Source organism: Phyllobates terribilis, unplaced genomic scaffold (assembly GCF_046119375.1).
Source record: "Phyllobates terribilis strain yellow unplaced genomic scaffold, ASM4611937v1 Scaffold_2__4_contigs__length_985480577, whole genome shotgun sequence".
NCBI classification, from domain to species: domain Eukaryota; kingdom Metazoa; phylum Chordata; class Amphibia; order Anura; family Dendrobatidae; genus Phyllobates; species Phyllobates terribilis.
Window position 1 is genome coordinate 760,126,836 of NW_027362762.1, and position 121,896 is coordinate 760,248,731.

The window sequence follows — 121,896 nt, forward strand, 5'->3', positions numbered from 1 at the left end:
GGGGCTGCATCCATGTACACGGGGGGCTGCATCCATGTACACAGGCACGGGGGACTGCATCCATATACACGGGGGGTTGCATCCATGTAAATGGGCACGGGGGGGCTGCATCCATGAACACGGGCACGGGGGCTGCATCCATGTACACGGGCACGGGGGACTACATCCATGTACACGGGGGGCTGCATCCATGTACACAGGCACGGGGGGCTGCATCCATGTACACAGGCACGGGGGCTGCATCCATGTACAAGGCCACGGGGGGCTGAATCCATGTACAAGGCCACGGGGGGCTGCATCCATGTACACGGGCACGGGGGACTGCATCCATGTACACGGGCACGGGGGGCTGCATCCATGTACACGGGCACGGGGGGCTGCATCCATGTACACGGGCACGGGGGGCTGCAGCCATGTACACGGGCACGGGGGGCTGCATCCATGTACACGGGCACGGGGGGCTGCATCCATGTACACGGGCACGGGGGGCTGCATCCATGTACAAAGGCACGGGGGACTGCATCCATATACACGGGGGGTTGCATCCATGTAAATGGGCACGGGGGGGCTGCATCCATGTACACGGGCACGGGGGCTGCATCCATGTACACGGGAACGGAGGACTACATCCATGTACACGGGGGGCTGCATCCATGTACACAGGCACGGGGGGCTGCATCCATATACACAGGCACGGGGGGTGCATCCATGTACACGGGCACGGGGGACTACATCCATGTACACGGGGGGCTGCATCCATGTACACGGGCACGGGGGACTACATCCATGTACACGGGAACGGGGGACTACATCCATGTACACGGGGGGCTGCATCCATGTACACGGGGGGCTGCATCCATGTACACAGGCACGGGGGACTGCATCCATATACACGGGGGGCTGCATCCATGTAAATGGGCACGGGGGGGCTGAAACCATGTACATGGGCACGGGGGACTACATCCATGTACACGGGGGGCTGCATCCATGTACACGGGGGGCTGCATCCATGTACACAGGCACGGGGGGCTGCATCCATGTACACAGGCACGGGGGACTGCATCCATGTACACGGGCACGGGGGACTGCATCCATATACACGGGGGGCTGCATCCATGTAAATGGGCACGGGGGGGCTGCATCCATGTACACAGGCACGGGGGCTGCATCCATGTACACGGGGGGCTGCATTCATGTACACAGGCACGGGGGGCTGCATCCATGTACACAGGCACGGGGGACTGCATCCATGTACACGGGCACGGGGACTGCATCCATATACACGGGGGGCTGCATCCATGTACACGGGCACGGGGGGGCTGCATCCATGTACACGGGCACGGGGGCTGCATCCATGTACACGGGCACGGGGGACTACATCCATGTACACAGGGGGCTGCATCCACGTACACGGGGGGCTGCATCCATGTACACAGGCACGGGGGACTGCATCCATGTACACGGGCACGGGGGACTGCATCCATATACACGGGGGGCTGCATCCATGTACATGGGCACAGGAGGGGCTGCATCCATGTACACGGGCACGGGGGGCTGCATCCATGTACACGGGCATGGAGGACTGCACCCATATACACGGGGAGCTGCATCCATGTACAAGGGGGGCTGCATCCATGTACACGGGCGACTACATCCATGTACACGGACGCGGGGGGCTGCATCCATGTACACAGGCACGGGGGACTGCATCCATATACACTGGGGGTTGCATCCATGTAAATGGGCACAGGGGGGGGCTGCATCCATGTACACAGGCACGGGGGCTGCATCCATGTACACGGGCACGGGGGACTACATCCATGTACACGGGGGGCTGCATCCATGTACACGGGGGGCTGCATCCATGTACACGGGCACGGGGGACTACATCCATGTACACGGGCACGGGGGACTACATCCATGTACACGGGCACGGGGGACTACATCCATGTACACGGGGGGCTGCATCCATGTACACAGGCACGGGGGACTGCATCCATATACACGGGCACGGGGGGCTGCATCCATGTACACAGGCACGGGGGACTGCATCCATGTACACGGGCACGGGGGACTGCATCCATATACATGGGGGGCTGCATCCATGTACATGGGCACAGGGGGGGCTGTATCCATGTACACGGCCACGGGGGCTGTATCCATGTGCACGGGGGACTACATCCATGTACACGGGGGGCTGCATCCATGTACACGGGCACGGGGGACTGCATCCATATACACGGGGGGCTGCATCCATGTACATGGGCACAGGAGGGGCTGCATCCATGTACACGGGCACGTGGGGCTGCATCCATGTACACAGGCATGGAGGACTGCACCCATATACACGGGGGCTGCATCCATGTACACGGGCACAGGGGGGGGCTGCATCCATGTACACGGGCACGGGGTACTGCATCCATGTACACAGGCACGGGGTACTGCATCCATGTACACGAGCACGGGGGGCTGCATCCATGTACAAGGCCACGGGGGGCTGCATCCATGTACACGGGCATGGAGGACTGCACCCATATACACGGGGGGCTGCATCCATGTACACGGGCACAGGGGGGGCTGCATCCATGTACACGGGCACGGGGGACTGCATCCATGTACACGGGCACGGGGGACTGCATCCATGTACAAGGCCACGGGGGGCTGAATCCATGTACAAGGCCACGGGGGGCTGCATCCATGTACACGGGCACGGGGGACTGCATCCATGTACACGGGCACGGGGGGCTGCATCCATGTACACGGGCACGGGGGGCTGCATCCATGTACACGGGCACGGGGGGCTGCATCCATGTACACGGGCACGGGGGGCTGCATCCATGTACACGGGCACGGGGGGCTGCATCCATGTACACGGGGGCCTGCATCCATGTACACAGGCACGGGGGACTGCATCCATATACACGGGGGGTTGCATCCATGTACACGGGCACGGGGGGGGGCTGCATCCATGTACACGGGCACGGGGGCTGCATCCATGTACACGGGCACGGGGGACTACATCCATGTACACGGGGGGCTGCATCCATGTACACAGGCACGGGGGGCTGCATCCATGTACACAGGCACGGGGGCTGCATCCATGTACAAGGCCACGGGGGGCTGAATCCATGTACAAGGCCACGGGGGGCTGCATCCATGTACACGGGCACGGGGGACTGCATCCATGTACACGGTCACGGGGGGCTGCATCCATGTACACGGGCACGGGGGGCTGCATCCATGTACACGGGCACGGGGGGCTGCATCCATGTACACGGGCACGGGGGGCTGCATCCATGTACACGGGGGGCTGCAGCCATGTACACAGGCACGGGGGACTGCATCCATATACACGGGGGGTTGCATCCATGTAAATGGGCACGGGGGGGCTGCATCCATGTACACGGGCACGGGGGCTGCATCCATGTACACGGGCACGGGGGGCTGCATCCATGTACACGGGGGGCTGCATCCATGTACACAGGCACGGGGGGCTGCATCCATGTACACAGGCACGGGGGCTGCATCCATGTACACGGGCACGGGGGACTACATCCATGTACACGGGGGGCTGCATCCATGTACACGGGCAGGGGGACTACATCCATGTACACGGGCACGGGGGACTACATCCATGTACACGGGGGGCTGCATCCATGTACACGGGGGGCTGCATCCATGTACACAGGCACGGGGGACTGCATCCATATACACGGGGGGCTGCATCCATGTAAATGGGCACGGGGGGGCTGAAACCATGTACACGGGCACGGGGGACTACATCCATGTACACGGGGGGCTGCATCCATGTACACGGGGGGCTGCATCCATGTACACAGGCACGGGGGGCTGCATCCATGTACACAGGCACGGGGGACTGCATCCATGTACACGGGCACGGGGGACTGCATCCATATACACGGGGGGCTGCATCCATGTACATGGGCACGGGGGGGCTGCATCCATGTACACGGGCACGGGGGCTGCATCCATGTACACGGGCACGGGGGGCTGCATCCATGTACACGGGCACGGGGGGCTGCATCCATGTACACGGGCACGGGGGGCTGCATCCATGTACACGGGGGCCTGCATCCATGTACACAGGCACGGGGGACTGCATCCATATACACGGGGGGTTGCATCCATGTACACGGGCACGGGGGGGGGCTGCATCCATGTACACGGGCACGGGGGCTGCATCCATGTACACGGGCACGGGGGACTACATCCATGTACACGGGGGGCTGCATCCATGTACACAGGCACGGGGGGCTGCATCCATGTACACAGGCACGGGGGCTGCATCCATGTACAAGGCCACGGGGGGCTGAATCCATGTACAAGGCCACGGGGGGCTGCATCCATGTACACGGGCACGGGGGACTGCATCCATGTACACGGTCACGGGGGGCTGCATCCATGTACACGGGCACGGGGGGCTGCATCCATGTACACGGGCACGGGGGGCTGCATCCATGTACACGGGCACGGGGGGCTGCATCCATGTACACGGGGGGCTGCATCCATGTACACAGGCACGGGGGACTGCATCCATATACACGGGGGGTTGCATCCATGTAAATGGGCACGGGGGGGCTGCATCCATGTACACGGGCACGGGGGCTGCATCCATGTACACGGGCACGGGGGGCTGCATCCATGTACACGGGGGGCTGCATCCATGTACACAGGCACGGGGGGCTGCATCCATGTACACAGGCACGGGGGCTGCATCCATGTACACGGGCACGGGGGACTACATCCATGTACACGGGGGGCTGCATCCATGTACACGGGCAGGGGGACTACATCCATGTACACGGGCACGGGGGACTACATCCATGTACACGGGGGGCTGCATCCATGTACACGGGGGGCTGCATCCATGTACACAGGCACGGGGGACTGCATCCATATACACGGGGCGCTGCATCCATGTAAATGGGCACGGGGGGGCTGAAACCATGTACACGGGCACGGGGGACTACATCCATGTACACGGGGGGCTGCATCCATGTACACGGGGGGCTGCATCCATGTACACAGGCACGGGGGGCTGCATCCGTGTACACAGGCACGGGGGACTGCATCCATGTACACGGGCACGGGGGACTGCATCCATATACACGGGGGGCTGCATCCATGTACATGGGCACGGGGGGGCTGCATCCATGTACACGGGCACGGGGGCTGCATCCATGTACACGGGCACGGGGGACTACATCCATGTACACGGGAGGCTGCATCCATGTACACGGGCACGGGGGACTGCATCCATATACACGGGAGGCTGCATCCATGTACATGGGCACAGGAGGGGCTGAATCCATGTACACGGGCACGGGGGGCTGCATCCATGTACACAGGCATGGAGGACTGCACCCATATACACGGGGGGCTGCATCCATGTACACGGGCACAGGGGGGGGCTGCATCCATGTACACGGGCACGGGGTACTGCATCCATGTACACGAGCACGGGGGGCTGCATCCATGTGCAAGGCCACGGGGGGCTGCATTCATGTACACGGGCATGGAGAACTGCACCCATATACACGGGGGGCTGCATCCATGTACACGGGCACAGGGGGGGCTGCATCCATGTACACGGGCACGGGGGACTGCATCCATGTACACGGGCACGGGGGGCTGAATCCATGTACAAGGCCACGGGGGGCTGCATCCATGTACAAGGCCACGGGGGGCTGCATCCATGTACACGGGCACGGGGGACTGCATCCATGTACACGGGCACGGGGGGCTGCATCCATGTACACGGGCACGGGGGGCTGCATCCATGTACACGGGCATGGAGGACTGCACCCATATACACGGGGGGCTGCATCCATGTACACGGGCACAGGGGGGGCTGCATCCATGTACACGGGCACGGGGGACTGCATCCATGTACACGGGCACGGGGGACTGCATCCATGTACAAGGCCACGGGGGGCTGAATCCATGTACAAGGCCACGGGGGGCTGCATCCATGTACACGGGCACGGGGGGCTGCATCCATGTACACGGGCACGGGGGGCTGCATCCATGTACACGGGCACGGGGGGCTGCATCCATGTACACGGGCACGGGGGGCTGCATCCATGTACACGGGCACGGGGGGCTGCATCCATGTACACGGGGGGCTGCATCCATGTACACAGGCACGGGGGACTGCATCCATATACACGGGGGGTTGCATCCATGTAAATGGGCACGGGGGGGCTGCATCCATGTACACGGGCACGGGGGCTGCATCCATGTACACGGGCACGGGGGACTACATCCATGTACACGGGGGGCTGCATCCATGTACACAGGCACGGGGGGCTGCATCCATGTACACAGGCACGGGGGGCTGCATCCATGTACACAGGCACGGGGGCTGCATCCATGTACAAGGCCACGGGGGGCTGAATCCATGTACAAGGCCACGGGGGGCTGCATCCATGTACACGGGCACGGGGGGCTGCATCCATGTACACGGGCACGGGGGGCTGCATCCATGTACACGGGGGGCTGCATCCATGTACACAGGCACGGGGGACTGCATCCATATACACGGGGGGTTGCATCCATGTAAATGGGCACGGGGGCTGCATCCATGTACACGGGCACGGGGGACTACATCCATGTACACGGGGGGCTGCATCCATGTACACAGGCACGGGGGGCTGCATCCATGTACACAGGCACGGGGGGCTGCATCCATGTACACAGGCACGGGGGCTGCATCCATGTACACGGGCACGGGGGACTACATCCATGTACACGGGGGGCTGCATCCATGTACACGTACACGGGCGACTGCATCCATGTACACGGGGGGCTGCATCCATGTACACAGGCACGGGGGACTGCATCCATATACACGGGGGGCTGCATCCATGTAAATGGGCACGGGGGGGCTGAAACCATGTACATGGGCACGGGGGACTACATCCATGTACACGGGGGGCTGCATCCATGTACACAGGCACGGGGGGCTGCATCCATGTACACAGGCACGGGGGCTGCATCCATGTACACGGGCACGGGGGACTACATCCATGTACACGGGGGGCTGCATCCATGTACACGTACACGGGCGACTGCATCCATGTACACGGGGGGCTGCATCCATGTACACAGGCACGGGGGACTGCATCCATATACACGGGGGGCTGCATCCATGTAAATGGGCACGGGGGGGCTGAAACCATGTACATGGGCACGGGGGACTACATCCATGTACACGGGGGGCTGCATCCATGTACACGGGGGGCTGCATCCATGTACACAGGCACGGGGGGCTGCATCCATGTACACAGGCACGGGGTACTGCATCCATGTACACGGGCACGGGGGACTGCATCCATATACACGGGGGGCTGCATCCATGTACATGGCCACGGGGGGGCTGCATCCATGTACACGGGCACGGGGGGGCTGCATCCATCTACACGGGCACGGGGGACTACATCCATGTACACGGGGGGCTGCATCCATGTACACGGGCACGGGGGACTGCATCCATATACACGGGAGGCTGCATCCATGTACATGGGCACAGGAGGGGCTGCATCCATGTACACGGGCACGGGGGGCTGCATCCATGTACACAGGCATGGAGGACTGCACCCATATACACGGGGGGCTGCATCCATGTACACGGGGGGCTGCATCCATGTAAATGGGCACGGGGGGGGCTGAAACCATGTACATGGGCACGGGGGACTACATCCATGTACACGGGGGGCTGCATCCATGTACACGGGGGGCTGCATCCATGTACACAGGCACGGGGGGCTGCATCCATGTACACAGGCACGGGGGACTGCATCCATGTACACGGGCACGGGGGACTGCATCCATATACACGGGGGGCTGCATCCATGTACATGGGCACGGGGGGGCTGCATCCATGTACACGGGCACGGGGGCTGCATCCATCTACACGGGCACGGGGGACTACATCCATGTACACGGGGGGCTGCATCCATGTACACGGGCACGGGGGACTGCATCCATATACACGGGAGGCTGCATCCATGTACATGGGCACAGGAGGGGCTGCATCCATGTACATGGGCACGGGGGGCTGCAACCATGTACACAGGCATGGAGGACTGCACCCATATACACGGGGGGCTGCATCCATGTACACGGGCACAGGGGGGGGCTGCATCCATGTACACGGGCACGGGGTACTGCATCCATGTACACGAGCACGGGGGGCTGCATCCATGTACAAGGCCACGGGGGGCTGCATTCATGTACACGGGCATGGAGGACTGCACCCATATACACGGGGGGCTGCATCCATGTACACGGGCACGGGGGGCTGCATCCATGTACACGGGCACGGGGGGCTGCATCCATGTACACGGGCACGGGGGGCTGCATCCATGTACACGGGGGGCTGCATCCATGTACACAGGCACGGGGGACTGCATCCATATACACGGGGGGTTGCATCCATGTAAATGGGCACGGGGTGGCTGCATCCATGTACACGGGCACGGGGGCTGCATCCATGTACACGGGCACGGGGGACTACATCCATGTACACGGGGGGCTGCATCCATGTACACAGGCACGGGGGGCTGCATCCATGTACACAGGCACGGGGGGCTGCATCCATGTACACAGGCACGGGGGCTGCATCCATGTACAAGGCCACGGGGGGCTGAATCCATGTACAAGGCCACGGGGGGCTGCATCCATGTACACGGGCACGGGGGACTGCATCCATATACACGGGCACGGGGGGCTGCATCCATGTACACGGGCACGGGGGGCTGCATCCATGTACACGGGCACGGGGGGCTGCATCCATGTACACGGGCACGGGGGGCTGCATCCATGTACACGGGGGGCTGCATCCATGTACACAGGCACGGGGGACTGCATCCATATACACGGGGGGTTGCATCCATGTAAATGGGCACGGGGGCTGCATCCATGTACACGGGCACGGGGGACTACATCCATGTACACGGGGGGCTGCATCCATGTACACAGGCACGGGGGGCTGCATCCATGTACACAGGCACGGGGGCTGCATCCATGTACACGGGCACGGGGGACTACATCCATGTACACGGGGGGCTGCATCCATGTACACGTGCGACTGCATCCATGTACACGGGGGGCTGCATCCATGTACACAGGCACGGGGGACTGCATCCATATACACGGGGGGCTGCATCCATGTAAATGGGCACGGGGGGGCTGAAACCATGTACATGGGCACGGGGGACTACATCCATGTACACGGGGGGCTGCATCCATGTACACGGGGGGCTGCATCCATGTACACAGGCACGGGGGGCTGCATCCATGTACACAGGCACGGGGTACTGCATCCATGTACACGGGCACGGGGGACTGCATCCATATACACGGGGGGCTGCATCCATGTACATGGGCACGGGGGGGCTGCATCCATGTACACGGGCACGGGGGGGCTGCATCCATCTACACGGGCACGGGGGACTACATCCATGTACACGGGGGGCTGCATCCATGTACACGGGCACGGGGGACTGCATCCATATACACGGGAGGCTGCATCCATGTACATGGGCACAGGAGGGGCTGCATCCATGTACACGGGCACGGGGGGCTGCATCCATGTACACAGGCATGGAGGACTGCACCCATATACACGGGGGGCTGCATCCATGTACACGGGGGGCTGCATCCATGTAAATGGGCACGGGGGGGGCTGAAACCATGTACATGGGCACGGGGGACTACATCCATGTACACGGGGGGCTGCATCCATGTACACGGGGGGCTGCATCCATGTACACAGGCACGGGGGGCTGCATCCATGTACACAGGCACGGGGGACTGCATCCATGTACACGGGCACGGGGGACTGCATCCATATACACGGGGGGCTGCATCCATGTACATGGGCACGGGGGGGCTGCATCCATGTACACGGGCACGGGGGCTGCATCCATCTACACGGGCACGGGGGACTACATCCATGTACACGGGGGGCTGCATCCATGTACACGGGCACGGGGGACTGCATCCATATACACGGGAGGCTGCATCCATGTACATGGGCACAGGAGGGGCTGCATCCATGTACATGGGCACGGGGGGCTGCAACCATGTACACAGGCATGGAGGACTGCACCCATATACACGGGGGGCTGCATCCATGTACACGGGCACAGGGGGGGGCTGCATCCATGTACACGGGCACGGGGTACTGCATCCATGTACACGAGCACGGGGGGCTGCATCCATGTACAAGGCCACGGGGGGCTGCATTCATGTACACGGGCATGGAGGACTGCACCCATATACACGGGGGGCTGCATCCATGTACACGGGCACAGGGGGGGCTGCATCCATGTACACGGGCACGGGGGACTGCATCCATGTACACGGGCACGGGGGACTGCATCCATGTACAAGGCCACGGGGGGCTGAATCCATGTACAAGGCCACGGGGGGCTGCATCTATGTACACGGGCACGGGGGACTGCATCCATGTACACGGGCACGGGGGGCTGCATCCATGTACACGGGCACGGGGGGCTGCATCCATGTACACGGGCACGGGGGGCTGCATCCATGTACACGGGGACGGGGGCTGCATCCATGTACACGGGCACGGGGGGCTGCATCCATATACACGGGGGGTTGCATCCATGTAAATGGGCACGGGGGGGCTGCATCCATGTACACGGGCACGGGGGCTGCATCCATGTACATGGGCACGGGGGACTACATCCATGTACACGGGGGGCTGCATCCATGTACACGGGGGGCTGCATCCATGTACACAGGCACGGGGGGCTGCATCCATCTACACAGGCACGGGGGCTGCATCCATGTACACGGGCACGGGGGACTACATCCATGTACACGGGGGGCTGCATCCATGTACACGGGCACGGGGGACTACATCCATGTACACGGGCACGGGGGACTACATCCATGTACACGGGGAGCTGCATCCATGTACACAGGCACGGGGGACTGCATCCATATACACGGGGGGCTGCATCCATGTAAAAGGGCACGGGGGGGCTGCATCCATGTACACGGGCACGGGGGGCTGCATCCATGTACACGGGGGGCTGCATCCATGTACACAGGCACGGGGGGCTGCATCCATGTACACAGGCACGGGGGACTGCATCCATATACACGGGGGGCTGCATCCATGTACATGGGCACGGGGGGGCTGCATCCATGTACACGGGCACGGGGGCTGCATCCATGTACACGGGCACGGGGGACTACATCCATGTACACAGGGGGCTGCATCCATGTACACGGGGGGCTGCATCTATGTACACAGGCACGGGGGACTGCATCCATGTACACGGGCACGGGGGACTGCATCCATATACACGGGGGGCTGCATCCATGTACATGGGCACAGGAGGGGCTGCATCCATGTACACGGGCACGGGGGGCTGCATCCATGTACACGGGCATGGAGGACTGCACCCATATAAACGGGGGGCTGCATCCATGTACACGGGGGGCTGCATCCATGTACACGGGCGACTACATCCATGTACACGGACGCGGGGGGCTGCATCCATGTACACAGGCACGGGGGACTGCATCCATATACACGGGGGGTTGCATCCATGTAAATGGGCACAGGGGGGGCTGCATCCATGTACACAGGCACGGGGGCTGCATCCATGTACACGGGCACGGGGGACTACATCCATGTACACGGGGGGCTGCATCCATGTACACGGGGGGCTGCATCCATGTACACGGGCACGGGGGACTACATCCATGTACACGGGCACGGGGGCTGCATCCATGTACACAGGCACGGGGGACTGCATCCATGTACACGGGCACGGGGGACTGCATCCATATACATAGGGGGCTGCATCCATGTACATGGGCACAGGGGGGCTGCATCCATGTACACGGGCACGGGGGACTGCATCCATATACACGGGGGGCTGCATCCATGTACACGGGCACGGGGGACTGCATCCATATACACGGGGGGCTGCATCCATGTACATGGGCACAGGAGGGGCTGCATCCATGTACACGGGCACGGGGGGCTGCATCCATGTACACAGGCATGGAGGACTGCACCCATATACACGGGGGGCTGCATCCATGTACACGGGCACAGGGGGGTGCTGCATCCATGTACACGGGCACGGGGGACTGCATCCATGTACACGGGCACGGGGTACTGCATCCATGTACACGAGCACGGGGGGCTGCATCCATGTACAAGGTCACGGTGGGCTGCATCCATGTACACGGGCATGGAGGACTGCACCCATATACACGGGGGGCTGCATCCATGTACACGGGCACAGGGGGGGCTGCATCCATGTACACGGGCACGGGGGACTGCATCCATGTACACGGGCACGGGGGACTGCATCCATGTACACGGGCACGGGGGGCTGAATCCATGTACAAGGCCACGGGGGGCTGCATCCATGTACACGGGCACGGGGGACTGCATCCATGTACACGGGCACCGGGGACTGCATCCATGTACACGGGCACGGGGGGCTGCATCCATGTACACGGGCACGGGGGGCTGCATCCTTGTACACGGGCACGGGGGGCTGCATCCATGTACACGGGCACGGGGGGCTGCATCCATGTACACGGGGGGCTGCATCCATGTACACAGGCACGGGGGACTGCATCCATATACACGGGGGGTTGCATCCATGTAAATGGGCATGGGGGGGCTGCATCCATGTACACGGGCACGGGGGACTACATCCATGTACACGGGGGGCTGCATCCATGTGCACGGGGGGCTGCATCCATGTACACAGGCACGGGGGCTGCATCCATGTACACGGGCACGGGGGACTACATCCATGTACACGGGGGGCTGCATCCATGTACACGGGCACGGGGGACTACATCCATGTACACGGGGGGCTGCATCCGTGTACACAGGCACGGGGGACTGCATCCATATACACGGGGGGCTGCATCCATGTAAATGGGCACGGGGGGGCTGCAACCATGTACACAGGCACGGGGGACTACATCCATGTACACGGGGGGCTGCATCCATGTACACGGGGGGCTGCATCCATGTACACAGGCACGGGGGGCTGCATCCATGTACACAGGCACGGGGGACTGCATCCATGTACACGGGCACGGGGGGCTGCATCCATGTACATGGGCACGGGGGGGCTGCATCCATGTACACGGGCACGGGGGCTGCATCCATGTACACGGGCACGGGGGACTACATCCATGTACACAGGGCGCTGCATCCATGTACACGGGGGGCTGCATCCATGTACACAGGCACGGGGGACTGCATCCATGTACACGGGCACGGGGGACTGCATCCATATACACGGGGGGCTGCATCCATGTACATGGGCACAGGAGGGGCTGCATCCATGTACACGGGCACGGGGGGCTGCATCCATGTACACGGGCATGGAGGACTGCACCCATATACACGGGGGGCTGCATCCATGTACACGGGCACAGGGGGGGCTGCATCCACGGGCACGGGGGACTGCATCCATGTACACGGGCACGGGGGACTGCATCCATGTACACGGGCACGGGGGGCTGCATCCATGTACAAGGCCACGGGGGGCTGCATCCATGTACACGGGCACGGGGGACTGCATCCATGTACACGGGAACGGGGGGGGGCTGCATCCATGTACACGGGCACGGAGGGGGCTGCATCCATGTACACGGGCACGGAGGGGGCTGCATCCATGTACACGGGCACGGAGGGGGCTGCATCCATGTACACGGGCACGGAGGGGGCTGCATCCATGTACACGGGCACGGAGGGGGCTCCATCCATGTACACGGGTACGGAGGGGGCTGCATCCATTTACACGGTGTAAGGCAGCGCTAGTCATCATGCTGGGGGACATTCGCTGCACCGGGTCAATTAAAGCACACCAGCCACGTTTTCCAGTATTTCACAATCCAGCAGTTTATTACACTTCACAGCTGCTTATCACACAGTCCTTCTCAGTGGCTCACCGACATGTTTACACACATAACATCCAGGAGCCTTTCAAGTGGCAGACATGCTCGCTTGGCTCCAGTTACAGCCTTCAGCAAAGTCACTTATATCAGTGTCCATATAACGCAGCGTTTTTACCTTTGCCGGGTCATAGCTACTTCAGTCAGCTTTGTTCTGCCACAGCGGTGGTTCTAAGGCTTACCAAACGTGGTCTCCAGCCCTTTTGCCCTCCAAGGCTACTGGCATCTCTCACACACAAGGATCCAGCCTCTGCCTTTCAGGACTCTTGTCTTCCAAGCCTCTGGCCCTCCAAGGCTACTGGCATCTCCTCAGGTCCACCTTCTCATGGTATAAGGGAGTGAGTGCAACTTGTTTGCCCTTTTCCTTCTCCAAGGAGGCCTCGTTCACTGAGTGATACTTTGAGCTCGAAAACTTCTTCCTCTAGCTCAGCTACTTGCCTCTCAGCAGCCCATCTCTGAAGCTCTTCCTGCTTCAACTGCTCCTTTAACAGTAGAGTTCTCTCAGACCTCTCTGTCTCCAATGCGCCCACTCGGCTCTCAACAGCCAGTCTCTCAAGCTTCTGTTGCTTCAAATGGGCTTGTAGCGACTCCTTGAGCTTCTTGATCTCGGTCCTACATCCACCGAATCATCCGAGCTCGCATTATTCGAGTAGGTATTTGTTTCATACCTCCCATCTCCAGTGGCCAACTCCTGGCCCTGGTTTGTAGCTTCTCTGATAGACTCCTCCATCTTTGTCCACTCAGCTTCCATCTCTTGGTCATGACTGGCCACCTCCTCTTTCAGGGCTGTCAGATCCCGATCCTTCTGTCTCAGTACTGTACCGGAGGTTGCTACTGGAAACGTCACCTCCTCTTCTGCCTCTAAAGGAGGATCCACACTTGGAACAAAGGCATACCGCATTATATTTTATTTATTTTCACTTTCAGCAAAGACTATAGGAACAACCTTTTTGTAGCCCTTGCGCCGTCGACGACGAGAGGGAGACTCTCTCCCTTCGTCTAGCCCCTCCTGACTTAACTCTCTTTCTACTTTCGTAGTGTCACCGTCAGTTGTGTGGTCTGTGTCACTCCCCATGGTGTCGTGGACCAACAAGTCACCTCCCACCTTGACGTCAACCCCTTCTACTGGAGCTACACCGTTATCAACGGTCAAATTGTCATTCTTAGGCCGTACCAACCCACAGCCAGTAAAAAAATTTGGTTCTCTATACTCCATGCTCTTTTGAAAATCAGCCCCCTTTTGAGACTCCGCCCCCTTTTGGACACCCACACCTGTAGGGGGATTTTTACAAAAAAAAAAAACAGCAATAGTCTTAGGACCCAATTCACAACATCTCTTACCACCTCCCCGGGCACTCTGAGACAATACTAGCGCCCCTGGAGTGTTCACAGAATGGCCCACTGCCGCCATTCTATACGGTGCCAACAGCTCCTGCCGCTCCTGCACCATGTCCTGTTGCTGTATTTTCTCAAATGCCTGCTGCTGTGCTTTTGTCAGGCACTTTAATCGCTCAATAGCTTCAGTCTCATTTGGTGCTCCTTTCACAGCCATCTTTATCAGCTCCTGCATTTCTTCAGGACACTCCATTATGCCGAAGAGCGATTGCACTCGGTCATCCAACCACTTCTCCATTCCGTCTGGAGATACTGCTCCATTCATAGTCATCGCGGTACACTGTTCACACTAGACACTTCACACCGCTCTCCCCGAAAAATTTTTCATGGCCCCACCAAGCCACAGCAAACCAGGTTTGAGTGCGACGACAATTTTCGTAACCCCGCCGAGTTACAGCAAGATGCTTTAATCTTCGTGACTCCGCCAAGCCACAGCAAGCCGAGTTTGAGTGCGAGGACAATTTTTCGTAACCCCGCCGAGTTACAGCAAGATGCTTTAATCTTCGTGACTCCGCCAAGCCACAGCAAGCCGGGTTTGAGTGCGAGGACAATTTTCATGACCCCGCCGAGTTACAGCAAGATGCTTGTATCCACACTCGTCGTCCTGTGCCGTTGCCCCTAGCAACCGGGCTGCAGTTGCCCCTAGCTACCGGGCTGCAGTTGCCCGCATTCTCGAACCACATGTAATGCAGCGCTAGTCATCATGCTGGGGGACACTCGCTGCATCGGGTCAATTAAAGCACACCAGCCACCTTTTTCAGTATTTCATAATCCAGCAGTTTATTACACTTCACAACTGCTTATCACACAGTCCATCTCAGTGGCTCACCGGCATGTTTACACACATAACATCCAGGAGCCTTTCAAGTGGCAGACAGGCCCCCTTGGCTCCAATTACAGCCTTCAGCAAAGTCACTTATATCAATGTCCATATAACGCAGCGTTTTTACCTTTGGCAGGTCGTAGCTGCTTCAGTCAGCTTTGTTCTGCCACAGCGGTGGCTCTAAGGCTTACCAAACGTGATCTCCAGCCCTTTTGCCCTCCAAGGCTACTGGCATCTCTCACACACAAGGATCCAGCCTCTGCCTTTCAGGACTCTTGTCTTCCAAGCCTCTGGCCCTCCAAGGCTACTGGCATCTCTTACACACAAGGATCCAGGCTTCACCAGGCCTCACTAAGCCTCTCCAGGCTAACGGTGTCCCACACACGGGAACAGGCCTCACGCCTTTCACACCCCCTGTCTCAAATCTACCAGGGTTTATATATCTTCCAGTGCACACACAGGACCTGTTCTGATGTCACAGTCATGTGATCAGACCTTCTGTGTGCACAGGACCTGTGCGATGTCACAGTTATGTGACCAGTCACCTGGGGGGGAGGTACATGGTCAGCCAAAACACACCCTGTACCATTACAGTAATGCCGCAAGCCACTGTATTACAACGGGCATGGAGGGGACTGCATCCATAGTACACGGGCACGGGGGGCTGCATCCATAGTACATGGGCACGGGGGGCTGCATCCATAAGCACTGCCTCCAGTTGGATAGGGCAATCATATGGCCTATGAGGTGGCAGTGTCTTGAAAACATTATAGAAATTTTATTATAGAAAAGACATACAGCACCACTTAATTAAAAAGTACAGTTTACAAAAAATATAAGACAAGAAAAAAACAAAAAAACGCATGGACAAAAATAACCCTCTAGAGAGTTCTAACATGTGAATCCAATATAATGTGCATACAGATATATACAGTCATGGCCAAAAGTATTGAGAATGAGACAAATAGTAATTTTTCCAAAGTTTACTGCTTCATTTTTTGTAATGGCAATTTGCATATACTCCTGAATGTCAAAGAGTGATCAACTTAACAGCAATTACTGTACTTGCAAAGTCAATATTTGCCCAGAAAATGAACTTTAACCCCCAAAACACATTTCAACATCATTGCAGTCCTGCCTTTAAAGGAGCAGCTAACATCGTTTTAGTGATTGATCCATTAACACAGGTGTGGGTGTTGATGAGGACAGGGCTGGCGATCAATCAGTCATGATTAAGTAAGAATGACATCACTGGACACTTTAAAAGGAGGCTGGTTCTTGGTATCATTGTTTCTCTTCAGTTAACCATGGTTATCTCTAAAGAAACACGTGCAGCCATCATTGCACTGCACAAAAATGGCCTAACAGGGAAGAGTATCGCAGCTACAAAGATTGCACCTCAGTCAACAATCTATCGCATCATCAAGAACTTCAAGGAGAGAGCTTCCATTGTTGTCAAAAAGGCTCCAGGGCGCCCAAGAAAGACCAGCAAGCGCCAGGACCGTATCTTAAAACTGTTTCAGCTGTGGGATTGGACTACCAGCAGTGCCGAGCTTGCTCAGGAATGGCAGCAGGCTGGTGTGAGTGCTTCTGCACGCACTGTGAGGCGGAGACTCTTTGAGCAAGGGCTGGTTTCAAGGAGGGCAGCAAAGAAGCCACTTCTCTCCAGAAAAAGCATCAGGGACCGACTGATATTCTGCAAAAGGTACAGGGAGTGGACTGCTGAGGACTGGGGCAAAGTCATTTTCTCTGATGAATCCCCTTTTCGATTGTTTGGGACATCTGGAAAACAGCTTATTCGGAGAAGAAGAGGTGAGCGCTACCACCAGTCTTGTCTCATGCCAACTGTAAAGCATCCTGAAACCATTCATGTGTGGGGTTGCTTCTCAGCCAAGGGAATCGGCTCACTCACAGTCTTGCCTAAAAACACAGCCATGAATAAAGAATGGTACCAGAATGTCCTCCAAGAGCAACTTCTCCCAACCGTCCAAGAGCAGTTTGGCGCCCAACAATGCCTTTTCCAGCATGATGGAGCACCTTGCCATAAAGCAAAGGTGATAACTAAATGGCTCATGGAACAAAACATAGAGATTTTGGGTCCATGGCCTGGAAACTCCCCAGATCTTAATCCCATTGAGAACTTGTGGTCAATCATCAAGATACGGATGGACAAACAAAATCCAATAAATTCTGGCAAAATGCAAGCATTGATTATGCAAGAATGGACTGCTATCAGTCAGGATTTGGTCCAAAAGTTGATTGAGATCATGCCAGGGAGAATTACAGAGGTCTTGAAGAAGAAGGGGCAACACTGCAAATATTGACTTGCTGCATTAACTCATTCTAACTGTCAATATAACCTATTGGTACTCCTAATATGATTGCCATTATATTTCTGTATGTGATATAAACATCAGACAAACACTAATAAAAACCAGAGGCCAGCAGATCATGTGAAAAAATAATTTTGGTGTCATTCTCAAAACTTTTGGCCATGACTGTACATCAGAGAATATATGGCACAAATATAATGTGAGATCCAATGATCCTGGTAGTACAAACAAACTGCTATAATAAGCCCTCTGGATGATCTGTATGACGTAGGTATAGTATAATATAAGATTCAATGCGAACAGATTACTATGATGAGCCCTCTAAATAATGGATAGAAATGTCACTATAATAATGAATTCTAACCTCAGGGAAGAATATACCCTCCCAAAAATAAGTGCATATCTATCAGAAAAAAATCTAACAGAGAGGCTACATGAATCAATCAAAAAGTATGATCCTAACCATGCGGGTTCACACTGGAATACAGGGGATGTCGCCGATGCGTAACCCTACGCGTTACGCCATTAGGTCCTGGCTACCCCTGAGGAAGTCAGGCTGGTTACGCTTCTGTTACAGACACATAAAAGAACTATTGGACTGAAGGAGGGCCATATACACTTATGACACGGGCCGTCCTCTGCCTGGCTGTGCTCATCATCGTACGCCTCTCTGCAAACACTACATTAGGCCAGTTTCACACCACGCTTTTGTGGTGCACTTGACGTATCCATTTGTACTGTAAAGAATTGCCTTTAAATGGATACGTTTATACATTTCCATCATATGATCTCCCAACACTCCTTCCTATGTGTTAAAAAAACGGATGAATGAAACCTAGATCTTAAAAATACATCCTCTAACCTTATTAGAAATTACTGACAAAATGTTAACTCATAATTCCTCTGAATATTCTAATGCTATAAGGAATAATCCTTTAAAAAATATCATTCTAAATGGGCATCTTGGAATGAATATTTCTCCCCTGACCCCTTTGGTAAAGCATCTTTCTTTTTAGCCAGACATAATTATTCGTTTTTATGTTTTAAATTATTGTTAGTATAAGTTTTACCCGAGGTTACATAATTAGGATGATCTTCTGAGCTTTCTTCCCCTTTCTCATGTCCTTTTTTCTTCTCCCTTCTTTCCTCTTTTCTTCCCTTTTCTTGCCCCATCTTCCTCTTTCCTCCCTCCCTTTCCTCATTCTCCATCCCCGTTTCTCCCCCTTTCTTACTTCCGAATTCTTTCTTTTTTCTGTTAATCTTTTCTTTTCTCATAATTATTTGTCTAAATATTAAAAATGTTATGGATATTATTGGATTGCTTTTTTTCCCCTGTTTCTTTCCCCTTTATTGTAAAAATCCTTTAATAAAAATAATGTTTAACAAAAAAAATACATCCCTTAGCAACAGTTTTACAACAGATTTTTTAGTTTAAAATGTTAAAACTTGTAGCTTTCAAAACGAACAAAATCGTGGTGTGAATCATTTGCATTCAAGATTAATTCTCATTATAAACCATAACCAAAGAGAACTACAAAGTGTTTGCAATGGCTGCGCCAAGTGTACCCTCTTCCTTTATGCCTCTTCCACTCCTGGTAAAAAACAGGCCTGACCCTGTCTGTATCCAATGTCTGCCATATACCTATGGTAGAAGTAAGGAGGATTTGTATTGAACGGGCCGAGGGTGTGAGCCTGCTCTATGCAAATCCTCTCAACTTCTGCTGTACATATCCCGCAGATGCTGGCTGTTTTAAACCGCAGACACATGCCAGTAACTGCTGTTATCTCTGATCACATCAATCAGTTTATCCCCTTAGTTATTGTTACTCGAGACCATGGCATTTAAATGATTAGACACGCACTCTGTCACCCCCATTTGCTCCCTGCAACACAATCGCAGGAACCCTGTTGGTTGTTTACTGGCAGCCTGGATCCCACCCTTGGACCCCAAATCTGACTTTTTGTTATTTGGCCCCCGGATTTCTAAGTACTGTTCTGAATAGTTGCAGTCTCTGAGTGTTTTTTTTTCCACTTGGAAGTCGCTTGCTATTAAAGAATGAATTTAAAAATAAAAAAGACTCCGCAAAAATGGCAGAAGAGATGCTAACGAAGATGCTTGAGGAAAAACACCGCCAGCGTTTTCCTGAAGTGTCTTCGCCGTGGAAAATTTAGTCTGTACACGGGCATAGAAAAGTCGTGCACATACCCTAATGTTTCTAATGAAGAATTCATGTGGAGCATGGTAATCCATGAGTCAGTGAGTTGGCGTGCCTGTATCGGTGCACCTCCATATAATATTAGGCGTTGGGTGCATAGCAGGCTGTGAGGAGCGCATTTCAATCTGTACGACATGGCTCTCATATACATTGTGTACCTAAAGCTTGAACTAATGGTGAATCTTCTTTCCGACCTTGTAAGTATATGCCATAGGCGTAAGCTCTCATCATGCATGGACCGTATATTTAAGATATACCATGGCTGAGGTATACAATTTCAACGGAAAAAAGTGAAACAGTTGGGTACTACATAAAGTTTTTTACTTGCCGGTGAAGCAGCCTGCTGCAAAAATTCTTCTAAACTGATGCAAAGTGATCTAGGTTTCATTTTTAGCCCATTTTGCAGACCTATCCACCTAGCAAAAACTCCAAGGGCCTGATTCATTATTAGATTTGGGCCCGTTTTTTGTCCAGTTATTATTGTCTTGCGCCTCTTTTTGTTTGCGCCATATTCATCTTTCAATTTGTGCCATTTTTATGTGTTCATCTATATATTTTTTTAGCCCGCCACCGTGGGTAGAGTTTACTGTTTGCATATATTTTTGTTTGATTCATCATTCTCATCTTTTTGAAAAGTTGAAAAAATTGACGCAAATGTACTCCAGTCTCTTCCAACTACCTAGGTTAATTTTATGTTCGTCTGAAACTTTTTTAATGACACTTTAGCAAAACATGCGACTTTTTGTGCTAAAAGGTCACAAAACAGGTTAAAGACAAAAATAAAGAGAAAAATTAAAATCCATAAAGACATCTCTGGAAAAAGGACATATGACCCTTATATTGAACATATGGGATTAATTACAACTGGGGAAGTGAAAAAGAGCTGACACTTCAACCTCCATTGAATATGACCTCCTGCCGTGAACATGTAATTATAGCAGATAACTGATCTGAGAACCAGCCAACAAGTCTAGGATTCATATATTCAAAGGCAGAGATGTACACTTCCACGGCAAGAGCTTCCTCTGTTCAAAACACTGGTCTCAGACACTCTGGAGCCAGTGGTCAGTGATGAATATTGGGGTTTGCATCAATCCGATATTTATGGGAGACATATTTTTGGTGTCATAGCGAAGGAACGAACATAACGCATTCACTCACATCACCGTAAGGCCAGCAGAACCTCTCCAACTTAATATTGGTGAATGATGCTATCCATGCCATGTTTCATCTCTATAGAAATGTAAAATCGTGATAGGAAACATGAAGACAATATCTCCCGCCTGGGACCCTCAGGGTCCCTAAAAGTTGAGGATCTCATAATTATTTTAAGGCCTAGCACATCCTGCGACCAGCTCCCCAAGAGGAGGTCAGAGTTTGGGTTTCTGTCATTGTTCATTTTCTGGAAGGCACAGTTTGCTGTGAGAGTGTTCCATTTTCCTAATCAAAGTGCTTCCCTCTTAAAGATAAGAGCCATTCCTGCAACACCAGGTTTCTTTTGTTATCCATTTTTATTGTATATAATTGTACATACCATATTGTTTTGTTCCTATTTTGTGTCATCTTTGTATATTTTTTATAAACACTGCCTAACTTTCTGGATTAAATACAGGTGCATCTCACTCAATTAGAATATTATCAACATTAACAGAAATAAACACTTGAAATAGATCACTTGGTGTGTAATGACTCTATATAATATGAGTTTCACTTTTTGTATTGAAGAACTGAAATAAATTAACTTTTTGATGATATTCTAAGTTAGTGAGATGTACCTGTATATAAAATTTAATAGCTCTGTCTCTCTTGCTCTGTAAACCGCACCCCTGAAGCCATACGCAACCTGTAATGGGTGTCCAATCGAATAAATGATTGTTGGTGATAGCTAGTAGTTCATTTTGGTATTGAGGAGTTGGCAGTGACTGTACCGGGGTGTGTATATCTATATCTATCTACTGTATCTATCTATATATATATATATGTATGTATACATATATACATTCCATGCGTTGAAATCCCTGTAAGTTCCCCAATAATCCGCCTAGTAGTGGAAACAGCCGTGGCCTCGTCCATCACTCGTCAGTCAATTGCATAAGTGCCCTGACGATTGGAGGCAGCGGAGTTGAGTTGCATAACAAATTGGTGGCATTGGTGCGATCTGCTCGATTTCCCCTGCTGTAATCCTTTACAAAGCGCATTGTTTATTTTAGCATAAAATTCATTAGCTATGTGACCCATTTTGATGAATTTGGCATAAAAAAATGTCAGGGAATATCATAAGGCCAAAAAAGACAAGTGACTTCAAAAAGTCACAAACTTGTGTTTAGTTGTCTTTGAGTTGACTCTTATCCTTCCAAATGGAAGTACAGAAAGCAGAGTAAGTGTTTACACTACAGAGATATTTTGTAGAGATGTTCTTTTTTTTCCACACGTAGTGCACATTTTTCACTACAGTGTATGGATACTGTGTGTAATACAACATCCATATAGAACCATGATAACCACCATACAGATCCATGGTGCCCACCATATTACAGATTGGTACTCACACTTGAATAGATATTTTCAGCTCAATCTTGTGCTGCGTTATTACCATACAATGGTACTACAATGCCATTTTACCTGTATTCATCAATCCTGCAGTTTTCATTATTAAACTTTGTCCACTTTTGGGGACTTAGATGCACAAATTTGGAGTAAAAAAAAAAACATTTTTACATTTGGGTTTCATTAAAGATTTTGCAATGTTTCTTAAGCCACTGTGTTGCACTGTCTATTGCTGGCTGCAGAATGAGTGAACTGAGAATCCATTAGTGAGGTCATTCTGACAGTCTTTTGGGAGAGTATGTAGATCTTTTATCTGTCTTTTTCTGAACTGCCCTCAGCTGATTTATAACCACAGACAACATCAAAGATGAATGTATGGGTAAATAAAGAGCCAATAAAAGTCAAACAATGCAACATTTTAGTGAAACACAATTGGAAATGATTTTTAGCCCCAAATGCATCCATTTACGCAAAAAAAAGTCCCCCAAAGGTGGACAACCTTTGGTGCAGTTGCCTGTTCAGTGGTGGTGCCAGTTGTTGAACCCCCACCATTGGTGGTCTATGTTAAGTCTTAACTAATAAATGGGTAGGTATACAATGATGGGTATGGTATGAGTTGTATAAGGAGATCAGTACATTGTGATGTGTCAGCCTTTCTCTTCACTGTGAAAGTATGAGTGGTTCCATGCAGGATTTGCTGATTGCATTCTCCCCCTTGGGTTTCCATCTCCTCTCCCACAACCATCCACCCCTGGCTCTTCTGATATGGAGGCTCCTGGGCATGGAGACCTGGAGACAGGAAGCCACATGAGGAGCACTGGCTGAAAGCATCTCCAATTATAACCAAGAATGAAAGATTTCTCCTGAATGTTGATGGCCAACGTAATGGTGACCGCCATCTTCTATGCCTCTAGCAGCCACTACAGAAACTCAGGGTGGTGGTGGCATGCTCAGGGTGACTTAAATAATGTGTGGTGCATCTTGCAATTTCAACCTATAATAAAACATTATTTGTTATAGCACAGCAATATTTTCTCTCTTTCTATATATATTTATTATTTGTTAAAACGATGATTTTTTATAGACTCTAAATTAATGTGCCTAGAATTTACAGGGATTGTCTCTAGTGATGATCGAGCACTAAAATGCTAGGTACTTGAATCAAGCAGGTCGGATGCTCGGACGGGCTCGACTTGAGTACCGAGTATAACGGAAGTCAATGGGAAACTCAACTTTTTTCCGGAAGACCCTACCTGGAGGGCTGAGGGGGGTCAGGAAAATCATCTGAAATGGATGGAAACAGCTCAAATGGAATGAGAACAGCATGTGGATGACGCCTGGACGCATAACTGACTCCCAGGTCGCTGCTGGGAACAATGTAGTCAGAGTATTACTCTACTTTTACGGACTGACAATAAGGGTACATCCCACGATCAGCGTTTGTTCAGGCATTCGTGCAGCTGAATTTCTGCATGAATCCTGAACCTGAGCTCACTTGTGTTTTTCCTTGTATGCGTTTTTGGCGCATGCGTTTTTGTCTCTCCTTGGTATGTGATTAGATATGCAAAGATACATAGATATGTGATAGATATCCGTGAGATATATAATCAGTGCTTTGCATGTGTAGTTTACTGTACCTGTATTAACCTAATAAATGACAAAAATGACGTGGGGTCCTACCTATTTTTTGATAACCAGCCAAGGTAAAGCAGACAGCTGCGGGCTTATATTATCAGGCTGGGAAGGTCCCTGGTTATTATGCCCTTCCCTGCCTAAAAATACAAGCCCCCATTCGCCCCAGAATTGGTGCATCACATGAAATGTGCCAATTCTGCCACTTTGACCAGCTCTTACTGATTGCCCTAGTGTGGTGGCAATCAGAGTAATGGTAGTTGGAGTTGATGTCAGCTGTGATTTGTCAAAAAAATACATGTGTACTTGTCAAACAGATGTCTGAATGAGGCTTTAGTCTGGTTACAAATAGTAAGTGAATAGACACCATACAGTATAATTGGAATTCCTTCTGAATGGTGGGGTAAGAGTCTGGCTCCTTTTTTTTATTTTAGTAAGCATACTAATTTTTCTGCCTAACCACAGTAACCACATTGAGAATAAAGGGATGTCACATTACCGATCTGTCTGTTGGTTTACATACTGTAGGAGAGATATTGTTCATTCCTGCAGGAGGAAATCCTGTGTAACTTTAGGATGCCACAGGGCTTCCTGTTCATATAGGGAAGCAGTAAAAGATCTGGAGATAAAAGTGGGAATAGTGCTCAGTAACACTGTTAGTGAATCATCTTGAAAAAAATTGCATTGTCTAGATTGGTTTAGGGTATGTTCCCACAGGATGCATATACTGTGAATTTTCAGAACAGAAAATCTGATACTTTATTCTTCATTTTGCACTAGATTTTAAGAATTCTCAGCACAACTTGCAGCAAATTCTGCATAAATTAACAGGTCTGCAGATTTGAAATCCATCGCGCTCCTATGCTGGGAATGTTACTGTGGATTTCACAGTTTGGAAAGCAAACGGTAAAATGTGCGGCTTAAACTCACCATTTTCACAATAATATCAGGAGGTCAGCAACAACAGTAACCATGAGAACACACCCTAAGGCTATGTGTACACAAAGAGTTTTTACTGCGTTTCCGCGGCGTTTTTTCCGCTGCAAAAACGCTTATTAATAGATCTGCCAGCTATAGCAATGGTAATTCTGATGTGCTGTGCACATGATGCGGAAATTTCCGCTCAGGATTACCATTGCGGTAAAAACCACAGCATGACCATTGTGCTGGTGTTTCCGCCGCGAATTCGCGCCCATTGACTTGCATTGAACCACAGCAAAACCGCAGGTATAATATTTATATCTGCGGATTTGCTGCGTTTCAATTAAAGCCAATAGGCGCGAATTTGCGGCGGAAACGCAGTGTGGCTGGTACCCGGGTCGGGAGATGAGGACTACTACGCCTCTCATCCGACTGCCGCTCCCGCTGATAACAGCGAGAGCGACTCGGCTGGGGGGAGCAGTAGTCTCCACAGCCGAGCCGGTGTGCCCGCAGTAAAAAAAAAAGTAAAAATAAAATACTCACCTGTCTGGCGCCCCCCAGTGTCATCCTGGTCCTCGGTCCTGGCAATGCTCTCCTCCCAGCGGTACACAGCAAAAATGCGCTGCTTCCAAAGCGCTGCTGAGTGCTGATCGGGGGGACGTAGCGGCTAACAAAACAGCTGTAAGCTGTTAATAATAGCCAGGCACCAAGTTTGCAAATGGCACCTTCCTAGGCTAAAAATAGCAGCTCACAGCTGCCACATAAATTACATGAATGATAATGAGATTTGGCGAATGGGATCAGCTGACACCTAGCCCTTTTGTTTGGTGATGACAAGGTGTCAATCAGACCCTTTCATGACTAAACCTAAACTTAAAGTAAAAAGTTAAATAAACACACAGAGTAAACACTTTATTTGAAATACAACAGACACATTCTTTAATCATTTAAATTAACCAATATACTCACCCCAGTTCTGAAGATAATCCAAGGGTTTAAGCAATGTCCACCAAATAACTTTATTTAGCTCCAAAAATCATTCATTGATGTACTAAAACGCTTCAAAAACTGCATCAAAAATGCATCAAAACCGCGCATTTTTTCTGCAGCGTTTTTCCTGCCAAAGAGATGAAGAAACGCTCAGGAAATTTCTGCTTCAAATCCTGATTGTGTAAAAACAGTTTCTAGATCATAGGTTTTTTTGTGTTCAGTACAATGTAAGACAAACTGAATATAAATGTGATATATTTACCTCAAAAATATTATACTGGGTGGTTTTATCAATTAGAGAGGACCTGTCACTTGCTCAAAAAATTGAGTTAACTACATTACAGTAATCCCTGAGCTTTTGTGATTCTGCCATTTTTTTCCATTTTACACTGCGTCACTCCATTGCCGATATATTCACTTTTGTTGCTTTAGGAGTGCAGTATGTGAAATCTCTACTTGTAGTGTTACTCAGCGTTTCTGTAGAGTTTTCTTTGAGGGCACGCGGTTTCACCCCTCCCTTCCATTGAATACTTTGATGCATGCAATTGAGCATTGTCCTGCTTAAAAATCAGGGTTTTCTTCAAAGATGTAGACTTTTCCTGTACCACTTGTAGCAATGCCAGGTAGGATAGGGTTAAATTGTAACTCTGCAGGCTTTAATTAGTGCAGCTGGCTAGCCCTGCATATAAACAGGCTAGGTGTTCATCTAAGGCAGTCAGCTCAGAGAAGCTGGCCAGACTGGATGTGTATTGGAGTTCAAAAGAGAAAGGCAGGATAGAATTCCTCTCTGAGAAGAATCTGCACAGGCTGTGTGCAGAGAATCTTAAGTATCAGTGGTTGCTATTACCAAGCTGGATCTAGCTCAATCGTGTATGAGTAGCCAGGGTCTGTTCTGTTTAGTTAGCGCCTGGACAAGGCTAGGGATTTATGTTTATGAGTTTGTTTTGGTGCTGTTCAACCTGTGGAAAGCAATAAAAACTGCATGTGTTTGGACCAAAAAGACATTGCCTGTATGAACACTACCTAATGCCTACTAAAACTGCTTTGCCTGTATGAACACTACCTAATGCCTACCAGAGAGAGTGAATTCCTACACACTGTTTGAAGAAAGTGTCTTCTAAAACCTTTCAGTAAGTTTGGGAGTTGATTTTGAGTCCATCTTGAACCCGAAATGGTCCAACTGGGTTCCTGGTTGCTTCACATTTGATTCTTCTCAATTCTTTAGGCAGTTTATGTACGCCTTTTTTTCAACACATATTTTGCGGCCCTAATGAATATTTGCGCCAAAACTTTTGATGGTTCTGTGATCACGCTTCAATATCATATAATTTTCTAGATTGCTGCATCCCATTGTAAGACTTTTCCCAATTTTTCGACTTGTCAGAGTCAGATAAAAAAAACATTTTTGGCCCATTATGCCTGAGCTAAACCAGCTGCTTAATAATTCTGCGCACCTTGATAAATGTGTTGTATCCTTAGGCCTCATCCCCCTCATTACACAAATCCGCATCACCTGATCTGTTTCATCCAATAAGCATTCAAGTTTATACAGTTTGTAAAATATGTATAAAAAAGATGATACGGCCAAAATACTGACTTGCCTAATAATTGTGCACACTGTTCCAAGTTTTATTATATCTCCCAATTTTTATGTCCGCATTCACACATCTTCGTGGCTAGTCGGTGCATCATGGTTCATACTCGGACCACTACACATGGATGTGTGTTTGGCCTTAGGGAAAATGGAACTGACAAACCACAGCAATATTGATTTCATATGGACTGATTTTCTGCTGTGATTTCGGGCTGAAGATGGAGACCGGAGCTCCCAGAAGAAACTCCTGGAGAATGCTCATGGAATTGTGAATTGCTGGCTTCTTGTAAGCTCAGATCTTGCTGCTTTAGTGGATCTACTGTAGATCCCAGGCAAGGAATTAAAATAACACACCCGGCTTTAGAAAGAATTTAATAGATTAGATGAAATTTGGATGTAAAAAGATGAATGTGTAAACCATAATTTCAATTACACAAAAATACATAATGTCATTTATTTTCTTTTTGTTCCCATGAACTTTACTGCCTGGATCAGGAGACAGGAGATATTTCCCAGCTGCTGAATTCCAGGCTGTTTTGTATATTCTCCTGAAATTCTTTTAGATTCCATGTGTAGCAACTTTAACCTTTTTCATAGTTAATTAATATCTGCCTCCGATAGTAATGAGGTGTTACCTGTGGGGTGAGTGGTCAGTCTCTGCACACAGATGACATTAGGGGCTCACATAAGGGATTTTTTTTAATCATTACACATACTACTTTTGTTCACAAAGTAAAAAGGTGATTTACAGTCTGCCCAAAAAAATATTCATATCCCCTAAAACAGGTTTGTAACTTGCCAATCTTCAGCTGCTATATCCCCCATTATGTCAGTGTTTTTACTCTTGCAAGATATTTCTTCAGAAAATGACTTAATGTTTAAATCGGGTCTTTATGTTACATGTCTTTAAAAAAAATGGCAATGTTTTTTTTTTCATTTCACAATATTGTTAACTAAATTTGTAATGTTGCAGTTTTCATACCGGCCTGTGGGGCTGTTTCAGACTCATACTTCTTGCCATTTATGGAAGAGTTTACAGCAGTTTCATTATCATCAGAGAGTGACTGATAAGAAATCTATACACGGACGATAACACAGGATTCACCAAACACAATAGATGTCACAGCTGACTCTGCTCCCCTCCGTCCACAGTGACCTGTGCACACGCTTATTAGATGCTTCAGTACAAAAGAGGGTCTGAGTCGGACTATTGTTGCTAATCTGCATGTGCATTTCATGAGATAACAGTAAGTTAGTGTCTAAAATAGCCCTAATGGCCAGTGTGAAAAGTACAAAATTTGTAATTTTTAGTTTTAATACAGATTGTGAAATTGAAAAACAAATTGCCCAACAAAACATTTAACAAACAAACATGGTTTCAACAACAGGTTATTTGTTATCTGATAGCAAATTCTCTTTAAAGGAGATGCTTAAATAAAAAAAAAGTGCTTTCATCCAGAAACAAGGCCACACATAATAATACATTTATTATCCATCCACAGGAAGGATAATTGATAAAAATATTAAGGCTGATGGACCACCACCTCTGCTCATGAGAATGGGGTCCCTGAGTAATCTGCATAGATGGAGTACTAGTGTGCATTCTCTGCCTATGGGACTGCTGGAGATATCAGACCACTGTACTCAGCAGTTGCACCCCCTGCGATCATACAGTACATCTCATACCTATCCAATGGAAAGGTGATGAATGTTGTTTTGGACAAAATCCATTTAACTTGCATAGAGCTGAAACTGCAATACTACAAACTGCTCTTGGACAAAAGAGGCACTGTTTTTAAGGGAAAAAAAACTAAAAAATGTTTCTAATCTTATGAAACCCTTTTAAAGGGGGCTTGCTGCTACTAGAAAACAGCAGCAGGCATCACCACACCCCCTCATCTCAGACTGCAAACAAGGAGACACTATCAGGGAGATGGCTGCTACTAGAAGCCAAGAGCAGGCCACACCTGCCATAACCCCTCATCTCAGACTATAGACAAGGAGATATTATCAGGGGACTGGCTGCTACTAGAAGTAGGGAGAAAGCCATGCCCTTCCATCTTTCCCAGAAGGGAGGGGGAGCAATGAGGAGCAGCTCCAGAATCACAGTGAATTGCAGGTACTGACAGGGTTACAAGTGGCACATGTTAATGTTATTTTTTATGAAGGCATGGCCACTAGAATAATTTTTTATTTCCCCACTGTACCCCTTTAAGTCTACCTTCAATCTCTAAAACTATGAAACAGCCTCATTGGCATATAAAGTATGGAGTTTTTAGTTTGGGTCAAGAGACCTGCTGTTGGTCCCGAATTTGTGAGTCATATGCAGACTATAAAATATGGACATCTGAAATTTGTCTTTAAGGAATCTTAACATGAGATTCATGTTGCCAGAAGCACAGGCAGCATGAATCAGACACTGGCTGCATTATTGCTATTTGTTTTATCTGTATGTTCAGTATTTGCAGAAAGCAGAAAAATCTGCTGTAAAAACTGGTGGGGTTGCAGGAAAAATGCATAAAATATGCAGGTTTGTGATGCATTTTTGCATGTGTTTTGATGCGTTTTTTTACGCGTTTGTTTTCCCATTTCTTAACATGGGTGAAAATCCAATAACACTGAAACAATTGAAACTGCTTAAAATCTTTATGGAAAAAATAAGCAATATGTGCATTAGTTTTCAAAAATCAAATTCACTTTGATGGGACAGTAAAATGCTGCGTTTTCCACAGCAAATACACAATGAAAAACAGCAGCAAAAACGTGACGTGTGAACATAGCCTTATTCTGACAAGCTGCAATGTTTCAGAAAAACAAACTTTAAAAAAGTGGCTTCTTCCTGCACCATTCCCATACATCAGGGGTGGGCAATTAATTTTGCCGCATGAGACACTGACGGTTGTACAGGGTCGAACTTAAGGAAGCACTCGTCCCATCAAAATTTTTATTCTCTTAATATATTGCAATCATCTTATTACATAGCACTCTGTACTTACAATTTCTCATTTTTCCTTTTTACCCAATTCATTCTTCTCTTTTCCATTATGTCTATGACATCACGTGATAAAAAGCTGACTAGCTGAATCCTTCTAAGCTCTATGTAGAAACAAATAGTCAATTTTCCCTGCCTGACTCATGAGTCACTGCAAAAGTCCCTGGCATGAGGAGGAGGGAGCAGCTGGGTCAGGAGTTGAAGAGGGGAGTGATAAATGCAAGGACAAGAGACTGACTGACTGTTTCTATATAAAGCAGAGAAAAGAGCATAATCTACTGGGTAGAAAGGCAAAATATGCAATTGTAAGTACACATGAGCAGATCAGAATATAACTGGCAGTGGACAGCAGGATTTCAGGATCTTAAATAGCTTGTAGTCCCACCCAAACCACACAGCAGTTAACTCAATGTCTCCAAATATGGATTGAACTACAAGTCCCGGCAAAACTAGAACTGTCACCCGGCATCACCTGACAGCAAAAGTGGTGGCAGTTAGGGCAGGCACTATTGCAGATGTCTCACCCCCATTCAGAATGATGTCCCTACACAGCTCCCTTGCACAATGTCATGTCCCCACACAGCCCTCTTACACAGTATTATGTCCCCACACAGCCACTCATTCAGAATGATGTCGTCACAGATCCCCTTTGCACAGTATTGTGTCCCCACACATCTTCCCATTCAGAATAATGTCCCCACATAGCTCCCTTACACAGTATTATGTCCCCACTCAGAATAATGTCCCAACACAGTCTGGTTACACAGTATTATGTCCCCACACAGCCTCCTTACACAGTATTATTCCCTCACACAGCCCCCATGCAAAATGATGACACCCACACAGCCCCCTTACACAGTATTATGCCCCTTTTCCCACAACCCCCATGCAGAATAAGTCCCCATGTCATTTAAAATCAGGATAAAATAAGTAAAAAACAATTCACACAGCCTTGTACCAATCTGTTTTGTGTTGATCAGTACATCAATACCCATGACGGTACAACCATAAGAAAGAAAAACAAAACGTTGCCATGCTAATTCATACCCAACCTTACTCCATAAGCTGCCATGCAGGATCCGTGACCACTGCTCCGACTTCAGCGTCGACCCTAAAGTTATTTATTTTCAGTGAGTTTTTTTCTTGATATTATGTCTGAAGTGTTTATTGTTATTTGTTGAATCTTCTTCATGTCACAAATACTGTAAAATAAAATGAAACTTTGGGAAAAAAATTAAAGGTAGATGTACAGTAACGATCACCACCATATGTATAGTATACACTAAACCGCCCTAGACCCCACCAGTTACCACTCCCATCAGCGTGTCACTGTTCCAAAAGTGAAAAATGCTGAAGTCAAGGTATGTGAACTATTCAGACCTGACATGAATGTTTATATTACTCCATCTTTATGTTTCCTCTGCTTAGAATTATACTTCACCTTGGCTCAGTTTCAGAAACCTAAACAAGATTATTTTCGTATACAGAAAAATGTGACACCAGATTAACTATTCACTAGTTTGACAGAAGTTTCACACCTCTACAGTACCAGTCAAAAGTTTGGACACACCTGTTCATGCAGTGTTTTTCCATGTTTGCACATTGTAAATTCAGACTCTAAGCAGCAAACAATGAAGGAACAGATATGGGAACAAGAAGTAAAGAAACTTGTGAAACAAACTAAAATATGTGTTAAACCTTAGATTCCTCAAAGTACCACCATTTCAGTCTGATGACCGCTTTACACTCCCTTGGCATTCTATCAAGCAGCTTCATCAGATAATCACCTGGAATGGTTAACCCCTTCGTTCAGTATGCTTCCCAAAAGTCGAAATAAAAAGTGAACAAAAAACTGTTGTGTGCCCAAAAATGGTACCAATAAATCATCAACTTGTTCTGCAAAAAACAAGCTCTCACATCACTCTGTCGACAGAAATATAGAAAAATTATAGCTCTCAAAATATGGCGATGCAAAAACTTTGTATTTAAAAAAAAAAGCATTTTTTAGTGTGTGATAGCAGCCAAACAGAAAAACCTGATATAAATGTGGTGCCGCTGTAAGCGCACCGACCCAAAGAATATAGCCCTCTAATCACTTATACTGCACGAGAAATGGCTTAAAAATAAATAAAAGCACTTCTTCACCTGTTGTTGATTTGCTCATTCTGCCTCCCAAAGATCGCAGTAAGGCTCAGCTCACATTTATCCTGCGCTCTACGCTGAGCGCTTACACCAGGGTTTCCATGAAAATCTCTGAAATACGTGATTCTGATGGAACCCCCTGTGGAAGATTGGAGGCAATCTGGCCTGTGATCCAGCGGTGTCCATCTTTTTAGGCGTGCATAAATGTACGGCCAGCCACAGTTTTGTGCACTTCTGAAAAGAAGGACACCACTGGACAGAGGGAAGACGGAGTACAGAGTAACTCTGCTGCCTCATTATAGTGAATGGATCCTTCGGGGGTTACATCAGAATCACGTCATTTGGAGATTTAGATGGAAACTTCAATGTAAATGCTCAGCGTAGAGTGAAGGATAGATGTGATCCAAAATGTTCCCAATAAAAGCTTCAACTCAATCAACAAAAAAAACAAGTCCCCACTCAGGTTTGTCATCTGTCAGTGGAAATATGGGGGGCTTGCACATAATACAAAGGCTCTGGAAAAGCGCTGTGTACCCTAACCCCTCAAAAGAAAACCAACGAATTTTCCGCTCCAAAATCTAAATGAGCCCCAGAGTGTGTCTGAACCACATTTAGTGTCCATATGTTTGGCATTTCTGTAGCGATGAGAGCCTGCTTAATTTATGGGGTGCATATCTCCAGAAGCAAGAGCTCGGCATAATGTGCTGGGCACTACAAATCATGGGCACTATAATGTAAGGGTACTTCAATGGCAGATTTGCAATTTTCACTCAGCAAAATCCACTGCTGTTTGTTTCTGGAAAACACCCCTTTTAGGTAAGTCCCAGAGGGGTGTAATTTCTAAAATGGGGTAACTTGAGGGGGAATTCTGCTCTTCTGGCACACAGGGGCTCTGTATATGGAGTCCACAAATTATTCTATGAAAATGTGTCCTCCAAAAGATCCTCCCAAGTATCGTTATGTGGCTAAGAAGTCCTGTACAGCCACACATCGGGTATTGCCACATTCAGCAGAAATTGTAAGACACATTTTGGTGCCAGTTTTACCTATTTCAAACATGTGAAAATGTAAAATCTGGGGTTAAAACAATTTTTTTGTGGCAAAAATGTAATTATTTTTTCTTCACTGCCCAATATTATAAAATTCTGTGACACACTCATGGAGTGAATAGGATCATGGCACCCTTAGGTGAATTCATTCATTGGTGTAATTTGCAACATAAGGTCACTTATGGGGGGGAGTTCTGCTATTCTGGCACCTCAGGTGTGACATGCAGAAGTAGTGCTGTTGCAGAGTGTGACATGCAGAAGTAGTGCTGTTGCTTAAAAAGCAGTCAGCAACTATTAGAAGTAAGACAAGCACATGAGACAGGAAGTGTTGTTCTCCAGAAGCATCCAGCAACTAGAGGGGTTAACACAGTCAAAGGAGAAGGGGAGTGTGTTAACAGAGCCCTGGGGGATTGTGGGGAAGTTGTTTACTGTCTGGCTGGAGCCGAAGAGAAAGGTGGTGTGTGTGTTCTGTATCTCACAGAAGCACACCTGCAAGTGAAACGGATTCAAGTCAGGAGTGAAGCTAAGCACAGGTCAGGTAGAGTTCCTGAGCTAACAGTGCAGAGTATTGTCAGGCAGAAAGATAAGGACTGGAAGAAATTGTGTCACAGGGATCATCTCCCTCAGCAAATTCCCCCCCTCCTCCATCTCACTGTGCTGTAAAGAATGCTGTGTTCATTAATGTGCCTTTTCATTAGAACTGTGCTGTCCTGTACTACTGGGAAGACTGTGAACTGCTGTGCTGCTAAGTAAACTGTACTGTTTGTCACTGGAGCCTGTTGCTCATAAGACTTGACTTGCACTGGCTGTGCAGCTTCTTATTAAATTCTGCTGTTCTACCGTTTATGAGGACTCTTGTCAAATGTGTCTGGTCAGCAAGTGAAATGTGTGCCTGAGGGTCAATACCCCTGTGTGCCTGAGAGAAGCTGCAGCACTTGGTCTATGGTCGCCCTGAGTAACGGTTCCCCCAGGATTCCAAAGAATTAATGTAACCTGTCTCGCCCCTATCTGAACCTAGCAGCGTGCGTGTAACACAGGCCTCTTCCAGTAGGTTATAGCACCCGCAAACTATAACAGCAAAATCTGCACTACAATATGGTGCTCCTTCCCTTCTGATCTTTTATTGGCGCACTCAGGAGAAATAGCACAACAAACTATGAGGTCCATTTCTTCATATTAGCCCTTATAAAAATTAAAAACTTGGGCCTAAAACAACATTTTAGTGGTAAAATGTAATTATTCTTTCTTCACTGCCCAGTGGTATAAAATTCTATGAGCCACCTGTGGTGTCAACATGCTCACTGCACCCCAGATGAATTCATTGAGGGGTGTAGTTTGTAAAATGGTGTCACTTATGGGAGTTTCTACAGGCACCTCAGGGGCTAATGTGACATGGCACCCTCAAACCTTTTGTCACGGGTGTGTCGCCACGAAGATCGTCACGAGTACACAGCCTGACTTCTCGCAGCTGACTTGTTTGTGCTTTGTGTTTTTCGGCAGTGAGGGAGTTAATTCTCTCTCTCTCTGTGCTAGACGAGGTCCAGCCTCGCCCAGCTGCAATCAATACTTCTGTAGTGAGACTCCTTCAAATGCCTGCTGGTCTGTTTGGGAAGTGTCGGTGAAAGCTTTTCATTCAGACTTACAGAGTGGATCGTGGTGTTTGGAGTTTCTGAGATAAGTGTACTTGGAGTGTATTTTCCCTTCCTCGCTTTATCATTTATCTCCTTTCCCGTTGGTGTTCCCTCTGTTGTAGTTGTGTAGTTGTTGTATGCAAGGTGGTTTTGGTTTTTCCCTTGTACTGTCTCGTTCGTCTAAGTACTGTGTGTGGGCATATTATTTCTTGTCCCCTTTTGTTGTGATCGGGGTCCTTCTCAGGACTAGATTATTTAGGTGCAGGGATCCTCAGGAGGTAGGGGTTACGCTGGCGGCCTGGACCTCTGTACCTTTAACAGTACCTCCAGGTTGAGGGATTAGTCAGGGCCCCAGCTTAGGGTCAGCTTAGGCCCCCTACCTCCAGTATACTGAGACAGCGTGACATTTTCACCGACCCACTTAGTTTTTCTCCAGCTACCATGGATCCAGTAGCCGGTCTAGCTCGGCAGTTGCAGAGTATGTCCATGGAGCTGGCGGACGTTAGGTCCAAGGTTTTGCATCCTCAGGAGCAAGCCGGACCAGAACCTAAAGTAGCTCTCCCTGACAGGTTCACTGGGGGGCGGGGCAAGTTTTTTGTTTTCCGAGAGGCATGCAAGTTGTACTTTCGGCTGCGGCCTCGGTCATCGGGGAGTGAAGAACAAAGGGTGGGAATTGTCATCTCGCTTCTACTAGGGGACCCACAATCTTGGGCGTTCTCTCTTCCCCCGGGCTCCCCGGCTCTCCAGTCAGTGGATAGGTTTTTCGCTGCTCTGGGACTCGTATATGATGACCCAGATCGGATCTCCCTTGCTGAGTCTAAGTTACGTAGGATCCAGCAGGGAGATCGTCCGGCGGAGGAATTCTGTTCGGAGTTCCGTAGGTGGGCCACGGACACCCAGTGGAATGACCCGGCTCTTAGGAGCCAGTTTTGTCATGGTTTATCCGACAAATTACAGGATGTGTTGGCACAGTATGACTCTCCCGCGTCACTGGAAGCCGCTATGGCCCTTGCTATTCGCGTTGACAGACGGCTTCGGGAGAGGTGCGGGATAACTCTACCCCCTGTGATGACTCCACCTCCTACAAGGTCCCCTCATATGGTGGTTCCCCTGGTCAGTCCAGAGGAGCCTATGCAATTAGGAGGGACATCATTTCGGGGGAGGGGACCGGTGGTGCGCCATAAGACAGGAAGGTGTTTCTTCTGCGGGAGAAAGGGACATTTTATTGGGGGGTGTCCATCCCGTCCCTTGCAGAGTGAAGAGTCGTCGGAAAACTGTTGATCCCAGGTTGTGTGGTGGACGGCAATCTGGGAGTAGGTATTTCGTCCCTAGGTTCGTCTCAGTTTCTCGTACCGGCGGAGGTGGTGGTGGGTACGAGAACTGAGAGGATATCTGTTCTTCTGGATAGTGGGGCCGGGGCTAATCTGGTTGATGCTCGGTTTGCCCGGGTTCAAGGTATGCGATTGAGTGAGTTGGCTAAACCCATCCCCATATTCTCGATCGATGCCAGGCCTCTCGGTCAGGGAAGTTTTTTGCAAGCTGTGCATGACGTAAAACTTCAAGTGGGGGCGATACATAAAGAACTGTTGTCTTGCTACGTGTTGGAGGGTCTTCCCACTCCTATAGTGTTGGGCCTTCCCTGGTTAGCTAAGCATAACCCGGTTATTAATTGGCAAACCAGAGAGATAAGCCAATGGAGTAAATTCTGTAATAAGAACTGCATGAACACGGTCATCGGTGCGGTTACTCCTTGGGTCTTACCTCCATTTCTGGCGGACTTTGAGGATGTATTCTCGGAGAAAGGGTGTCAGGAACTACCTCCTCATCGCGAGTATGACTGTTCTGTAAAACTGCTCCCTGAGGCCAAGTTACCTAAAGCTAGGTTGTATAACCTTTCTGGTCCTGAGAGGCAGGCCATGAAGGATTATATTTCAGAAAGTCTGGCTAAGGGGCATATTAGACCTTCATCTTCACCGGTGGCTGCGGGGTTCTTCTTTGTTAAGAAGAAAGATGGAGGCCTACGCCCTTGCCTGGATTTCCGTGAACTTAATCGGATTACGGTCCGAGATCCGTATCCGCTCCCACTTATTCCCGATCTCTTTAATCAGATCGTGGGCGCCAAATGGTTCTCTAAGTTGGATCTCAGGGGGGCGTACAATCTGATTAGGATGAAGGAGGGGGATGAGTGGAAGACGGCGTTTAACACTCCGGAGGGGCATTATGAGAACCTTGTCATGCCATTCGGTCTGACTAATGCCCCGGCGGTGTTCCAACACTTTGTTAATGACATTTTTCGCCGCCTGGTGGGACAGTTTGTTGTCATATATCTGGATGATATCTTAATTTACTCGCCGGATCTGGTGTCTCATCAGGAGCACGTTAGGCAGGTGTTACAGATCTTGCGGGATAATAAACTGTATGCCAAATGGGAAAAGTGTGTGTTCGCCGTACAGGAACTCCAGTTTTTAGGCTTCCTGGTTTCAGCGTCCGGTTTTCGTATGGACCCTGGGAAAGTGCGGGCAGTTCTTGAGTGGGATCGGCCAGAGAATCTTAAGGCACTACAACGTTTCCTGGGGTTTGCTAATTATTACCGGAAGTTCATTCGTAATTTCTCGTCCATGGTTAAGCCTCTCACAGACATGACTAAAAAGGGGACGGATTTTTCTAGGTGGTCTGACAAGGCTTGTCAAGCATTCTCCTCCTTGAAAAAATGTTTTGCCTCGGCACCCATACTCATTCAACCTGATGCGTCACAGCCATTCATTGTAGAGGTAGACGCTTCCGAGGTAGGGGTGGGAGCAGTATTGTCACAGGGTTCGTCCCCTGGTAAGTGGCATCCGTGCGCCTTTTTCTCTAAAAAATTGTCGTCCGCTGAGAGGAATTACGATGTCGGCAATAGGGAACTCTTGGCCATTAAGTTAGCTTTTGAGGAGTGGCGCCATTTTTTGGAGGGGGCAGTCCATCCGGTCACCGTCATCACCGATCACAAGAACCTGCTATATCTGGAGTCCGCGAAACGTCTGAATCCCAGACAAGCTAGGTGGTCATTGTTTTTTACCAGGTTTAATTTTGTCGTTACATATCGTCCTGGGTCAAAAAATGTAAAGGCGGATGCCTTATCTCGTAGTTTCCCTGGGGCCGGGAATACGGACGACCCGATTCCTATCCTTCAGGAGGGGGTGGTGGTTTCGGCAGTATGCTCTGAGCTGGAGGAGGAGGTATTGGAGGCTCAGGGGGACGCCCCTGTTGGACCTCCGGGGAGACTGTTTGTTCCAGATCAGTTGCGACAAAAGGTGATCGAGGCACACCATAACTCAGTTTTTGCAGGACACCCGGGGAGTAAAGCAACTGTGGATCTCCTCTCGCGTCGGTTTTGGTGGCCTAACTTACATAAGGAGGTGGTAACTTTTGTCGCGTCCTGTGGGGTTTGTGCGCGCTCTAAGACCTCACATACCCGTCCGTCTGGGGCCCTCTTACCTTTGAAGATCCCGGAGCGTCCTTGGACTCATCTGTCTATGGACTTTATTACGGACCTCCCTCCGTCTTCGGGTAAAACGGTCATACTCGTTGTAGTGGACAGGTTCAGCAAGATGGCACATTTTATCGCTCTTCCGGCTCTCCCTAATGCTAAAACTCTTGCGCAGGTGTTCATTGGGGAGATTGTGAGGCTTCACGGGGTACCCTCCGAGGTGGTGTCTGATCGGGGGTCTCAGTTTGTGTCCAAGTTCTGGAAGGCGTTTTGTGCACGGCGGGGGATGCATTTGTCATTCTCATCGGCTTTTCATCCTCAGACCAATGGTCAGACGGAACGTATGAACCAGAGCTTGGAGACATATCTCCGGTGTTTTGTGTCAGAGAACCAGGAGGACTGGGCTTCTTTCTTACCTCTGGCAGAGTTTGCTCTTAATAATAGGCGGAGCGAGTCCACTGATAAGTCCCCGTTTTTTGGGGCATATGGTTTTCACCCCCAGTTTTGTACTTTCAGTAGGGGGGGCTCTTCGGGGGTTCCTGAGGAGGAACGATTTTCCTCATCACTCGCTTCAGTATGGAGAGGGGTGCTGAAGAATCTGAATACTATGGGGAACCGATACAAACGTATGGCTGATAGGAGGAGAGTGTCTGGTCCGGACCTAAGTGTGAACGATCGGGTATGGTTGTCTACCAGGAATATTAAACTTAAGGTTCCCTCCTGGAAACTGGGTCCCAGGTTCATCGGGCCGTACAGAATCAGTTCTATTATTAATCCGGTGGCATTCCGTCTTGACCTCCCCCCTACGTTTAAAATTCACAACGTGTTCCACAGATCATTGCTTAAGAGGTATGTGGCGCCGGTGGTACCGTCACCTTTACCTCCCCCTCCAGTGGTGGTCAATGGTAACTTGGAGTTCCAGGTATCGAGGGTCATCGATTCACGCTTTAATCGCCGGTCCCTTCAGTACCTGGTTCATTGGAAAGGGTATGGTCCTGAGGAGAGGATGTGGGTTCCTGCGTCGGATATTAACGCAGACCGATTAGTTCGAGCCTTCCACACGACTCACCCGGATAAACCTGGCCCTGAGGGTCCGGAGGCCCCTCGTAGAAGGAAGGGTACTGTCACGGGTGTGTCGCCACGAAGATCGTCACGAGTACACAGCCTGACTTCTCGCAGCTGACTTGTTTGTGCTTTGTGTTTTTCGGCAGTGAGGGAGTTAATTCTCTCTCTCTCTGTGCTAGACGAGGTCCAGCCTCGCCCAGCTGCAATCAATACTTCTGTAGTGAGACTCCTTCAAATGCCTGCTGGTCTGTTTGGGAAGTGTCGGTGAAAGCTTTTCATTCAGACTTACAGAGTGGATCGTGGTGTTTGGAGTTTCTGAGATAAGTGTACTTGGAGTGTATTTTCCCTTCCTCGCTTTATCATTTATCTCCTTTCCCGTTGGTGTTCCCTCTGTTGTAGTTGTGTAGTTGTTGTATGCAAGGTGGTTTTGGTTTTTCCCTTGTACTGTCTCGTTCGTCTAAGTACTGTGTGTGGGCATATTATTTCTTGTCCCCTTTTGTTGTGATCGGGGTCCTTCTCAGGACTAGATTACTTAGGTGCAGGGATCCTCAGGAGGTAGGGGTTACGCTGGCGGCCTGGACCTCTGTACCTTTAACAGTACCTCCAGGTTGAGGGATTAGTCAGGGCCCCAGCTTAGGGTCAGCTTAGGCCCCCTACCTCCAGTATACTGAGACAGCGTGACACCTTTCCATCAAAATTTGAACTCCAATATGACGCTCCTTCCCTTCTCAGGTTTGCACTGTGCCTCAAAAGTAGTTTGACAACATGGGGTATCTGCATACTCAGGAGAAATGATGTGACAAATTGTACCATACATTTTCTCCTATTATCCCTTCTGAAAATTGAAAACTTGGGGCCAAAGCAACATTGTAGTGGAAAAAATCATAATTTTTCATTAACTTAATGCCCATGTTATACAATTCTGTAAATAGACTGAGGGTTAAAAATGCTCACTACACCCCTAAATGAATTCCTCAAGACCTGTAGTTTCCAAAATGTCACTTGCGGGGAGGTTTCTACTATTTTGACATGTCAGGGGCTCTTGAAATGTGACGTGGCATCCGCAATCTATTCCAGCTAATATTGCGCTCCAGTACTTAATTGGCGCTCCTTCCCTTCCGAGTACTGCCGTGTTCCCAAACAGTAATTTTCCACCACATATGGGGTTCCGGTATATACAGCAGAAATTGCACAACAAATTGTATGGTCAAAATTAAAAATTTGGGGCTAAAGGAACATTTATGTGGGAAAAATTAAAATTTTCATTTTTTTCCTTCCACACTGCTATATTTCAGGGTTAATAAACCTCTTGAATGTTGTTTTAAGCACTTTGAGGGGTACAGTTTGTAAAATTGTGTCACTTTTGGGTATTTTCTGTCTCAAAGACCCCCCAAAGTCACTTAAAACGTGTTGTGGTCCCTAAAAAAAGTTTTTGTAAATATTGATGGAAAAATGAGAAATGGCTGATAAACTTTTAACCCTTCTAACTTTCTAACAAAAAAGGGTATGTTTCAAAAATAATACCGATGTAAAGTAGACATGTGGTGTATGTTATTTATTAACTATTTTGTGTGATATAACTGTGTGATTTAAGGGCGTAAAAATTAAAAGTTTGAAAATTGCTAAATTTTTGCAGAAATTCCGATATTTTTACAAATAAACGCAAAAAATATTGACCTAAATTTACCACTAACATGAAGTACAATTTGTCACAAAATACAGTCTCAGAATCACTTGGATCTGTTGAAGTATTCCAAAGCTATTACCACAAAAAGTGACACTGATCAGAATTGTAAAAATTGGCCTGGTCAGGAAGGTGAAAACAGGCTACAGGGCGAAGGGGTTAAAGGAGTTCCCTGAGGTGCTGAACACTTGTTGGCTGCTTTGCCTTCACTCTGCGGTCCAATTAATCCCAAACGATCTCAATTGTGTTGAGATTGAATGATTATTGAGGTCATGCTATCTGACGCAGCACTCCATCACTCTCGTTCTTGGTCACATAGCCATTACGTAGCCTGGAGGTGTGTTTTGGGTCATTGTCCAGTTGCAGCACAAATAATTGTCTCACTAAGTGCAGAATGCTGTGGCAGCCATGCTGGGTACATATGTATTGAATTTGGAATAAATCATCAACAGTGTCACAATGAAAGCACCTCCACATCATCTCATCTCCCCCTCTATACTGCACTGTGGGCACAACCCATGTAGAAAACATCCGCTCATTTTTTTGGTGTCTCACAAATACATGACGGCTGGTCCCAAAAATGTCAAATTTTGACTCATCAGACCACAGTACAGATTTACACTGATCTAATGTCCAGTCCAGTGTTGCTGTAAGTCTCTTCTTCTTGTTTGTGATCCTCAGTAGTGGCTTTTTTTAAGCAATTTGACCATAAAGCCTGCTTCTAGTAGTCTCCTATGGACAGTTTATGTTGAGCTGTGCCTGCTAATTGATTTTTTTGTGCATTATTTATGAGGAATGTTATCTGAGGTGCTATCAGTTTGTGAGGCACATAACTATGATGATCTTGATCTTATTCTCCTGGATAGGTCCTCATGCTCGGTTCTGGCTGAATGTTTTTATTTCAGTTGAGGACAAGGTCGGAGTAAGGTTGTTGGAGACACCTAAGCAAAAAAACTTGTGGGGAGACCACATAAATGTATTTTTATTTTTCAGTAACCATATCTCCCCAAAAATGCCTGTGCATTCACCAGTTATCACATTCCCCTCTGCTCCATCCAGCAGATGGACACTTCCTCAGGAGACTGGGACACTTCCTCAGGAGACTGCCACACAATGAACCTACTTCCTACTTGTAGAGAAACACTGCAAGTCCTTCTAATCAAGCACTGCAGAGCTGGGATTTAACCCTATCCTTCTGTCCTTGATAGCTATGCTACAATATTTAAAGAGAATCAATCAGTAGGATTTACCCTCCTAAGCTGTCAATTGGGGCGTGTATTTACAAGGAAGTTAAATAAAATGATGCTTTGATATCTGCAATATGTTTTATTCCAGAGAACTAGACTAAATGAGAAATGAGAGCATTAGCTTCAAGTAGTAAGCAACTCAATTAAATACAATACCCCGTCACTATAGAAAAACCCATAATTGTAACTCCAAATGCTTTATGGTGCGCGGTATTGAACATATACAGTGTGGCATTAGAGGGGGTAACATAAAACGCCTCTTGGCACAAAAGGAATGCCGCTGGATTACACTTCTGGGGACTATGGTACCGCATGGCCTTAATGAGGCACTGGGCTTTGCATCATATCTATAATCTGTGTGTCTCTGCCTTGTCCCTATCAGTAGCCATGGGTTTTTAACATATTCATCTTGTGTTGTTTTAAAAAAAAAAGGAGGAAGCCAGACGGCGAAAGCGTACGTTTGGGGCTGGGGTCGGGCTGGGGACCTGGCACTGACTATTGCAGACATGGGTATGTTTGACTTCTTGACTCTTGTATTACCAATTTGATTTATATTTACTGTGGATGGGGTCCCCATTTGTACTTATACCCTGGTGATATATATCACCTTTGTGATTATTATGTGGGCTCTCCATCTGTAGTTGTTTTGTTACTTTTTGACATGAGCAGAGTACGTGCTGCATGAAGCACCTGAGTAATCACCAATTTCTAAGTGTATTGTGTGTGGTATTGCTATTTGAAATCCTTTTTACTATCATGCAGCTGATGTCAGCAACCTATGTTTGCGTACTGTGACTGGGTGATTCCAGCCCTGCACTGGGCCATCACCTCTACATCTTGATTCTTTGAATGATCTTAAATATTTATGCAATCTTTTTAATGAAATGAATTAATAAAATTATATGTTTTAGCTTTAACTCAGTGTTCTCCTCCTTTTTCGCATTGGTGTTTGGTATGAACCTGGATTCAAAAAAGGACAAGATAAGTAGCCAGCATGTTTTCTGTCAGGTCTTGTAATTCCTGGAGAACCTTGGGGTGGACCATTCTCTATACAGCGGGTGGCATATCTATTCATTAACGGTAAGTTGGTATCTTATGAGTCTGAGACTCCAGTTCCGGAGGAGAGATTCAGCTTCCTTTGGTGAGGTTACAGAATGTGTGAGGCCATTTCTGTTGATCAGGAGTTAGCCCCATTTGTACATGATGTTTTGTTCTCTTAGGATTTTTGTTAGAGGGGTAAACTTTTTTCATCTGTTCAGAGTTGTGGCAGCCAAATCAGTGAAGGTTGCTATGTTGAAGAATATTTCTGGCAGATCACTGACGGCTTCTCATGACACCGCTGCTTTAGAAACTTGTTCTTTTAAGTAGTAAAAATGCAGTTTTGCTATCACATCCCTGGGTACCACACCGACTTTTAGGCTTATGAATACAATGTGCTTTGACCCATCCCTTTGGTTGGCTTCAGGGATTAATGCCTCAAAATAATCAGTTAGAAGGTCCTTCAGCTTGCCTGCCCCTACGCTTTCAGGGATTCCTCTAAACCTCAGTTTATTTCTGAGGGAGCTGTCCTCCATATCTGCTGTTTTAATGATAAAGCTGTTATGTCATCATGAGGTTCATTGTGGGCATACGCTAGATTCTATGTGGGATCGATTCTCTTTCTCTTTGATATGATATTTCTCCTTGCAGTATATTAGTTGCAGATGTTATATCATCATGAATAGATTGAGTCACTGCAGGAGACATTGTATCCATTCCAACTCTGGCTGCAGAGTCTTCTAGTGTAATTTATTGGATGTAGCAATCCTAAAAGTCAATAATGACCCTTCAACGAGCCTTGCCCCATGACTTAGGATAAAAAGCCAAACCAGACTCTCCATTTGATGATATGTGTTTCGAGGTGTTTGCCCCTCATCAATGCAAAAGTAGTCGATCTGATTTAGCAAGAAGAGACACCTCTGGCACAGGACTTAAGGGGGGAACTTTTTTTTTTGTGTAGAGTGCCAGTCGGTGGCGCTAGAGTTCAAGACCTCTTCCTCTGTGAAGAGGTTATTTGCATATTTAAATTCCCAGAGGAGTATTGTAAGGCATATAAATCACCTTATGCTTGCCACTCTCCACAAAGAAAAATGTTCCCCCATAAACCATATACATAGTCATACATACAGTGGGGAAAATAAGTATTTGATACACTGACGATTTTGCAAGTTTTCCCACTTACAAAGAATTGAGAGGTCTGTAATTTTTATGGTAGGTACGCTTCACCTGTGAGAAACAGAATCTAAAGATAAAAACCAGAAAATCACATTGTGTGATTTTGACAGACTTAAATTGCATTTTATTGCATGAAATAAGCATTTGATCACCTACCAACGAGCAAGAATTCTGTCTCTCACAGACCTGTTAGTTTTTCTTTAAGAAGCCCTCCTATTCTGCAATCATTACCTGTATTAATTGTACCTGTTTGAACTCGTTACCTATATAAAAGACACCTGTCCATACACTCAATCAATCACACTCCAACGTCTCCTACATGGCCAAGACCAAAGAGCTGTCTAAGGACACCAGGGACAAAATTGTAGACCTGCACAAGTCTGGGATGGGCTACAGGACAGTAGGCAACAACAGTTGGCATAAATATTAGAAACACAAGATAACTGTCAATCTTTCTTGGTCTGGGACTCCATGCAAGACCTCGCCTCGTGGGGTAAGGATGATTCTGAGAAAGGTCACAAATCAGCCCAGAACTACATGGGAAGACCTGGTCAATGACCTGATGAGAGCTGGGACCACAGTCTCAAACATTACTGTTGGTAACACACTACGCCATCATGGATTAAAATCTTGCAGGGCACACAAGGTCCCTCTTCTCACGCCAGCACATGTCCAGGCCTGTTTGAAGTTCACCAATGACCATCTGGATGATCCAGAAGAGGCATGTGGTCAGATGAGACCAAAATAGAACTTTTTGGTATCAACTACACTCTCTGTGTTTGGAGGAAGAAGGATGAGTACAACCCCAAGAACACCATCCCAACCGTGAAGCATGGTGGGGGAAACATCATACTTTGGTGGTGCTTTTCTGCAAAGGGGAAAGGACAACTTCACCGTATTGAAGGGAAGATGGATGGGGTCATGTATCACAATATTTTGGCCAACAACCTCCTTCCCTCGGTAAGAGGATTGAAGATGGGTCATGGCTGGGTCTTACAGCATGCCAGGGCAACTAAGGATTGGCTCCGTAAGAAGCATTTCAAGGTCCTGGAGTGGCCTAGCCAGTCTCCAAACCTGAACCCAATAGAAAATCTTGGGAGGGAGCTGAAACTCAATGTTGCCCAATGACAGCCCCCAAAACTGAAAGATCTGGAGAAGATCTGTATGGCGTAGTGGGCCAAAATCCCTGCTGCAATGTGTGCAAACTTGGTCAAGAACTACACGAAATGTCTGACCTCTGTATAGTAGCAAACAAAGGTTTCGGTACCAAATATTAAGTTCTGTTTTTCTATTGTATCAAATACTTATTTCATGCAATAAAATGCAAATTGTGTATGTAAAAATCATACAATGTAATTATCTGGATTTTTTTTTTGGATTCTGTCTCTCACAGTTGAAGTGTACCTACGATAAAAATTACAGACCTCTCCATTCTTTGTAGGTGGGAAAACTTGCAAACTCGGCAGTGTATCAAATGCTTATTTTCCCCACTGTATACACAGTGATACACAAATAGTTATATATGCTTAATACATAATTGATTTGCCCCTTAGGAGTCTTGTGCAGTATCTAGAAGAAGTAGGGGAATAGAGTACAAGGAAAATATGTTGTGTGTGTGTATGGGGTTTCTCCTGGTTTTAAGGTAATTTTAGATTGCTTTCCCTCAGTTGCAAGGACTGGTGTGAGTTAAAGGGGTATTCCAACTTTAAACATTTAGGACATATCCAAATAAGTGTCTGACTGATAGGCTACGTGCCCACGATCCGTAATAGCAGTGTTTTGGATGCAACTCACCTGAGCTGTGTCCAAAACGCTGCATTCTACATTAGAAGCATAGTAGATGGAGTTATAGAAATCCCACTGTGCTTCCATTTGACGCCGCGTAAACTCACCGGTGGCGCAGATTTACCAGCCGAGGCATGTCAGAAATTTCCCCAATAGAATGTATTGGATGCGATAACTCCTCATGTGTTCAATGAACACATGCGGATTTACCTGCGTGATCGGATGCAGCACTTTGGACGCAGTGAAAATACGCTGCGTCCAAAGCGCTGCTATAGCCTGATCGTGGGCACATAGCCATATACTGTAGGTCACCCATAGAACTTGCAACTATCTACAGAACAGGGGTCTCAAGACTTCTAATCTACATGGTGAGGCACACACTCACTGCATTCAAGTTTAAAATGAGTGGGGAAGTGGATGCACATGAATTACAAGATTTACTTATTTTATGTTTATCTTATGTGTAATATGTAATGTAGAAAGAAACTAATGTACTCTACCTAATGTCATGTATTGAACTGAAGACAAGATTAAGAAAAAATACATGTATACACAGGACATACATACAAACGCCATATAGATGTTGGCTTGGTTAGTAAAGAAGACAAGTCCCCGGGTTTACAAAATACATACCACATCATTAATGCATTTATTTATGGGGTGAAATGGTAACAAACAATGCAGAGAGCTGACTGGTGCACTTGTTGGTGTTATCTGAAGGGAGTTTCTTGCAGCTGGACTCCCTCTAATGGTTACTTAGGAAAATCGCATGAGACAAATTGTGCAAAATCTAAAGATTAAAAAAAACAGGTATTCAATGGTAAACAAATTCTTTGTGGGCTTTGTTAATGCATAAGGGTGTATTAAGTTTGTATCATCATAAGATGGTGTACTTTGTAAGGGTAGACATATTTGTTTGACATAATTATGCTCATTATGTGTGACCCCCCCCTCTGCAAAATTGTATTTTCTTTAAAGGGTAACTACAGTATACGCCTAAGTACCTTTTCAGAATGAACTGTCATGTGTGTACATGAAGAATAACACTGTTTCTGGGTGTATTATGACTTGCAATGGCATAACTTGACGGTAGAGTGCCCCAATATACAAAATCCTTCAACAGGGCCCTCAACTATCATGGGCCTTGATTAGTAATTGTCTACTTATTTTAGCCAGTTACCTTTTGGACCCCCTAGGGTCCAGGGTCTGGTTGCAACTGCATCTATTATAGTTATGCCCCTACTTGTATTTTGCATGTCTCACCAGTTTTCTCTTTTGCTGGCTGAATCTCTAATTTTCAGTTGTCTCTGTGCTGGCGTTAGAAACTAACAACTACATTGACGAGGAAAAGGGTAACAGTGTTTTGAACTTTTGACTTTTAGGCTCGATATTTCACCATCCACTACTGCTTCGAACGTGAGACTCATCATTTTATAGACCATTATCTTGGCTATCTCATACATAAATTTGATTGGCAACTATTTAGCATATGATTAGTTATGCAGATTCTTGTCATGTCACTGCATTGTTACTGTTCTGCTCCTGGTGGTGGAAAAATCTTTTTCTTCCTGTATACTACAAATTACAAACTGTTCGCACATTCACTAATAGCTCAGTGTGTTTTTAGGTTGATTCCCAAGCAAAGGTCACTGGTTCGAATCGAGGAGAAGCCATGAAGAAGATTTCCCAAGAGAAGCAAAACTGCATAATTCACCTCATCGACAGCGGTCTCTCAGCCAAGAAAATAGCCAAAGTGCAACATGTGAGTGTCATGACATTTGGAAGAATATGAAATTAAGTCCGTCCATCCATTCAAAAGCCAAGGTGGACGTCCAGGCAACATATCGGAGTCAACAAGTCGGCTCATCACAAGGTCTATCAGTTCTGGCCCGACAAACACGGCAGTGGAGATGGCTCATATTCTTCATAATAGCGAGATCACAGACATCCATGCAAGCACCATGCGACACACGTTACACAGGTCTGGAATGGTGGCCCGAAAAAAGGAGAAGAAACCTCAACTTCAATATCGTCATAAAAAGCGTCGGCTTGAGTTCGCAAAAAAGTACAAAAAGTGGACAGTAGAAGATTGGATTTAAGGAGCTGTCAAGTTCGGTGGAGGAAACCTGATGATATGGGGCTGTTTCACAGCCAAAGGCTTTGACTACTTGACCAGGATCGATGGTGGTCTCAATGCTGAGCTATATGTGAGTATTCTACAAGATGGGTTACTTTGTACACTCGAGTACTATGGGTATGAAAAGGATGACACAGTTTTCTAGCAGGACAACGACCAGAAACATACATACATACAACAAGAAGTGGCTTACATTTGGAGAAATATTTCTTTGATGTAGTATGTTAGAAAGTTTCTTCTATTTGCTTGTTTGTTAAAAGTACCGTTCCCATTTGAGTCTTTCTTAGAATTTTTGTTCTCAGTGACCATTTTACCTATTTGAACTTTAAAAGATATGGCCTTTCACCCTCAGAGGCATTTTTTTTTATTTAACCTCTTCATCACTGATAATTTGCTATATAGAAAACCAATAAATGCAAACAGAGGTTTCTTTAAAATTTAACAACTCTTTATTTCATACACCATTTAAAAACAAAAACTAAAAAGGGCATGGAAATATTGCAGTAGTGGGCATATAGTGGCATGACCAGATATTAATCAAATCTTTATTCATAAACAGGATACACAATATACAAATCTTTAAAGTGCATAGTGCTAAGAGAGTATTATAATGTCGCCATCTAATAAAGATGTTTTATATAAAAAAGGCAACAACTCTTTATTTTAATGGTTTAAGAATCCATACTTCACCATAATTCACTGAGTACCATTACCATCCTGTTACCTGTCATATCAAGGGTGCTACATGGACACTAGACATTAAGCAAAGTCTAAACACATCATGACATAATATACCAATGTCCAGGGAGCACCATCACTTGAAACAGATCCTCATGAATTCTTATAAGACATAATTACCAAATAAAGAGTGGTCAGCCACACGAAAATATCCCCCTTAACGCGCGTTTCGCACGAGCTTCTTCAAAAAGGGGTGAAATACAGACAGGGACGCAAACATTATGTACCCTACCTCATGTGCAGCATGTGATCACGTGCTGTCCCGCGAACACAGACAAAGCAAGCCCGAACCTCGGCTTCTGACGTCAGGATCCCACAATCCTCTGCGGACAAGCGCGCACCCCGCTGCCATCTAGAGACAGTTAAATACATAGCAGACATCCAAACTATCTAACAGCGAAGATAGCACAAAACCATAAATAATTCAGAATCCCACTCCATTATAAATAGTTAATAAACAAAAACATATATACATGGATAATTAAATACACCTAGCAGCATTAATACACACATTAATAAATGAAACAATCATTACAGTACATAATAAATTAATAATACATATCTCCTAAGATAACCATCATTACCTATTTTAATAAATGAATCTGACAAAAATAAAACACAAATTATAATTGACATAAAAAAAAAATATATATATATATAAGTGCATATAGTGTGTAAAGTGCACTAAAAAGAATATATATATGCCATATTATAACAATGACACTTATATGTGTATCTACATAAACACACATACTCATCCTTACTACATGTGCACCTATACCTAAAAAAACAAAGTGTATGTATATATACGTAACAAAGTTATTGCGTGTTAATGAAAAAAATTGAATCATCCTGTAAATCAAACTGTGTAGACTCGTGTGTGAAAATTATGAAGACCCTGAAAAATTTAGGGAAAAATGTGAACATAAGTGAATAAAAAAATAAATAAATGTAAAACAATGGAAGGATGTGCAAGTGGACTATCTGTCCACCAAAAGGTGGACAGATAGTACAGTCGCAAAATCCAAAAACACATGTGAAAAATATGTGTAACTTACACCAATTAATTAAAAATAAATATATATCTATAAAAAAAAAAAGATTAATGTTTTTAAAGCTAAAACACAAAAATTTCCTTCATTAAATATGTATCCAGCAATTGAGATCTTTGTGAAACTTGTGTCTGAAGAGTTAAAGAAAATTCCAGTGAAACCAAGAAAGGATTATCTTATGTTTGCACAGAGGAAGGCATTGAGAGATCTGAAAAATTTGAAGGGAGTAGTCTTTAAACAGGCTGAATAAGGAGGAAATGTGGTCTTGTGGCCAAATAGCCTTTATGAGAAAGAAGCATTTCGCCAATTATGTAATGGTGAGTGCTCTAAGCGACTCACATTTGATCCCTCAATTGCTTATCAAAATCAACTGATGAGTATTTTGGATACTGCACGTTCTACTAATGTAATCACTAAAGAACAATATGATTTTTTGTGTGTGGATTTTCCAAGAACTCCATGTTTCTATATGTTGCCGAAAGTGCATAAGAACAGTAAAACTCCCCCAGGCCGTACAATCATATCCGGCAACGGTAATCTCTGTGAACCTCTGTGTAAATTCTTGGATTCCCACTTGAAATCTTTGGTGGAAACACTACCGTCCTATTTAAAAGACACAATGGATATATTGAATAAGGTCAACAATATTCAAATGGAGGATAATATGTGGTTTATCACTATGGACGTTGAATCGCTCTATACCTCGATAAAACACTCTGATGGTATAGGGGCAGTAGATGTCTTTCTATCTATGTCTTCTTACCCACCTAATCTCAGGCAATTTCTCCTGACTTGTTTAGAATTTACCTTGACCCACAACTTCTTCCTTTTCAAGGAGACCATATTCCTACAGCTCCAGGGAACGGCTATGGGGGCAACTTTTGCGCCCTCATATGCCAATTTATTCCTGGGGCTGTGGGAAAGAGAAATTTTCTTTCTCAATCTCATTGAAAAGATAGAGAATGTGCTGTTGTGGGCAAGGTATATAGATCACATTCTAGTCATCTGGCAGGGATGTGAGTATGACCTGAAGATGTTCATTAATAGACTGAACACCAATAATAAAAATATTACACTGTCCTACAAACATAGCTAGAATTCAATTGAATTCTTGGATCTTTTGCTGTATAAAGATGATGATGGTTGGATACAGACCAAAACGTATCATAAACAGACAGCAGTAAATGCATTGCTACATGCAAGTTCAGCGCACCCTAAACCAACAAAGGATGGTATACCAGTAGGACAGTTTCTTAGAGTCAGGAGAAATTGTTCTGATGATATGATTTTTCTTCAACAGGCGGATGAATTATCCTTTAAATTTCAAGAAAGAGGATATAATAAGAAAGTCATCCAGAAAGGATTCCAAAGAGCAAGATTAACTAAAAGAGAGGAATTACTTAAATCCAAGAAAAGACAAAAAGAAAATGATCAGGTGAGATTCATCTCCTCATATAATGATCATTGGGGACAGATGCGGGGGGCCCTGGATAAATACTGGTCTTTTGACCAGTGATCCAGTATTAGCTAAGTATGTCCCTGCAAGTCCATCGATCACTTACAGAAGAGCAGAAAACCTGAAAGACATGCTTGTGAAAAGTCCGTATAAGGGTACGACTGTACATAATACTTTTGGTACAAAAGGCCCCAAATGGGGCTTTCACCTGTGTGGCCAATGTTTAGCTTCTCCAAACATGGAAAGATCTCTCACATTTTATTCTAGTGATGGGACTAGGACATTCAGAATTACACAACACATTACGTGTGATACTGAGGGGGTGGTATATTACGCCTCTTGCCCCTGCGGACTCGTTTACATCGGACTGACCTCGAGAAAAAGGGTCAGAATGAGGGAGCATATATTGGATATTGGGAAAGCCAAGGAAATTGATGCTGTAACAACACTTAAACCAATCCCCAAACATTTAAAATTTAAACATGAATGTAACGCCAGATTATTGAAAGTCAAGGGAATAGACCGGGTCTTGTTAAATAATAGAGGGGGCAATTTGAGAAAGTTGTTAGCCCAGATTGAGGCACGATGGATATGGAAGGTAGACACTATGAGCCCCAAAGTTCTAAATGAAATTCTGAGCTTTGCATTGTTTTTATGACTTGGGCGCAAGTCATTTTGATAAGCTTCTTTTTTAGAAAACATTTTTTACTTTCATTTTCTTCATTTTTGTTTTTAGGTTTTTAACAGTTCTTATTATCTATTGACCTCATCTATCTACCATATGGCGGTATTCTGAAGATTGATATACATTGAAAGTCTACTTTGGGATCCTACTTACCATAAAGTATATACATTCAGTGCAAATTATATATGTGGTAGGTTAATAATCCACCTGCATGGTCCTTTATAGTATACACCTAGAGTTTTTTTTTTTTTTCAATTAATTGGTGTAAGTTACACAGATTTTTCACATGTGTTTTTGGATTTTGCCACTGTACTATCTGTCCACCTTTTGGTGGACAGATAGTCCACTTGCACATCCTTCCATTGTTTTATATTTATTTATTTTTTTATTCACTTATGTTCACATTTTTCCCTGAATTTTTCAGGATCTTCATAATTTTCACACACGAGTCTACACAGTTTGATTTACAGGATGATTCAATTTTTTTCATTATCACTCAATAACTTTGTTACGTATATATACAGTACAGACCAAAAGTTTGGACACACCTTCTCGTTTAAAGATTTTTCTGTATTTTCATGACTTTGAAATTTGTACATTCACACTGAAGGCATCAAAACTATGAATTAACACATGTGGAATTATATACTTAACAAAAAAGTGTGAAACAACTGAAAATATGTCTTATATTCTAGGTTCTTCAAAGTAGCCACCTTTTGCTTTGATGACTGCTTTGCACACTCTTGGCATTCTCTTGATGAGCTTCAAGAGGTAGTCACCGGAAATGGTCTTCCAACAATCTTGAAGGAGTTCACAGAGATGCTTAGCACTTGTTGGCCCTTTTGCCTTCACTCTGCGGTCCAGCTCACCCCAAACCATCTCGATTGGGTTCAGGTCTGGTGACTGTGGAGGCCAGGTCATCTGGCGTAGCACCCCATCACTCTCCTGCTTGGTCAAATAGCCCTTACACAGTCTGGAGGTGTGTTTGGGGTCATTGTCCTGTTGAAAAATAAATGGTGGTCCAACTAAACGCAAATCGGATGGAATAGCATGCCGCTGCAAGATGCTGTGGTAGCCATGCTGGTTCAGTATGCCTTCAATTTTGAATAAATCCCCAACAGTGTCACCAGCAAAGCACCCCCACACCATCACACCTCCTCCTCCATGCTTCACGGTGGGAACCAGGCATGTAGAGTCCATCCGTTCACCTTTTCTGCGTCGCACAAAGACACGGTGGTTGGAACCAAAGATCTCAAATTTGGACTCATCAGACCAAAGCACAGATTTCCAATGGTCTAATGTCCATTCCTTGTGTTCTTTAGCCCAAACAAGTCTCTTCTGCTTGTTGCCTGTCCTTAGCAGTGGTTTCCTAGCAGCTATTTTACCATGAAGGCCTGCTGCACAAAGTCTCCTCTTAACAGTTGTAGAGATGTGACTGCTGCTAGAACTCTGTGTGGCATTGACCTGGTCTCTAATCTGAGCTGCTGTTAACCTGCGATTTCTGGGACTAGTGACTCGGATAAACTTATCCTCAGAAGCAGAGGTGGCTCTTGGTATTCCTTTCCTTGGGCGGTCCTCATGTGAGCCAGTTTCTTTGTAGCGCTTGATGGTTTTTGCAACTGCACTTGGGGACACTTTCAAAGTTTACCCAATTTTTTGCACTGACTGACCTTCATTTCTTAAAGTAATGATGGCCACTCGTTTTTGTTTACTTAGAATTTGTATTATGGCAATAAAAAAGCAGCTAACAGTCCATTCAGTAGGACTATCAGCTGTGTATTGTAAGCCAGCGCTAGTCATCATGCTGGGGGACACTCGCTGTACCGGGTAAATAAAAGCACACCAGCCACGTTTTTCCAGTATTTCACAATCCAGCAGTTTATTACACTTAATCACTGTTTATCACCGAGTCCAACTCAGTGGCTCGCCGACATATTACCCATATAATGTCCAAGAGCCTTTCCAGTGGCAGACAGGCCCACTTGGCTCCAGTTACAGCCTTCAGCAAAGTCACTTATATAAATGTCCACATCAATCAGTGTTTTACCTTTGCCAGTTTTTTGCTGCTTCAGACTTGTTCTGCCACAGCTGTGGCTTTACGGCTTCCCAGATGGGGGTCTCCAGCCCTCGTACCTTCAAAGGCTACTGGTATGTTTTCACACCTAACATCCAGCCTCTGCCTTCCAGGACTCTTGCCTTCCAAGCCTCTTGCCCTCCAAGGCTACTGGCATCGCTTACACATAAGGATCCAGCCTCTGCCTTTCAGGCTTCACCAGGCTTCACTAGGCCTCACACTCTAACGGTGTCCCACATGGGAACAGGCCTCACGCCTTTCACACCCTGTCTCAAACCTACCAGGGTTTATATATCCTCTAGTGCACACACAGGACCTGTGCTGATGTCACAGTCATGTGATCAGACCTTCTGTGTACACAGGACCTGTGCGATGTCACAGTCATGTGACCAGTCACCTGGGGGAGGTACATGGTCTGCCAAAACACACCCTGGACCATTACAGTAATGCCGCAAGCCGCTGCATTACAGTATCCACCAGACGTCTGCACAACACAACTGATGGTCCCAACCCCATTTATAAGGCAAGAAATCCCACTTATTAAACCTGACAGGGCACACCTGTGAAGTGAAAACCATTTCCGGTGACTGCCTCTTGAAGCTCACCAAGAGAATGCCAAGAGTGTGCAAAGCAGTTATCAAAGCAAAAGGTGGCTACTTTGAAGAACCTAGAATATAAGACATATTTTCAGTTGTTTCACACTTTTTTGTTAAGTATATAATTCCACATGTGTTAATTCATAGTTTTGATGCCTTCAGTGTGAATGTACAATTTTCAAAGTCATGAAAATACAGAAAAATCTTTAAATGAGAAGGTGTGTCCAAACTTTTGGTCTGTACTGTATATTTTTTGCCTTATATACAAGTCATTACCCTGGAAAGGATGTTCCTTAACATATTTCTCAGGAAAATCCATTTTGGTTTAGTTTTTGCATGTTTTATTGTGAGTCCGTAAAAGTGGCATAATACCTCGACAACATTGTTGACAGCAGTGACCTGGGAGTCAGAAATGCTTCTAGGGGTCTTCCCCTTGCCATTTGAGTACTGTCCCATCGATTTGGGCAATTTTTAGTCCCTCTGCAGACCGCCGGGGGGGGCTGCCAGAAAAATGCTTGAGTTTCCCATAGACTTACATTGGGCTCGTTACTCTGACCGAGCTCCCGAGTATTCCAATGTGCTCGACTCAAACAGCGAGTACCCAAGCATTTTAGTGCTCGCTCATAACTAATAATTATAACTACTGATTGACGTAATTGCTAACACTAGCTCCAAGCCTATTAGAAATAATGTTGTTTTATGCTCTGCAAATATTTGTGTATTTTTGTGAACAGACAAAGTGCTACCTGCAACTTAATTTATTTAAAAATTATGTTGTCCTACTTCCAAAAAATCACTTCAAAATGCCTGCCACTAGGAGTCTCGCTTCTGTCTAACTTTATATCCACTGCCTATTGTAAAGTGGAATCTGTCTCTACCAGCAAAGACTTTGAGACGGAATATAGGATGGGAGGTCGGCAAGGAATTAGAAAATAGCTGGTGCAATTCCTACTGGGTAGGGAGAAAACTCAGAAAGAATGCATGGCAAGATACAAAGCATGACATTTTAGGTAGTTCCTGGACATATTAAACTGGTAGGTGCACCAAATCACCTTCTAGTATAATTTGTGTGGTTGTTTGGTGCTGAAGTCTGCAAGACCAAGTTGTTTTTTTTTACAGTTTTTGCGTAAAGACAGGTACACTTAAACATAGACCAAAAAAGAAAACAGGGCAACATAAATGGTGAATTCAAAGCTCAGTAGTAAAATGATGGAAGGGCAGCAGTCCAAAGGAACCACAAATTCTCAGAATAAATTAGATAAAAAGTAGGTTCAATGTTCATGTTTTAGATTTTAAAAGGCATGAAAATTGAAGTGATCACCAGGTTAGTTATGTCAAATCTTCGGCATTGTTACATTACCACAATTTGTGTAGAATTATTATAATTCCACACTTGCAGAATACCATTTGAAGAAAAAGGCTGGGTTGAAGTGGCCCAAAAACCATAGGATTTGTTACCTCTCTGGACTGTCTGTTTTAAGGAATAATATTCTCCATGCTGTAACAATTCGTTAGTGTCTTTCCTTGGACCTCTGGGTGGTGCCATTCCTCCTAGAAATGTATGAATTACTTAACATTGGATGTTACTAGTGGGGAGTTTGTGTCCTCCACAGCCTGACAATGTCCAATCGGTTCTTACAATGACAGTGTAGTGTAGGGACCCCCTTTCGACAAGGGTAATGCTAATACCAAGTTGTCAATTTATTAATGAATTCAATGAATTCCAGCAGGAAAAAGAGAGGAATATTCATGTGCAGTGGAAACTTGTTCCAGTATTGCTGTGGGAGTGCTGGGGGCGGCGGGGGATGGACCAGGACCCATTTTCTCTGAGAAGCCATAAAAATATACCTGGCTGCAATTGTGCAACCAAACACTACTTCATGCTGCCCAGGGTTTGGGCAGCATAAATCTGCTGATGGATTCCCTTTAACAATGACAATAAGCAGATTTGTGAATACAGCCTACGAGGGCTCATTCAGACGTCCGTGCCAACGAGTCTGAGATCGAACTGCAATGTACAGACCAGACTGGCCCCGGCTATCCTGACCCAAGCGTGAGAGCTTTCTGGACATGTGTTTTATGTAACTATATTTTATTACTTAATTTAATAATAATTAATTTTGTGCATTTTGCTTTACATGTGTGGTTGCTTTATACTTTTTGCCATCTTTTGTGAAGACATGCAGTACAAGTCAGATCAGACAGGCTTAAAATACCTGTGTAAGCAAGTCCAAAGTTAAAAGCTGAAAGACTTGATTTTCTTTGCTGTAGGAGGTTACATAACATAGTTCTTCACTATGGCAAGTCAGTTATCCTACGTGAAAACTATTCTTTAGGTGATTGCATTACGTTGAATTTTAGGTTTGTCGTTAATATAACGTATATAAGACAGTTCGTGTGTGCCTAGCACAGGCCACATTGGCAAAGAATCCAAAGTTTTCCTTGAATGAAGCGAGGCAGAGACATAGCTGCAGGGATTGTGGAGCACATGATCTGAGTAAACTCGTGATGAACAGCACAGAAGAATGAAGCCGAGAAGTCAGAGTAAATTTCATTAAGCATTTCTGTTTTCTTTTCCTGACTTTTCTGCACTTCTTGAGGAGTCAAGCCATGGCTTCCCCTCGGCTGGAGACCTTTTGTTGTCCCAATAGGGATCCTGCCACTCAGCTAGTGTTAGATTATCAGCCAACGGTGTTCGGCTCCCTCTGCATCGGTAGTGGACTGGTTAGCTTGATTTTTTGTGTTATACAACTATTACCAAAGACAAAGCAAGGCTACAGAAAACAGGGCAGATCCACCTTACCCAAGCCGTCTTCATCAAGAATCCTCCTTCTAGTTGTCATCTGTGACCTTCTTGGATGCATAGGTAAGAAGATCTGGTTCATTTAAACTTTTTTCACCCACTGGTTTGTATATTTGATTTACGCTATTTGATGTAAGGTTCATTTATATTATTTTATAACATATAAATATAAAATATATATATATATATATATATATACACACAATATATATATAATAGAATAGTCACATACATGGTTGGTATAACATCAAATCTAGACAGTTGGTTCTTAATTATTATGTACTGGAGTTACACCATAAAAAAAAGGAAGCAGAAGTTTACGGATATTTTTATCACATTGATGATATAATGTATACATGATATAACTATCATTAAGCATGTGACTGGATGTTGTTAGAGAGAAAAAGAAAAACGGAAAAAGTTCTGAAGGGACATTAAAATTACTAGCTACGAACCCTAAGTAGACTCTAGAAGAATAAGATTATCTGAAGTTACACAGAATGTTTTTCTCCCCAAGAAGAATGCTAAAAATGGATGTGTAGCGTAATTGTGACTTTTCATTCATTGTTTATTGGTAGCTTCAAAATTAACATAATTTCATTTTTTTTAACAGATGGGTTAATGAACTAACATTAGCAGAACAAACTCTGTATAACTGTCCTGTTACAATTAGGGCTCATGCACAAAATATTGTGTGCACGGATTTGCACAGCAGTCTACAGATTGCGCCTCTGTACAAACTTACCCTGTAGGCAATCTATGCCGCTCTGTGTAATAAATATAAGAGACATTACTTCATTAATGCACAATGCTTTGCAACATAATCTTTTTTTTTAGAATCTGTAAAAAGAAGCTCAGCACACAGTAAAATTAGAGGCACATCCAGAGTTACTTATTCAGGATCTGTGTGATCGGATCGAATACAGCCGTGTGTAATAGGTCTTAGGTCGCATTCACACATCCGTGTGTCACAAACCGTCATTCACAGACTGTCCACGGGTCTTCCTCATCGCAAACTAAACATTCTCCTAAGTAGACTTGAGGATTTCAAGTTTGGGTCAGGAGACCCATGGCCAGTTCTTATATAGTGGTCCGTGCTCCAGTCACAACTGACGAATGTGTGAACGCAACGTTAATGTGGTTCACTCCTCAGTTTTCTGAATGACAACAACTAAAAATGTAAATGAGTTGGCTCACAAAGTTATAGTTTGTCCATATGCCCTATTAATGGATATGGACATCATAAAGGGGGCGATCCACTCTAAAAACCAGTTAGACCTCATAATAATCAATATGGTCCCTCTGCTTCCGCTTGCATCAGTTATGCAAAGGATCTATTTTCTCATTTAATTCCCCTTGTTTGTTCCTAAACCAGAAAAGACAGATAGAATTAACTAACGCAAATATGAAAGAGCCCTTACAGGCTTAGTAAATATGTCCCAAACATCTGAATGTGTTTTTACACAAATATACACTTCTAACCACTTGTACACACACCACAATACACAATTACATATACACACAGACACACATCTCATAAACTTATACATACACTTGTACATTCATATACACACATTGGGAAAGCCAGCCACACAGTGCTTACCAGCTTCATTATTGCTCTTCTGTTCGGTCCACAAGCTTACAGCTCCTCTCTGGCCAGGAAAAGTAGCATCATGGCCAGGAGAAGTAGCATCATGGCCAGAAGAAGTAGCATCATGGCCAGGAGAAGTAGCATTATGGCCCGGAAAAGTAGCATCATGGCCAGGAGAAGTAGCATCATGTCCAGGAGAAGTAGCATCATGGCCAGGAGAAGTAGTATTATGGCCAGGAGAAGTAGCATTATGGCCCGGAAAAGTAGCATCATGGCCAGGAGAAGTAGCATCATGGCCAGGAGAACTAGCATCATGGCCAGGAGAAGTAGCATTATGGCCAGGATAAGTAGCACCATTACCAGCAGAAGTAACATCATCGCCAGTAGAAATAGCATCAGACGCACTGCGTGATGTGACTTCTTTCACTGCCTCTGCTAACTAAAAGTGGTGACCTAACTGACCACCAGTAACCTGACTGCTGCAGCCACTGATTGGATGCAAGGTCAGGATCAGCCAATCAGCATGCACAGCGGTCAGGTTACTGATGGTTGGGGACATCACCGCTCCTGACCTGGCTGGATACTACCATAATAGCAGCACTGGAGCAGGGAGCCAAGTTCAGGTGGGGGAGGGAGTGAGTATGATTTATTTTTTTGTTGTAACTCCATGGTTGCTCATTGCCAGATTTACTTTTTGACCTGAGAACTCCCTTATTTTCCTGTGTCCGCTCCATGTAGTGGTGGCGCATGTCGCCAAGGGGTTATAGAAAAAACACAAAAAATACTCAATGGATTATTTTATGAATTCAAGTTTTAGCATATAATTTCCATTTTAGGTGTTATACTCCGATCAACAGTATGGATATCATCACCGTCTCTTATCAGCAATATTTCCTTCAAGAACAGTACAGAGGTTTGGCCTGCTGTTTTTTGTGTTGGAAGTGCTGTAAGTATGAAACGTATTTTATCACGGCTTGGTGATGAGGTTGCAGAGCATAAGTGCAGAGTGGGCTGTCAATCAAAGTGCCTGAGCGTGCTCACATTTCAGCTAGTGTTGCTGTGAGCGATGACTGTTATTGCGCCATGCACTCATATCTGCATGTAAATAGCAGCTTCTGAGGTGACAGGGTCACTTTCAATGAACTCTCTCCTTAAAGGAAGGAAAAAGATTTTGTTAGTGTCCCTAAGTTGTGATAGCTACTCTGTAAACCTGTGCCTGACCCTTTATTCAACCTTGTGATATGATTAGGGATATTAACCAAGACAGTTTGAGCCCGCTTACCTCTCATCAGTGCAGAGAAGGGTTTGAATAGCTGAATGAGATGCTTCAGATCACTTTTGGATATTGATGTATAGAGCATGTCCTGCCATTAGTTGGCACAAGTGAGATAGTTTTATTTACTTCTAGGAGAAAACTAGTATGCAATTTTCTTATGGAGCATCGCCAGCAAGTCTCTATGCTCAGCTGGTCTCGTTAAAGAGGTTGTCCACTACTATACATACTGCAACCATCGATTTAAAGAGTGGACAGAAGTGTTTTTGCAATTACCTTGTGTTGTCATTCTTGCCTGTGAGCGGCGCTATCGCTGACTGCTCACTAGACATCATGTGATCTAGCTGCAGCCTCGGCTGACATCCACTGATGTCACGTCAAGTTCCGGCTGCAGCCAGGCATGACCCCGTGACGCGCTCCCCGCTGATTGATGGGCTGTGGGTGGGGTATCACTGCACGTCACAGCCCAGCATCCAGCGCGCGCTTTCCCTCTCTGCATTCATTGGGAAAGTGCGCTGTGGATGCTGAGTTGTGACGTTCGGTGAAAACCCACCCACTGCCCATCACTCACCGGGGAACGTATCACTGGGTCATGCCTGGCTGCAGCCAGAACTTGACGTGACATCAGCGGATATCAGCTAAGGCTTCAGCCAGGTCTCGTGATACCTAGTGAGCGGTCAGCAATTGCCCCCCTCACAGGCAAAAATGACAACACAAGGTAATTAGAAAGACACTTCTCTCCACTCTTTAAATCGATGGCGGCAGTATGTATGCTAGTGGACAACTTCTTTAAGGCTGACCAGATTCCAACCTCCAAAGCTGCATCAAGGACATCTCAATCAACCAAGTGCCCTGCCCAGATGTCCGGCAAGTTCTCTGAAGCTGGTTAGGACTCCTTCACATGTCTGTGATGCAAGTACGTGTTGTATCTGTTTTTTTCACGGATACCACACATACCCATAATAACCTATGGGGTTGCTCACATGCCCATGTTTTTACACGGGCTGTGTGTCCGTGCAAACCACACGGAGATATGTCCGTTTTTTTTCGGTATCACGGATAACGGCCTATACAATTCTGTTGGTTTGTAAAAAACACGTACAGCACACGGATGGCATCCCTGTGCTGTATGTGTACTGTACATGTTTAACAATGCAAAGTATAGGGGAAGCTTTGTAATGTACTTATTGATCCATCCCTGAGAGACACTGATGGCCACACTGCTGGCAAAAACAGACACACAGATGCCACACTGATGACACCTTTAGCATTTTGTACATGTATGTGAAGGAGGCCTTACACTAATAAACCTGGCCATTTTACAAGGCTGGACATTGACTTACAATTACCTTAATTATGTAACATAGAAATTTTGTGGAAGGATAAAAACCTTTCTAAGTTTGTTATAAACTCACTTTCATCTTGTAACCACGTTGTAACCCTTCACTAGATCTTGCCATGATAATGGTGGGGTCCAATTCAAGATTGGGAACCAATGCCAGCCCTGTCATTTCCAATGACGTAAATTGTGGTTGTGTCTATCCTGCAGATGTGGATCCAGTTGTTCTACAGTGCAAGCTTCTGGTGGTTGTTCTGCTATGCAGTGGATGCTTACCTGGTGATCAGAAGGTCAGCTGGAATAAGGTAGCTCAAAGTCTTCTATTCACAATATGAACTTATCAGAGCTGTACCTAGCTGCTCAAATACAACAAGCTGTAAAAAAGGTAAAATAAGGTGAAATGATGTTCTGATATGTCCTACACTCAAAAAAAATATTTTTATTTAGTGCTAATTTTTACAGTCTTTACTAAGGTGGTATTCCTCTCAGGGAAATAATGCAGAGCAGCCTAAAGACTCACCACCGAAAACCCTGTGAGCAACACCCCTTGGCAAAGATCGTAAAAATGAGCAGTAAATAAAATGGCCCATGTAAATGGAATCATATGGCTGATTTTTTTTCTATTTTTTTTAAAACCCCATAAGACATAACACAATGTGGTGGAGGGGGACAGAAATGAAAGAAGAGCAAAAACTGTGCACTTTTTATCACCTGGTGACAAGTACGCTTTAAATGTATAAAAAAAAAAAATATATGCATCTTGTAATTTTCACACTGGCCACTTGGCCTTTTTTTCGATTCTAACTTCCTATTTGCGGAAACAACACATGTACAGGTGCATCTCAATAAATTAGAATATCATCAAAAAGTTAATTTATTTCAGTTCTTCAATGCAAAAAGTGAACCACATATATTATATAGTCATATTACAAACTGAGTGATCTATGTCAAGTGTTTATTTCTGTTAATGTTGATCATTATGGCTTACAGCCGATGAAAACACAAAAGTCATTATCTCATTAAATTAAAATAATTAACAAAAAACACCTGCAAAGGCTTCCTAACTGTTTAAAAAGGTCCCTTAGTCTGTTTCAATAGGCTCCACAATCATGGGGAAGACTGCTGACTTGACAGATGTCCAGAAGGCAGTCATTGACACACTCCACAAGTTCCCAGAGTTCTAATTTTCATTTGGAAATCAAGGTCCCAGAGTCTGGAGGAAGAGTGCAGAGGCCACAATCCAAGCTGCTGGAGGTCTAGTGTGAAGTTTCCACAATCAGTGATGGTTTGGGGAGCCATGTCATCTGCTGCTGTAGGTCCACTGTGTTTTATCAAGACCAAAGTCAGCGCAGCCGTCTACCAGGAAATTTTAGAGCACTTCATGCTTCCCTCTGCCGACAAGCTTTTTGTAGATGGAAATTTCATTCTCCAGCAGGACTTGGCACCTGTTCACACTGCCAAAAGTACTAATACCTGGTTTAAAAACAACAGTATCACTGTGCTTGATTGGCCAGCAAACTCGTCTGACCTTAACCCCATAGAGAGTCTATGGGTTATTGTCAAGAGGAAGATGAGAGACACCAGACCCAACAATGCAGATGAGCTGAAGGCTGCTATCAAAGCAACATGGGCTTCCATAACACCTCAGCAGTGCCACAGGCTGATTGCCTCCATGCGACGCCGGATTGATGCAGTAATTGATGCAAAAGGAGCCCCAACCAAGTATTGAGTGCATTTACTGAACATACATTTCAGTAGGACGACATTTTGGATTTTAAAAACATTTTTCAAGCTGGTGTTATATAGTATTCTAATTTACTGAGATAATGACTTTTGTGTTTTCATTGGCTGTAAACCATAATAATCAACATTAAAAGAAATAAACACTTGAAATACATCACTCTGTTTGTAATGACTCTATATAATATATGAGTTTCACTTTTTGTATTGAAGAACTGAAATAAATGAACTTTTTGATGATATTCCAATTTAGTGAGATGCACCTGTACATAGCCACAATGTTTAGACCCGACCCAATCTTTTGTATTGAAGTTTCCAATGAGCGTGTGCAAAGGTCGTTGTGAAGGGAAGTTTAGGAGCAAGGTCAGCTGTGACATCGTCTGTGACGGGGTATGCGGCAGAGCAAGAAGAGACCACCGGACTAAGAACGATCCAACGGGCTTTATTAAGGCGGGCAGCATACCAAATAAAAAATCCATGTTATTCCTAAGGTCCATAATAAGTCCACAATCACCAACTGGCGTGAGGTCTTGCCGCAGCTAAGAGCCCCCACTCTTCTTCCTCCAGAGATCTCCCAACACAACACCGGTCACGCATAAGTCCATTGTCTTGGGCTACCGGGAACAGCCCAAGGGTAGGATAGGAGAGGTTTCCCCCCCTCCTAGTCGATGGTTTAGTCCATGGCATGGCTCCGATGTGTCTATAATGATGTGTACTGTTAGTTCTCCCCCTGCTTAAGAGAACAATGGGGAGTCCTCTAGCGGTGTTGACACAAGCCCAAGTTAAATTATGGTTGAGGAACAAAGATCTGGGAAAGGCCATGGGTACTTACATCACATCATGACATTTTATACAGAAATGCAGGACAGGGAAAACTATGTACCATGACAATTCCTTCCCCTCCAATTTTGTGTAGGTATGAGGGACCTCTACAGGTCGCTTGTTAAGTACACACAGGCAGGGCTGACCGGACTCAGGGCTCCTCCTGCCTGGACAGTCCATCTGCATTTTGGTGTTGGCTGCCTCTTCTATACTGTACTGTAAAGTTATAGGGCTGCAGAGCCAGGCTCCATCGTAGTAAGCGTCCATTGTCCCCAGAGGCTCTGTTCAGCCAAGTGAGGGGATTGTGATCAGTAACCACAGTGAATTCTCGTCCATACAGATACGGCTTTAGCTTCCGGAGGGCCAACACTATAGCCAGACATTCTTTTTCCACAGTTGCATAGGCCACTTCTCGGTCCAGCAGTTTCCTGCTGAGGTAGGCGACGGGGTGCTCGTCCCCCGCTGCATTCACCTGGCTGAGTACAGCTCCCAATCCATAAGCAGAGGCGTCCGTCTGCACAATGAATCGCCTCTTGTAGTCCGGAGCAGCCAGAACAGGGTCACAGACCAGGGCGTCCTTCAGCCGGTTAAAAGCCTCCTCACAGGCTGGAGTCCAGATTACCAGCCTGGGCATCGTTTTCTTGGTCAGGTCGGTAAGAGGCTTGGCCACAGTGCTAAAATGAGAAACAAATTTTCGGTAGTAGCTAGCAGTGCCCAAAAAAGCCATAACTTGTTTCTTAGTTTGGGGTACAGGCCAGTCTCTAATAGCCTGGATTTTTGCAGGTTCTGGACGGAGCTTCCCTCACCCTACTCTATGCCCTAGGTACTGGACTTCACCCATCCCCAATTGACATTTATCGGGTCGAATGGTTAGGCCGGCTGCAAGAATCAGGTCAAGAATAAAGGCTACTTGATTCAGATGTTCCTCCCACGTCTGGCTGAAGACGGCGATATCATCTAAGTAGGCACAAGCAAAGTCCCCACATCCCCAGAGGATCTGATCTACCATTCTCTGGAAGGTTGCCGGGGCATTTTTCATTCCAAAAGGCATGCTTAGAAATTCATACAGACCAAAGGGGGTTATAAAAGTGGACCATCCTCTCCCTTCCTCTGTCAGAGGAATTTGCCAGTTTCCTTACTGAGATCTAAGGTAGTGACATATCGGGATCCAGCCATTCGGTCTAGAAGTTCGTCAATACGGGGCATTGGGTAAGGATCACTGACAGTATGGTCATTAAGTTGTCTGTAGTCCACACAAAATCTAGTACTCCCATCCTTCTTTGGTACTAACACCACAGGAGAGGCCCAAGGGCTATGAGAGGCCTGGATTACCCCCAGCTGTAACATCTCCTCTAGTTCGTGCTGCATGGTGTTTCGAACTGATTCAGGTACCCGGTAAGGAGCCTGTTGTATGGGACGGATACCCTGAGTGTCTACATGATGTTGGGTGACGGTGGTTCGACCTGGTTGAGATGAGAAAGCAGCCCGTCTCTGTTGAAGCACTCCCAGCATCTGGTCTTTCTGTAAGGGGTCCAGGTGATCTCCAGAGGAACCTGTTCCACAGTGGACGGGGCTCTCGTGGCTTCCACGAGATCCGGTAGGGAGTCCTCTTCCTCAGGACCGTCTTCTGAAGCTTCCGGTCGTGGTATTCCTTAATCATATTCACATGGACAGTCTTTTGTCTTAGTCCCTGATCATCTAGATCAAGAAGGTAATTGGTGTCATTTAGTTTCTTGACAACCCGGAAGGGACCCTCCCACGTGGTCTGCAGTTTATTTTGTGGATGGGGAATAATCATTAAGACCGGTTGTCCTTCTACAAACTCCCGATAGCGTGCTTTACGGTCATACCAGGTCTTCTGTCGGGATTAAGTCATATGCACATGACTCTGGGCGAAACTAGCAAGTTGAGCCAGGGTTTCTCGCAGCTTTAGGACATAAGGGACAACAGGGGCTCCTGTATCTTCAACTTGCCCCGCCGAGTATTCATTGAGCAGAGTTAAGGGTACTCGGACCTTTCTTCCATAGAGGAGTTCAAAGGGGGAAAACCCGGTGGACTCCTGAGGAACTTCCCGATAGGCAAACAAGAGATGGGGCAGGTACTTCTCCCAGTCTGAATCTCTGTCCGTGAAGGCCCTCAGCATATTCTTCAGAGTGCCGTTAAATCGTTCACAAAGTCCATTTGTTTGTGGATGATACGGTGTCGTTCGAATCGCTCGTACTCCACAGGTGCGCCACAGACGCTGGACTAGTTCTGACATGAACTGGGAGCCTTGGTCCGACAAGATCTCACTGGGAAATCCTACTCTGGTGAAAATGGTAACCAGGGCCTCGGCCACCTTGGCAGCAGAAATACTGGACAAGGCCACAGCTTCCGGATATCGGGTGGCGTAGTCCACAACAGTGAGAATGTACTGCTTTCCTGATCTACTTGGCATAGCTAGAGGCCCAATGATATCGACAGCTACTCTTTGAAATGGCTCTTCTATGATAGGGAGTGGTTGCAGAGGGGCCTTTGGGTGATCTCCGGGTCGCCCTCTACGCTGACATATATCACAAGTTCGGCAGAAATGCGCCACTGCCTGAGAAATCCCTGGCCAATAGAAAGTTTGAGTCAATCGTCTCTCGGTGCGGGTTTTGCCTTGATGGCCAGCTGTAGGGATATCATGATCAAGGTGTAGTAGGGGAATCCTGTATTTCTGAGGAACAATCATCTGTTTGTTACACGTCCAGGGCTTATCTGGGGAGGCAGCATTGGTAACCCTATACAAAAGTCCATTTTCTCGGATAATCCTTTCCCTGTTCTCCCCTAACTGCCCTGTCTCAGCTCGTGCTCTAAAACTAGCTAGGGTGGGGTCACTATCGACCTCTTGTCGAAACTGAACTCTATCCCAGGTATCACTCACATTGTCCCCACAAGAAGAATCACTCACCGGCGGTGTCGGCGGTTCTGGTGGCCTCATTTCCATGGATGAGTTGTATGCGTCCCCATCTGCTGCTCTCTTGGCTTGACTTCTGGTTACCGCACCGACGAAGTGGCAATGCAGATGTCCCACATCATTTCCTAAAAGAACGTCTGCGGGGAGGCCGCTCATCACACCGACCACGCATTGTTTGGCCCCAAAGCCATAATCCAGGGTCACTCTCGCTCTTGGAATATATCTCTGGGTGCCTCCAGCCAATTCAATGGCAATTCCTGGTCCCTTTTGAATTGCTTCTGGCTGAAGTACGCGGGGATCGGCTATGGTGAGAAAAGCCCCAGTGTCACGGAAGCCGACAACCTTTTGGCCATCCAGCACGACCTCCTGTAGATGTTTGTGCTGACGGTCAGAAGAACAGGTGGCTGGGGCTCGCACCCCATAGACTCCTGGTATGGGAGCCAGGGTATCGGAGTCACTTGGCAAGTCGTCAGGGTGAGGGTGTCTGTAGATAATGAACCGGCAAAGGCGGTCTGTAGCTGTCCTGCCTCCGAACACCTGGACATTGGAATTGCAGATGCCCAGGCTGCCCACATCTATAACATCTGTGCTCTGGGACTCTTCATCCACGTCGTAGTCCCGAAGGCGGAGCAGGAGTAATGCGAGGCACTGTCACACGAAGGTCACCATGAGTGGATAGTCTATTGGGATGGTGAGTATGGGAGGCCGAAGGACCAGGGGCCGCCATCGTCGGGGGGCTGGTAGTTCTTTTCTCGCTGAGTAGTAGTTTTTTCCATTGAGGCTTGATGGTGAGCGCCTCATCTGCTAGAGCTGCAGCTTCCTCCACCGTGGCTGGTCTCCTTTCACGCACCCATTCTCGGATCTCAGCGGGACACTTGAAGTAAAACTGCTCTTTCAAGATGACCTGGAGGAAGGCCCCCCAAGTTAAGGCCTCCTCTCCCTCCAGCCAGCGATGACATATTTGTTTGAGTCTGTGGGCATACATCTTGAAGGACACCTCCTCATCACAGGCCAAAGTACGAAACTGGGTCCTATAAGTGTCTGGGGTCACAGCGTAGTGTTCCAGAATAGTCCGTTTAATGTCTGCATACTCACAGTCCCCCCGAGGGTCCATAGCTCTATACGCTGCGGCAGCTCCACCCTCTAAGAGCCCCACCAGATGTCGGACTCGCTCCCTTTCTGGGACTTCCATTAATCGACACTGATGCTCAAAGTCCTGGAAGAAGGCCTCAATGTCACCTGCAGCCTCCTGGAACGGCTTGAAATCTTTGCGGGACACTCTGGGGAGTTCCCTCATGGTGGGTGCTGGGGTTACAGTCTGTCTGGCGCTTCTAGCTGCTTCCAAAGCTATCTGCCTCTCTAGCAATGCCATCTCCTTAGCTCCTCGCATGACCTCCATCTTATAGTTTATGGAGACCTCCTCTCCCATCATTGCCATCTCCTCCTCGTACCACACAGCCCACTGACTTTTTTGGGTATTTACCTCTGCCTGTCGCCTTTCCTCCATTGGTCGTGGAGGTGCTTCCTCAGCGTCTTCTTGCAGGCGAACTCCTTCCAAAGCCTCAGTTAGCTGCTCCTTTGAGAGTCCCTTGTAGCTGACCCCCAGTTCACGGGCCTTTGTTTGTAAGCTCACCACAGTCCAGTTCTTGTACTCTGAGGCTCTGGATCCAGCAGTTGATGGGCCGTTGTCCTCCATTCCTTCTGCTCTGATCCCACCGCTGCCAACCAGTTTGTGACGGGGTATGCGGCAGAGCAAGAAGAGACCACCGGACTAAGAACGATCCAACGGGGTTTATTAAGGCGGGCAGCATACCAAATCAAAAATCCATGTTATTCCTAAGGTCCATAATAAGTCCACAATCACCAACGGGCGTGAGGTCTTGCCGCAGCTAAGAGCTCCCACTCTTCTTCCTCCAGAGATCTCCCAACACAACACCGGTCACGCATAAGTCCATTGTCTTGGGCTACCGGGCACAGCCCAAGGGTAGGGGAGGAGAGGTTTCCCCCCTCCTAGTCGATGGTTTAGTCCATGGCATGGCTCCGATGTGTCTATAAAGATGTGTACTGTTAGTTCTCCCCCTGCTTAAGAGAACAATGGGGAGTCCTCTAGCGGTGTTGACACAAGCCCAAGTTAAATTATGGTTGAGGAACAAAGATCTGGGAAAGGCCATGGGTACTTACATCACATCATGACATTTTATACAGAAATGCAGGACAGGGAAAACTATGTACCATGACATCGTCCATTATGATTTGTTAGATCTTTTGTCATCAGTTGTGTATAAAGGTGTTATCTCTAAATTGTAAATTCTTCCTAAAAGGACAGGAAGTACAAATTTAAAAAAAAAAATAGTGGTCAATGTGAAGATCGCAATATCACTATTTTTTTTTAGTAAAGATTGTGAAATGAGAAAAACCCATTGCCAACATATAAAAAATGCATGTAACAGAACAACCTGATTTAAACAATAGGTTGCTTTTGTGATAACTTCCTTTTAAAGGTTTATTCCTTTCTCCAAGATCCTATCCCAACATGTAATATGTGTAATAATAATAATATTAGCAAATATCTCCAATTAGAAATGTATTATAGTTCTTCTGATTCACTATGTCACTTACCCCATGTGCAGGACAAGGTAGCAGCTTAGGAATCCATAGTTATGACCACTAACAGCGAACTAACTAACTGTTACTATGTGAGTGGTCGTAACCATGGATACCTAAGTTACTGCAATGCCCTGCACATGGGCTAAGCGACATAGCGAATCAGAAGAACTATACTACATTTCTAATTGGATGTATTTGCTAATATTGTTATTATTATACCTGCTACATATTGGGATAGGATCTTGGAGATGGAATACCCCTTTAAGTCTGTTGAGTAATTTTTAGGACAGAAGCAGGGCTTTGGAGTCAGTAAGCCAAACCTCCGACTCCTCAATTTCCCTGCTTCTGACTCCCGACTCCGACTCCACAGCACGGCCACACTACTGAGCATGTACATAAAGTGCATCACAGATTCATCTCAACTAAAAGCCAAGATCCTGAGATCAGGAACAGAACAGACATTTATAGGATATTTTATAACTTTCCCAAATTATTATTTACAGCACATCCTGCATTGTACTAATGAACCCAATTTATTATATATTTTAGGAGTCAGAGTTGGTCCATTTTATACCGACTCCAACTCAGACTCCGACTCTTCGACTCTGACTCTACGACTCTGACTCCACATGTTATGATCTGCAACATAAACTAAGGAAAGAATGGGAAAAGCTGTCCCTACAGTAAGACTAAGCTGAATCCCTACGATGTAGCGGGCAGCCTGTTCCTTGTGAACAGACCCGCCTTCGTCCTCGGCTAGTCTGAACGGAGACCTATAGAATAAAGGGAGGGGTCCCTAAAAGAACTAAGGACTGGGACAAAAATGGGACACCTCCTAACAGAAATTGTTGCAGAGCAAAAAGACAAACTGACAAAAAGTACTAGAGGTCCCAGAGGACCAAGCAAACTAGACAGAGATAGGTACCGAAGCACCTGGCTAGAGAGACAGGCAAAAAACACTGAAGTCCAGCAAAGCCAGAAGGGCGGATCTGGAATATATAGGCAGCTGGTCACGTGACCGCAAAACACAAGATAGCAAAAACTAACAGGAGGGTTCTAACAGTACCCCCTCTTCTATGAGGATCCTCCGGATCCTCCAGGCCCAGGCCTATCAGGAAACCTCCTGTGGAAAGCTTTAACAAGCCTAGGAGCAGAGACATCATCCGTCCTTACCCAGGAGTTGTCTTCGGAACCGAAACCCTTCCAGGAGACAAGATACTGTAATATCCCTCTATGCCATCTTGAATTCAAAATACGAGAAATTTCATATTTACCGTCTTCCACCACAGGAGGAACTGTGACAGTGGCGTCCCTATTAGAAACGTCAGCCTTTTTCAACAAAGAAACATGAAACACAGAATTAATTTTCCAGGAAGTAGGGACATCCAACCTGACAGCAGATGGGTTAACAACCTGAAGCACTTTAAATGGACCCACAAACTTAGGACCCAGTTTTTTAGAGGACAACCAAACCATGTCACCCACAGTAAACAAAACCTCTTTACGTTTCCTGTCAAAATACTCCTTGGACTTCTTGTTAGCCTCTTGCAGGTTACAGCGTACTTTAGTCCAAACTCTCTCCAAATCACCGGAAAAATTCTCCTCCTCCGGCACCGCCGACCCCAATTTGGAGAACGAACCAAAAGACGGATGTCTCCCAGTGCAACAAAAAAAAGGAGAATACCCAGCAGAGGAGGATGTATGATTGTTAAGAGCAAATTCTGCGAGAGGCAGAAACTCAGACCACACCTCTTGATTGTCCGCCACAAAACAACGCAAAAACTGTTCAACATCCTGGTTCTTTCTTTCAGTCTGTCCATTAGACTCAGGATGATAACCAGACGAAAATGACAAATGAACTCCCAACCTGTCACAAAAAGCACGCCAAAAGCAAGCCACAAACTGAGGTCCTCTATCAGAAACAATATCCGTGGGAACGCTATGGAGCTTGACAATCTCCTTAACAAACGCCTTAGCGAGTGTCTTGGTGCAGGGCAACTTAATGAATGGAACCAAATGACACATCTTACTAAAACGGTCTATGACCACCCAGATGACAGTAAAACCCTCAGACACAGGAAGATCAGTAATAAAATCCATAGAGAGAATGCGTCCAAGGCGCACTAGGAACCTCCAGAGGGCAAAGCAACCCCGCAGCAGGAGTATGTGAAGCCTTTGACCTAGCACACACAGTACACTGACGCACCCACTTGATGACTTCCTTCTGCCATCCAGGCCACCAAAAACTGCGACTGATAAGTCTCATAGTCTCTGAAACTCCTGGATGACCTGCCAACCGAGACTCATGACACTCCACAAACAAATCTCTCCTAAAGGCTCTAGGCACGAACAACCTCCCATGGGGAGTGTTAGATGGAGCATCATCTTGAGCATTCAGAATCCCATTCTCCAAATCGGAGTCCAATGCCGCCACCACAACTCCTTTCTGCAAAATGCTCTCCTCCTCCTCAGTACCGACTGTAGGAGAGAAGCTGCGAGATAAAGCATTGGCTTTAACATTCTTAGTACCAGGGATATAGGTAACAGAAAAATGAAACCGAGAAAAAAAAAGTGCCCACCTAGCTTGACGGGCATTCAAGCGCTTGGCAGCATCCAGATAGATCAAATTCTTATGATCTGTGAAAACCTGAATAGGAAATCTAGCGCCTTCCAAAAAATGACGCCAGTGTTCAAACGCAAGTTTAATAGCCAGCAACTCCCGATTTCCAACATCATAATTCAGTTTGGTTTCCGAAATTTTTTTCGAAAAGAAGGCACAAGGATGTACTCCACCCTTGTTCTCCTGAGACAAAACTGCTCTGACCCCCACTGATGAAGCATCGACCTCAACCAAAAAAGGTTTGGTCTCATCAGGCTGTATAAGGATAGGGGCAGAACTGAACCTCTCTTTGAGATACTCAAACGCTTCAATGGCTTCAGTAGTCCACTGGGTCGTATTCGCACCTTTCCTGGTGAAATCAGTTAGAGGTTTAACAATTACAGAAAAATTCTTAATGAATTTCCTGTAATAATTGGCAAAACCCAAAAACCTCTGTATAGATTTCAAACCAATAGGCCTTGGCCATTCCTGCACAGCCTGAACCTTCACAGGGTCCATCTCAAAGCCCTTGCTGGAGACAATGTAGCCCAAAAAACTAATTTTCTGCACAGCAAACTCACATTTCTCCAGCTTAGCAAAGAGTGAATTATCACTCAATAACTGCAAAACTTCACATACACTCTGCCAATGGGACTTTAAATCTGGTGAATAAATCAAAATGTCATCCAAATACACAACCACATTCTTACCAATCAAAGGTCTCAGGATGTCATTAATAAGGTTCTGAAAAAATGCAGGTGCATTGGTAAGACCGAAGGGCATCACCAGATTCTCAAAATGACCTACCGGAGTGTTAAAAGCAGTTTTCCATTCATCACCCTCCTTCACACGTAACAAATTGTATGCCCCTCGAAGATCAATTTTTGAGAACCACTTGGCCCCCACTAACTGGTTAAACAAGTCAGGAATTAACGGCAATGGCTAGGAATTGCGGACGGTAATCTTATTAATTTCACGAAAATCCAGACATGGACGTAAACCGCCGTCCTTTTTTTTAACAAAGAAGAATCCGACTGCCACTGGCGACTTGGAAGGTCTAATGTGACCAGCAGCCAGGCTAGTCTCTATGTACTCCTCCAAGGCCTTTCTTTCAGGGATAGTAAGATTAAACAAGCGACTTTTGGGAAGAGTAGCACCTGGAACAAACTCAATGGCGCAATCATAATCCCTATGAGGAGGTAAAACTTGCGACTCCTCCTCCGAAAATACCCTCCAAAAATCTTGAATAGGTACTGGTAATTCCCCTTTTTCCACAGCCGCAATGCGACCATTACAACATTTATCATAGCACTTCGGACTCCAAGACTTAATCACATTAGTAGACCAGTCCAATAAAGGATTGTGCAGTTTTAACCAAGGCAATCCTAGAACAACTGGAGAGGGCAAATTATCCAAAACAAGTCCAAAATTTCTTGGTGAACTCCATTGATAGTGAGAGGAAATGCAGCAGTCTTGTGAGTAATACATTTCAAAGGAGTGTTATCAATTGCAATCACAGAAATAGGAGATGACAAAGGTTTGGATTTCAATTTAAGTTTTTCCAAAAACCCTTTATCAATCACATTAAGTGTTGAACCACAATCCACAAATACCTGAAATTCAATCAAATCTCCCTGCAGAGTAGTACACCCAGAAAGGAACACTCCTGCAGAGCGTAAACAAGCTATACGGGCGTAACTGACCTTTTTTTTTTTTACTTAAACGACGCTCACAATACTTAATCAAATGTTCATCTTTACCACAATAAAGATACAGACCTTCGGCAAATCTCCGATCTCTTTCTTGAGAGCGGAGTGACATCGCCCCAACCTCCATTAGTTCTCCGCTGTCAGAGCAGATGTTATGGAAACTAGGACCTGAAGTTACAGGAGTTTTTACATCATTGACCCTGGACCTTATTCTCCTGTCCACACGAACAGCTAACTGCATAGCTTCCTGTAGAGTCTCAGGTGCAGGGAATGCAATTAGCAAATCCTTAACCCTTTCACTCAGACCAGCAAGAAATAAACTTTTCAGCGCCGAATCATTCCACTTAACTTCTGAAGCCCATCTCCTGAAGTGTGTGCAATAAACTTCAACATCATCTGACCCCTGATTCAAACGTCTAAGTTCTGATTCAGCAGATGAGATTCGAGGATCATCATATAATAGCCCCAGAGCAGAAAAAAAATCCTCAACAGTACTTAAACACGGATCATTAGGTTGGAGAGAAAAGGCCCAACCCTGTGGGTCTTTGCGCAAAAGTGACATAATAAAACCAATGCGCTGTGATTCATTCCCAGAGGACCTCGGTCTCAAACGAAAATATAACAAACAAGCATTTTTAAAGGAAAAAAAATCTTGCTGTTTACCATAAAAAATATCAGGCAGTCCTACCTTCGGTTCCACAAAATGCGCTCCAGGACAGCTACTCACGTGTTGCTGAAGCTCGGCCACCTCCAGAGACAATCCCTGCAGGCGTTGAGCCAACTTCTGGACTAAAACCATATTGATCCCCGAATTTCTTTCCTTTTAGTTTTTTTTTTTTGGGCTGGACTTACTGTTATGATCTGCAACATAAACTAAGGAAAGAATGGGAAAAGCTGTCCCTACAGTAAGACTAAGCTGAATCCCTATGATGTAGCGGGCAGCCTGTTCCTTGTGAACAGACCCGCCTTCGTCCTTGGCTAGTCTGAACGGAGACCTATAGAATAAAGGGAGGGGTCCCTAAAAGAAGTAAGGACTGGGACAAAAATGGGACACCTCCTAACAGAAGTTGTTGCAGAGAAAAAAGACAAACTGACAAAAAGTACTAGAGGTCCCAGAGGACCAAGCAAACTAGACAGAGATAGGCACCGAAGCACCTGGCTAGAGAGACAGGCAAAAAACACTGAAGTCCAGCAAAGCCAGAAGGGCAGAGCTGGAATATATAGGCAGCTGGTCACGTGACCGCAAAACACAAGATAGCAAAAACTAACAGGAGGGTTCTAACACCACAGTCCTGGACAAAAGGCTTTTTCAGAAGTCCTTAATCACTGTGACACTATTAGATTTTTGAAACTAGAAAATGGACAACATTGTACTCATTTTGTCATTGATCTGATTGACTATTTGCTTAAAAAGTTCCGTTAGATTTCTAGTTTTCAAAATTCGATATCTTTAAGTAAAGTGATAGCACTAGAAATCTAATATATCACAAGGGTCCATGTTAGGCTTGGAGCTAACCATTCCAATTAGCAAGGTTTAAGGCAGGGATGTCAAACTCAAATACGCAGAGGGCCAAAATTAAAATCTTGGACAAAGTCCAAACATATGAGTATCTGACCAGGAAATCCCGCGTCGCTGATTGGTCCGGCCGCGGCCAATCAGCGACGCGGGATTTCAGAAAAAGATGGCGGCCGTTAGTGGCTCATCTGCTGCACAGAGGTCAGCGGCGATGCAGCCGGGAGATGACTGGCGCTAGCCGGTCATCTCCCGGCTGCTCGCAGCAGAAGTACCCTGACCGGCTGTGCCGCTGACCTCCATGCGGCTACTGTCGGGAGATCAGCGGCTAGGGCCACTGATCTCTCGACGGCTAGTGCGAAGGGAGGACCGTGGAGCGGCGCCGCTGGTCGGGATACTTCTGCTGCGAGCAGCCGGTCATCTCCCGGCTGCTCGCAGCGGAAGTACCCGCACAGGCAGCGCCGCTCCCCGGTCCTCACTAATACGATTCGCTGATTAGTCGCGGCCACCGGCTGCGACCAATCAGCGATATTGGCGCCAAATTTAAACACCGCTCTGCTGATTAGTTGTGGCCTCCAGCCGCGACCAATCAGCGATTTTGGCGCCAAATTTAAACACCGCTCTGCTGATTGCGCCCGGTCGGCCGCATACATATTCTAGAATACCAGATGAGTTAGAATCGGGCCACCATCTAGTCAAACATAATGATGAAACTTTTCATATGGAGACAAACTTAAAAGGTTTGTCCCAAGAACAAAGTACATTTTAATTCATAGATCTTAGAATAAAATTAGCACATAATCACAAATTGGGCATACTGGAGTAATATAATATGTTATGTAAGAGCTGTAAAAAGCATATGGCCCAGTGGCCTAATTTAAATATGTAATACCAAAAGATAAAAAACCTTGAAATAAATAATATAGATCATAAAGTGTGATGCCAACAAAAGTGCCCCCAAATACAATATGATACCCCCACGGTGAATTCCTCCACAGTACCCTCCACATGCACAGTATGATGACCCTAGTGTACCCCCCCCAGCAAAGTATGGTGACCCATCACAGTATGATGCCACAATTGTAGCATAATGGGCCCCACATAGTCCTCCATCCAGAATAATGGGTCCCACATAGTCCCCCATACAGTATAATGGGCCCACATAGTCCTTCATACAGAATAATGGGCTCAACATATTCCTCTATACAGAATAATAGGCCCCACATAGTCATCCATGCAGAATAATGGGTCCCACATAGTCCTCCATACAGTATAATGTGCCCCACATAGTCGTCCATACAGAATAATTGGTCCCACATAGTCCTCCATATAGAATAATTGGTCCCACATTGTCCTCCATATAGAATAATGGGTACCACATAGTCCTCCATATAGTATAATGGGCCCCACATAGTCCTCCATACAGAATAATTCGTCCCACATAGTCCTCCATATAGAATAATGGGTACCACATAATTCTCCATAAAATATAATGGGCCCCACATAGTCCTCCATATAGAAAAATGGGCCCCACATAGTCCTCCATACAGAATAATGGACTCAACATAGTCCTCCATACAGTATAATGGGTCCCACATAGTCCTCCATATAGAATAATGGGCCCCACATAGTCCTCCATACAGTATAATGAGCCCACATAGTTCTCCATACAGTATAATGGGCCCCACATAGTCCTCCATACAGTATAATGAGCCCACATAGTCCTCCATACAGTATAATGGGCCCCATATAGTCCTCCATACAGAATAATGGGCCCCACATACTCCTTCATACCGTATAATGGGCCCCATATAGTCCACCATACAGTATAATGGGCCCCATATAGTCCTCCATATAGAATAATGGGCCCCACATAGTCCTCCATGCAGAATAATGGGCCCACATAGTCCTCCATATAGAATAATGGGCACCACATAGTCTTCCATACAGTGTAGTGGGCCCCACATAGTCCTCCATACAGTATAATGGACCCACATAGTCCTCCATAGAGTATCATGGGCCCGACATAGTCTTCCATACAAAATAATATGCCCCACATAGTCCTGCATACAGTATAATGGGCCCCACATAGTCCTCCATATAGAATAATGGGCCTCACATAGTCCTCCATACAGTATAATGGGCCCCACATAATCCTCCATACAGAATAATGGGCCCCCCTTAGTCCTCCATATAAAATAATGGGCCCCTCATAGCTCTTCATACAGTATAATGGGCCCCACATAGTCTTCCATACAGAATAATGGCCCCACATAGTCGTCCATACAGAATAATGGGCCCCACATACTCCTCCATACAGTATAATGAGCCCCATATAGTCCTCCATACAGTATAATGAGCCCCATATAGTCCTCCATACAGTATAATGGCCCCAAATAGTCCCCGGCATAGCGGGCCCTATATAATCACTCTAAGGGCCAGATTTGCCTGCAGGCCAGAGTTTGACATGTGTGGTTTAAGGGCTCCCTGGTTTTCATCCTATACAGGAATCTGGTCTTCACTGCAGGGGCCCCCAGGTTCCATCTTAGGAGTAGCTGCTGTCTCAAGTGAGAGAAAATACTGAACAAGCCAGGTCAGAATCAAAGAGTCAGGGACAAAGAGAAAAACTGTTCCAAATACATAGTCGGAGATATCTGGGTCAGAGGTCATGAGGTCAGTGAGAATCAATGGGTAGAAAACCAGAGCTGGTAATAGGAAATACATCAGACCAGAGTTGGTATCCAGGGCTTTATCCAAAAGAATGGTCAAAGAAGACTTTTTATGAATGTGCCCATAGGTGCAGATTGTCATATTAGATTGCATTCAAAAAGATTCAAAAGGTCAACAGTTTTATTTGGTAAAACACTGTGACAAGAAGTCTGAATGAGCCACGCAAAAGAAATGATTAAGCCATGAAAGCTCTTCCTTTTCTCAGTTAACTGCAATTTGATACAAGGTTACATTATAAAAATGATTTAATTTGGGAAGTCATGCCTTCCTTCACACATTATCCACATGGTACAAAGATATCCTTCTAACCTTCTATGGATGGCCAAAGGCGGAACAAAACTCATCTGCATTTCACATGAGTGATTGCAAGAGACTGATGTAAGAGGCCTGATAAGAACATGATCTGAGCCCAAGTATAATTAAACCCGGCAAGAAGCAAAATTAGCACAATGAACATCAGGGTCTATTTACACTGAAGCGTGAAACCAGTATACATGCCCTAGTGTCCTACTTACTGTATGTGCGGGTGACAAGGGATCTGTTATAATGCATGAACATCAGAAAGAAATGTCTCGTTTATAGAAATGCAGTTTATAAAGAGTGTATCCTATGAAAGGATTGAAGGCCAGGGTGGAATTGTTGTGAACTAAGCCCTTGGGCATTGAAGGCTTTAGGCCCTTTATCATCTCCGTGAGAACTGATACCATTTTGAGATCAAATTTTATGGAGAGTAGAACATACTATTTACTGCCGGGGTTAAAAATTGCCAACGACATGTCAAAGAGTCACCAGGCAGGCCAGCCATAATGTGTGTCCTCATAACAGTGCCACGTATAGTGACTTCATAACACTGGCTTACACAGTGCTCCTATAGTAGTGTTACATTACCAATGATACAACAGTACCAGACAATCACAGTAACTCTATAACGGTATTATAGCTGGCGTTATAATCTTTAATAAGCCATGAGAATTGTGATGGGCTTCTTTAGGAGGGAACACCCCTGTTGTCTAGAGGTTTTGTACTTTTGTAATGTTATCATTAATGGCCAAGCTAGTGAGTTTGAAGTATAGAGCAGAAAGCGATCCACTCCTTTTTTTTTACTGTTTAAAAGGCCACCACGGACCTTTAATTAAAAGTTAAAGAGGTCTTGGTTGCAGAAAACCTGTGTCTCTTAGCTGCTTCTTAAAAAACAACTGTGCTTTACTTAACCTGGTGTAACAGGCCAGATTAACCCCCTGCCCAGAATATACCCGGGGTTAAAGTGGCCTAGGAGTTGTTGTTGGCCATATTACCCTGTTATTTGGACTAAAAGTAGCTTTAAAGGGGTATTGCCCTCTACAAGATCATATCCCAATATGTAGTAGGTGTAATAATAATAATATTAGCAAATAACTCCAATTAGAAATGTAGTATAGTTTTCTGATTCGCTATGTAGCTTACTCCATGTGCAGGGCATTGCAGGACCTTAGGTATCCATGGTTATGGCCTAGTTGCTAGTCGTCGTAACCATGGATACTTAAGGTCCTGCAATGCCTGCACATAAGGAAAGACATGGCGAATCAGAAAAACTATGCTACATTTCTAATTGGAGGTATTTGCTAATATTACTATTATTACACCTACTACATATTGGGATAGGATCTTTGAGATGGGAATACCCCTTTAAGCTGTCCTTGGTAATAAGGGCAGCTTTTTACAGGTTTTACATAAAAGGACAATGTTTCAGCAAAATAATGTTGCCATGGATGTTGTCTTGTGGTTCCTCTTATCAAGCCAAAAATGACCCATAGATCTTACACAGATCATGCTCTGACATTGAGAACCCAACCTCCCTCATGAGCAGACATTCACTGGCGTGCAGTGCACATTTTAAGCAGTGGGCACCCAGATACCCCCTGGCAGCAAGTATTAATCACATGTGTAAGGTTAATGTTTATGCCGTTTCTTAGGTTCTGTTTTTTTTATTTTACCTTGCTGTTAATGTGAGTGCTGTATTCTCCCCGGATCCTACTTCACGGCTAATAAAATATGTAGAGGACCTGTTTTGTGCTATGATATAATCCAGCGGGATCTTATTATCGTTGCAGCACTATTGTTCTTTACCACATGATGACATGGGGCCTGGCGATTCTACTTTGCGTAGAGGGTGTTGCAATGCTCTACTACCCTTCAGTATCTAAGTGAGTATCATCATTCTTCATGTATTATTCAGGACCCGACTATGGAAGCAAAGAGAAAAATGTCTCTAATTTCCAGCTGTTCCTTTTCTGTGATGCTCACATAATCTATAGACACCAGACTGTTATACTGGAAATGTTTGATAAAATACAATGTGCAGAAGTTTTATAATCACAAATGCCGTGACACAACATGACTTACTAAACTGGATTAAAATTAAGTCTCCTCTTGATAATCTTTAAACTCTGCTTTTATCCACTCAACTATGTCAACATTTAGTGATAATCCCTGATTTATGAGTTTTGGCTATTATTAATTATGCAAACCAGCTGTAGTCCACATACATACGCCTACTGCATAAACTTACTAAAGAACCAAAAGTGAACTTCCCTAAAACAAATGTAGGGAATTTATTGCAGGCCGCATCATTCCAAGTGGGGTTTCATTCACAGATGGTGTACTTTAGGTAGCTGTGATGGGGCCATATTTTGGCGCCTGTGTTACAAGCAATATATCTGGAGCACCAGTGCCTCTACTGAACTGAACTTCCACTGCCATAGAATATACTGTTATATCAGGGACTGTGCTGTGTGAAGGCATTTGTGTGTTCATTGATGCATTTATGTCTGAGCAAACATACAGTACATATCTCCTTGATATTTCTGCTTAGACAATGAATTGACACAGGCTGTCTGTTACAATCTTTCAGCGATCTCCTTACTCACAGAACCCCTTCACAGCGATATTTTAATATTCTTTATTCAGGAGCGCACCGCTCCCCTGCCGCTCCGCTCCCTGCTTGCCATGGGACGGTGCGCTCTTGATGATTGACCTTTTGGACAAGCAGTGTGGTTGAGCTGATGGTCCAAACTGTTGGCAGCAGAGGCAGCATCCGAGGAGTGCAGCGACCCTGGAGCTGCGTGGATCCAGCAATCATCTTCAGAGCAGTGCTCGCAAGCAAAGAGCTTCTAACTGCTGCACTCCTTGCCTAGGAGTCCGGTCACCTCTGATAGGCTACAGCGGTGGCTGATAACCTAGGCAACAAACAGTACACAATAGAATTAAAAGTCTCTTCCCTCTCAAAAATGGAGAGATTTTCAATAGCAAGTAAATTGCAAAGTTGCTTATTTTTTCAAACATTTTACAAAATTAACCATTCATTATATTGCTGAGAAAATCTCTTTAACATTCCTTGTTACTAGAAGGTCTTTTATACAATCCACCTTATATTCAGGTCTGTTTGGCCCTTAACCTTACCCCTGAAAGGTAAACGTAAGCAATTCATGAACTCATTAGATGCCTCAAGGCTAAACTGTGAACACAATTGAAATCATTGTAAAACTCAATTTTAGGGGCATTTAGGGGCAGGGTGCAATTTTGTTCTGATTGATAGGCCCTATTAGAACAGCAATCCAGCCATAAAAAGTGAAAAATCGCCTATTGCTTAGTGTTAATTTATATTTTCCCTCTACATTGGAGAAGCTTTATGCTCCATATTGCTTCATGGTACTGCACAATTTCTACATAGTAACATCAAATGACTGCTATTTCTGCAGTATATATTTTCCAAGAATGGCATCGTGCCAGCTGTATTTTAGTTACCTTTTCATATACAGACACACACAAACGAGCTATTCCTTAAGTGTCTGAAAAGTGCAAAAATGTATCTATAGTGAGCAGTCGCCCTTTGTTACAGCCCTATATATGCTACGTCACAAAGGCTTAGTGCATACATTGAAGTAAAGTTTTGACATGTATGGGTCTACATAAATAACGTGGGTTAAAATGGTTTCATCTTGTTTTCCAGTTGTGAGGAGGGTCTAGAACATGCAATTCCTCATTATGTTACTACCTATGCACCTCTTCTGCTCGTAATGGTAGCTAATCCGATCCTGTTTAGAAGAACTGTTTTAGCAGGTAAGATGTCATAAGCCTTATTTTATTCATGTGTGTCAAAGATAACACTGTAGAGATCACGCAGATCACACCGCCGGTTTGTCAGGGAGGCGCAGCTCCGCTGCCTCCAATCATCAGGACAATTACGCAATTGACTGACAAATGATGGATGCAGCTATGGCTGTTTCCACTGCTAGGTAACTCAGAGAACTCACATTATACTTTGGGGGTGCTTTTCTGCAAAGGGGACATAACGACTGCACCATACTGAAGGGAAGATGGATGGGGTCATGTATTGTGAGATTTTGGCCAAAAACCTCCTTTCCTCAGTAAGAGCATTGATGGGTCGTGGCTGGGTCTTCCAGCGAGAAAATGACCCAAAGCATACAGCCAAGGCAACAAAGGAATGGCTCAAAAAGAAGCACAGTAAGATCATGAAGTGGCCTAGCCAGTCTCCAGACCTTAATCCCATAGAAAACTTATGGAGGGAGTTGAAGCTCCGAGTTGCCAAGAGACAGCCTCAAAATCTTAGTGATTTAGAGATGATCTGCAAAGAGGAGTGGACCAAAATTCCTCCTGACATGTGCACAAACCTCATCATCAACTACAAAAAACGTCTGACTGCTGTGCTTGCCAACAAGGGTTTTGCCACCAAGTATTAAGTGTTGTTTGCCAGCGGGATCAAATACTTATTTCTCACTGCAAAATGTAAAAAATGTATCTAATTTATACAATGTGATTTTCTTGATTTTTTGGGGGGATATTTTATCTCTCAATGTTAAAATTAACCTACCCTTAAAATTATAGACTGTTCATATCTTTGTCAGTGGGCAAATGTACAAAAACAGCAAGGGCTCAAATACTTATTTCCCCCACTGTAGTTAAAGGTGGAATTACATTAACCGATTTGCGGTATTAAAGGAAACCTGTCACGTGAAAAAATGCTATAGATATGGGAATAATCTGCAGGTTAATAATGTTTTGAACGGCGCCGGTAAAAAGACTCCTGCTAAATAAACTTTATTCCTCCCAGTAGTGTTTTGGATTCAGTCACTGGGGCGATACCGGCGTGGGTTCAGTCAACGATTTGTGTATAGAGAGTGGCAGCTGTAACTGCACCCCCCCGCGTTGACTGACAGCCGGTCCTAATGAGCAAGCTGTCAGTTATTGCTGGGGGCGCGGTTACAGCTCTCTATACTGTACACAGAGCGCCTAGTGTGTAACTACACTGCCTGTGTCCCTGCATGGCTTCCCATCCCCCACCATGAACCTGTACCTGTGTCTATTCTTGTCTGAACCTACTTCCCTTGGCCAGTGTGGTCCAGGCTCGAACTCTGAACCAGAACATGTGTCTGACCTTGTCTGAACCAGAACCTTTCTCTTAACCTGTTTGTATCTAGGTCTGGATCTTTCCCTGTTCCTGTTATGTCAGAATCTTGATCTGTCTCTGAATCTTCCAGTGTTTGAATCTGTACCTGCTGCCACTTCTGCTGTATTTGAATCAGTACTTTCCTCCATACCTGTTGTTTGATTCAGTCCCTCCTTCTAAACCCGCTGTGTCAGAAGCAGTACCCTTCCTTAACCAGTTGTGTATGAATTAGTACCTATCTCTAATCTGTTGTCGCTACTTCATTGTAAGTACCCTGTGTGAACTTGGTCCTGTCTGTCCTGTGTTTACTTGTCCTGTGTATCAGTCCTGCCCGCCAGCACCTGCCAGCCTGTATGTCAGCCGTGCCCGCCAGCCCCTGCCTGCCTGTATATGAGTCCTACCTGCCAGTACCTGCCTGCCTGTATGTCTACCATGCCTGCCAGCAGCTGCCTGTCCGTATATCAGCCATGCCCGCCAGCACCAGCCTGCCTGCCGTGCCCGCCAGTAGCTGCCTGCCTGTATATTTATTTATTTTATTTTACTCACTTATATAGCGCAATTAATTCCACAGCGCTTTACAGACATTATCGGCACTGTCCCCATTGGGAATCACAATCTACATTCCCTATCAGTCTTTGGAATGTGGGAGGAAACCAGAGAACCCGGAGGAAACCCACGCAAACACGAGGAGAACATACAAACTCCTTGCAGATGTTGTCCTTGGTGGGATTTGAACCCAAGACCCCAGTGCTGCAAGGCTGCAGTGCTAACCACTAAGACACCATGCTGCCCCATATCAGCCATGCCCGCTATCACCTGCCTGCCTGTATATCAGCTGTGCCTGCCAGCACCTGACTGCCTGCCTGTAAATCAGCCGTGCCCGCTATCACCTGCCTGCCTGTATATCAGCTGTGCCCGCCAGCACATGTGTGGCGCCCCTGTGGGTTCAGTCGCCACAGAGGTACTGAATCTCAACCAGAGGTGTGGTATCCCACTCTCAGGTAAGGATGGAGTACTGCCCGGGACCCACACACTTGCATCAATTACAATCCACTTCAGAGGGAAGGGTGTGATTGCTCCTAAGGGAGAGCACAGTCCCTGGTCCCTAGCTGGAGGGTGGAACCATGTAGTGGGAGTGGGTGGAGGAAGTAGTTTAGGGGAGCACTTCAGTAGGAGTATAAGAAAGCAAGGAACCATCTAGAAGTAGCCAGTCCTGCTCAGGAGAGCAGTGGAGGAGGTCCAGGCTCCTGTGCTTGGAACAGGAGTTGAGAGGAGTGGGGCCTAGTAAGAGAGGCCCAGGAGAGAGAAAGAGAGGATGGGAGCAGAGGGAAGGCTCCATTGCGCCCGAATCTGCAGGAACGTGGAGGGATCAGGCCGCAGAGGGGACCAGCCCCTAACTAGTGGAGAACTACAAGGCTCAGCTAGAAACCGGAGGCTGCTGTACTTGCAAGGTGCAGCTGCCAACCACCACAATTACATCGCCGAAAAGGTGACCACAGAGGGTCCAGGGGACCCGACAAGATCCGAGGGTACCGGCTTGGGACACTGATTGTGAGGCGCAGGGCAGGAGGGTGAGAGCCAGCGCAGGAAGACGACCGAGGAAGGCACATAGAATGGGGTCCCGTTTAAGTACTCCTGAAATACCTGAGAGCTGCTGAACTCCTTTCTTGGTGAACGCAGGACGACGTGGGAGGTTACACACTGGCCTTGGTAGCCTGGAGTCTTTAAAAACTGTGAGTAAACCTTTAAGACTGCACCCCACTGTGTCCTAGAATTATTATCTGCGCCATCCCCTGCACTACACTGCACAGCAACATCTACCTCATTTATCATCACTACACTGACCTGGAGCTTACTTCTACCTGTGGAGAGCTGAACCAACTCTGCTGCGTCACCATCAGCTCCAGAGGATCTGCACCGCAGCGGCGGCTCTATATAGCCGCATACCACAGGTGGCGTCACGAACATTAAACTATAAAAACTATAAAATCCCTTTTTATTGGCCGCCCTGGGTCAGGGACCGGGTCACTGCCACTGTGACATCCCCTGCACCGACCAGCCCGGCACCGAGTACCCCACGGCCCAGGGGGAGCGTCACATGCCTGCTTGTATATTAGCTGTGCCCGCCAGCACCTGCCTGCCTGTATATCAGCTGTACCCACCAGCACCTGCCTTCCTGTATATCAGCCGTGCCCGCCAGCACATGCCTGCTTGTATATCAGCTGTGCCCGCCAGCACCTGCCTGCCTGTCTGTATATCAGCCGTACCCATCAGCACCTGCCTACCTGTATATCAGCCGTGCCCGCCAGCATCTGCCTGTCTTTATCCCTGCCGTTTCTGCCATATCTGCCTGCCTGTGAATCAGTTGTGCCAGTCAGTATACCTGCTGCACTCACTTGCACCTGCTGTGCCCGCCTGTATCCCTGCCACTCCTGCCAGCATCTGTCATTACAGCTTCCTGTCCCTTTGGGGGTCAGCTGCTGCTGCCGAACACCGCCCTAGAGTGGTACCTGGCAGCTACCTGCCGCACAAGCCTGACCACACCACTAGAGGCTCCAGCTAACACCAAGGTAGCTGCTTAGTTACGCCCCTCCGTGGTAAGTCCGGTCCGTGGAACAGTGGGTCCAAGCCGACTGAACCTGCGTCGGCGCCTCTCCTCTGAATGAAACTGGAACGCTACCGGGAGGAATAAAGTTAATTTCCTCCCAACAGAGTGGGGGCTCCGAGCAATTTCAAAATGCCATTAACCTGCACAGTAACCCCATATCTGCAGGTTATTAGCGTTTTTTCACATGACAGGTTCCCCTTAAATGACTACTGATCAGTAAATGTTTACCAATAAGCAGTTTATATGATGCAGCTAAAATGACATGCATTACAAAGTAGCAGAAGAATGAGGGGTCGCTCACTGTTTGTAGTGGGTGCTCAGAAGAAAAAATGTATGTACTGTATCAAGAAAACTTCGGCACTCCAATAATTATGAGAAGGGGTAATTAGTTAAAATTCCTTTATTGGGTTACAAGTTATTAAAATGTGTAAAATTGGAATAGAATAGGATATAAGATAGTCCGTAAGAAGTACACTAGGTCCGGGTGTGTACAGTAAATATTCAATAAATAAAATAAAATAAATAGAGTTCATAGATTTCAATAGATGGAATATCAGTTCAATAGGCCAGTAGGTAGTTCAATGGAAATAGGTCAGTACTGGCATATGAACCTGATTTTCCTTGATGGAGGTATTGGTGCGGAGACCGTGGTCAGACGTGGTGATCGTTCCTCAGCGTAGTGGGGTTTTTTGGCTTCTTTTTGGATTCAGCTAGGGAGAAGGGGGGGGGGAAATATATAATGGGAGTAAGATGATTCTTTTAGTATAGAGTTGTGCATACAGTTTGGTGATCAGGGGTGTGATCACGTACCTTCTGCCGGATGTGATTGGCCCACTTTTTTTTCGTTGATCCTGTCTGTGGGGCCTGTGGGGCCTGTAGACTTCACAGTGTATTAGTCATATTCAACCGCTGTGTCAGATTCAAACATGGCCAATGTCCTGAGAAGGAAGAAGCAGGGTGAGCTGGGTCCTGCCTGGGGACCCTGTTTAAGTGGGGTCTGACCTTGGTGAGGTACCTGCCCTTTTTTGGACGTGCTTTAGTGTGTAAGTTCACTGACCTGTGATGGGTCCAGAGGGTGGGTGTCCTTGCTCAGTCACCTGGGTCTGAGTGTGGTGGGTGCAGCAGGAGGCACTGACTGAGCTGCACGTGGCGGCTGCGATTGAGGTTAGCGTCCTGAGGGGCTGAACTAAACTGAGCAATGGAGGTGGTCACAGAGTGATGCAAAACAAACACAGAGGGGTTACTGTAGTGCGAGGAGTACTTACACTGGGTGGTTGTGCCATAGGTAAGCCAAGGGGCTTAATGGTTGGCCATGTTTGAATCTGACACAGCGGTTGAATATGACTAATACACTGTGAAGTCTACAGGCCCCACAGGCCCCACAGACAGGATCAACGAAAAAAAAGTGGGCCAATCACATCCGGCAGAAGGTACGTGATCACACCCCTGATCACCAAACTGTATGCACAACTCTATACTAAAAGAATCATCTTACTCCCATTATATATTTCCCCCCCCCCCTTCTCCCTAGCTGAATCCAAAAAGAAGCCAAAAAACCCCACTACGCTGAGGAACGATCACCACGTCTGACCACGGTCTCCGCACCAATACCTCCATCAAGGAAAATCGGGTTCATATGCCAGTACTGACCCATTTCCATTGAACTACCTACTGGCCTATTGAACTGATATTCACCTATTGAAATCTATGAACTCTATTTATTTTATTTTATTTTATTTATTGAATATTTACTGTACACACCCGGACCTAGTGTACTTCTTACGGACTATCTTATATCCTATTCTATTCCAATTTTACACATTTTAATAACTTGTAACCCAATAAAGGAATTTTAACTAATTACCCCGTCTCCCTAATCCATTCCACTATCGCTGGCGCAATTCTAAAAAAACTCTAAATCTACAATACATCCATACGGACAGGCATCGGTTCCCTGTCTACAAATTCGCAGCCACCATAGTGAGCGGCCTAATAGTGCCTTCTTCCTCCCAATCTACACACTTCAATAATTATGCTTGAAAAAGTTTTAAATTTTTATTCACATGTGCCCCTTGTTTCACAAAACAGGGCGTAAGCCCAAAATAATAATAAAGCAGACCAACGTTTCGACCTTTAGGACGGTCTTTCTCAGGGTCATCACTAGGCATAAACAAACAAATAATTAATGCGAAAATCCATATAAATTGAATTCCATTATACAATGTGTGAACAACAGGAGAGCGAAAATACATGAATATAATAAAGTCTATATATAGTATGCACCAAAATTTGGGTCTATTGTTCAATAGAATAGATAATATCAGAAGAAGCTAAGCTTTATAGGAAAAACGCTATGTGGCTCAAATTTATATGCTTGTGGATCTATACCTCATGGGAGGCCAAAGGGTTTACCAATACATTAACTGGAACTAATTGTACACAAAATGAGGTTTATATTACCAGTTTGAGAATGCTGTCTCACTCAGAGTTAGAGAGCTGGAAGTTTCCTATGTGACACAAAAATAGGAATTATATTCTCAAGACAGCATATAAGGTCAGCAATGGCTAGTATATATATATATATATATATATATATATAAACACTCACGGTCCCATTCATTCATTAGTGGTATCATACATGTGCCTGGGGTGAGGGTGGATAAGGCTGCACGTGCTGTGGGGGAGTGTGGAATGCTAATTCCTTTTATATCCAGTCCCACAGTCTCATTGGTGGTTCTGGTGGAGGCGCATTCTGCGAGAACAGAGCGCGCTATACTATTGCCTTGAGGATCTACAGGTCCTTCAGATCACGTGTGTCGCGACTTCCTGGCACATGACTCGTGACTTCCGGGAGCAGTGGAACGCATATGCGTTCCATAGCGTCCGCTACTATGTAGCGTTATACTGCAAGGGGGAAAGACTGAGTCACCAATGTAGTGTGCAGGTGCGTGCACAGTGATTAAAGGGGAAGGGAATCTACCATCAAGGTGCACAGAAAATAGTAGTTATCCATTAATAAACGGAGAAAGTGTGGTCCTTTATGAATGAGGGAGTGAAAATCCGCTATTAGCCAGGCATCCTGGAGTGCAGTGAGATGGGACACTGGTAGTATTAATGGGTGACCTAAATATGAAAGAGAGGAGAAAACAGATGAGAAAAATAGCTTATGAACCTTGAATATTTATTTATTAATGGATAACTACTATTTTCTGTGCACCTTGATGGTAGATTCCCTTCCCCTTTAATCACTGTGCACGCACCTGCACACTACATTGGTGACTCAGTCTTTCCCCCTTGCAGTATAACGCTACGTAGTAGCGGACGCTATGGAACGCATATGCGTTCCACTGCTCCCGGAAGTCACGAGTCATGTGCCAGGAAGTCGCGACACACGTGATCTGAAGGACCTGTAGATCCTCAAGGCAATAGTATAGCGCGCTCTGTTCTCGCAGAATGCGCCTCCACCAGAACCACCAATGAGACTGTGGGACTGGATATAAAAGGAATTAGCATTCCACACTCCCCCACAGCACGTGCAGCCTTATCCACCCTCACCCCAGGCACATGTATGATACCACTAATGAATGAATGGGACCGGGAGTGTTTATATATATATATATATATATATATATATATATATATATATATATATACTAGCCATTGCTGACCTTATATGCTGTCTTGAGAATATAATTCCTATTTTTGTGTCACATAGGAAACTTCCAGCTCTCTAACTCTGAGTGAGACAGCATTCTCAAACTGGTAATATAAACCTCATTTTGTGTACAATTAGTTCCAGTTAATGTATTGGTAAACCCTTTGGCCTCCCATGAGGTATAGATCCACAAGCATATAAATTTGAGCCACATAGCGTTTTTCCTATAAAGCTTAGCTTCTTCTGATATTATCTATTCTATTGAACAATAGACCCAAATTTTGGTGCATACTATATATAGACTTTATTATATTCATGTATTTTCGCTCTCCTGTTGTTCACACATTGTATAATGGAATTCAATTTATATGGATTTTCGCATTAATTATTCGTTTGTTTATGCCTAGTGATGACCCTGAGAAAGACCGTCCTAAAGGTCGAAACTTTGGTCTGCTTTATTATTATTTTGGGCTTACGCCCTGTTTTGTGAAACAAGGGGCACATGTGAATAAAAATTTAAAACTTTTTCAAGCATAATTATTGGAGTGCCGAAGTTTTCTTGATACAATGCATTACAAAGTAGTCAGGAACTTTTTTTCACAAAAGTCAAAATTGTTCTGCTGTCTTCTCTAAATATCTAGTTTCTACCGTGAACTCGCAAGTAATGTGCAGAAATCTGTTTTTAACATACTTTTTATTTTTTTAACAGTTGCCACATTATTAAAAGGAAGACAAGGAATATACACAGAAAATGAAAGACGTCTGGGAACTGAAATTCAGATACGCTTTTTCAAGATTATGCTGGTGTTCATGATATGGTAATGATTTTCTGTTTTGTGTTAGGTCGGGTTCCCATCACATGCGTTTTTTGTGCCCGACTCAAAAAGGCGGAAACTGACAAAAATGAGGTCAAACAGAGCACAAAGTGACTCCGTCTGCTTCGTTAAAGTCAATGTCGGATATGCCTAAATCCTGTTTTTTCAGGACTTTAAACAGAGACACTATATCGTGATATAGACCCACCCTTAAAATGAAGAAGAATTAAAAAAATGTTTTGGAGCAAATGTATTCAAATTTTAAGAATTTACAGGCAGCACCTAATGGGCAATTTATCAAAATCATAAGGTTTTTTGAAATTTTTTAAGGGCGAGATCACATGTTGCGGGTGGCTGAGCACATGGGGTTGTGGTTGTATAATTTTATTGCACATATTGTCATACAGTCATTAGCTCAGGAGAGAGAGTGACTAATATGTGGTACATCACAGCTGACGCTAATATCTGTTTCATCTTTTTATCAGTTGGTTGTCCAATATAATCAATGAAAGCCTTTTGTTCTATCTGGAAATGCAGCCAGACATAAATGGAGATCAGCTGAAGAATGTGAGGAATGCAGCACTTATCACATGGTTCATCATGGTAAGCCGGCCATGAACTCAATCAGCTTCCACTCTCTGTGCCTAATGAAATATCTTCTATGTCTTCTGGGGATGTAACTGTTCTATATTTAGTAATTTATCTAGAAACTTAATAATAAGGAGCTACAAATGGGTAAACTTAGCCCTGTATCAAGGTATCTTAGCGGTTAGAAATATTCGAACAGTATTACATTATTTTGATATACGCAATCTCTGACCTCTATATTTTTACATTAGCATCAGATCAAAATGATAGAATAAATGGCTGTGCACCCACAAAATCAGAGCAAACTATACACAAATTGCACAACAACAGATAATTCCAAAAATTAACACCTTTATTGTATAATATCATTAAAAGACATGGAAAAGGAAAACAAAATCCAACAGGTGGGATAACATTAATAGAACACAAGTATATCAATGATACATAAAAGGAAGTAAATGGTATTTGTGAATTAAATATTTTATCATAGTGATAATAAGGACTACCAGTAGAGTAGACAATAAATAAATAGCTCGCATGTAATAGATAGAAACAGCCTAGACAGTGCTACAAATATAATGCTGATTTCTCTATGAATCATAGATAAATATGCTATCTGGAAACTTAAGACCTTGAATATATTGTACAGTATATTACTGGATGTACCAAATAACAAGGGACAGTAAAATAAAGTGACAGTGCAAAAATTAGATCAAGAATCAAGTCTCTAGCAGATAGGTTATACAAAGTGACAGTGCATAAAAGTGCGACCGTACAGAATGTACATAGAGCTCGTGAAAAACAGAAGAAAGCACCTAGGGTTGAGGGAGTACAATAAATGAAGCCAAAAAGATCAAACCAAAATTATAGAATCAAATACAGTATGCTTACCGCCGAACTACTTGTGCCCCACACCGGATTCCCGACGAGCGTTTCACCACTGCGGGCTTTCCATCGTTAAGGCCTGCAGTGGCGAAACGCACCTTTTATGTATCGTTGATATACTTGTGTGCCATTAATATTATCCCACCTGTTGGATTTTGTTTTCCTTTTCCATGTCTTTTAATGATTTTATACAATACAGGTGTTCATTTTTGGAATTATCTGTAGTTGTGCAATTTGGGAATAGGTTGCTCTATATTTTTAGGCTAGATTTACTCAATTGTCTCTGATTTTGTATAATTGTAAAACAAATCAGTGAAAATAGCACACATAAGACTTTAGTGTGTACTCTGCTTTTTTTTTCTCACTCCCATAGACTTAGAGGGAATATGTCAGTAGGATCAACCCTCCTAAGTCATCTACAGGGGCATACAGGTCATAGAAAAATGAAGAAAATGATATTTTCATATCTGCAATCTGATGTCTTATTCCAGAGAAATCCATGCTTTTCTTATATGTAAATGAGCTGTTCAGGACTAGGAGCCAGACTCTGATCTGCATGTGAATCTGCCTCCAGAGATTATTTTAGATGAAAAGGTGAGTTAAGAGTGTGAGACATGTAATGACTAACACTTTGTTTTCATAATCACACACAGCTCTGTAGTGAGATCAGAACTAACACAGTACATCAGAGCTAACGCAGTACAGCAGAGCTAACAGTAATGAGACACATTTTGTATCTGTTGTACTAACACATCAGCACTGCAGATGTCCTCTCATAGTGCTGGCAGTTAGTGTGGAGGGATAGGAAGTACTGCAGAGCTGACTTCACTGAAAATGTGATTGCAATGAGACCAGTTTCTTTTCTGCTGTGCCGTATTAGTTATAACTACGCACACCTCTGCAGCAAAGCTGCTGCTGCAAATGTGTGTAATGAGATAAAGTTCACTTCTGCTGTACTGCGTTAGCTCTGATGCACTGTGTTAGTTCTGATCTCACTGCAGAGCTGTGTGTGATTATGAAAACTAAGTGTCAGTCATTACATGTCTCACACTGGTAACGCCTCCTTAGGGAGATCTATGTCCGGTCCATAGATCCTAACAACTCATTTACATATATGACAAATATGGATTTCTCGGGAAGAAGACATCGGGTAACAGATATCAAGGTACCATTTTATTCAACTTTCTATGACCTGCATGAACATATAGACGGCTTAGGAGGGTTGATACTTCTGACAGATTCTCTTTAAAAGGTCAAGTCTGATCTGCCAAAAAATGGATCAAAATAAAATATGCATGAGTCAAAGAAAAAAATTTGATGTGGAAATAGCCTCATTTACTTGTATGGGTCAGTAAGCTGTCATTTTGATCTTACAGAGATAGACTTTATTCACGTGTCCATACTTTGTGGTCATTAATTCCTCAGCAATTGTAAACCAACACCAGGAATAGCTCCAAAATACAGAACATTTGTGAATTTTTCAGTTATAGTTTTTCTCTCTGTAGATCCCATTCCTAATTTTGACTGACCAAGTACTGATGTGTGAATAAGATCATGAAAGGAATTTTGTTCAGCGTTGTTGTGGTGGCCATTTTTTGCAAATTTGGCAAAACAAATTATTGTTTATTACTTAGAATTAAGATCCTGGAGAAATGACACTGTTTTATTGATTGAACATGCTGACAAAAATGACAAGTGAGCATCAGAATCTAAGAAGCTAATACAAAAATGAAAGCTAATATGGCTGTGGATGGTGTTGTGGGTTTTACGAAAATGGCCACCACAAATCAAAAAATGTCATTGTCTTTGTAGTAAAAGATGTACTCACATACGGCACCATTTACAATTTTGGGTACACATGTATGGCTTGTGTTTTATGTGATGTCACAATTACGCATAATCTCTGAACAACTCATTTTTAGGGCATACTGAATCCCATGCAGGGATTCCTGTTTACACTGGCATTTTATGGATGGACGGGTTGGAGCATTAGCTTCAGGGGTCAGCAAAAAGAAATCCCATGGGAGCCTCTGACCAGCTCATCTGCTGTAGAGTCCACACGTAATGGCGTGATGGGTTCCTTCCTGAATTATCCTGGGTACATCCAAGACCCAAACAAGGCTGAATTGGGGAATAGCCACCAGACTGACGAAGCACTAAGCATGCTGTCTGAAGGTAATGGGACTATAGCTGAGAGAATAACCAGAAATTCTCCAATTTACCAAGGATGGTAGTTATCAGTCATTCCCAGCTATTTGATTATCTCACCTACTTATTGTCAGATGAATAATAATATGAAATGTTTAAGACCAAAAATATATTAAAAACATGTGAATTTCTAACCTGTACACCCAAGAAGAAAGTCATTTTGGCTTGGACCACTGCATATTAAACTTCTCATACCTCACTTGCAATTTTACATTCTCCCAATCACTGGCTCGCTATAATATAATTAGCAACACTAATACATTTGTAATGTCCAAAGACCGCATGGTAATGAAAATCTCATCAATTTCTCGATTAAGGGCATGGCACCTGAATGTGACCAATTCATATTACGTCAAGTTTTTTGTTAAACGTTGCTTTAGGAATTTTTTTTTACATTTTTCATGTCATTTTCTATGTTGAAACAATTCATAATTACAACAAAAGGTATAACCTATATGTCCATCCAACAAGATCCAACATTCACAATAATTGATGGCCATTACTCACCTTCTTTCCGAGCGCAATGACCACTGCGCATAGAAGTCAATGAGTCATCTCTATACGATTTCTTCTATTTCTCCATGTGGCTGCTGTAAAGTATATTTATAGATGCTGTTAAAAGCAACTTAGAAAAGATGGTCACACAATCATCTATTAAACATCAAAGAAAAAAATAAAAAAAGATCTGAAAAAATGTAATCTTCTCTTTTGATCTATATTGCAATCAAAACTAAAAAAAATTGAAAGAATAATAACTATAGATGGGGAAAAAAATTGTTATTGAATCAAAATCGGGTTATCATTGTGCCCAAAAATGTTGGATTCAATTTGCACGAAACCAGAAAAATGGCAGTGGTTTGGTCCTGATGAAGAGACTTGGAAACCTTGAAATGCGTTGACACAATAAACCGCATTCATGCTTTATCCTCGTGTGTGATCGTATCTTTTGAACTTTGGGCAGCGTGGACTCAGAACCACCGTATTCCTCATTGTCAAGTATAGAAAAATATATAACATAGTCCATGTAACTCCCAAATTATTACTTGTATTTCTTGTAAGGTAGAGGTTTCTTTTTTTTACAGAGAACCTTGGCTTATCTCTGTGACCTTCTATTGTTTAGTAGGATTAGCAGAATACACAATTTTATCAATTAAAATGACATACGATCATGTAAAATTTTAGACTTTTTTCTCCAGACCTCTGCTTTTTCTTTCTTCTGCACCAGGAAGTGTTTCTCTCCTATGTGACAGCTGGGTTGAATTACTTCTCGGCACATTCCCAATCTACAACCTTGATGTATCCATACACATAGCTCCTAAACGTCCCGTATACAGCGGGACAGTCCCGGTTTTGAGACTTTGCCCCGTTGTCACAGCCGGGATCTACTTGTCCCGCACGCACAGCAGTGAAAAGTAGCCACCACGCCCCCTGTAGCTTTGGTTCACTCCCCCTCTAGCTTCGGGCCACACCCCCTCGCACTCACCTTCCTATGAACTTCACAGGAGCAGTGATCCATCCTGCAGAGCGCGGCCTCCAGCCTATGTCCTGTGAGGTAATTGGAATCAGCAGTCAGCTCTGTGTGCCTGAGTGCAGGAGAGGAGCGGTGATACAGCCCTATGTCTGCTCCTCAGGGGCCCCGTGTATCTGCAGCAGACACAGTGTAACACGGGTACTTTAGATGCAGGGACACAGAAACACAGAGCAGCCAATACGGGGTTAATAAACAGGGGAGGTTTATGATAACAGGGTCAACCTCCACGCAGGGAGTAACAGGGGAAAATATGGGGGAAAAACAAGGGAAGTAGCAGGTAAAAGTCTATTACTGACAGTTCACAGTTTAACTAGATGTAGCAGAGTCGAACCTGTTGTAATCAACAGTTTTTTCACTTAGCTGACTCTTGCTCCTCACAAGGCAGTTGCCAGCTGATGCCGGTGTTGATTCTTTTCAGGCGTCCCCGCCCAAACAATGCTCCGTCTTCTGGCGGCAGCGGGCCGTCTCCGGTTTTACCCACTGAGCCCCTAGTCCATAACACGGCACCTCATGTGCCCGGCTCCACGGACCGTGCGTCTCTTCTCCCTCTAGTCGGCTTGACTCCTCCAGTCCACTGCACTTGGATCTTGCTCCAAGTACTGTAGCCAGGAGCCTGGACCCTCTCACACTGCTCTGCTGAGCAGGACCCAGCTCCGCTTTTCCATGCCAACGACCTTGTCTCTTCCTCTCTCTAGCCAGGCCACCAGTTCCCCGGTCACCTGACCTCTCAGCTCTCACTCTGGACACACCCCCAGCTTCCCAGTCACCTGACTCCTGTGCTCGCAGTCTGTCTTCCCCCTGTAACCAGAGGCACGGCCCCGGCAGTTCCGGATCCCTTGCTCTGAAAGTACTTACACCCCGGTCTTCCCCCTTACAGCAGCAGTGAAGAAGAGACTCAGGGGAAGCAGCACACAGCAGATGCTGCTGGGGGTGATAGTTTTTATTTGCTCAGTGATAGAGATTAGGGGATGACATGGTCGCCTGCCTGGCAGAGCAGAGCTGCTGGGTCCTAGCACACCCAGTTCAACTCTGCTGGTAACTTCTCTCTCTGTAACTGCAGGTCCTATGGAGGCTCAGGTACAGGGTGCTGTGGAAAATGTGCAAAACCACACATGACCTTTCTGGTGACAAATCCTGTGAAAAATGTATGTGTGTACAATGTACAGCTATATATATTTCTCCCCCATAACTTTAATTGTTTACTAACCTCTTCACGACATGTGCCGTACATGTACGGCACATGTCAGGTCTCTTCCTTTTGGTGCGGGCTCCGACGCCGAGCCCGCACCTTTCTGGGGACATGACAGCTGATCTGATCAGCTGCCATTGTGCCCCTAACAACCGCAGGTGGAATCACGATTCACCCATGGCTGTTAACATGTTAAATACCGCTGTCAAACTCTGACAGCGGCATTTAAAATGTCCGCAGCGGAAGGGCGTCACTAGTCTCACCCATCGGCGCCCGTGTCACATGAAGATGAGAAAGTTCTGGCGGCTCCGACTGTGAATCAAGGAACAGGAAATATCCCACAGGTCCCAACGAGAGATGAGCAGGACGCACAAATGACATCCTGCCGACCCTAGGTGATCAAAAGCCACGCCGGGAACGATGGATGGTGAGAGATTCACGGCCTCCTGTCCAGCTGCCAGGTGTCACTGATCTGGACGCTGGACCAGAGACCCAGGAATCCATCCGCTCATCTCTAGTCCCAACCATCCCGGATACAGCGGACAGTCCTGAATTTGGGCCTGCGCCCTGCAGTCTCAGGCATCTACTGAATTTCCCTCACTGCCAGTGCCCCTCTGACAATTCCTCTTGCTGGGGGAGAAAGATATGGTAACGGGGCATGGACTGGGGTATGGCGAAAATTTGCCGCCATAATGCTGATTGACAGCAGGCTCCCCACAGTTTTGCCGCGGGGAGCTGACTGTCAATGAGCATAATGTAAGCAGTCACACCCCTTAAACAGAGCAGAAGAGAAGAAGCTGCTCTGTGAGCATCATATTACTGGAAGACGCAGAATCACTGGCAGGAGTGGTCCGTGACCGCTCTGAGTCAGCAAAGATCGGAGGCAGGTAGTTGACAACTACGTGCCTGTAAATTCTTAGGCCCAAAAGAAAAAAAGAAAATAGTCCTGGATGACACCTTTAATAAAACAGCTTTACTATGGAAAAGGTAAATTCATCATTTGGAAAACGTTTTCGTTACCTAAAAATACACGACTTTAATTCTCTGTTTCTTCTTGCTGAGAGCTGATACTTGCTGTAGATTTAGCACATAGGGCAATATGTGGTCTACATGCATGTTCTCCATCTCATTTAGAAAGAACTGAAAATGACAGTCATTTATCCCACTCACTCCAGGACACTGCTGTTTATTTAGCTGATGGAAGCTGTGTGCGGAGCGAGACATGAAGGAGAAAGTTGGCTGCGCCATTGTTTGCTTTTCTAATGTCAGTTTTTCCATGACATCCCATAATAGTAAAAGCTGTGCTAACATAGATTTCTGTCCCATCACAAGTTCTGGGAAGAAGTGTATTTGAATAAATACAAAAATAAGAAAGGTTTGTATTTTAGTGACTGCAAAATGATTTAGAGCATTAGATTAACAGAATATAGAATTTGTATATTTTTATTCTCTGACACTTTTGCAACTCGAGCTATCTACTTGGAAATCTCTTGATACAAGGGTGGGACAAACCCAAAGCAGGGGATTCAGATGTGTCCCCCCATCTCCCCTGAGCCCTGAGGTTGAGCATCATTGCTGATGGTTGGATAATTCTTCACTTTCTCCCATTGAACCCTTTTGTTAACAATTCCTGTGTTCTTATCTGTAATACACACTCCATATTGCTCCATCCTCTCCATACATGTGCATTTTGCCATGGTCTGTAGTAGGGTCCACTCCTTGTTTCTTCTCTCTTATAGTACACCGGGCACCCACTCACCTATGTCCTAACTAGAAGCACCCATTGTACTGTCCTACAGTATTATTTTATTAGGTATTATCAGCATCTCATTGCTATAAAAGGAATCTAAATTTCACCCGCTTACCCCCTTTATGGATCCATAGGCCACCTACTCTGTTTAACCCTTGTCTAGATCCTGATTTCATGCATCACACATAGCTATGTCATTGCTTTTACGCAGCATAATTATTATGAAATTGCAATATTTCCTGTAGGGTTATGTTCCTGCACCGGGCACCTCGATGGGGAACCAGGATGTGGATGACAAACACTATATAACATTTTTTATTCATCATGCGACTTTACCGTTATTGTTATGATAGGTGGGGATATGATGTCCGGAACCTCCACTGATTATGATAATGAAGAGGTGACTGCGCCAGTGTAGTGCTGCTTCCATCTCTCTATTTTGTCTTCGCAGAGCAGACCTCATTACCTAGATGTATAGCGAACTGCTGCATGGTGCCATTTAAACTACAGTAGCACTGCTTCACCTTTATTCTCAGGATTAATTAGACCTTCACCAATCACATATCATAAAGTAAATCCTAGCAATGTACCATCACTTTAAGGGATGGGAAAGCCCCTTTAAAGGGAATATTGGAGCAGGTTTTTGCTGTGTAATCTGAGAGCAGCAGAGAGCCTGATTTCAGCGATGTATCACTTACTGGACTGCTTGGTGTAGTTTGGACAGAATCCCTGTTTTCGCTGTTGTACATGTAGCAGTGGTCAGAATGATGCCTCTGTATAACCCCGCCCACACCACTGATTGGTAGCCTCCTGTGTACACTGTGCATTGTCAGCAAGCTACCAATCAGTGGTGGGGGCGGGGTTATACAGATTCGCTTGACTGGCCTGCACATGAGACCTGGACCTCTATGACCTCCTGCTGATAAAACACTGATTGTAATGAAACTACAGCACACTGCCTAATAAATGACACATCCCTGGGATCAGGCTTACTTGCCCTATATTATGCTGCTCTCATATTAAGTAGCATAAACCTGCTGACAGATTCCCTTAATAGCATCTGTTTTAGTCCCAGATGTCACTTAAATGGCTCATGTTGAATTGCAAACCAAAAATATATATTTCCATTAAACATGATGCTGTGCTGTACCGCACACTATGTACCCTGACTTTTTTTTATTATTCCTTAATCTATGTAGAAAATGAATTCATACCTTTCAAAATATTGTTGGAATAGACTGCGGTATATATTAGAAATGACATTTGTAACATTTACAATAAATATTTTTGAAAATACCTTGATGCCTTTTATTTATTGTATATATTTACAAAGCATTTTGCCCAACTAATTTTGCTGACATTTGCAGTATGTCTGGGTTACGACCCAGTAGCTATTGTGTTTCTCTTTTGCAAGGACAATTCCACTTAAAGGTGTTGTCTGAGATAGAACAAAATTGGGGTAAAGACTGGTAATGCCGTAAAATATTAAAATAGGCATTGCATACTTGTAGAATCCCCTGCCACTCCTGCGCTGCCTCAACGCTGCTCCCCGATGCTCCTTGTTTGCTGGTTGTAGCGGTGACGTCCCATTTACAACACATGATCAAGCAGCCAATCACCAGCCTCGGCTGTAGGCATTAGGACACTGAGGCCTAAACAAAGACTGGTTGGGGGCAGTGAATGGGCAGCACTGCAGCTGCACAGGATACAAGGAAATCATGCTTATTTTACTGTTTTACAGCATTACCAGCCTTTGTCCCAATTGTGTTAGATGCATGGAAATTTAATGTCTTCTGCTTTCCTAAAAAAAAATTGTAACATTTTGCCTGTAAGAGCTGAATTGTTTTTGGCTGTAGGGAAAAGGGCCGTTTGTGCTCTGAAATATATATATATATATATATTTTATATTGGTGTAGCTATATCTTTAAAGGAAACCTGTTATCTGATTCATGCTGCCAAAGCCACAAGCAGCATGAATCAGAGCTCGGCTGCACAATTGCAGGTATATTTTTCTCTGAGACTTGTTTCAGATAAAATATACCTTAAAGATCAGCTCTTCCCAGTGCTGTTGCAGGTGATTGATGGATCTCTCATGTGTATACAGGGAGAGATCTGTAATCATCCACAGCAGTGCTGGGAAGAGCCGGCTGAGGACTGAGCTGGGGTAGTCTGGTCTCTGGCTATGGTTCCTGACCAGATCTTTAAAGTATATTTTTTTCTGAAACACCTGAGCAATTCAGAGAAAAACATACCTGGTTGTAATGGTGCAGACATGATCGTATTCATTCTGGCCACGGTTTGGGCAGCATGAATCAGATCACTGATTCACCTTTAAAAAAAAACACATTTTTTGTTTTACTGTAAATTTCTTTTATTCTGAATGAGGCTTGATTATGAGATATTTTTGTATTCTGTATAAAACTGACCTGTAAAAAGAAGATCTGCATCAGAGAGAAAGTTTAAAATAATCACAAGTTTTAATTTAAAGGGAATCTGTCAGAAGGTTTTTGCTATTTAATCTGAGCGCAGTATAATATGAGGCAAGAAAGCCTGATTCCAGGGATGTAATCGATTACTTTTCTGTTTGTTGTGGTTTCAATACAATCAGTGTTTTATGAGCAGGAGGTTTTCACTAGAGGACTAGATCTCACGTGCAAGGCAGTCCATCTAATCTTTGTAACCCCACCCCCAACACTGATAGGCAGCTTGCTGAAAATGCAGCTGCCAATCAGGTGTGTGGTTGGGATAATGCAGAGCTCAAGATTCATAGCACTGCTACATCTACAACAGAAAAAACAGGGATTCAATTAAAACTGCTGCAAAAAGTTCAGTAAGTGAAACAACGCTGGAATCAAGCTTTCGGCCCCTACATCATGCTGATCTCAGGTTTCATTGCAAAAACCTGCTCACAATGTAAAATTGCTTTAAACAGGCATATCCCTTTTTTGTATGAACAAATGGGAAAGCAGATGGCATAAATATAAAGAATAAATGAAATGATGGGTGTCTGAATATGGGTCTCTTTTGTTTTGCTAGGTTCTGAAGCTAGCACAATTGAAATCCACATATCCAATGAAGTGCCAGATTTTCATGACATAGAGGCTGACGATGAATCAGTGGAAAATGACTGTCACACTGAACCAAAGGATGCAGACTGACAGTCATAATGCCATCAAATCATAGGACTCTCAAGAATTTGCATTGTAATGTTTACCCCATTAAAAGAATATTGAGAGCTGTGACTATTGGAGCATTTATAGGTCATGAACTGGAAACTATACACATCAATAAAGCTTCTGAGCAGTTAGGACACAAAGGCCAAGTTCACACATAGCAGAAGTGTTGCAGTTTTGGTGATTTTTAAAGCTGCATAATATGTTTTTTGTTTTTACTTATAAAGAACAATCAGATGCTTTAGGCTGTGTGCCCACGTAGCGTTTTTCAAGCGTATATGCTGCGGAATTTCCGCAGCGTAAACGCTTGAAAAACGCATGTAGATCCGCACCCCATGGTCCCCAATGGCATTCCGCAATGTCAATGCCCATGCTGCGGATTTTTCCGCAGCGTATATGCTGCAGTCAAAAATCCGCAGCATGTTCATTAATTTTGCGGAAGCGCTGCGGAATCAATGTGCGGATGGTACCCAAGTCTGGAGGAGAGGAGACTCTCATCCAGACCTGGGTACCAAAGAACCTGTAAAAAAAAGAATAAAATAAAGTTTATACTTATCTTCTGATGTTTTCCCTCCGTCGCGCTGTTGTCTGAAGGACCTGCCACGTCATTGAGTCATGTGACCCACCACATGACTCAATGACGTCACCGCAGGTCCTGCACACAACAGCGTGAGCCGCTCAAGACTCCGGACGGGGCAGAGAATGCATCAGAAGGTGAGTATAAAGTTTATTTTTTTATTTTTTACCATTCTGAACAAGTTGTCAAGCACTTTTCCAAGTGATGCTTGGAGAAGTGCTTGATAACCCGCATGCGGAAATGCATGCAAGGACGCCTCACAAACGCTTCTACCTGGCGGGAAAACCGCATGTAATATCCGCATGCGATTTTCCCGCCAGGGAGAAGCGTAAAAAATATGCTTCAGGTCCGCAACGTGGGCACATAGCCTTACAGACATTATCATCTCTTTCTGTGTAAAAATGCTGTGAAATGAGTAGCAAAATCAGTGCCAAAATCTGTATTTAATATTTGGAATTTGTGGGTGTGGATTTGCACCAAATTCCTAGTGGGATAAACATGGCTTGATTGTAATAGCCAGACATTTCTGTGGTTGAATCAGTTTTTTACCTACAAAGTGAAAGACTAACTGCTTTACCATTTTGGCTTACCCCTAATGCAATGGCTGATCGGTGAAGTAGCTCCTTGTCGTTGGTGGCATTTCTACATATTTGTTCACTAGTGTTGAGCGAGCACTAAAATGCTCGGGTGCTCGAAGCTCGGGCCGAGCTCGCCGTGATACTCGGGTGCTCGACCCGAGCAACGAGCCCAATGTTAGTCTATGGGAGACCTGAGCATTTTTGCGGTGGCACCCCCGGCAGTCTTTTAAAAGCCTAACAAGTGCCCAAAACGATAGTGACAGTGCTCAAATGACATGGGGACAGCATGGGGATCGCCCCAGGAAGCATTTCTGACCCCCAGGTCACTGCTGTCAACAACATGGTCAGAGGTATTAAGCCACTTTTACAGGCTCACAATAAAACGAAAGTGAAACTTTTTTCCTGTGAAATATGTTAAGGAACATCCTTTCCAGGGAAAAGACTTGTGTATAAGTTAAAATAAATGACCAAAAACAAAAATACTCCTCCACACCTTCGGCTATGTTCACAAGTAGCATTTTTTATGCGTTTTTGCACTTTTGTGTTGCTTTCAACTATGACAAATGCATTCACCGGGAAATGTCATTTTAACATTTTACAACCTTATCTGGCCATGTGCTGTGTGACACATGCATAAAGTGCTGAAAAGACATGGGAACAGCATGAGGAAGACCCCTGGAAGCATCTCTGACTCCCAGGTCACTGTCTAAAAGTGTGCCCATCTTAAGTGATCCTTGCCGCATCAGAAGATGCAGACTTGCAACTATCCCAATGCAAGTTATAGTCCCAGGGCAGTGTTCAATTGTACCTCCCCCATTCCTTGCAATTCAAGCGCAAGTATGCAGCCTGCCACCCACCCACCCCCAGGCTGCAATACCATACTGCTTGCTTGCTTGAACTTGAAATTGGGCCTTTTAGGCATGTGGAGGCGGAATCTGACCACCACGTCATGGCTGTGTTGGCGGCCTGGAATCCATACTCAGTCCCCAGCCGCCCCGCGGCCGAGTGTCCACACGGTCCCCAGTCGCCTGGGGGCAGTCGGGTGTCCATAAACGGTCCCCAGCCGCCCCCATTTCTCCTTGGAACATCCCCCCACACACTTTTCTTAGCCCGGCCTGCTTTAGGCAGCATTGGACGAGCCCACCAGAGAACCAGACTCCTCCGGTGGGCCCTGACTTCTCCATCGGTGGAGTTGAGAGTGCCAAGGTGAGGAGCATGATGATGATGACAGAAGTTAGCATCTGCTATGTTTTCTTTTAATGCAAGTGTAAGTGTGCAGCCTGCCACCCACCCACCCCCAGACTGCAATTCATACTGCTAGCTTGCACTTGAAATGGGGCCTTTTAGTTTAGAGGAGGCCGAAGCTGGCCACTACCTCATGGCTGCTTCGGCAGCGAGGTATCCATACTCAGTCCCCAGCCGCCCCTATTTGTCCTGGTGTGCCTTATACATAAGATTAAGCGCGTATACCAAAACATTACCTGTGCCCTCCCCAGTGCATTTAGTGGGAAGGAGAGCCTATTCCGCTGTAGTGTGTGCATGCCAAACCCCTGTTCATGGTACATGCGAAGATGCCTCCCACCTTGCACCTGTCGTTGCAGACTTGCAACTATCCCCATTCAAGTCCTTGTCCCAGGGCAGTGTTCAATTGTACCTCTCCCATTCCTTGCAATGCAAGCGCAAGTATGCAGCCCTGCCACCCACCCACCCCCAGGCTGCAATACCATACTGCTTGCTTGCTTGCACTTTAAATTGGGCCTTTTAGGCATGTGGAGGCGGAATCTGGCCCCAGCCACCCCTATTTGTACCGTTAACCTTTCCCACACTTTTCTTAGCCTGGCCTGCTTTAGGGCAGCATTGGCCGAGCCCACCGGACTATCAGACTCCTCCGGTGGGCCCTGGCTTCTCCATCAGGGGAGTTGAGAGTGCCAAGGTGAGGAGCATGATGAGGATGATAGAAGTTAGCATCTGCTTTGTTTTGTTGTAATGCAAGCGCATGTATGTAGTAGCGGCTAGGCCTGAGGAGGTCAGCGTTTTGGCGCATATCCTACCTCCTCCGAGGATTGATGGATGTTTTCCTGCTACTATCCAAGTTCTATGACTCCCGTTAAAACAAAGCTTCAGGTGATAAATGATGGATGAGGTAGTGGCAAAGGAGAAAGAGCAGGAGGAACAGGGAACATTCACATCAATATCAGGCCAGTCAACCAGATATGTCTTGTAGGATATGTTTCTGTAACAAAAGGAGCGGTTCGGCTACGCAGTTATAGGGCATACAGTGAGTGCAATGCCTACCAAAAATTTCGAGGCACTCCAATGCCCCTTGGAAATGACATGGAGGTCAGAGGGCGTTAACTAAACCTTTTTTTCCATTTATAGCAACTGGGTCTCCTGTGCACTGTTGGCCTAAGCAGTGAATGGAATGCTTTCCAAAAATTATGAGGAACTGCAATGCCCCTTACAAGAGCCATGTGTGGCACCCCAGGGGTCTGGTCACCACAGTAATAGAGATTACGTCGGAGAGCAAGTGGGAGGTTTCCTGGTCAGGATCCCTTAAACATGCAACATCCTCCTGCCCCAGTCCTGGGAGGGGAGAATTCTGCCCTTATAAACTGGATCTGGGGTGGGGTTGAGTGAGTCAGAGAACAGAGAACAGTCAGAGTCAGTGTGAGAGCAAGGGAAAGTAACAGCAAGGAGCTCTGTAGGAGCTAGGAGCTAAAGACGAGGGGCTGGAAGCTGAGCAGAGCTCGCCCTGGCAGAAGACAATAGGAACCGGACACAGGAGTCCGAAGCTGTGAGGACTTATATATCCAGCAGCAGAAACCAGCCGGCAGGGGATTTCAGGTCCTCTGGCCATAGAAGCCCGGAGGCTCAGTCACAAGCAAGGGACCAGCACCGCCGTCGTGGAACGGAGGCTAACAGAAGGCCCCAAGTCACCAGCCATACGGGTGAGCACTACACGGTACACTCAGGGATGTGGGCTACTTCTACCCGCTTACAGCAAGGTAGCCAGGAAGAGTGCAGACAGACGGGGAGGCCTACAACTCCACCTGGCCAGGGGAACTCCTGCTTGCTCACAGACTGACCAGGCCTCTTATGCTAGCCAGTACTCCCGGGAGGGTCTACCTTATAATCATCAGTAAAGACCCTGAACTGCACTGCAAAGACTCTGAGTCATTCCTGCTGCGCTCGTGCACCATCACCCCCATCATCCACACTCACTGCCCTGAGGCTATACTCTTCCCGAGGGGAGTTATCCCATTTTATGCTGCGCACACAACACCAGCCTCAGCGGTCTGCCTCGCAGCGGTGGTACTCCCTGACCGCAATCCACGGGTGGCGCAGTCGGACAATTAACCTCAAAACCTAAGAAAGATTGCCACTGGTTTGACCAGCCTGAGCCACGGGACCGGGTCACCGCCACGGAGACTACAGACCCCAGAGACCCGGCACCGGGTATCCCACACACGTGTACACACGGCCCAGGGGGCGCGTCACATGCAGTACAGCATATTACAAACATAAGTCCCATTATTGGGGAGTGGGTGTCCCATAGTATTTGCTTATGCCTTGCAAGCAAAAGCTGCCAAAAATTAGGACGGAGCAACTTGCAATGCCCCTTACAAGAGCCATGCAGTACAGCATATTACAAACATAAGTCCCATTATTGGGGAGTGGGTCTCCCATAGTATTTGCTTATGCTTTCCCAGCAAAAGCTGCCAAAAATTAGGACGGAGCAACTTGCAATGCCCCTTACAAGAGCCATGCAGTACAGCATATTACAAACATAAGTCCCATTATTGGGGAGTGAGTCTCCCATAGTATTTGCTTATGCTTTCCCAGCAAAAGCTGCCAAAAATTAGGACGGAGCAACTTGCAATGCCCCTTACAAGAGCCATGCAGTACAGCATATTACAAACATAAGTTCCATTATTGGGGAGTGGGTCTCCCATAGTATTTGCTTATGCTTTCCCAGCAAAAGCTGCCAAAAATTAGGACGGAGCAACTTGCAATGCCCCTTACAAGAGCCATGCAGTACAGCATATTACAAACATAAGTCCCATTATTGGGGAGTGGGTGTCCCATGGTATTTGCTTATGCTTTCCCAGCAAAAGCTGCCAAAAATTAGGACGGAGGAACTTGCAATGCTGGCACCCTGGTGGTATAGTGGTGGTGGAGGCTGAGGATAAGGAGAAGAAGATTAAACAGCCGAAATGAGGAAGCGTATACCCATGTGTGGGTGTGAAGCGGTGCATGTGAATACACCTCCCGAAATAACACAGTGGATTTGACTTTATGTTACTCTGCTGTCATTTAGTGGTGATGAGAAGTCTGGCCCAATCCAGCCCTTGTTCATTTTGATAAGGGTCAGCTTGTCATCATTGTCAGTTGACAGGCGAGTGCGCTTATCAGTTATAATTCCCCCAGCGGCACTAAAAACACGCTCCGATAACACGCTAGCGGCAGGGCAGGCCAGGACCTCCAAGGCGTACAGAGCGAGTTCATTCCAAGTGTCCAGCTTGGATACCCAATAATTAAAAGGCGCAGAGGAATCACGGAGGACGCTGGTACAATCGGCAAGGTACTCCCTCACCATCTTTTGAAACTTTCCACTCCTTGTGAGAGTACCCCGCGCCTCAGGGCCTGTAAGCTGGGCGGGTGTCAGAAAACTGTCCCAGAACGTTGATAGTGTTCCCCTGCCTCTGCTGGATTGGAGTTGCATCTCTCTCGCCTGTACGCCTTGGTTGGGCAACGAACTGTGACCTCTGCCGCTAGCGTGTTCAGATGGGAATTTTTTTAAGAGTTCTGCAGCAAGGGCCTTCTGGTATTGCCCCATTTTTGTAGACCTCTCCACCTCAGGAATAAGAGAGTGAAAGTTCTCCTTGTAGCGGGGGTCTACAAGTGTCACCAACCAGTAATGACTGTCACCCAACATTTTGACAACACGAGGGTCACGGTTAAGGCAGCGTAACATAAAGTCAGCCATGCGTGCCAGACTGGTAACGGGCAAGATTTCCGTGTCCTCACCAAGATGACGACTGACCATGCTCTCCTTCTCCTCCTCCTCCTCTTCCTCCTCCCCCCTGTCCTCAGGCCACCCATGCTGAACCGAAGGTATGACACTTGTACAGGTACTACCGTCTACAACGCATGATAGCAGCTCCTGTTCTTCCTCCTCCTCCTTCTCTCCCTCATTGTCCCCCAATGCACGTTGGGATGAGATGAGGCTGGGCTGTGTGTAATCGCCCGCTACGGCTTCTTGATCCATCTCATCATACTCTGGCTGCAATGCCTCCTCTTTAATTCTCTGCAGAGAGCGTTGCAAAAGACAGACAAGTGGGATGCTGACACTAATGATGGCGTCATCGCCACTCACCATCTTGGTGGCCTCCTCAAAGTTTGTCAGGATGGTACATATGTCACACATCCAGGTCCACTCCTGAGGTCTTATGTGTGGAGTCTGACCTGAATATCGACAGCCTTGTTGCAGCTGGTACTCCACAACTGCTCTCTTCTGCTCACAAATCCTTTGCAACATGTGGAGGGTAGAGTTCCAACGTGTGGGGACATCACACACCAGTCGGTGTGCCGGAAGCTGCAAACGCTGCTGCAACACAGCAAGGGCGGCGGAAGCTGTAGCCGACTTGCGAAAATGAGCTGACAGGCGGCGTACTTTCACGAGCAGATCTGGCAACTCGGGGTACGATTTAAGAAACCGCTGAACCACGAGGTTAAGCACATGAGCCAGGCATGGTACGTGTGTGATCTCACCTCGCCTCAGAGCCGCCACCAGGTTACGGCCATTGTCACACACGACCATGCCGGGATGTAGGTTCAGCGGTCTCAGCCACAGATCTGCCTGCTCTTTCACAGCTGTCCACAACTCACAAGCAGTGTGAGGTTTATCACTTAAGCTTATGAGTTTCAGCACAGCCTGTTGCCGCTTGGCGGAGGCAGTACTGCAGTGCTTCCAGCTTGTAACTGATGTGGTGATATCTGAGATGGAGGCTGAACATGAGGAGGAGGATGCGCAGGAGCTGTACACTGTGGGGGCAACTCTGACTGACATAGGGCCCGCAATCCTCGGTGTGGTGAGGATGTGTTCCGTCCCAAGGTCCGACTGGGTCCCGGCTTCCACTATGTTTACCCAGTGTGCCGTCAGAGAGATGTACCGTCCCTGGCCACAAGCACTTGTCCACGTTTCCGTTGTCAGGTGGACTCTCCCAGTAACTGCGTTGTTGAGGGCACAGCAGATGCTTTGGGACACGTGCTTGTGTAGTGCGGGGATGGCACACTGGGCAAAATAGTGTCGGCTGGGGACCGAGTACCGAGGGACGGCCACCGCCATAAGATTGCGGAAGGATTCCGTCTCCACCAGCCTAAAAGGCAGCATTTCCAATGCAATCAGTCGTGAAATGTGCGAATTTAGGACTGTGGCCTGTGGGGCGTTAGCTGCGAATTTCCGCTTTCGTTCAAAGGTCTGGGATATGGACAATTGAATGCTGCGGTGGGACGTGGACGTGGACGTTGATGCTGTTTCTTGAGAAACTGCCATAACAAGTGAAGACTGAGAGGAGGGGGCATCTTTACATGCAGTATGGACAGGGGATTGCCTTGCACACACAACAGGGGGTTCTATTGCACGCACAACAGTGGAAGAAGCAGTGGTGACACCCGCTGACACTGGTCGTGGACCCTGGGTTTCGCCCCACAAAGTCGGGTGCTTTGCTGCCATGTGCCTGATCATGCTGGTGGTGGTCAGGCTGGTAGTTTTGTCACCCCTGCTGATGCTGGCATGGCAGGTGGAACATATGGCCTTTTTGGGGTTATCAGCAGAGTCTTTAAAAAAATTCCAGACTCTGGAAGACCTACCGCTTGTACTGGCAACGTCCCTCGTGTTGGTGTTACGGGGAACGGTTGCCTGCCTTCTGTTTGCGGCCACCACACTGCTTCTTCCTGCCTGTTGGGGTACTCTGCCTCCCTCCCCCTGTGTGCTGCTGGCCTCACTCTGCATGTCCTCCTTCCACGTTGGGTCACGATCCTCCTCCTCACTTCCTGGCAATTGTGTCTCGTCATCATCCACCTCTTGTGACAGATTGCCAACGTCGACTTCCTGTGGCCGTGGCTGTTCAAATATTTGGGCATCGCAACATGGGATCTCCTCTTCCACCACTTCAAGCGTATCAGGCGAGGGGCCCAAATATGGAAATGGACCAGTGAACAGCTCTTCAGAGTGTCCCAGTGTGGGATCACTTGCTGTCTGACGACACTCGGCATGGTGGGAGGAAGGAGCATCAGGGTGAGGAGGAGTATGCGGTCGAGACTCACGGCTACTAAGAGTTGACCGTGTGGAAGACAGACCAGAGGTGGTGGTGCCCAGGTAACTGGAAGTATTGTCTGCTATCCAATTAATAACCTGTTCACACTGATCAGTTCTCAATACTTGTGTTGTTCTGTGCTTCCCTAGTAATTCGGTCAAGAAGTGGGAGCGAGAAGATGTGGCTGTTGGTTGTGGCACATTTTCACCTTGGCGACGGCCCCGTCCTCTGCACGAACCATCACCAGAACGTCCACTTCCACGTCCCTTGCCACGCGCCTTGCCCATTGTAAATGAAGTAAAATAGCTTACACTTGCACTATCAATGGAAAAAGGGTAATAAAGAGTAGATTAGAACCGTGGAAGAGGAAAACCACAGTTATTGTTTACTGGGGTATACCACACTTTTTTAAATAGAGATATTTGCGGCTGAACAGTGAGCGACACACTCAAACTGCTTTTTTTTTAGATACCAAAGGCCCAAAACTGGATAGTACAGCGATTTGACCCGTGGAACTGCGAAACCACACTGGGATGTCGGGCCTGCACAAGACTATTTTCAACAGATATATTTTTGTGTCACAACAGTCAGGAGACACTACTGTTTTTCTTTACGGCAAAACTACCAAAACCTGAATAATAGAGATTTTTTACCGTGGAACAGCAAAACCACAGTTATAATGTACTGGTGTATACCAGGCTTTTTAAAATATATATATATTTGCGGCTGAACAGTGAACGACACACTCAAACTGTTTTTTTTAGATACAAATGGCCCAAAAGTGGATAATACAGAGGTTTGTACCGTGGAACTGCAAAACCACACTTGCATTTTTCGGGCCTACACCAGACTATTTTCAACAGATATATTTGTGTCTGAAAAATCAGGGAGACACTATTTTTTTTTTTTTTACAGCAAAAAATGTAAAAAGCAGGATAATAGAGATTTTTTACCGTGGAACAGCAAAAGCACACTTCTGTCTCTCTGGCCTACACCAGACTATTTTCAACAGATATATTTGTGTCTGAAAAATCAGGGAGACACTTATTATTTTTATACAGCAAAAAATGCCAAAAACAGGATAATAGAGATGTTTTACCGTGGAACATCAAAACCACAGTAATAATTTACTGGTGTATACCAGGCTTTTTAAAATATATATATATTTGCGGCTGAACAGTGAGCGACACACTCAAACTGTTTTTTTTAGATACAAATGGCCCATAGAACTGCAAAACCACACTTCTATTTCTCTGGCCTACACCAGACTATTTTCAACAGATATATTTGTGTCTGAAAAATCAGAGGCACACTTTTTTTTTTTTTTGGTGGGGGGGGGCACCAAAAGGTTAATAAGATGGGTATTTGTACATTGTGAAGGAGGAAAAAAAAAAGAGGATTTAGATAAAAAAAAAGGATTTTTCCTGGCCCCCGGGACCTGGAGCTAAGTCCAGCAATTTCAGCAACAGGAGCAGCACACAGGACTGTAATGCAGCGTTTGCTGGTATAACCACTGCGTCTCCTATACAGCCTGCCTGCCTGCCTGATATACCTGGGATGGATATTAGTCCTGAGAAGGACTGTTTGTTTGATCTGGCAGCCTTTACAGACCCTACACTAACTATTTTGCAGGATATATCTCTCCCTAAATCAGCAGCGCTGTCCCTACATTGTCTGATCCGGAGCGACTGTGTCCAAGATGGCGGCGCCCGGTTTTAAATACTTGAGGTGACGCTGTGCGGCCAGCCAATCACTGTAATGCCCACAAACAACATGGCTGCGGCATTACAGTGACTGGCTGGCAATCCCTGCATGTTCATTGGCTCTGTAAAGAGCGCCAAACATGCAGGGCGGAGACCCGAGCTCCCGCCCGAGTAACCCGGAAATGCTCGGTGCTCGCCGATTATCCCGAGTAGCGTGATGCTCGGGCGAGTACCGAGCAGTGTCGAGCATGTTCGCTCAACACTATTGTTCACCAGTGTCCTGAGTAGCTTCCTGTTGTCTCCTCACTGCAATGAGGAGGTTTGCCCTGTGCCATATGACTGTGGTAGCCAGTCATAGGCTGTATTGATGACATCCCCAGAGTCAAGAAGTCACCCCTGTGGCCAGTGATTAGTAGCAACGGTGACCGAAGATATGTCATCGATGTGGCAGTGGAGGATCCAGTGTCAGCAGCTTAAAACAGAACTGTATTTAAACAATTTAAATTTAAGCAATTTAAAGGTGATCAATGTAAAATGGACACCTCCTAGGATATTTGGACCAACCGGAAGAATAAACTGGATATTGAACCACCATTTATGTTCTATATTAGTACATAGTATACATGTATAGTATTATGACTTAGTAGTTTGAAATGCAAGAGTCTTGTAATTACATCTGACCTGGACAACATCTGTAATAAGTTTGTGTGATCTTTGCTTCACATTTTTTTTGTCCTTAACCCCTTTACCCCCGAGGGTGGTTTGCACGTTAATGATCAGGCCAATTTTTACAATTCTGACCAATGTCACTTTATGAGGTAATTACTCTGGAACGCTTCTGCGGATCCCCCTGATTCCGAGTTTTTTCGTGACATATTGTACTTCATGATTGTGGTAAAATTTCTTCGATATCACTTGCGTTTATTTGTGAAAAAAACGGAAATTTGGTGAAAATGTTGAAAATTTTGCAATTTTCAAAATTTGAATTTTATGCCCTTAAATCAGAGAGCTATGTCACACAAAATAGTTAATAAATAACATTTCCCACATGTCTACTTTACATCAGCACAATTTTGGAGCCAAATTTTTTTTTTTATTAGGGCGCTATAAGGGTTAAAAGTTGACCAGCAATTTCTCATTTTTCCAACAAAATTTACAAAAACATTTTTTTAGAGACCACATCACATTTGAAGTCACTTTGAGGGGTCTTTATGACAGAAAATACCCCAAAGTGACACCATTCTAAAAACTGCACCCCTCAAGGTGCTCAAAACCACATTCAAGAACTTTATTAACCCTTCAAGTGCTTCGTAGGAATTTTTGGAATGTGGAAGAAAAAAATTAACATTCAACTTTTTTTCACAAAATGTTACTTTAGACCCATTTTTTTTTATTTTCTCGGTGGTAACAGGAAAAAATGGACGACAAAATTTGTCATGCAATTTCCTCTGAGCACGCAGATACCCCATATGTGGGAAAAAAAACACAGTTTGGGCACATGGCAGGGTTCGGAAGGGAAGGAGCTCCATTTGACTTTTTGGCTGTAAAATTTGCTTGAATAATTAGCGGACGCCATGTTGCATTTGGTGAGCCCCTGATGTGCCTAAACAGCGGAAACCCCCTACAAGTGACACCATTTTGAAAACTAGACTCCTCAGAGACTTTATCAAGAGGTATAGTGAACATTTTGAACCCAGAGGTACGACACAGAATTTGATAACATTAGGTCATCATATTGAATAAGTTGTCATTAGTCTTGAGCACAATGGTTGGCTACTTGAGTTTGCATCAGGTACTCAGGTATGCACCATGTATTGCTCGAGTCCCCGCTCGCATGTTTCAGGGTTGTTAGACACCCAAAAAAAAACATGTCACTGTATCGTCACCTTTTTGTCTTTTTCTTTTGAAAAAAATCCAAACCCTAAGCCTAGCTCAACCCTAACCCCAACCCTAGCCCTAGCCCAACCCTAACCCCAACCCTAACCCTAGCCCAACCCTAACCCCAACCCTAACCCTAACCCTAGCACAACCCAAACCCTAACCCTAGAGTTAATTTTTTACGCTGTTCCTCGTGCGGTATAAGTGATTAGATGAATTAATTCTTCGGGTCGGTGCAATTACAGCAATACCAGATTCATATCGGGTTTTTATGATTGACAACTGTCACACACTAAAAGACGCATTTTTTTGTAAAATCTAGTTTTTGCGTCGCCATATTTTGAGAGCTATAATTTTCCCATATTTTGACCGACAGAGTCATGCGTCGGCTTGTTTTTTTGCGGGATGAGTTTTATTGGTGCCATTTTCAGGCACGTGACATTTTTTGATCGCTTTCTATTCCGATTTTTGGGAGGCAGAATAAACAAAAAACAACAATTCAGGAATTGTTTTTTTGTTTTTTTTATTTTATTTTTTTATTCTGTTCCGCTTTATTCTTCGGGTCAGTATGTTTACAGCGGTACCACATTTATATAGTTTTTCTATGTTTTGGCGCTTTTACACAATGAAAGCTATTTTATAGAAAAAAATTTTTTTTGCATCACTTTATTCTGAGAAATAAACTTTTTTATTTTTCGGCTGATGGAGCTGTATGGCAGATTGTTTTTTGCGGGACAAGATTATGTTTTCAGCGGTACCATTTTTATTTATATTCGTCTTTTTGATCGCGTGTTGTTCCATTTTTTGTTTGGCGGTATGATGATAAAGCATTGTTTTTTGCTTTGTTTTTTATTTTTATTTTTTACCGTGTTCACTAAAGGGGTTAACTAGTGAGACAGTTTTATAGGTCAGGTCGTTCCGGACATGGCGATACCAAATATGTGTACTTTTATTTTTTTCATTTTTTTTTTCATAATAATATTTATTGATGGGTACATTATATTTTTATTTTTGGTGGATATTATATTATATTTTTACAATTTTTTTTTATTTTTTTTTCATTTTTTAACATTTTTTTTTACTTTTATTCTTTGTCCCACTATGGGACTTTCACTTTTTTTTATTCTGATCGCATGTATAGCATAGGGATGGAGCACCATCCCTGTGCTATACAGGTTGTCAGCGCTGCAGATGCAGAAGATAGTTTGGTCATGCACTGCACATGATCAAAGTTTCTTTCTGCTGTCTGGTGACCCGGATGTTGTCATGACGACATCAGGTCGTCATGGAATCATCCGGGAAGCCGCGGCAGACAGCGTTGGACCCCGGCAGGAGAGGTGAGTATCGCGATCACCTCCCCTTGCCACGGCAATGCTGTGATCGACTTCGATCGCAGCATTGCGGGGGTTAATGTGTTGGGAGCGGTGCGGGACCGCTTCCAGCACATAGCACCGAGTGTCAGCTGTGACAATCAGCTGACACCCGGCGGCGATCGCGCCCGCACAGTCTGTGTGCGGGCGCGATCTCCATGATGTACTATTGCGTACCTGGCTCTTAAGTCCCAGGGCGCAGAAACATATTAGTACATCTTGGATTTTAAGGGGTTAAAGAGACACTCCTCCCATCAAAGTTTTTATCCTCTTAATATATTGCAGTAATCATATTATACAGCACTGTGTACTTACAATTGCTTATTTTGCTTTTCTACACAGTTAATTCTTCTTTTGTTTGCTCTCTGTTAAGCAGGAAGTTTCTTTTCCCTGCATGAGTCATCCCCCTCTTCAACTCTTGACCATGCTGCTCTGCTCCTCCCTCTTGCCAGGGACTTTTGAAGTGATGACTCATGCAAGGAAAAGACACTTCTGGTTTCTACATAGAGCTTAGAAGGATTCAGCTACTCAGTTTTTAATCATGTTATATCATAGACATAATGGAAAAGAGAAGAATTATCTGGGTAGAAAGACAAAATGAGCAATTGTAAGTATACAGTGCTATATAATATGATGACTGCAATATATTAAGAGAATACAATTTTTGGATGGGAGGAGTTCTTCATTAAAGAGAACCTGTTTCTAGATCAAAAGTGGAAAGTTTCTGCTTATATTTTATTTTTGCTAGAGTATTCCATTTTGTTTTAAAATCTGGCAATTTTTATAGTCTTTATTAACAGGCTTACAACGTACTACAGCTTAAAGACACACTCCCAGAGAATCCTGTGAGTCATGCCCCCTTGGTAAATACCATAAAAATTGTCACAAAGTAAAAATTGCCTTATTTATTCAACTGTATGGTAGATTAAAAGACAAATACAACACAAAGTGGAATGCACAGCAGCAGCAATAAAATAGGAGAAAAAAATATCTGTGACTTGGTGATTCTTCTGATAGGTTCTCTTTAAAGCACCCCTTCAGTGTTTTTTTTTAATTGCTGCTTTGGAGTGGTGCCTAAATGTAATGTCCCTGCCCCTGGTCTTATACTTACCTTCTATCACCGCCGCTCCTGACTGTCTCCAGCAGTTGGTGACTTGCCAGATCGCTGCTGTGTTTGCTGGAGCAAGCTGGTGGTCACTTTTCAATGGAAATCCATGAGACCATGAGATTGTTTTGGCTCTCATAGACTTGTATTGAAAGCTTGTGACGTAACTTCTGATTTCCGACCAGCCTGAAGTTGCTGTCACAAGATGGTGCCGTGGTACCAAAGCCAAAAAACGTTGAAGACAGCGGTGGGTAAGTATCAGACTAGGGTGAGAGACCTTACATAAGACGCACAACTCCAGCACTGGAAAAAAAAAATGCTGGAGTGGTGCTTTACAGTAGACCTATTTTCTAGACTCCAAACACATGGATAAGGTCATTCTCTTTCTATGAAATAAGTCATATTTTATTTGAGTGCTTAAAATAAGGACATTACCATGTAGAGTACGAGAGAAGCGCACACTTGGACATTATCACAGTCAATCTCCTTCTCTCAGCTCACTCTGAGAATGTCTTTTGGCATTAGAGCAGTTTTTTGAGCTTTGAAAAGCTATTGTCACCAGTCAATCACCTAGATAGTACACAGCTTAGAAATGTAACATCATTACTACCCTTCTCAGGAAAGGTCATCTGACCCAATCCCCCAGAGGACTAGACAATGACCACTTATTGTGTCTTGTACATCAGGGTTCATTTGTCCTATATTATACTTAGCATTCCGGTGTGCAGTGGCACCCTGCTGTGCACAGGTACCACAGGACCCAGGGTGCAGGGACGGACTTCTCCAGAAGAGGCCCTCATTACATACAAACACCTCCACCCTTCCACCTCACACCACCAGAGGGAGCCCGTTTGGGATATAAATATGGAGGGTGGAGCCAGGCAGTTCAGTCAGAGAGTTAGTTGTTGGAGAGTGTGCTGGCACTTAGACCAGTGAAGACGCAGCACGCTGGCTGCTGTGCTTAGGCGATCCAAGGCCTACAGCACGAGTTGAGTTCTGAGGGCCCCGAGTGTGGCCGACGGCAAGGAGGAGAGGAGACAGGAGTAAAGGGGGCAGAGGAGCATCATAGGCTCACCCCAGTATACAAACCGGACACCGGGTCCGCGCCCACAGGGTCCCTTTATACCCAGTAGGGATCACCGGCATTCCAGGAGGACTACAAGTCCCTGGACGACCTGAAGCTAGACCCATTACAGGACCAGGAACCACAAGGCCCCAGCGTCCAGGGAGAGTGGTTACCAACAGAAGGTCCTACTACCAAGCGACAGGTGAAGGAATAGCACGACATATAAGCTAGGCCTAGTTGCAGGCTGGCCAGGAGCATACAGAGAGGCAGACATGGACCAGGAGGCCTTATACCCGCTCACTGGGGAGACGTCCTGAAGTGCACCCACCCTACTGAGTACCCTGGACCGTACCTGACATCCGCACCAGTAAAGATATTGAAGCCAATCCCCTGTCTCTGTCAGTTACTCCTGCTGCGCCATCCCGCCTGCACTACAAGCCCCAGCATCACCATCCACCAAACTCCACACTGCCCCGGGGGCCCGCTCCACCTGTGGGGAGCAGAAACACCTCAGCTGCCATCCCATCACCCCCCGGAGGTCTGCAGCAGCGCTGGTAAACCTTACCAGGTACCACAGGTGGCGTCACAAACTATTTATTTTATTTTTATTTTTCCTATCCAAGTTACAATCCCCCTTTTTGGTTGACCGCCCTGGGCCACGGACCGGGCCAGCCACCATGATATCCCCCACCAGCATCCATAGGCCCAGCTGCCGAGTACCCCATTGCCCCGGGGGCACGTCAACTTCTGGCGTCACGAACAGGATTTCGTGCCCGTTGCAATGAACAGGATTCTGTGCCCGTTGCCACCGCCTTAAAAGACTGTAACACTTACTGTGGTGAAGATTTCCTGCCAGTCCCGAGGTTTCCCGCCATTGTCCGCCATTTTCCTGTCACCGCGCGGGAAGAAGAGGGGCGTAACCGCGGGAATCGGAGAGGCGTAACCACTGGAAGCGTGCAAAGCCCAGGCCCCGCCTCGCGCCTTGACGCCGAACCAGGATGCGTCAGGTCCTAGAAGGAGACCGTTGTCAAGCGCACGCTCTGACTCCAGCCGCGAGGGAGACGCAAGGTCCTGGAAAGAGACTGTCGTCTGCGCAGCTGCGGCCTACCCGATCCAAGAAAAGGAGGTAGGCTACGGTTTACTAGGGGGGCGCAACCATGGCCGACGACCAGCAAGCCGCCGGAGCACCGGTTAACGCTCCTGATGCTCAACTTGCGCCAGGCCGGAGCGGCCGCCCCACCAGCAGGGGTCGTGACTCCGTTGATACCCATGGCCCTGCCATATATCCCTGGAGTGAAATGGCTTCCCCAGTATGATGGCAAACCCTGTCTGGGTTCAAGAGAAAAATATGCGGTGTACTGGACATGTATTCTATGACTGGTGATCAGAGAGCCGCTGTTTTGCTGGGACAATTGACTGGTGCTGCAGAGCGGGAAGTTGAAACCTGGCCAGCCGCAGACCAGGAATCAGTATCCATTATCTTTAAGAGACTGCAAACTGTCTTTGAAAACCGCACTGAGACAGATCTCCGGATGAGGTTCTACCACTGTGTCCAGAAACCTGAGGACAGTATCCGGGACTACGCCTGGCACCTACAGGAAGCCCTGCGGGCCCTGAAACAGGTTAGTCCAGCCAGAATACAAGATGAGAATAAAATGCTGACGGAACAGTTCATCTGGGGGTTGAGGTCCCAGGAGGAGAGCAGAACGGTATGGTGGTGGGCTTTAGATCATCCAGACGCCACCTTTGACACCCTCAAGGACATGGCTATTAAGGGTCTACAGCCCCTGGAAACATCAGGGACTGCTATCCAGCGTTACAAGGGTGGGGCCACCTCAGTGCCCGCAGCACCCACTGCTCCTTCATTAACAGCTGAATCAAAAATGCAAACAGTGCCCCCTAGCGAGCTGGACAGCCAGCGCTGTGAAGTGCGTCAGCTAAGTAAAACCCTGGCCACTTTCCTGAGCACCCTGCAGCTACAGACGGAGCCCGAGCCGGAAGGAAGGATCCTACTCGCCGACAGCCCTGAGGATGTCCCCTGGATGAGGAGAAGAATGAGAAAAACGCCACCCCGGAGGAGGACAACGCCACCCCGTGGGAGGACCAACGACCAACGTCGCCCTCCAGGAGACTTCATCTGCTACCATTGCCACAAGGCAGGCCACACAGCGCGGAACTGTCCTTTAAACGAGCAAACCTTGGGGCCGAGGGCCGACACCCAGGAGTAAATCAACCAGGCCCATCAAGCTGGTACCATCGGTTCGTAGGAGGAAGGCCTTTCATGTCCATAGTGCTGGATGGTATAGCAACGCCTGCATTACTGGAC

The 121,896-nt window shown here is 45.8% G+C and overlaps 1 protein-coding gene across 1 annotated transcript; it reads left to right on the forward strand.

Moving 5' to 3' along the window:
• Positions 1 to 58,700: 58,700 nt before the first annotated feature.
• GPR143 (G protein-coupled receptor 143) lies at positions 58,701 to 104,008 on the forward strand. Its single transcript, XM_073667321.1, has 9 exons — positions 58,701 to 59,328; positions 61,693 to 61,802; positions 63,679 to 63,773; positions 82,217 to 82,309; positions 84,115 to 84,224; positions 92,545 to 92,653; positions 93,136 to 93,253; positions 96,046 to 96,298; positions 103,838 to 104,008. Exons 1-9 carry the CDS (start codon positions 59,073 to 59,075, stop codon positions 103,957 to 103,959), a joined length of 1,266 nt encoding a protein of 421 aa, XP_073523422.1. The 5' UTR covers positions 58,701 to 59,072; the 3' UTR covers positions 103,960 to 104,008.
• Positions 104,009 to 121,896: the final 17,888 nt, after the last annotated feature.

What these genes read in the sequence shown, in the direction of transcription:
- GPR143 (XM_073667321.1), top strand. Translation starts at nt 59,073, where the DNA reads ATGGCTTCCCCTCGGCTGGAGACCTTTTGTTGTCCCAATAGGGATCCT. An exon ending in ATGCTGGTGTTCATGATATG is followed by an intron (nt 92,654 to 93,135) that starts GTAATGATTTTC and finishes TCTTTTTATCAG; the next exon opens with TTGGTTGTCCAATATAATCA. An exon ending in ACTAAGCATGCTGTCTGAAG is followed by an intron (nt 96,299 to 103,837) that starts GTAATGGGACTA and finishes TTGTTTTGCTAG; the next exon opens with GTTCTGAAGCTAGCACAATT.